Source organism: Nipponia nippon, unplaced genomic scaffold (assembly GCF_047370975.1).
Source record: "Nipponia nippon isolate SJK-2023a ecotype South Korea unplaced genomic scaffold, ASM4737097v1 scaffold_26, whole genome shotgun sequence".
Taxonomy (NCBI): Eukaryota; Metazoa; Chordata; class Aves; order Pelecaniformes; family Threskiornithidae; genus Nipponia; species Nipponia nippon.
Genome location: NW_028262343.1, coordinates 4782250 through 4926428, shown reverse-complemented (window position 1 = coordinate 4926428; position 144179 = coordinate 4782250). Strand labels below are relative to the sequence as shown.

At 40.2% G+C, this 144179-nt stretch overlaps 2 protein-coding genes and 3 long non-coding RNA genes across 12 annotated transcripts; 1 reads left to right on the top strand and 4 right to left on the bottom strand.

Moving 5' to 3' along the window:
• Positions 1-33053: 33053 nt before the first annotated feature.
• On the bottom strand, positions 33054-36340 carry LOC148055186 (uncharacterized). Of its 2 annotated transcripts, none has more exons than XR_015705861.1 (3): positions 34303-36340; positions 34075-34221; positions 33054-33649 (listed from the first exon to the last, which is right to left on the bottom strand). It is a non-coding gene; the product is annotated as an uncharacterized LOC148055186 (long non-coding RNA). The 2 variants fall into 2 exon arrangements; XR_015705860.1 differs by having other exon boundaries at positions 34101-34221; positions 34303-36339.
• A 6264-nt stretch (positions 36341-42604) lies between these two features.
• LOC148055185 (uncharacterized) lies at positions 42605-44995 on the bottom strand. The gene is made up of 3 exons (XR_015705816.1): positions 44761-44995; positions 43901-43982; positions 42605-43316 (listed from the first exon to the last, which is right to left on the bottom strand). It is a non-coding gene; the product is annotated as an uncharacterized LOC148055185 (long non-coding RNA).
• Positions 44996-49928: 4933 nt separating this feature from the next.
• On the top strand, positions 49929-96070 carry LOC104023412 (regulator of G protein signaling 7 binding protein). Of its 6 annotated transcripts, none has more exons than XM_087762460.1 (6): positions 49929-50774; positions 57028-57194; positions 80882-81012; positions 90721-90868; positions 92295-92365; positions 95065-96070. In XM_087762460.1, exons 1-6 carry the CDS (start codon positions 50616-50618, stop codon positions 95154-95156), a joined length of 768 nt encoding a protein of 255 aa, XP_087618586.1. In that variant the 5' UTR covers positions 49929-50615; the 3' UTR covers positions 95157-96070. The 6 variants fall into 6 exon arrangements, with proteins under 6 accessions (XP_087618586.1, XP_087618591.1, XP_087618592.1 ...); XM_087762465.1 differs by lacking the exon at positions 49929-50774 and adding an exon at positions 56376-56507; XM_087762466.1 differs by lacking the exon at positions 49929-50774 and adding an exon at positions 56541-56681.
• Positions 53053-56286, bottom strand: LOC148055184 (uncharacterized). 2 transcript variants are annotated; one of them, XM_087762458.1, is made up of 3 exons: positions 54302-56286; positions 54074-54220; positions 53053-53648 (listed from the first exon to the last, which is right to left on the bottom strand). In XM_087762458.1, exons 1-3 carry the CDS (start codon positions 54957-54959, stop codon positions 53605-53607), a joined length of 849 nt encoding a protein of 282 aa, XP_087618584.1. In that variant the 5' UTR covers positions 54960-56286; the 3' UTR covers positions 53053-53604. The 2 variants fall into 2 exon arrangements, with proteins under 2 accessions (XP_087618584.1, XP_087618585.1); XM_087762459.1 differs by lacking the exon at positions 54074-54220.
• Positions 96071-132286: 36216 nt separating the features above from the next.
• On the bottom strand, positions 132287-134124 carry LOC148055183 (uncharacterized). Its single transcript, XR_015705825.1, has 3 exons — positions 134110-134124; positions 132707-133324; positions 132287-132475 (listed from the first exon to the last, which is right to left on the bottom strand). It is a non-coding gene; the product is annotated as an uncharacterized LOC148055183 (long non-coding RNA).
• Between the last annotated feature and the right edge of the window lie 10055 nt (positions 134125-144179).

Sequence of the window (144179 nt, the reverse complement as noted above, 5' to 3'; positions counted from 1 at the left end):
TAATGTAAGATTTACCTGTAAGCACATGAAAGACAGAGAACAGTGATAAAACTAAATAAAGCACATATAATATTTGCCCCAAGATGCCAAACTATGAAAAAAACGTGCAAAACTCTTCATTTTAAACTAACCAATTTAGAATTCTTTGTAAGTTCAAAAATTTCCACAGTTAAAGGGAACGATGACTGAGAAAAAAAATCCGTTCTGTACTTCAAAAGATTATCTTGCAAAGATAACTGCCTGAAATAGTAAAAGTAAATCTGTACTTCATAGAAATTTTAACCCTGCAAAGATTAATGATTGAAGGTGGAATTTTTTAAAAGACACTGAGGTTAACTAAATATTAGAGAATGTTTTCCATATATTTCACTTCTTAAATAGAAGACTTAAAGCCTAAAGATACCTGTGTATTCTTTGTGAATGCAAACACAACTCCAAGGTAATCAGTAGTTTACTTATTAGTGCAAAACAATTGTGCCAATAAATTGCTCTGAAACAACAGCAGAAGAATATAAATGCCTCATAGGACTGCATTCTCTAACTCTTCAACCAAGAGTTGAAACAGAAGAATGCCATGGACTCTTCTTTCCCATCTAAATGAAATTAGTGTGAAAGCAGAATCATGGATAAGCCATTCAGCATGGACATGGCTTTTTCAGGGGAGTGCTTTGCAATGTTGTGTTACTAAGAATGAGTAATAATCTGCATATTCTGCGATGGAATGTGCTAAGCAACATAGTGTTGTGCAGTATGGAGGACTAGAGGAACACTTAGCAGCGTGAGGTGCCAGCCTGAGTAGTAATGTGCACTGTCAAATGGCTGGGCATTAAATAGCATGAGAGGTTGCAGAAAATTGTGTAAGAGTGATAGAGAGCCCTGTGGAACAGAGACTGGGAAGCAAGATGGATGCGTTACTAGTGTGTGGCCCAGCAAATACATCCAAAATTTCCCTTAAAATGAGAAATGTTCTTGATCCTTCCCATAAAACTGTGGAGATCCCATTCCAGACTGCAGTTGTAATATAATAGTGATTACATGCTCCACTGGACAATAATAATCTTTTTCAATAATTCTTTACCAAAAGATACTGACATATGTGGTGATCAGAATAGATATTCTGTTAGATATTATGTAGGCTGGTTAGGAGGGGACTAAAATATCTTTTTGTCCTTGTACGCTAAATATAAATGTGGATAAAACTGTAGTCTCTTTGCAGAGGGAACTCCTTCACTGCTGTCTTAGATGAGCATTACCTCAAAACGGGAGCAGTGGTGTGGGAGGCTCAAAAATACAGAAAGCCAAATTTTCACCCTTACAAACCTGGAGGAAGATCTGATTTGCTGCACATTCGCATACCTGACATTTTGAAAGAGAGCAATGTGCATATTCTCCTTTGTTCTCTTGGAAGCTGCCTCCTGGTAATCTTTTCCACGCTATTTGTAAGCTGGATGTAAATAAATCTACAATGATTTGCAGCTGTAAAATAGACTTTAAGCCTTCAGTTATACTACATAATCTGAACCACACACCCCAGGACAGAAAAAGTCTGAAAGAATGAATATACATGCTATTTTGTACCAAAAGGGATCAAGAAGAAATAAATACTTCTTGGCTGGTGCTGGAAAAAAAATCAGTGGTTTTAGCGTGATTTCCTACAGAAATGCAGTTTATGAAAATGCCATATCTATCCATCTGTCAGGTTGTCCCATAACACCTTTTGACCCCATTAGTCATTTATAACCAAATCTGACAGAACAGTTGAGACCTCAGGTATATTGGCTTCCCAAAAATTTCATAAAAATCGACAGCGAGATTGAGTAGAGAGACTGAAATTAGTGTCATCACTTTTTATGGCGTTTCAAAGGCAAAGTGAAATCTACTTTTAAAATGTACAAAAAAACATAATATAAATCTTTACTAGCTAAACTAGCGGAAGTTCTTCCAAATCAGGCCATTGGAGTTTGTAAGTCTTTGAGCAGTCTGTTTTGGTTGACTGATATAATGAATGCAAACAGGCATCTTTTCAGGCTTCTAGCAAACCTAAGCTTGAAAAATATAAATCATAATAGGGCAGAGATGCCAAAGCCCATGGCTTAAATATCTGTACAAATTAATAATTCACGCTGAACTACCTGCACTCCAAATTTCTCCTGATACAACATTTCAGAAAAATCCAAAGGCAAGCCAAAAACTTCAAAGCACAGAAAAGCAGCATAAGCAGCTCTCTGGAGCTACCTACTGCCAGGAACACGTCCTCCCTTCAGAGCCTCTCTGCTGCATTTGGGTTGGATAAATTGCTCAAGGGGAAAAACTGAAGGACGTTTTCTTCAGAGAGAACTTTTCTTTAAAGCTAACTCTGGTTTTTTTTTTTTTGTTTTTTATTTTCTGTCATTTAGAACTAGCTTTAGGCAATGGAGTTGTTCATCTTGTGTGATAAAGTGCTTTGCAGACCGTGTCTTCTAAGGCAACTACTGACAGGACACCTATATTTTAGTATATGAGGCTCTAAAGAGAAAACAACAAATGAATAGAATAAAAAATAGAAGTTAAAATCGGAATACTCTCAACAGCTATTTTCACTCTAAACTCTAGTTAGCCTCTTCCATGTTCCATACAAAATAAATTACCTATCTTCCTTCTCAGATAAGATATGCTCCTTAAAACTCTAATTCCCTTTCCCTCTCTATTTGAATTATCAAAGGTTTTTATGAGGTCACGTTTATTCATGAAGGCTACTATTTTTCAGACCTGAAAAGTCTTTTTGACCATCCAAACTTTGTTTTTTCCACACTCTAGCAGTTTGCCTAATCAAATATACTTTATTTCATTTGTCTAATCAAATATATGTAACACATACTAACTTCTATGAACCTTTAATTGTTTCTATCTTTAGGTATTGATTGCTACAATAGTATCACTACAATCTTTTCTTAATCCTGAATCATCTCATAATGAACAATATAGGCAAGTTAAATTTGTTATCTAGTTATAGTTCACTGAATTATTATGCATAGCCCATAGTTGAGAAAACTAAGTATCAGCTTTTTAATGTATCATGATTTACTGTAGCCAAACATTATACATGCTTCCAACAGAGCCACGTAAATAACTCTAGTTTTTCACTGAGTTTATCATACTCCTGCCTATGATATTTATCCAGTCCATTATTTTAGTATCTGAGCACTTCACCAGTGCAACTCATCACAGCTTGACTTGTTTTAGATGAATTTATTTTCTCTAAAATGCATTAACGTTTTTTGTAGTCTCCTACTATGACTTTGTACTTTTGCCAACATACCCAGCTATGATAAACTTGTGAAGTTCTGCACAGTGCTGTTTGCACTTGACTAGGTGACTGCCTTTGCACAAATCACTAGCGAGTCATTAGAATTTCCAAGTCTGGTAGCCAAAAATTAAAATGCGTGTGGAAAAATTGTATACCATACAGAAAAGTTACTAGAGATTAAAAAAATAAGAAAATAGCCTGAAGATGAAATGCTCAAAGAGAGCAACTGCTTGTTAATTTTGAACCCTAACGGTTTAGCTGGCACTAGTACTCTTTTGTTCAGGTGCAATAAGACACAGTTAGGAGAGAGGATTAAAGGTGCTGACAGGGCTGTGCATAGTCAACAACACTTTGAGAAATGCTTTGAGTTCATTATTCTTCTCAAGCGTTGAAAGACTTGTGGTGTACCCTGAAATATAAAAAAGTTTTATCATATGCTGCCTGGAAAAGTTAGCTTGAATGTATTGTTGAAGCATAAAGAAGGAGATATGCATTTTTTTTGGCCCCAGATGGAAACACTTAGGATAAATATGAACTAGGAGCTGAGCAACTGATATGAATGAACACAGGACCTTGCGTCCGTGCTTACAAGCACCATCTGGAGCAGCTGTACTGGAATCTATTCCTTATGATTAGTAAGCAAGATGTCAAGTGTCCAGAGCCAAGAAATTATGCATTTCATTTAACCAATGTGATGTTGCCCCTTTGATGAGGCCATTCACATCATCAGCAGAGCAGAAGCTTCACCACTGGAAGATGTAGGGAAATGACAAACCTGTCAATTCTATGGAGCCTTGTAAGACCAAAAAATTCTTCAAGTATTGAATGCCAGGATGCCTTCATACCCACAGGGTAAATGTGGATATAGAAAACCATTTGAAAAATATAGCTTGTGCTTGCCCAGAAGGAATTTCTTCTCTTGTTGGCTACACACGTTGCTTTTAAAGGCTCTCCTGAAATTCTGTACATATTCTTTTCTAGAATAACATACCTAAGTTTGAGCATCTACAATTTAAAGATAGCATTGAAAACCAGAGAGGGCACAACAAAAACATATAAAAGACTAGAATACATCCTACAACAGAAGGCAAAGGAATACAATTAATCGACTTGATTTTTTAAAATCTACAATGAAAAGGAATAATAAGACGCCTCATCTTACAGGTGGAATTGACACTTCAAACTGAAAATAAGCCACAAATTTTAAGTGAGAACAATAACATTTTTTATGGATTCTCAATGTGATAAACTCTTCACCACTTACAGGCTATGTTTGCAGTCTATTTTTTCCAGAATAGCTAATCTCATGGCTTAAAAGTTAATGGAGTAGGTATAAGACACTGACTGCAAAGCCTACGGGATGCTACTTATCAGTGGATAACTACTATAGCCCAGCTGCAGGCAGAAGTTTACTAAGAGATGGTACTAGAACTTAAAGGGCTGTATTAATTCAGCACTCACTGAATATCAAGCCCGTCCTCATACTTGAGCACTTCACTGGAATCTAAGGAGGTTCAGCCTGCATTTTCCTTTTCTGGAGAAACAGTTATCTTCAAAAAAATAACAAGGCGATCTGACAATATCTGACTTTCATTAAAATAAAAGAAATTTTAATTATAAAAATATTAAAAGAAACAATAAAAAACCATGACTTAGCCAGAATGAATTTAGAGTTTTACAAGGTATATTTATTTAGTCTAATAGTTCAAGGAACCATGTCCCTTTTGCACAATTCATTAAGTTTTACCCTTCCTACCAAAGTAGTTAATGAACATTATTTAGAGCTTTTTTTTAAACTTCAGGTTGATATTCATTAAGAGTTACAGAACTGTAATAACCTCAGTAGCCAGTTAATGAAAAATATTATTTAATATTAGTTAAATGCATCATTAATATGATTTCTTTTAAGTAAAAAGACAATTTGAGGACATGACTAGAGTACCTTCAGAAAAATAAATTTATACAATGGCTTGATACATGGAAAGTTAGGCAATTTTTCTTACTGAACTATTCAGGAGATCTTTAATCTTATTTATGTAAGGAGATAGAGGCTTATTTTGTGGAAAAAGTGAAAAACAAAACTCACAAAAACAGTTAAAAGAGAAGAAAATGTTTTAATATCCTTTCTTTTTATTCCTGTACACCTCAGAGAACTAAAATAATGACTACTTTAATGTATTACTGGTTCGTACTCTTTTCATCAGGTTGAAACACACCATACAGAAATGAATATCGATTGTGCTAGATGTTGTACGTGGATATCATACACATATCCCCTTTCTTCGCAAGCATCTTATATATTTCAGTTTCTTGTTATGATAGATTTGAAATTATTTAAGTATTTTTTGTTTTTTATCTTGGTTAATCTCTACAGTTCGTTCTATGGAGTAACTGAGTCATTAAGCTTTTGGAATATACGTCTAAACTGGAAATTTCTCTTAGGACAATCATATTTATTGTTTAAGGAACACCTGTAAAAACAGCTCTTATGACGATCTTTTGAAGATCATGGCAACTACTTCATTCAATTATCATAAAGTATTATCTCTATTAAAATAATTTAATTATCAATATGAATTCAGAGACAGGCCACTGGAATAAATACTACTCAAAGTACTTGAATCACAATCATCTTAATGGTTTAATATTTATACCGATCTTTGAACTAGTATATAAGAAATAATTACCATGTTACAAGCCTATCTTCATTTTTGTTCTGATTTTACATTTAATATAATACACACGTTATTCATTCAGTCATTTAAGACAATGATGTGAGCATTACAGCTAAGTTGGTAAATGAAGTTTCACACCGAAAAAAAATGCAGAGTAGAGCATCCAGGCACAACTATTAGTGTCACTGCACCTAACAATAAAGCAAATATTAATAATCATTCATCTTTATTGTAACCACTATTTCAAAAAAAAGAGAGGGAAATTCATTTGCAGAGGGCTGCAAAAAATTCTGTGAATCTCCTAGAGCCTTGATACAATGCCTAAATAACAGCTAAAATGATGTGTTTGTCCTTCTGTGTAAATTCCATGCAGAGAAAATATAAGACTTTTTTTTACAGAAGTAGTAAAAAAAAAAAAAGTGAGTATTTTTCTTTCTTTTTGGTATTACACATCTCCTTAGCACTTTGAAACAATGTAGAACTGGCAGTAACATGTGCGCTAAACATACTGCTGAGGTTTACAGATATATTTGGACTGGAAGGTTAAATGATAGGCCTGAAGTAGTAAACAAGCTGCAAGCACAAAGTTGCCTTCTATTAGTTAGATCAAAGCACTTGCTATCTACTTCTGAAGAGTCCTCATCTCTAGTACAAGAGTACAACTGCTCTCTAGTAAAACCTAGTAGTTGTTCTGGCACATGGTAAAAAGACAGAGTCCTGTCAATTCACATACATAGCTATAGAATCAATAAACTATTTCTGTTGAAATATTAGTGTTATACCTGTAAAAACAGCACATCTTTTAATTTTAGCAGAGATTTGCAGCACTGAAATAACAGCTGTATGCATTTATTTTTCCATTCTACTTGTAGGCTTTGCAGGAATGTACATACTATTACTCTGTCAGGAAAAATACTCCTAACAAAATGTTTCTAAAAAGACATCTGGAACTGTGCTGCTATATTTTGGCAACTTTGCATATAGTCATAGTAAATTAAACAATGCATCTGAAATTCTTCTTGTCATTCAGCATAAAGCTAAAGCAAATTACAGTGATGCGTGAGACAATCTGTGTTGTGCATACAAAGGCCCTTTTGTGCAGAACCCTTACTCCTATCATTAAAATAGGTCTCTTCACCAGCACAATACAGCAGAAAGTTGAGTAGATGACATGGGAGGAGGGCTGGTTGGAGATGGATGTCCACTCCTGTTCTGAATAGTATTTACAAACTGTTTATAACTAAATGTATCGCCACTTCTTGAACATAGCTTTGTAAATAACAATAACGATCTATAGATTTTAAGTTTCCAGCTAAAGCTTCATTGTTCTTGGGATTTGCCGACTCCAAACTACAGTTCTCTCTGCTTTTACAGTCCACAGAAACTGCATAGAGCTGTCTGCAAGCAGTTATCAAAAGATCAACACAATGAAAGTTACACAGAGTTTCTGGCCACTACATGTAGTTATAGATGACTTGCCAATGTTTTGGACAGAAAGATGGTTTCGCTCATCACAGGCTTTCTCAAGAATTTATTTAAATAAATTTTACACGCTTAGTGGTATTATATTAACATGACCTTCTTTTAATTCATGAATTGCAGTGCCTACATAATCACTCAAATTATATTAATACAATATTAACAAAAACAAGAAGAAGCAAGAGCTTTTTTCCCATTTTTATTACATAGTTATTCTGACTCATTAAAACTTGCAGTTTATAATCTCCCTGTAGTAGACATTCTAATCCAAAAATTGAGACAATCGACTACCAACGTTACAAAAGTGTTTCAGATGTGTTCATATAGCAAGAGAAAAAATAAAAGTCCCTTTTGTTTCTTCTTTTCATGCAACCTTCAGAGTGACATTGAAATTTGATCCTGAACTGTTTAAAAAAAAAAATCCAGGTGGATTTGCAGCAACAAAATGAAATCCAGAAGTTCCATATATTGCTTTTCTGAAAAATAAGATCTAGATGCTCAGTTTGATTAACCAATCTCTCTTCATCTCTTATTCTTCATGATATTTTATCAGAAAGTATAAATTATGGTTCTGTGATGGGAGATGTCCACAAAAAGCACTATATTATTTCCTTGGTATTTTATTCAATCATATCCAGAGTAATCTAAAATTCACAAAAGCTTGTTTTCCTTAAATTTAACCATTAGATGCCTCAGTCTGAAATTGCTGAACATGATTGGCTTCAAATGGGTCAGCTGTCAGTATACTGACACTTAAATAAATCCTCTTTCCAGATACTTGATTTAAGCAGCTGTTATCCAAATATTTTCTCTGATAAACAGAACAAAAATTATTGCTTTTTTTCAGAATATGGAAATAGAAAAATGGAGCTAAACATCTGCTATTTCACATTTCTCTGCCTGCATTAAAAAAGTAGGATGCAACTTTTAATGTTGGTGCAACATACTCAGCAACAGAAAGATTTAAGAATTACTGTGCTGAAGTCTATAATTGAGTATAAATAGGATTAGTAGCAAAAAAGAAAGCAACCTCAAAGTAATAAGCGACTGTGTAAGAGCCTACAGAAAAAGAAAATCACCGATCATTTACCCTGACCATCACTTCTTAAAAACCATTTCCTTTGCAATAACTTGTTTAAAACAAAAACCTTACAAGAGGCCTAAACAGTCCAAAAATTGAAGCTTTCTGAATTTTAAGCAGTAGACAGAAGAAAAGCCGTGCCAGCTGTCCCCCTCTCTTTTACAGAAATCTCCTCACCTGTTAGCAGCGGGCTCGGCATTATATCTGGCATCTCATTAACTGGCATAAAGTTGTTATATGCTGTTTTATTTATGATATACACGCTACTCTGCTAATTATTATGCCATAATTTTGTGTTTAAACAATAAATTGCTACGAGACTAGAATTTTGGATTAAAAAAATTCAAGAGAGTAGCAATGATAGAAGATTTTTCGTTTGTGCTTGCATTGCTGATGAAATTTTATTAGCAAACAAGCGCTTGACTACATATGCACAGGAATTTTTTTTATTCAAAATTTCTCTTGTCTTTGTGTAAAGGGAATGTGGCCATGTAGATGACATAGAAATGGCAGAAAAATTTTTATAAATTTATGGGGTTTACATGGCAACGGTTTGGCAGTGGGGGGAGGGGTACAGCGGTGTCTTCTGTGAGAAGATGCCAGAAGCTGCCCCCATGTCAGAAGGAGCCTGTTCCAGCCACCTCCAAGACAGACCCTCCACTGGCCAAGGCCGAGCCAATCAGCAATGGTGGTAGCACCTCTGTGATAATATATTTAAGAAGGGGTGGAAAAACCTGTACAACAGCAGCCAAAGAGAGGAGTGAGAATATGTGAAAGGAACAGCTCTACAGACAACAAGGTCAGTAAAGAAGGAGGGGGAGGAGGTTGTATTGGGTCTGACTGGGATGGAGTTAACTTTCCCCATAGCAGCCCTCATAGTGCTGTGCTTTGTATTGGTAGCTAGAAAGGTGTTGATAACACACCAGTGTTTTGGCTACTGCTGAGCAGTGCTCCCACAGCATCAAGGCTGTCTCTCCAACATTTCCCCCCCCTCACCCCCGAAGGCCAGTAGGCTGAGGGTGGGCAAGATCTTGGGAGGGGACATAGCCAGGACAGCTGACCCAAACTGACCAAAGGGATATTCCATACCACATGGCAACTGCTCAGCAATAAAAGCTAAGAGAAAGGGGGGGTGGGTGGGTGTGGCATTCATTATTACGACATTTGTCTTCTCGAACAACTGCTACAGGTACTGAGGCCCTGCTTCCCAGGAAGTGGCTGGACATCGCCTGCTGATGGGAAGTAGAGAATAAATCTTCTGGTTTTTTCCTTTGCTTCCATGCATGGCCTTTCCTTTTGCTTTATTAAACTACCTTTATCTTGACCCATGAGTTCTTTCCCATCTTATTTTCTCCCCCCCTGTCCTGCTGAGGAGGGGAGTGATAGAGCAGCTTGGTGGGCACCTGCCATCCAGCCAACACACTACACAACAAAAAAACTACACAAACAAAAAAACAGACAAATGAAAAAGGCACAAGAGTCCTGTAATGAAAATGCTGGCTAGCACAAGCAGAGGTCAGTATCTGCTCCTTCTCTAATAACATCTTGTTTTATTTTTTGTACTAAACAGCACTTGAAGCATATTTTGCTTTTAGGCAGAGTCAATATAATCTTTCCAAATCGACTTTAACATTTCAGAGCTATTTATACTCACTCTGCTGAACCACAACTTACACACAGAATAGATGGAGATGATGTAAGCTAAAGGTGTTATCTGTGGCCTATTTTAACTTGTACCTTGTTCCTACTTCTTGGCATTCCCAGTGGTGTTGGTTTGGTGTGCAGATGTAGGCCTGAGGGAGTTCGTACAGAGTGGCCTTGAAGGAATTGCCAAGAAGGATGAGGAGAAGGCTGAGGCACTTAATGCCTTCTTTCCCTCAGTCTTTAATAGTCAGGCTGGTCATCCTCGGGGTTTTCAGACCCCTGAGCTGGGAGATGGAGATAGGATGCAGAATTAAGTCCAGTTATTGAAGAGGTGGCAGTCACTGACCTGCTCCTCCACCTGGATGCTCATAAGTCCATGGGGCCAGATGGGATCCACCCAAGGGTATTGAGGGAGCTGGCAGAGGAGATTGCCAAGCCACTCTCCATCATTTATCAGCAGTCCTGGTGAACTAGGGGAGGTCCCAGATGACTGGAAGTTAGCAAATGTGACGCCCCTCTACAAGAAGGGCCGGAAGGAGGATCTGGAGAACTACAGGCCTGTCAGCCTGACCTCGGTGCTGGGGAAGGTCATGGAACAAATCATCTTGAGTGCCATTACGTGGCACGTGTGGGACAACCGGGGGATCAGGCTCAGCCAGCATGGGTTTATGAAAGGGAGGTCCTGCTTCACTAACCTGATCTCCTTCTATGACAAGGTGACCCACTTAGTGGATGAGGGGAAGGCTGTGGATGTTGTCTACTTGGATTTAGTAAGGCCTTTGACACTGTCTCCCACAGCATTCTCCTGGAGAAGCTGGCTGCTCACGGCTTGGATAAGTGCACTCTGTGCTGGGTTAAAAACTGGCTGGACGGCCGAGCCCAGAGAGTGGTGGTGAATGGAGTCAAATCCAGTTGGCGGCCGGTCACAAGTGGTGTTCCCCAGGCCTCAGTACTGGGGCCGGTCCTGCTCAAATCTTCATTGATGATCTGGATGAGTGCACCCTCAGTAAGTTTGAAAATAACACCAAGCTGGGTGGAAGGATCTGCTGGAGGGTAGGAAGGCTCTACAGAGGGATCTGGACAGGCTGGATCATTGGGCCAGGGCCAACTGTATGAGATTCAAGAAGGCTAAGTGCCGGGTCCTGCACTTGGGTCACAACAACCCCATGCAATGCTACAGGCTGGGGGAGGAGTGGCTGGAGAGCTGCCTGGCGGAAAAGGACCTGGGGGTGTTGGTTGACAGCTGGCTGAATATGAGCCAGCAGTGTGCTCAGGTGGCCAAGAGGGCCAATGGCATCCTGGCTTGTATCAGGAATAGTGTGGCCAGCAGGACCAGGGAGGTGATAGTGCCCCTGTACTCGGCACTGGTGAGGCCGCACCTCGAGTACTGTGTTTCGTTTTGGGCCCCTCAAGCTGCGCCAGGGGAAATTTAGGTTGGATATTAGGAAAAACTTCTTCACAGAAAGGGTAGTCAGGCACTGGAACAGGCTGCCCAGGGAAGTGGTTGAGTCTCCATTCCTGGAGGTATTTAAAAAAGGGTAGACGTGGTGCTTGAGGACATGGTTTAGTGGTGGACTTGGCAGTGCTAGGTTAATGGTTGGACGCGATGATCTTAAGGGTCTTTTCCAACCTTAACGATTCTATGATTCTATGAATATCATACAGTATACGCTATACCATTTCACACATATCCTCACTAGGGAATGTCATGCGCAATCTGATCTTTAAACTGAAAGCTGCTTGCTGGGACAGAGCTGGATTATACCATAATCTTTGTTCAAATGGTTCAGAAGGAACATGTCATTTTTCAATTCGATATCTAAAAGTGGTTCGTTATGTTTTTAAACTATCCAGTGACAAAAGAAAATAGCTATATAATGCGCCTCTGCTTGAACTGCTTTGGTCCAAGCATAAGTCTTTTGAATCAAAATGGGTTGTGAAATATTTGGGAAGCTATTAAATTTGACACATAAACATTATGTCTTTGAAGTCAAGATTTCAGTAGAAGTTCATTTCTGAACGGGCTTTGGAAGAACACTGCCAGGTGAAGTGAAGCAGGCTTGGATTTGAAGACAGACACCCAAACCATCAGATACAGCACCTGGATCACATTCAGAGGTGTTGCCTGGACTCAGGTTTGGCTGGCTGCCTGTCATCCAGACACTGATCTCTGCCAGAGATTGTGGAAGTTATGTCTAGCGCAGATGACATGCCACAATGGGTGTTGCCTTCAAATTGGTGGCCCTTCAGCTTCCATCATCTTCCAGCCTCTTTCTCTAGCTTCACATTTGTGGTAAATAACATAGGTAATTCACATGGGACTGTGCAGGCAAAGGCCCTGGGGGACAGCTGCCTGTGATAGCCTTTGGGTTTTGCCCTGGAGGGAGGTGCTCTCTTCACACTGGGCAGATTATTGTAAACCTCAGGCCAGGCCAGCACTGAGCCAAAGAGTGTCTGATTTGGTTGAACTGCCTGTTGAAAACTGCCTCCAGTAAACTTTACTCTTTGCTTTATTTTACAGAGTCCTAAGAGCTACTGCCAGCTTTGCACAAGCCAGGCACGTGGCTTTTCCTTCTGCCTGTGAATGCTCATCCATGGGCTCTCTCCCAGCCTCTGGCTCGAGCCTTGGAAGCGATGCTACTGAGTTAGCAACACACATCTGTGAGAAGTCATCTCTTTGTCCAAAAAAAAAGTCTTGGCTGTCTGGGCTCGCTGGAGCAGTTCTGGCCAAGGAGACCCAAAAACTGCTGGTTGTATCCACTAATGTCATTCATGCTTTCAGGAGAGCTAACGTAGGTAGGACAGTAGCACAGTTCTGGGTAAAGCTCATTTCACTACTTCTGATGTCTGAGAGTGTGCAATGTTTATAGACTCTGGCTTTTTCTTACTCTTTAAGAGGGGAATCTATCTGTAACAAATCGGTAACCTCTTTTAAATATAAAACAGATGAAGAGACTGTCCTTTTCGATAGGAGTTATATTTAGGATACAAAGCTGTTTTCTTTAATATCACATTTGTCTTTGTTTCTGCGATGTGCATTTGTGATAAGATGGCAATAGACCTGGTGGTAAAATTGGGAACTCCCAGGTTCAAAGCTCTCCTCACAAAGCCTAATACTCTGTTGTAGCCATCTTATGTGCAGAGAAAGAAACATCCCGATAGGAAAAATAAAAAAAAAAGAAAAATCACAAAACTCATTGGATCAAATCTATCCCTTGAAGAAGAATTGCAGAAGGCATGAATTTAGTTTATTATGTCTTGAGCCAGCTGATACGCTACCTTATTTTTTCATAGTTCAGTGCATGTGCATGTGCAAAATATCATAAGGGTCAAAGAGGCAATTTTCCCCACAGTACTTCAATTACAGACACCTATTGTGAAAATCCTTGGTTTAGTTGCCTGAAAATTCCATTTTGCAGTAGCTCTCAGAATTTATTTCCCCCCTTTCCGGTGGGCAAGTCAGCCAATTGCTGAAAATTGCTGGGTAAAAGTTTTCTAGTTTCTCAAAATTACTACAGTGAAATTACTGTGAGATCTGTCTTTGAAGCCTCATTTTCTTCTGCAGCTCTATAAAACTTTTTTAAAAAATCAGATTTGCACAAATTCTAGTCAAGCTCTGGCTGGATTCAGCAAGGGAAACAGAGGGTAACAAGCACTCTCTTTCTCTCCATCAACCCCCTTACATAGCTGTGGCTTTTTTTAGTAGAGACAAGCAAAAAAATGCTTCCCTATCGAATTTAAGTAAATGTGTGGGGGATGTATTTGAGAAGATGTTTTTGAGAATATGTTTTCACAGCATCACAACAGAATGTGATCTGTTGTAAAAAGACTATTTATTAAAATTAAAGACAGGTTACATCATCTTACCTAGATTAAATCATCTCCTTTATGAGCCAGTCAGTGGAGAAAAATGTTTCAAGCAATATAAAGTAGCAGCTGTGTTTAGTGACTTATGACATACACACAGTTTATGTCCTATAATACATTCCTAATACTGACATCATGAAATTATGTGAAAATAGCCACATAAAAGGCATTAACCACATTCAGAACTGAAATAATTTACAGATGTTATAGAATTTTACGGTACATCATTAAAAATGTCATGTATTTTATACAAAAAAAGGTGTTTTTGCTAAACTGTTTTGTCTCCATCAAATTACTGCCCAGGCACAAGAATTTCTGTGGCAGCAGTGTTATTTACAGGAGAGATGAATGCTTCTGGATGTGCCTCTCCACCCTCCAAGTGTGTAGGGGCTCATCCCCTGCCTTTCCAGGAATATCACCTTAGCTGCAGGCAGCTTAGAGAGCACAATTTCTTGCACAGTTCCCAGCTGCCAGTAGGGTACTGCAGTACTTATCAACTGCTAAGCCTAGGTGCTGTGATGGTGTCCATAGAAAACTGCATCACTCTCACTGTAGAGAGATTTACATATCTGGACATGTAATCGTTGTAATAAGTGACAGTATTTATGAAATGCACTTGAAGAATAAACACATAAATTACATTTGGAATTGAAGTATTTTGTAAATTAAAAAATGAGTAAGAGTTGGTTTTACAAGTTTTTTTATTTACTTGCAACTTCACAATCAGTCTAGTGCTGCCCTACGAAACATTACTAGGTTGCTGAAGACAAAGGTGATAACTCGATAAGAGAGAAAACTAGCAGTATATTATGGGGTAATCAGAAATGCACCTGCATGGCAACAAGAAGAGAACTTCAATGGCCTTCTGTTATGTCACATAGACCTCTTTTTATTTCACTCAAATACTGACAGTCCTAATCATGACTCATGTCTCGAGTTTGGAAACATTTTAGTTTTCAGTAGCTGTATTTTACTAAAAAAGCAAAAGCAAAGAAGGATAGTGACATATATCCTGGAAGGAGAAAAAAAATCATGTTTCATTCTAAGAACTTCCTTCAGATTTTGATAAATAAAGAGAAAAAAGTTATGATGCAATTTCACTCATAGTTCAGTCAACTTTTACTGCTGTGTTTCAACAAGTAAGGATGATTATAGTCAGAACTCTCCTTGAATGGAAAGCTTCTTGTTTATAGAGCAATTGAATTTTTCCTTTTCTTTCCTTGGTGGATTTTAGGATTTATTGTATGCAGAAGATTAGTAGCAGTAATAGCAATGTGAAATAATGTAATACAGAGGAGATTATGATAGAGGGCAAAATAATTCACATATATAATCTCCAGTAGAAGTCTTTACAGCCAGAATAAATATTTGCATTTTTTTTCTTTTGTTGGAATTGTAAAATGTAGTTGTAGAGCTTTACCATTTTAGTCTTGTGTTGCAAAGTAGTCTGGTAAATCTGCAGTTCTAAAGCTAGTTATTATGATTATTATTCTGGCAGGCTACTGGATTTTGGCATCATTGCTTATGAATAGGGACAGTTGTTGCTGTGATGAAAATTTGTCAGCAAGTTTGCAGAGTGGATCCATACCACATGCTGCTTATTATAAACATGACTGGATATAGCTTCTTCTGAACGTCATTCCCCAGGAAAGCATGCACAAATATGCCAGCCTCCCCAAAGGATGTAACCTTGTCTTCATTGTATTAGAGCCCCAAAGAAATAACTTTAATTTAAAGAATTTGCATCTGAAACCAAGCATGGGGGATTCCTCCCAGAGTATCACATACAGAGTACAGCCCATCATTATACTCATGGTTGCTACAGCCTGGGTCAGAGTGACCTGCTCTTGAGCTCAGGGCACTGATAACTGCACAGCTGGCTGCCATTCTCCTGCAAAGTCAATTTTAAATAAAACCAGAATGGAAGGGCTATTACGTTAAGACATAGGTATGACAGCTGAAGTACCCTGGCATTGAAGACCACAAAGATCAATACTAGGGTGCACCTACTATGTGCTTTTAAATGAAAGAGGAAGCAGGTAAAAAAGCAAAAAAAAAAGATCATGTCAGAGGAAGCCTGAATTAAAAATCTAAAAGTAGCTACTTTTATTGTATATTGAAATTGTAATTTGAAATTAAAAAAAAGCATTTGATTCAATCAATTTTGTTGAAAAAAGTATTTGCATTACTAAATAAAAATCAGCTAGTTCTAACAGAGATATTACTTCATCAGAAGCATGGTAGCACTTTGGAACCCTGTTGGTGAAGGGTGTTTGTGCTGTGGGGCTGGTTAGACTCTCATATAGAAGGCAGTCAGAAGGGGGAGAGACCTGCAGCAGTTCCGGTAGAAAATGGGTTTTGGTTTGCACTTACTTGAAAGCCTAAAAGATTGATATAATGTTGTTCCCGAAGCTTGAAGATATCCTTGTGATGAGAATCACAAGGCACAAAAAGCAAGTCCTTTGATACCAGTAATGGCCAGGACGGTCCATGCAGCCTTCTTCCTTTTCTTCTATTTCCCCATCAAAATAGGAAAATTGTCAGGAATCACAATTCCTCTGATTTTTTTGTTTGTTTGTTTTTTTGGTGTGGTGTTTGGTGTTTTTTTTTTTTTTGCAGTGTATATCAGAGCAGCAGGAAGGAATGCAGGAGAATATCAGCACTTAATTCCTGTCCCCACTCAGACAAAAGTTTAATAAAAAAATGTATTGCAGTAGGATGAAATTAAAATGTTAAGCAAGCCTGGGATATGGTCAGTCTCTGGAAGAAGGAACTATGAGGAGGTGTAGGGAACTCCGCTATTGCACTCAGCACTAGCATTAGATGAAGTAAGCATCAATTATCAGATACATCATTCATGCTGGCATTTTTAAAAATTAGATAGAATTAATTTTTTTAAAACTTTTTGACAGTGTCTTATCATTGGTTTTATATGGTAAGAATATGACTTAAAAATTGGGAAGTTAATCATAGCATGCATGAAACAGGTCTCGGTAGTGATGGCAGAGACAAAATGCCTGTGGCTCAGTCCACTTGTAGATATACAAATTTACATACAGGAATTTTTGGTGAGAAGGCTCAGGGGGCAAGATGGAGGAGGACACACTGGGAAAAACGTGCCAAATCCTTTCCCCAGAGCAAAATCTTTCATCTTAACATTTATGGCGACTGTGAGAAGCAGAAGGTTTAGAATACCAGGAGGAAGGCTGTTCTTATTCTGTTGCTAAATGTTAGGAAAGGAATTATTCACGTCAAGCCCAATCTTCAGGCAAGAGAGAGTCACATAGTTTAGTTAAGCACCAAGTAAAGACTGAGAGCTGGGTTATCTCCCTGCACCGAACCAGAAGCCTTCAGCTCTTTAGGTTCCTCTTTCTACTTGTCAGTCTGATCCTGGTAACCTCAGTTTTACACAGCTATTTCTACCAACAGACCCAGGCCCTTTCTCAATCACTCTGTTGGTGAAGAGTAATATATACATATAATATGCATTTCAGCTTACTGTGTGTGGCAATTGTTATAGATGCTTATGCTTCAGTTCTCCATGGGTGTGGTATCCTGCTGGTTGGAATACATCCCTTAGAGACAAATTGTTTGTATCGCGAGCTGGATCCATTTAGTCTTTTTCACTTATTGCAGATTTGTATGAAGGGTTATGAATGTAAGACTTGGCAGTCAAATCACAATAATTCAAATGGGTTCAATATAAGCTTGCCTGGACTGCATGGCTCTCTTTATGCCAGCAGATGTGACCTCTGAGGAATCTGCTATGCTGCCCAGCTTTAAAAAGTCTTACGTTTTTAGTACAAAACTGCTGTAACTGTAAATTGCACAAGTCAGAAGCTGAATCTAAGTGAGGTGTCTGAAAAGGAAAGAACAAAGGGGAATATTTTTCCATCCAGAATGGCAGCTGAACATAGACCTCACTTGGTTGTATTTTATCATTTGTTTGCCAGGGAAGTCAAAGAACCATGTTCAAATAGCTGCTTCACATTGCTATATCTGGATTTATTCTAGTGTCTTGCAGCTGCATAATTAGAAGGCTTAACATTAGTTTAAGCCTCAATGTCCCTTAGTTTTGATCCTTGGTGAGGCTGCTTTAGAGTTCAGTGAAGTTCCTTTATATAGAATTTACAGTGCCATGTAACCAGGAGTCATTTGCAAACGGTATTCATTATACAAGAGGGCTGGTAAATGGCCTAACAGTATTTCCTCCAGGAACGCTATGTCAAATCCAGGCTCTCTGAGGTCGTGGTATATCAAAAGTGCTCCTTCTATAAAATTTCAAGAGGGGTCTGTTAAAATGGGCCACGTTGGTGAGAGCATGGGTCTTTTCATCTGTGTTTTACTACTTGCAGCTTTGGGGTGAAGAGGTAGTTCCCAGAGCAGGACAATTATAGAAACTGGTTGCCTGCAGTACTTGCTTTCCTTATGCACTTTCATACAGAGCTTGAAGTGGAGATATGTGTGTTACTGGGAAGAAAAGGTTGAACTGTTCATTGTGAATGAACTATTGAGAATTATTCAGTTCTTTTTTCTGCTCACAAGCTATTAATGAACATACTCTGTGCCATTTTGACACCCATCTCTTCCTGGTGCCGTAGCATTGCCACTGGCTTTGGAAAGTCACATTGGGCACTTTTTCCTAAACATTTAGTGAACACATTCCAGTTTTGGGTGTTCATGAACACTAGTGTTGCACATATCCCGTTCTTCATCTGTGGGTGCAGCTGATTGCCCATGTCGCTTAGTATAGGCTCTGCTTCAGGATCAGAGGGGACACTGTTTAACAACAGCAGAGGGATGGCGGCAGCAGATGGACAGCTGTGGATGGATATGCTCTTTCCTCAGGTGCAGTACCTACTGTTGTGGACAGGAATTGTCCTTCGCCAAATGGTCACACAAAAGCTCCATTGATGCAAATGTTCAAAAGAGCTAGTTAAGACAAGCGTCTGGTGTAAGTGAGCAGCAGTTCAGAGTATGACTATTTCTAAAAAACATTTTTGCAAAATTAACCAGCTCTATATTTCTTATGACTCCTTATTTATATGACATCTTTTTGCTATATAAAACATGCTTAAAATGAATGTTACATTTCTGTGTGAGCAAAACTAAAAGAACAATGGAGTTAGTAATTTTTAATTATTGTTTATAGGCATATTTTCTATACATACCTGATTCCTTCATTCATGTAATGTTGAACAACCTGTTAATGATTTCCCTTAATCAAATGCAGATCTTTGTACTGTTAGTGCACTTGAGTAAACAAATATTTTTCTTAATTTAGTCTCTTTTCCTCTTTGCAAGGCCTTGTGGGTTGCACTGTAAAAAATTTAAGAACTTTCAAAATGGGAGCAAGGACAACTTAGCACTAGTATAAAATTGTAAAAAACTTTCTCTGAACATTCTTATAAACAAGACCTTATTAGTAATACACAAATAAAAGCAAATAAGAAAAGGGAACAAATACTTCTCTTACTCTTGGTTATGCAAATGTTTGGGGTTTTTTTGCATAATATATTTCAGGTACACAGTATGTTTGCCCAACTACAGAATCTCTTCCTGTGGGTATTGCTGAAGGCTGTTAATGGCCATTTCATTCAGCTAAAATAAGCTATGCCGTATTGAGGACAGACCAGTACAGAGAACAAGTGAATTCAGCAGCTCTGTCTTTAACAGTGTGTCCCTTAATGTATGCCTCTTACCCCAACATCGAGTCTCTGTGGCAGGCATAGCAAGATCTGAATGAAACAAACACCTGAGCAGGCACGGTCAGAGTTACTCTTTGCTTTTGTGTGTGGGCTGCTTATGTCAAGGCTGTGATATCTACTAGCGCTTCACAACCTTTATCAATCAAAGAAGCACCTAAGACTTTTAAAAAAAATCACGTGAGATAGTCTAATTATTTTGAAAATAATCCACACACCATTTTTGCAATGCTCACACAGTAGTGTTCATTTTCAACCAAATATAAGCTGGCAAACTTTCGATGTATGTTACTTTTCATCTTCCCCAAATTTATTCCTTTCCCATTCACAGGGAGGTTTTTGTGTTTTCATAACATTTTGCAGTTGTAGCATTTAATAATTTATGGTCCACCAGTGATTCACTGCACACAGATTGATAAATCGCTAGACAGGGACAACACAGGGGACATTCAGACTTGGTTTTTTGTAGTCTCATGAATATATTACTTTGGCTACTTTCATTTTATTGCAAGGAGGTTATGTACAGTGTGGAAGCTTACTCACTTTGCATAATGCAAATAGAACAAGCTATCATCAGGAAAAAAATTTGACAAAAATTAACCAGTGCAAAGCATGTAATTCTCATGCTGCGGTTATACAGCAACTTGAACAAATACGTTAGCTTCATACACTGGCTGCACTTGCTATAAAATTGGTGACCAAGGTGATTCATGATTCTTAAAAGAACTGCTCAAGAAAAATTGAGCTTTTGTTGCCTCCCTTTTAGAAGAGCTTTGTGCCATGACAGCAGTGCATGGGCTGGCTGTGTGTGACCCCAGACATCTGCTGGCTGCCCCGCCAGCAACCAGCGATCCCTCCTGCGGCTGCATGAGTCAGAGGACGGGCTTTTTTGGGCAGGGCAGGTGGCCTGGCAGGGCTAACAGTGTTTTTACCTAGCTTTTGACAATTGCATTGATATGCATTGCAAATGGCAAAACAGATTTAGAAGTAGATGTTATTCTTTTCTTGGGTTGGGATGGGTTATTTTTATATTGTTTTGTTTTTTAAATAGAAACAAAAAAGTGAGTAGATGTTGTCCAGATGAGTTAGACTTTCCTGTACCTAGTTAGAAATGGTCAGGTAACTGCTGTGAGCCACATATTAATCTGCTTGAACCAAAGCAGCACTATAAATGGCCAATTCCATCCATGCCTGTTATTTAGTCCTGCTGGCATTTGCATTTTCAGGTACCTGATACAGTAAAAAAAAATCATCAAGCTTTGCATGGGTTGAATGGGGGAAATAGGGACTTTTTTTTTCCCAGGCTTTGTGGCCCAGAAATTGAACAAATTTTCCACTTGAGTCTTTATACTATAATTTTTCTGAGAGTTTACTAAAAACACAGATTATGGAAGTAAAGCAGAGAACTGCAATCTACACAACTGATATTTAAGAGAGACAAATGCCTCATTTTTAAATGTCCTGTCTGAAATGTTTTTAATTACAGCTATTGCTGCTTGTCTTCTTCAATACTTTCTGTATAAGAATTAGCTTCATCCTCTTATCCCTTTTTTACTCCTTTTTCTCTTTCCCAAATCCATAACAAGTCTGTTGTTTGGCTTCAGGCCAACAGATCAAGTTAAAGAAAACTTTTGCAAAGCATTTAACAGGTACTGTCTGACATACCCCTCGGCCAGAGTGGGCACACATTTGCTCTCCAGCTGGGCATTCTTTGCACAGCCAAAATATTCTGCCAAATTAACAGAGAAAAGTATAGTGGTCTCATATGCTTGCCTTGCTCCCTTTCACCAGCAGCTTGGACTTCATCAGTTATAGGGTTTAATAGAAAGAGAGACTTCCGAACAACATAGCAAATTTTAGCTATATTTTGGATATGGCTATCTAGCAGACTCCTAATTCTTTTTCTTTAAGAAAACTAAGGTTAGCTTTTTGCCCCCTCTACTGAATCTATAAAAACAACACATTAATTGAAAAGTCTTCCTGGTTAAACAATTATAATGCTATGGCAGCATGTCCTGTGATAGGTTTTGGCAAGCCAGCTATAAAGCGCAATTGTACCTGCAGGAATGGGAGTAGATAGAAGCAAATCTTAATTTAGGCTAGCAGCTTTCATTTGTTTATCTACAAAAAGAAGGACATGCATATTATTAAATGACCGTAACTCCAATTACATCTGTCTTAAATACCTTTAATACTATTGAAGTAATTTAGAAAAGACATTAGCAGTAGACAGGTTAATGAATCAGGTGATAGATGTAAATATTTAGGTCATTTTGGCTTTGTTTTGAAAGACTGAATTAAAGGAGGGAGAGAGTATGCCAAAAAAAGGAGGCAATTTATATTTAGTGCAAAGCTTATAAATATAGGGACAATTTATGGTTAACAACCATCCATTCCCAGAGGATCAAGGACATAAGTACCTTTTGAGATAAGACTAAAAAATTGAAGCAGAATATTGAAGCATGACCTTAGTTTCCCTTTTTAAAATCGTGTTCTTAGCAATCTACTGTACATTGCAGATTTAGCATAGGCAAAAACGTTTTTGGCTGATGAAAAATAAAGAACCTCTTAGAAAATTCAGGGCTGAGGTGCAGCTTTGGTGTGTCTTGTCTGAATATTGGATGGATTATCCATGAAGGAAAAGGTTTAAAGCTAAATAGGGAAATAATAGAATTTTTTTAGGTTGAAACATGTTCAAAAGAAAAAAATATCAACAGATCTGCTCACAAATTATTTTACTAACTGAGACTTTTCTGGAAGAAAAGGGGTTGAAGAAGAAAGGACATTTGGAAAGTTCTATCATAATTTATTCACTTTTGATGTATGTATATGTTTCCTTAGTCTAGGCTTGGTTATGAGCTAGTTAAGACCAAATGGGTGGGTCATTCAAGGTAACTCAATTCAATTCAATTGATTTCAAATCACTCACTTAAACCATGACTGAAAATCAACATGCATAATCCTTAAAATTGGTATAATAATTTTTAACTTTAAAAATGTCTTTCAATTATTTATTTATTACTTAATTTATAAATAAATTAAATATTTTGTAAAAATAATCCTTTTAAATTGATAACTGCATATAATTTATATGCGGTTTGATATTTCTTAAGTAATTTTAAAGTCTATATAAGTTAACTTTTAAAAATGTTTAGATTTTTTTATTACTTCAAAATGATGGAAAACATGTTACTTTTGTAGAAGTTTATTCTTCATCTCAAGCCACATTCAAGTGGAAATCAGAAGGCAATTAAAAAGCAAAAGAAAAAAATTAATTCAGTAAGTTTTCTGAGTACAGTATACTTTTTTCAATGAACAAAAGTTTTTCAGTGAACAAAAATTTATCAAAATATTTTGCTTTTAAAATTAGTCAACTTACTTGTTCTACAAAGGAAGTTACATATGTGAACCAAACAGTTCCAGTCATCACATCCTGCAGGATTTTAGATTGGAAAATATAATTCCCTGTCATCTCATTCATGCAGCACAGGAGGTAAAAGTGCTGTATTTTCTTCCCTCAGCTCCTAATAAGTTCTCAATTTTGAATGACCCAGCTGTTGAGATGACCTTTAGGTGCCCAAAAAAAAAAAAAAAAAAAAAAAAAAGATTTAGCACTTTTTAACAAGCGGTGGCTATAGGCTGTTGGCAAGAAATTTCCATCACTCCAGTCGATTGAATTCTTCAAGTCTTCTTTGATAATGTTTCTTTAATTAGGTTTAATAAGAAGTAGGTAGTTTAGGTCTCATTTTAGGTGATCAATATTTTTAATTTAAATTATGACTAGAGTGTAGGAAGTTACTTTTTTAAGCCAGTGAGGCACTGTTACTGGAATGTCTTAATGGAAGTACTCAGTGCTTTGTCTAGAACATAACATTACAAGTCTGTAAAAAAAAAAAGTTGTCCTTTCTATATTGAAGGCAAAATGAGGAAATAACGGAAATCTCACTCTTCTAGTTAAAATATCATATCCATAAATATTGCTTGTGAGATACCCAAACCAAAAGACTTTGAGGCCTTTGGAGGCTGTAAACCCGAACAGGGGCACAGAGTAAATAAGGAATCAGAGAGGTCATACAGGCAAGGGAATGAAGTACTGGTGCCTGGGAGCCAGGGGACTTCAAGAAAGAAGGAAATATAGACATAAGAAATTAAAGTTATACAAGGTGTTCTCCACATGAGACTTAGGGAAGGGTAAGAAGGCAAAAAGTGGAAGAAGTAAGAGCTCCATACTCCTGGTTTTCACATCCCAGCAAGCTGAAAGAGGTTCATCCAAGGGTAACATTTTTCTCAAACAGCCAAACTTTTGCCCCTCCCAAGGTTTGTGTATTTCTGCTCATGCCTTATTGTGTCTTGTAGGTGTCAATGTCTGACAATTGCTTAAGTTTTGCTTGTTTACATATGCTGACCTGACCCACTTCTTAGGGAAGTCTGCTGCCTCCCTGGGGGCCGGGTTAAAGATGTGAAGAGAAAGCTTCCTACCCTGGTATGGCCCTCAGATTATTATCCATTATTGATCTTTCATGTAGACAGCGATGAAGTTGCAATAAGAAGTCCGGGGCAATCAAAAGAGACTTCAGGGCCTTGGGACAACTGGTTTAGGGATCAGGAGAACAGGTAGTGTTCTCCTCTATCCTTCCAGTTGCAGGGAATGATGAGGGAAGAAACAGGAAGACCCAGCAGATCAATACCTGGCTTCGAGCCTGGTGTCACCAGCAGAATTTTGGGTTTTTTGATCATGTGTCGGTGTACACGACACCAGGCCTGCTGGAGACAGACAGGATGCACCTTTCTCAAAGGGGGAAAAGGATCTTTGCACAAGAGTTAGCAGAGCTCATTGAAAGAGCTTTAAAGTAGATCTGAAGGGGGAAAGGGATAAAACCAGGCTCACTAGTGATAAGCCATGGGGCAGCATGCCAATGTTTGAGGGACGGTGTGCTAGCGAGGTCCTTTAATCTGCCGTCTCAGTGGCAGTAGGGGATGGAGATCCACGTGGCAGCAAAGACGCAAGGGTTGTTGATGTGTTAGAAACCACAGAAGCACCTGAGAACAGTCACATAGGAACTAGGGCTTCTCCCCCAAAAAAGGTGGCAGGATCAATAGCATATCAGAAGGGATAGGCAAGGAAGGAGAGGCGGTGGGATAGCCCTGTATGTTAGGGAGTGTTTTGACTGTCTAGAATTTGACGATGATGATGAAAGGGTTGAGTGTTTATGGATAAGAATCAGGGGAAGGCCAATAAGGCAGATATCCTGGTGGGAGTCTGTTATAGACCACCCAACCAGGATGAAGAGGCAGATGAAGTATTCTATAAACAGCTGAGAGAAGTCCCACAATCCCTAGCCCTTGTTCTCGTGGGGGACCTCAACTTACCAGATGTCTGCTGGAAATACAACACAGCAGAGAGGAAACAGTCCAGGAGGTTCCTGGAGGGTGTGGAAGATAACTTCCTGACACAGCTGGTGAGTGAGCCAACCAGGGGAGGTACCCCGCTGGACCTGCTGTTTACGAACAGAGAAGGCCTGGTGGGCGATGTGGTGGTTGGAGGCCATCTTGGGCATAGTGATCATGAAATGATAGAGTTTTCGATTCTCGGAGAAGTAAGGAGGGGGGTCAGCAGAACTGCTACCTTGGACTTCCGGAGGACAGACTTTGGCCTGTTCAGGAGTCCGGTTAACAGAGTCCCTTGGGAGGCAGTCCTGAAGGGCAAAGGAGTCCAGGAAGGCTGAACATTCTTCAAGAAGGACATTTCAAAGGCACAGGAGCAGGCCATCCTGATGTGCCGAAAGACGAGCTGGCGAGGAAGAAGACCGGCCTGGCTGAACAGAGAGCTTTGGTTGGAACTCAGGAAAAAACCCTTACTATGTCTTGGAAGACGGCAAGGGGGAAGGTTCCTGGAGCCCCCCACAGTCTGGCTGGGCACGCAGCCCCCAGGGAGCCGAGCCCCCAGGGCCGTGGTCAGCACCATCACCACCAGAGTAATCATCGTGGAGTGCACTTCCAAAAGACAACCTTGCTTTTGTAAAGAGACGGTATCTGCTCTTTTTAATGCTTGTTCTAATTAACACAGCAGGAAGCAGTTATGTTTTAGATTCCTCAAAAGTAGAATATCCCCAGGACTCAGAGCTGTTCTGGGCTTGTTCCAGCCCCGGCTGAACCTGCTGACAAAAACATTGCTAACGCTGTGAGGTTCATTTTCTAAATCAACACTTACACAGCAGAAGCCAGACTTGCATCCCTGGTTCATTTGCAATTTTTATATTTTAAACCAGTGTCTGCTCATATGGCAGCCCTTCAGCTTGGATAACTAACAGTGATTCCCTACTGCTTTCCAGGCTGGCATTTGTCTGCCTCTTCTCCCCACCCTCACTTCGTATATTTTTTTTTTTTTGTAAGAGAAGCACAAGGAAGGATTTGAAGGCTGGTGGAGGAGAAACAGAGGGAAGGAAGGGTTTATGTACCAAAATGTGTGAAACACTCAAAAGCAAGAAGCCATTTAGAACAGAAAGAGCAATGGAAAATAATTGACCAGAGCCAGCAAAGCCCTATATTAAATTACCAGTGATAGATCAAAGGACAACATCACAGCTTTGAATAATGGAGCTTTGCATCTTTCTCTGACATTCAGACCAAGATTTTCAAAGCTGATTTAAAAACTGAGGTGTCCAATCCCTGCTAATGGCACCTTTGAAAAACTCCAACTGCATTCACTCTACAGTCCAGGGGAATAAAAACCTCTTCTTCTTTTTCCTAAAAACCAACTGAGGTCAGCAGTTAGCATGAGCATTTACACTGAAAATTCAAAATACTCAGTCTTAGTATTCCTGAGTATTGCAGGAGGAATGTAACCCCATTTGTTCATTGACACAATAATGAAAAACAGGAAAAAAAAGAGAGGAAATGACTATGATTTCAGGTACCTCTGCCCTCTACCATCCAGTGTGGGGACTGGTGTCCCTTTTCAGATGCAGCAGCACAAAGGGTCTTGTCAGTCAAAGGAGGTATTGGCAGTGGTTTTATGCTTAGAAGAAAACGCAGAGCACTCCCTAGCTTCCACTTTTTACAGTTCCTCTGAACCACATCCATCATGACCTTACATGACTGGCTGCTTCAGAGCACTTGAAGGAGCCTCCTGCACCCTCTGTGACCAGAGGAAGGGTTACGAAGTCCCTGAGTTACAGAAAGCACAGCAGTTGTTTCCTCCCTAAGCCTGAGACACGGGGAAGAAGATATATGGAGTAGAGGAAGCGCTCAGCCCTCTCAAATGTGCTAATTATTCATCAGTGAGCATATTCTGCACCCAAAAAAAGGGTTTAATAAGTACTAGAGAAAAGAAGTCCATTTGTGCAACTGCACCTACAATTCTTTCAGAAAAAGTGGAAAATACAAACTTGACGCAGTCCTTAAACTGAGACTTGCTAGTATGTGGTTTTTTTACATCTTCCCTACATCAAAACCCAAAAGCCATCCTTTGGCTGGTGGAATTTGGCACAGCTCCATTAATTTCAGCAGAGCTATGACAGTTCATCCCAGAGGAAAACCTGCTCTCAGGACTAATAAATGCTGCTATCATTGCTACAGGAACTGAATGTCAAAACTCTCTCCTGGCCCAACAAATGCTGAGCACTGCTGAGCTTAAAAAAAGGATGTGCTAGCAGCCTTCCTGAGATCCTGGCTTCTGCTCGAGAACTGGTAGCTCTTGGTATCAAGTACCTTTAATGCTGTGCTCACAAGACTACCTATCAGTAAACAGTTCAGCTGTGAGTTTTTTATTTATAATCTGAATGTTCTCCATTTCTAGAAAAATTGTGGCCATTATGGTCACAAAATTACAGAATGGTTGAGGTTGGGAAGGTTGGGATTAATAATCAATAGAAAGAGTTTCTTTCTCTCTTGCACACAGACAAGAACAGATGCTGAAGTAAAATTTTAAAGAAGTCACTGAAATAATTCCTTTCCTGGAAGCTTTTTTTTTTTTTTCTTGGATATTTTTGCAAATTGTCCAGAAAGGAGAGCTCAAAATGATGCTATATTTTAGACCATATAGGTTTACAGAATAATCAACAGTAAATGATATTCTGCAAGTATATATTTTAATGTATAAGTAAGTGTACCCCACCCCCCCTCCCCGACAAACACAACTGGCAAACTGGTAACAACAGGTGAGGAGAAGGCTGAGGCACTCAACAACTTTTTTGCCTCAGTCTTCACTGGCAACCTCTCTTCCTACACCTCTTGAGTGGATGGACCTCAAGGCAGGGACTAGGGGAGCAAAGTCCCTCCCACTGTAAGAGAAAATCAGGTTTGAGACCACCTGAGGAACCTGAACATGCTATAAGGCTATGGGACCCGACAAGATGCAGCCCAGAGTCCTGAGGGAATTGGCTGACATAGTTGCCAAGCCACTCTCCATGATATTCGAAAAGTCATGGCAGTCGGGTGAAGTCCCCGGGGACTAGAGAAAGGGAAACATTGCACCCATTTTTAAAAAGGGTAGAAAGGAGGACCCTGGGAACTATCAACCTGTCAGCCTCACCTCTGTGCCTGGGAAGATCATGGAACAGATCCTCCTAGAAGCTATGCTAAGGCACATGGAGGACAGGGAGGTGATTTGAGACAGCCAGCATAGTTTCACCAAGGGCAAGTCCTGCCTGACCAACCTAGTGGCCTTCTATGATGGAGCAACTACATCAGTGGATGAGGGAAGAGCTACGGATGTCATCTATCTGGACTTCTGTAAGGCCTTTGACACAGTCCCCCACAATATCTTCCTCTCTAAATTGGAGAGATATGGATTTGATGGGTGGACTGTTCGGTGGATAAGGAATTGGCTGGATGGTCGCATCCAGAGGGTAGTGGTCAATGGCTCAATGTCCAGATGGAGATCAGTGACGAGTGGTGTCCCTCAGGGGTCCGTACTGGGGCCAGTGCTGTTCAATATCTTCATCAATGACATAGACAGTGGGATCGAGTGCACCCTTGGCAAGTTTGCAGATGACACCAAGCTGAGTGGCGCAATTGACACACCTGAGGGATGGGATGCCATCCAGAGGGACTTGGACAAGCTGGAGAAACCTCATGAGGTTCAACAAGGCCAAGTGCAAGGTCCTGCACCTGGGCAACCCCCAGTATCAATACAGGCTGGGGGATGAAGGGATTGAGAGCAGCCCGGCTGACAAGGACTTGGGGGTACTGGTGGATGAAAAGCTGGACATAAGCCGACAGCCCAGAAAGCCAACCATATCTGTGGCTGCATCAAAAGAAGCGTGGCCAGCAGGTCGAGGGAGGTGATTCTGCCCCTCTACTCAGCTCTGCTGAGACCCCACCTGGAGTACTGTGTCCAGCTCTGGAGTCCTCAGCACAGGAAAGACATGGACCTGTTGGAGAGGGTCCAGAGGAGGGCCACAAAAATGATCAGAGGGATGGAACACGGTGGTAGATGCCCCCTCCCTGGAAATATTCAAGGTCAGGTTGGACAAGGCTCTAAGCAACCTGATCTAGTTAAAGATGTCTCTGCTCATTGCAGGGGGGTTGGACTTCCAACCTAAACCATTATATGATTCTATGGTTCTACGTATTATGTATATGTGGCTATGGGATAAATTTGTAAAAAACAGAAAGCATTTTCCTCTTTTTGAATAGACATATTTGAATAAGAACCACGTGCATGTATATACCCATATGAAGCATGCCTGTAGTATCAGTTAGCTGAGTAAATGGAGTTCTTTTTTGGGCCTCTACTTCATTAATTTTAAGTAGGTAGTCCACAGCTGTGATGTGCATCAAGAGAAAAAAACTTGTTACTGAAGTGTCTAAGCCAAATTCTGTAGTCTTTCTTGTACACTTTTGTGTTCTTTTTTGGTATGTGTTCCTGTTAGTTTTGCATACCTCTGTATGACCATAGCGTAAAGGAAAGAGTAAAACATTAGCTAGCACTGGGCATTTTCCATGAGGAGCCAAAATATGTGTTTTTCTGATGACTGAGGAAGGCTTTGGCTGATGCGAGATTAACAGACAAAATAAAGCTTTTCTGCCTCTGAATAGTACAGATTTCACCACTTTTTTTTTCAGTTAAAAGAAATATGGACATTTAATGTGATACGTAACCTATTCTTAACTTGTAAGCTTGAAAACTATTTGAGGAAGGGGGAAAAGGAGTTTAGCTTAGTTTACAGCAGTAATATGCAAGTTACGGTGAGTTCCGCGGCCGAGCGCGTGTTGAGGAGGAAAGGGGGGGTTCCCGGAGCCAGGGAAACCCGCGGACGTGCCAAGAGCCCAGCCGGGAGCCGGCAGCTCTCGCGAGCGGAGGTGACGCGGCGGAGGCGTTGCCAGGAGCAACCGCGGGAGATTTAAACGGCCCCTAGGGAGCGCGAGCCACCAGGAGCGCGGCGACCAGGGCGTGGCGCGGCAGTTCGCGCGGCAGTTCGTGCAGGGAGGGCCCTGCCACTTCGAACGGAGGCTGCTACCCACTTATAAGGAGCTGAGAACAGCAGGAGCCATAGTATCCACCCGGCAAAAAGCTGTGCTCTCAGGGTCCCTCGCAGCCCCTCCAGCTGCAAGAACTGACGCAGCCACCCAAACAGAGCCTTCGAGGGTACATGCAGCCGTCCAGGTCCCGGGTTGCAGGGAGTGCCCGAGTTTCAGGTCAGTATGTGACGGCAGCAGTGAGCTCACCTGCGGGAGATGTGCCCAAGTAAAGGAGCTGCTCAGCCTGGTGACAGCTTCGAGAGGAGGTGTCCAGGCTGAGGAGTATCAGGGAGTCAAAGAAGGAGATTGACTGGTGGAATCGTACTCCACCATCCCTGAGACAGATGCACCAGCCAGCTGCAGCACAAGAGGCAAAGGACCCCTTACCCTCTCGCCACCAGGCAGAAGGGGGAGACCCAGGTGACAGGCAAGAATGGAAGCAGGTTACTGCTTGGGGCGGCAGGCGAATCCGCTCTCAGCCTGCCTCACCTTCCCAGCTGCCCGTACACAACAGGTAGGAGGCCCTGGAATCAAATGGGCAGACAAGCGACGAAGCGGACGCAGGTCCTTCTGGAATGGAGGGGTCGTCTAGGCAGCCTCCCCCCCCCCCGCATCACAACCACTCATGTTAAGAAAAAAAGAAGGGTAGTTGTCATAGGTGACTCCCTTCTGAGGGGAACAGAGGGCCCCATATGCTGACTGGACCCAACCCACAGGGAAGTCTGCTGCCTCCCGGGGCAAGGATAAGAGACATCACCAGAAAACTCCCCAGTCTGGTAAGGTCCTCAGACTACTACCCACTATTAGTTCTCCATGTTGACAGCGAAGAGATAACAAAGAAAAATCCTAAGTCAATCAAAAGGGATTAGTTAAAAGCGGTTAGTTGAAGGATCAGGTGTTCAGGTGGTGTTCTCTTCGATCCTTCCGGTAGCAGGGAAGAACACTGAATGGAACAGGCAGACCCAGATAATCAACATGTGGCTCCGAGGCTGGTGTCATCGGCAGAACTTTGGGTTCTTCGATCATGGGACGGTCTATTCATTACCAGGTCTACTGACATCTGATGGGATGCACCTTTCTCAGAAGGGGAAAAGGGGTTTTGCCCAGGAGCTAGCAGAGCTGATTGATAGAGCTTTAAACTAGATTGGAAGGGGGAAAGGGACAATACCAGGCTAGGCAGTGACGAGTAACAGGATAGCATGCCAAAGTCCGAGGAGCTGCATGCTAGTGAGATTCCTCAGGCTGCTCCACGAGGCAACAAGCACAATGAACCGCACTTGAAGTGTTTTTACACAAATGCACGCAGCCTGAGGAACAAGCAAGAGGAGCTAGATGCCTTGGCCCAGTCCCAGAGATATGACATCATAGGCATAAGTGAAACCTGGTGGGATGAGTCCTGTGACTGGTGTGCCGTGATGGATGGTCACAGGCTCTTCAAGGAGGGATAGGCAGGGCAGGCGAGGCAGGGGGGTGGCATTGTATGTAGTGGAGGGGCTGGAATGCATGGAACTAGCAGTTGGCGATGGCACAGTTGAGAGCCTCTGGGTAAGGATTAAGGGACAGACAAATAAAGCGGATGTCATTGTGGGAGTCTACTATAGGCCACCCAGCCAGGATGATGACACGGATGAGTTATTCTTTAAGGAACTAAGGGATGCTTCCAAGTCATCTGCCCTTGTCCTTATGGGGGACTTCAACTTGCCAGATGTCAACTGGGAATACCACACAGCTGGTACAAGCAGGTCCAGAAGATTCTTAAAGCATCTGGATGATACCTTCTTGATACAAGTATTAAGGGAACCGACCAGGAAAGGTGCCTTCCTCAACTTGCTGCTTTAGTAAGGGTCAGAGAGGGTCTTGTGGGTGAAGTGGCGACTGGTGGCTGCCTTGGCCACAGCGACCACGAAGCAGTCAAGTTTAAAATCTATGGTAACAGGGGGAAAACTGCCAGCAGGACCTCAACTCTGGACATGAGGAGAGCTGGCTTCAGGCTGCTCAGGGAACTACTTAGTAAGGTCCCCTGGGAAAAAGCTTTTGAAGGTGCTGGGGTCCATCGGTGCTGGGGTCCATCAATGCTGGTCACTTTTTAAGTACCACCTCCTAAGAGCACAGGAGCAGGCAACTCCAAAATGTCGGAAGTCAAGCAGGCGAGGTAGAAGGCCAGCTTGACTGAATAGGGATCTTAATCTAGAACTAAGACGAAAAAAGAAAATGTATGACCAGTGGAAGCAAGGTCAGGCGACATGGGAGGACTACAGAGGTGCCGTTCGCCACTGTAGGGAGGAAATACACGTGGCCAAAGCTCAACTAGAGATGAAGCTGGCCAGTACTGTGAAGGACAGTAAAAAGGGCTTTTTTAAATATGTAAATAGCAAAAGGCAGTCAAGAAATAACATTGGCCCATTACTTGACGAGCATGGTCACCTCACAAACAGGGACATAGACAAAGCAGAGACGTTTAATGCTTTCTTCACCTCGGCCTTCAACACCGATGATGTGGCTAGAGAACCATGACTGTGAGAACGACAAACTCCCAACCAACTCCAAACCTGTGTGGGATTTGCTGCTCCAGCTGGATCCCTATAAGTCAATGGGGCCCGATGGGATTCATCCGATGGTACTGAAAGAGCTGGCTGATGTCACAGCGAGACCTCTCTCAATGATTTTTCAAAGCTCCTGGGAATCTGGGGAGGTCCCAGCTGACTGGAAGCTGGCAAACGTTGTCTCAATCTTCAAGAAGGACAACAGGGATGACCCTGGTAACTACATGTAGCGTTCGTTACATATCAAGGTTATACCGGCGGATCTCCAGCCGACCCGGGCTGGGGAAGGAACAGTCAGCACACACAGTGTGGGTGTTCAGCTTCAATGTTTATTGCGCAGTAGTTTACCTTTATACTCCCAGCAGTAGGCGTGTCATGTTATAAGGGGCGGAGACAAGGGAGGGTCGACCCTTAACTCTTTCCGTACAGCGCGTGATCTTCCGGTCGCCAGCCCTTATCTTTACTACATTTCCCCCTCCCTTAGCTCCAGTAGCTCTGGATCTCGCTGGGGAAGCTGCGCGTAAAATAATCGATATGTGGTAAGACTTCTTAATATACGACTCATAGAATGCATAATTAAGCGTAACAGACGGGGTAATAGCACAACAAGGTCAAGAACAAGTAACAAGACTATGAGCCTGGTTATTAAAAGTTTGGGCGTTATTAACATTCCAGTTTTGTAAGCCTGGGATAGTGGAGCTCTGGTTTGACTTGTGGCAGCAACTGTCCTCCTTATCTCTAGTGAAGTAAGGGGTGAACAATAGACAGGTAGAGGCTTGTCCAATAGCCGGCATATACAGACACACATTCGTTACGTTCATGGATTTTGCCCAATCCAGCCAGTAGTTCGTCGCGGCTCCCTCATTGCTCCCCCACACCATCAGGATGCATAGGGAAATGGTAACCTGTCAAGATAAGACTCAATAAATTGATTAATGTTTATACGGTCAAATATTTAGACTGGGTACCCATTCTAGCGTCCCTTTCTCGGTTTGCACACACGCATACCCACGTCCCAGACAACGGAGGGAATAAGGGCCCCTCCATTCACGGGTTTGCAGGTCCCGTACTTGAACCAAAGGGTAAGGCCCTTCGTTCTCATCGAGCCGGAAATGTGCCTGGGTTGCAGTCTGGGTTTTATAGGTGTTCCCTCGAATGGTATGATTTAAGGTAATTAGTGCCGTCGTCAACAGACGCTGTGCCCGAAATAAGGGAGGGTCAAGGGGAGGGGGAACCCCTGTTCCTGGGCTTATCTTTTCCCCCTCCCTAAGTCGGTCGAGTAACCCTTTTAATGTGCGATGCGCGCGTTCTACAATGCTTTGGCCCGTACTGTTGTAGGGAATGCCATGACTCAACTGAATATCCCAGCGCGCGCAAAAGTCCTTTGTCTTCTTGCTGACATATGCCGCTCCATTATCTGTTTTAATTTTTTGTGGGATGCCAAGTTGCGCCATACAGTCCTGCCAATGTAAAATAACTGCGAGAGCATTTTGTTTAGCATGCATAGTGGCTAAAATAACTCCACTGCAGGTATCAACTGTGACATGCAGATACTTACGTGGATTAAAGGGTTCATAAATCGTAACATCAGACTGCCATATTTGGTTGGGCTGCAACCCTCGAGGGTTTACCCCTGCCTCCCAGAGGGGACCTTTGGAACACACAGGATAAGCAACAATCACAGAGCGAGCATCTTGCAAAGTAATACCAGTTCGCTTTCCCACTGCCCCAGGGGTAAGGGGTCACTCTGGTAGCTCAGGTATCACTGGCAGTGCCGGGGGAGCCCTACCACCCCCCCCAGATGTCGTCAGCCGTGACGCCGGTTCTCCTTGTTCCTCAGATCTTTTCCTGCGCTCTGCTCTCTGTGTGTCCAGCACCCGTCGATCACTGGGATGCAACGGGGCGTCCTCAGAAGGTGATGGTGTCTTGCCCTCCTTTTCTCCTTCCCGCCATCTTCCTTCACGTAGTTCGCAATACCGCTGGGATCCCACATTGGCCCCCGGGACCCAATCCAGCAACCTATCAGTCAGCTCCCTTTCCACACATTGTTGCAACTCGCCCCAGGGGTATTGAGGAGGTGGCGGATCCGCTGGTGCAGAAGGTGCCGAAGGTTCCGTGGGTGGCTGCTCTAGACTCCCCACTCGTAACGGGAACACCTTTCCCGACTCCTTTGTTCCCGCTGCACCATAGCCTCCCTGCACCTCCCCTTCCTCCGTTGGCTCAGTCCCCAGTAACGACGGCCCCGTCTGTGCCCCACAGACCACCCCTTCAACTCGAGTTCACACTGGAGTTCCAGCCTGTCCAGTACAGCAGTACAGAAAAACAGCAGAGATGCCCTGGCCATCTGCCAGCCCAGGCACATAGCCATTGCTGTTATCAAAATGTTCCCAGGCACAGCGGAGTAAGATGATAAGCAGTTCAGCAGTACAGCAAGCAGCGAAAGCAAAAAGCAGCCACTAACGAGCATTAGACTCTAATATACAGTAAGGCAAGCAAGCCCTGTGGCAAGCACAGAAACCTGCCGATTAATAGCTAAACAGCAATACCTGCTATAACTTCGATCTAGCACATTCCAATTAAATCTGTCGTTATCTCGAACCCTTTGTACCCTATATTGGGCGCCAAAAAAACTGTCGTGGTTTAACCCCAGCTAGCAACTAAGCACCACACAGCCGCTTGCTCACTCCCCCCCGGTGGGATGGGGGAGAGAATCAGAAGAGTAAAAGTGAGAAAACTCATGGGTTGAGATAAAGACAGTTTAATGGGTAAAGCAGAAGCCGCGCGCGCAAGCAAAGCAAAGCAAGGAATTCATTCACTACTTCCCATAGGCAAGCAGGTGTTCAGCCATCCTCAGGAAAGCAGGGCTCCATCATGCGTAACGGTTACTTGGGAAGACAAACGCCATCACTCCAAACGTCCCCCCCTTCCTTCTTCTTCCCCCAGCTTTATATGCTGAGCACGATGTCATATAGTATGGAATAGCCCTTTGGCCAGTCTGGGTCAGCCCCCCCTGGCTGTGCTCCCTCCCAGCCAGCCTGTGTCCCCTCCGAGACTAAACCCATTGGCTTTTCGTTCCCAGGAACTTCATGCCCCATCAGCGCTCTACGTGCGGCAAGCCAGCACCGCTTTGCCGCAAACCCCTTCTTGAGCACCCTTTCTACTGTTCCCCAGGCGCGAAGCCGGTCACTGGCTCCTCCAGCATTGCTTATGATCACTTCTGTCAGCTCGTTGCGTATTTTCCCCCAATTTGGGGTGTCCAAAAACTTCTGTGGGAGCGCCGAGCACTCCCCGGCGTAGCATCCATTGGATGCAGTCGCCCGTGGGCCTTTTCCTTATTGCCCCATCCTCGCCCACCTCCGTCGCTACCGACTTTAGTACCTTTACGAGTTCTGCGAGCTCCATCGCTGCTACCTGCAGCCGATCACCTCGGGGTCACCACTATATAGCGTTCGTTACATATCAAGGTTATACCGGCGGATCTCCAGCCGACCCGGGCTGGGGAAGGAACAGTCAGCACACACAGTGTGGGTGTTCAGCCTCAATGTTTATTGCGCAGTAGTTTACCTTTATACTCCCAGCAGTAGGCGTGTCATGTTATAAGGGGCGGAGACAAGGGAGGGTCGACCCTTAACTCTTTCCGTACAGCGCGTGATCTTCCGGTCGCCAGCCCTTATCTTTACTACAACTACAGGCCTGTCAGTCTCACCTCTGTGCCTGGCAAAATCATGGAGAAGATTATTCTGGGAGTTATTGAAAAACACCTGAAAGACAATGCAGTCATTGGTCCCAGCTAGCACAGGTTCACGAGGGGAAAGTCCTGCTTGACAAACTAGATTTCCTTCTATGACAAGGTTACCCACCTAGTTGACCAAGGGAAGCCAGTCGATGTAATCTTTTTGGACTTCAGTAAAGCATCCGATATTGTCATACTGTCTCTCACAGTATCCTCCTGGACAAAGTGTCCAGCATACAGCTGGATAAACACATAATGGTGCAATGGGTGTACAATTGGCTGACGGGTCAGGCTCAAAGGGTTATAGTAAATGAGGTTACATCGGGCTGGTGACCAGTCACTAGAGAGGTTCTGCGGGGATCCATCTTGGGGACAGTGTTCTTCAATATCTTCATAAATGACTTGGATGCAGGACTTGAAGGTTTGCTATCTAAGTTTGCCAATGACACCAAATTGGGAGGAGCTGTTGACACTCTCGAGGGCAGAGAGGCCTTGCAAGAGAGATCTGGACAAATTAGAGAGCTGGGCAATCACCAACCGTATGAAGTTTAACAAGGGCAAGTGCCGGATTTTGCACCTGGGACATGGCAACCCTGGATGTACATACAGACTGGGGAACGAGAGGCTGGAGAGCAGCCCCGCGGAGAGGGATCTGGGGGTTCTGGTCGACGGCAAGTTGAACATGAGCCAACAGTGTGCCCTGGCAGCCAGGAGGGCCAACCGTGTCCTGGGGTGCATCAAGCACTGTATTGCTAGCCGGTCGAGGGAGGTGATTGTCCCGCTCTACTCTGCACTTGTGTGGCCTCATCTTGAGTACTGTGTGCAGTTTTGGGCACCACAGTACAAAAAGGATACAAAGCTACTAGAGAGTGTCCAGAGGAGAGCCATGAAGATGGTGAAGGGTTTAGAGGGGAAGCCGTACAAGAAGCAGCTGGAGTCACTTGGTCTGTTCAGCCTGGAGAAGAGGAGACTGAGGGGAGACCTCATCGCAGTCTACAGCTTCCTCACGAGGGAAGGAGGAGGGGCAGGTGCTGATCTCTTCTCCCTGCCGACCAATGATAGGACCCGAGGGAACGTCAGGAAGATATGCCAGGGGAGGTTTAGGTTGGACATTAGGAAAAAGTTCTTCACCCAGAGGGTGGTGGAGCACTGGAACAAGCTCCCCTGGGAGGTAGTCATGGCACCAAGCCTGACAACATTCAAGAAGCAATTGGACAACACCCTCAGACATATGGTGTGAATTGTGGGGTTGTCCTATGCAGGGACAGGAGTTGGACTCGATGATCCTTATGTGTCCCTTCCAACTCGGGACATTCTATGATTCTATGAACCAATCTCTCTTTGGGTACCAGTTCAAACTTTAAGGGGTTATCTTTCCTCATACTTATTGAAATCTGTGTTTGTTGCAGTCCTCTGATGGTAAAGTTTAGAAGAGTAGCAAGGAAAGAATCACAAGAAATCTAGTTGTATTATTCCGGTATGAGTCATCTTACTGTCAGAAACAGATATTCGGAATTTATTATTTAAACCGACTTTTTTTTTTTTTTTTTTAATTTTAAAGTCTAAAATCTGATTTCTTACAGGTAAAGGTTTGAATTCAAATTTCCAAAAGCAGCTCCTAATTTTGGGTGCCTCAATTTGGCATTCCTAACATGAGGCCTTCCTTCTAAAGGGACCTGATTCAGAAGAACTGAAGATCACCTTTCTCCAATACAGGTTCTTTAGGATTTCTTATATTGGGAGCCAAAGCCTGATAAACCTTAAATACACCTGTTTATGATGGACTTCAGCAGTAATTCAGATCCCAGCAGAATCAATGGGAGTTATCATTATAAAGGTCTATTTTCTCATATGTATGTGCAACTGGATTTTTGTCTTACAAACTTTTTCTGTTACTGTAAAAGATATTCTGATGGAATTTCTGAAATAAGTTTTCAGCACTTCCTTCAGCACAAGCAAGTTCAAATTTTATATTTACTTACATTTGATTACCCTATGATTGAAAGTAAACTAAATCTCCAGTGTCTTAGATGTGTTAGGTTTTCTTTCTTGCTGTGATGTAATCCTGGAAAATGCATACTGTCAAAATGAACTTAATAAAATAACTTAGTTAAAAATAACTTAATAATCATCTATTCCATTTTCCATCAGAAATTTTCTTCAGTTGAAATATTTCTACATTTCCTGTAAGGCTTTAAAATGTAAACCTATTTGAAAGTACTGTCCAGTGTTATGCTGTGGAAGTTTAACCATAAAATGTAATCTTTAATGTAGGACATTTCACTTTTCACTTGATTATATTTGTACAGAGTGATTTCTTATTTAAAAAAAAAAAAAAGTGTTCCTAAAAGAAGACTGAAGGTATGCATAATTCCATATTGTGATTTCACTAAAATTATTTTATTGCAAATTAACAGAAAGATCCTACAGGACAAACTTCATCTCTGATACACACTGGAGAAAATGTGCTGAATAAGCTGACAAATCTGATCTGACGAATGGTCCTGGGCAAGTCAGCAGATTAACACTGTACAACAAAAAGCACAGGGCTCACTTCTCAGGGAAAGGCTCTCAGCAGGAGAGCGTTACATAGGAAACCAAATGGCTTTTCTTGCCCTTTGAATGCTGTGCAGGGCACTCTACATATTCAGATACACAATCTCCACTGGCAGTTTAGGGTCAGCTTTTGTCCTCTAATTCACAAGTGTCCCATGCAAGTCCTTGGGAGTTATCCAGGGCATCTGATGGCAGATATTGATTTTCCTTTTCTTCTTCATTAAAACATTCCAGAATATTGCTAGTTTTCTTAAGGTCTTTTGCTTGACCTTTGACTGCTGAACTCTACCCAAAGGAGACAAGATGATGTGCTACTATTTTTCATTACTTTTTGCCCTTTGAGGCTGCTCTGCCGTTTCAATTGGTTGCTGTGCTGAGGCATGACATACACCCCTGAAACTCTGAATTTATACCCAGGTAAGAATCTGAGACCTAATTTATTTTACAGCCTTTAATGAAAATTGTGGCAAATGTAAACAGAAGGAAAGTATATACCCTGCCAAAGTACAGCACAAAACACTTTGCAGCACTAAAAATAAACAAAACCTAAAGATCTTTTCAAAGTGAATTCTGGGCCCCTGAATAGAAGTTCCCTATAAAGGTTTCCAGGAGCCAGAGCATGGTTAATTATTGCAAGGAACCAACCATGAAAGTGTGCAAAGTAGCAGATAAGCAAAGGACAGCAAAGCAGCTGTTGCCAGGGAGGTACTGGATAGCAGTACTGGGTAGCAGCAGCAGGTACTAGATGTCTTTCAGCCTGGCCTAGAAAAAGGAAGGTCAGTGTTAACAACACAAAGCTATTTTACTGACCACTGTCTAGAAAACAACTGACTATTCCCTCAGCTTTGTTTGAGGCTGGTAAGAAATGAGAACAGGAACAGAAGAGTGGTTTATGAACCTCATCATATCTGAAGATGAAAGCCCTCAAGGTCCTGGCTCAGCCTGCCTGGACCTGGTTTCCTAAGGGCTCTCAGGGGCATAAGGCCTTTACACATTAATCCTTGGGAGGCAAAGCATGCTCCTTCATTCAGGGTTGCTTATGATGCATGAAAAATGTTACTACTGAAAAAAAGTCCACAAGATTGTTTGAAATTTCAAATGTATCTTTTAGCACTTCCTTTAATATTGTAGCAGCAGTCAGTATCCTGTGTGTACTTAACTAAGTAATTTTTAATTTGAAAAATATTCTAGACCTCAGTACTACAGCATATGCTAACCAAATATTCGTCTGGCATATCAACAATGCTGCCTTCCCTCAGCCACGTTTTTTTAATGTCCGTTCTACTTTATAGAATTTGGAAAGACTCCTTCAGCTTCATGCCCTCCACATCTCAATACTAATTTACAAGTGAAATAAAACTCTTCCCGTGCTTTCTAGATTGATGTTATACAAGTGATACATATCACTAAGATACTGTATTAGTGATGGCTTATTTAAATTTGCAGTTTGGTTTTAGGATGCAGTAACTATATTCTGACTTTTCACTAGATACCATTTTAACTTAATAATAATCTATTTAATTTTCCATCAAACATTTTCTTCAGTTGAAATATTTCTATGCTTCTGGTAAGGCATTAAAATGTAATCAGGCAATCACTTAAAATTTACTGCGCATGTAATCTTTTATCCTCAAACAAGAGGATGAAGCAGAAAAAGTAAATGCCATCAATAAAAAGATCATGGTAAGTCATTTGATATTGATACAAGCATTAAAAATTAATTATATCAACCCCTTTTTACTCTGTCATTAAAAAATGAGTATTAAAATGCTAATCATGTAATGTACTCCACTGTTTCTGAGCTGGAGAATGAAATTCAGACTGAGCAGAAGGGAAATATGCATGTAGCCTCACTGTATTACCTGTATAAAATAAAGGATGTTAGATATTAACATAAAAATCTAGATGACCACCCTGTTCAATGAAAAGTGAAAAGTAATACTTTAAAGAATCCTATGTAATCCCAATCTCCCTAAAATAATCCCTGGTTTGGGGGTATTAACTCTTCATATAATTAGGTTGCTATCCAAGAAATATTGTTTAGACTTATAATCAAAGTGTGAAAATAACTGAAATTCACAAAAGCCTGTCCTTAATCCATGCAGATTATAAATCCTTGAGGTTGTACATGATTCCAGAATTCATTACCAGTCATAGCATGGCATTTGATGGTGCCTTAAAGACAACACGTTCCAGTTAGAAACATATGAGGTAAGAATGTGTTTGCCTTGCAGATGGCTCTAGCTAGCTAATGTATGCATTTCATCTGTCAGAAGTTAAACTAGTTCTAAAATAATTTGAATTAGACTTCAGGGGAGGAAGAATATGCTAATTTTCTTAGAGAATGTTTGCAAGAAGTTAATGTTACAGGCAATTTATAGCCCTATCTGGTTCCATCTTAAAGAAGTGGACCCCACTTTTTATTTCTTTAAAGACTTGTGAATTAAATGAACATAGAAGTTAATAATAATGGTCTTAAAAAGCACAGATTTTTCCAATGCATACAGCATAATTTTACACGAGTAGCAATTGCATGACCTACAAAATTGTCAAAATAGTTTTGTATACTCACCTAGGAGTTAAGGCTCCCAAACTCATTTTTATTCATCATCTGGACAGTGAATTAAATTCTAAACAACAAAAACAGACATAATGGCATTAAATTACCAAGCTGTACTGGTATTTTTATTTAATTCTGCTTAAGACAGGAATATAGTGTAATGATAACAATACCATAAATCGAGATATCCTTCTCTTTCCTTAGCTATTATTCCTCAAGTGCCTTGTTTTCAGAGTGATTTACAGGTCAAATTCTCATTATTTTAAATCTCTAAAAACAAGTTCTTCAGAACTTCCATTTCCCATGCAGAGTCTAGTAGCAACACTGCTCAATGAGCAAAGCACTTAGAGCCTCTCAAGTGAAAGGCACTTTTACAAGCACAAGATGATATCTAAATGCGTGTATTACAGTGTTAATCCAACAGGTTAACAAATATTTTGGCAACAGTAACTAAATTATCGTTATTATCATAATTTCAATCAAAGGACAGCCAAATTACACTTGTATGGCTTGTGTAGTTGCTAACTAAATTCTTTATTGACTTAAAAAAAAAAAAAAGCTGGTTTAGCATGTACTGCTTTACAGGAAGTTTAACATTAAAAGTTTTTCAGGATATGTCTGTGACCCACTGGTAAGAAGGAGATTTCTGAAAGATTCCCACTAGCAGCATTCCTCCACATACTGCTTAGCTAAGTACCCTCAGCAGGAAAAGAAGAAAATATCTAAACCTTTAAATAGTGCAGATAGATATCAAGTTGCTTCAGGCAACAAAATATAAATCACAGTGTGATTCATCAAACATTTTTCTGTTTTTTTACTCACTAGAAAGATTAGTTTATTTAATGTCTAAGCTTTTTAACAAATACAAATAAAGCAATCCAGTAGTAATTGCACAAACCTAAGAGTCAGGAAACCTTTCCATTGTCAACATCATCAGTGATCAGCAATGTGATCATAGCAGTCACAAATCTTTTTTTTTATACAAAAGGATGCTTGTAAAGACTGTTGAGTTGTCTCTTTGGAAAACACTATAAGCATAATTCAGCATTATAGTAGAAAAACAGTGCAATTGTGATATATGGTGAATACAAAAAAAATCTTTTTAAATGTATTGAAATTACTCACTTTTTAGACATTAATAATGGGTAGATTTCAAAAGCAGGGTAACAAATTATTTCAAAGATAATGAATGGTATTATATTTTTTTAAAAATCTTCAAATGCAACAACTGTGATTCATTTGTTTCTTCCTGAAAGGTAAAGCAGTGTGTCCGACCACTGCACAGTAACAGAGTCACAGTGCACCTAAAATCAAGGACTTGTTTGAGAAAACGTCAAGTCCTAGAAAAGAAAATCTTCCAAACAGGTATGGATGAAGTCCTGATTCAGCAATGAAAGTTGTCCACAAGCCCCTTGTTTTTAACCTACTGTTAGGGACAAATCCAGTCTCTCACTAGTCCTTTTTCTGTACCACTGCAACATCCATACTGCATCTGAAATTGCTGTGCTCTTCTCTGTTTTAGTGCAGGAATCCTCACACGGACTAGAGCCAGCATAGCTGGCTGTGTGCAGTACTGCTTGGCATTAGGAAATCATACAGATGGCAGGGAGCATGGTCAGATGACACTGCAAACTGGCAATGCACTGCCAGAACAGGCTCTAGGTGACTGGAAATTCAGTGGCTGCAGCTCTCCAAATATTTCTCCTTTATTCCCAGGAAGGAACTGTAACACAAAATGAATTAGGCCTATACCCTCCAAAGGTCCTCGGCACCTAACTCCCCTTAGAATAGCAGTATGTGTTATGTATGTGCTTATCATTGATCATGGTAATCTTTTTCTACAGTTTAGTGGCCAGAGCGCTTCCAGGAAAAGGATTTAAACATATCCTCCTAAAACCAAGGAGCTTCCCTTGTCCAGAGCAAATGCCCTAAGCACTAGGTGATTATGTAAGCATGTGAAGGTGCAGCAACATTTTACTGTCAAGTGAAAGAAAGATACTATTCTCTGAATTTAAATACATTATTAAGTGCAGAAGATGGGGTTTCTAAGTTCCTATTTCACAGAAATGCTTTACTCGGAGGTAAAGGAGAAGGGGAAATGGGGCAAATGCTAATCTTGGATATGCCAAGATTTATGCATAAAATATGCATTTTAGGGGCTGTTTCCCCCAGTCAGCATATGACTATTGTGAATCCCATTCTCCTGCATCTAATCTTCTCTCTTCTAGATAGAGGGAATCTAAGTCCTATTTTGAATTTCTATTCCCTTGGTAAATGACTAACTTGAAGATCTGAGTATGTCGATACCTTGAGCGTTCTGGAATCATGATCCTTCATGAATCCAGCTCCTAGAAATGATGAGGCTACATTCAGTACATTCTGTGATGCCCTGTAAAAATGAAATAGAGTTAAATGCAACTAAAACTGCTGTCTATTTAAAGACTTTTTAATATTTAATGAATGCAATAGTATATACGAATGTGCTGGGTTTTTTAATATTTTATTATATATAGGGAGAAGGTACAATTATAGTACTAAGCATATTAAAACCATAGCATATCAAAGTAAATACCTGATTAAAACTCTGGAGATACTTCTCTTTCCTATTAAATAGTCATAAGGAAAAATATTTGAAGAAATGTTTTCCCTTTCTATGTCAATTTATACCAGTTGTCTAAGAATCCTCCTGCAATCATTATTATAACCTAGGTAAGCATTGTTATGATTTCACAAGTTATTTTTATATTGGAAACCAGCTGGGTTCTCATTTATTTTTATATTGGTAAATAGATTTCTAATTTAGTATTATAAACAAATAGATTTATTGCAAGCTAGCATTTTCAAGTAGTGGACTTCAAAATTAATTAAAATTTACTGCAATAATATATCAGCAAGAATAGGGAAAAAAATAGTTTAATAAAGCCACCAACAGGAGTCAATTACTAAATATCTAAACATTTGTTTCTCAAGTTTTTAAAAACCTTTTTAAAAAACAAGAAAATACATTTCTCTTGTCAGATATTTGACGAATGCAAAAAATGCTCAGTATTTATTTCAAATAAATGTTTATGACAATGAAACTTTTCAACTTTAATGGAAAGAAAAAGCAAAATAACACTGACATATATATGCTAAAAGTTTATTAAGAAATTGGTGTTTGACATTACCGGTTTATAGGAGATGCAGTTTTTAGATACTGTATTGGACTTGATGCTGTTTATCACATTCAGTCAGAGTCAGAGTTGCTGCAGTCCTTGTTGAGAGCCATGGGGAACATGTGCAAACCCTCCTCTCTCGCCATTCTGAGTTTTCACGAGTGTTCCTTCATTTTCTGGGAAATGTGACAAATCCTTCCTTTTATAGCAGGCACTGCAGTTACTACTGATTTTCTTTTAACCGTGCTTTCTTCAAAGGCTTGTGGCAAATTCAAAAAATGTTGTAATAAAGTAATATAGATATATATTATGAAATAATAGAATAAAAAATTATATTAACTACTGATAATTTAAGCACCTTAAATGTTAATCTGATTGTTGGTAACTATGGTATATTTAATAAAAACTTTAAACCCCTGTTTTTTATTATAACCTATAATTTGATAAATAATCCAAACTTCATAATTTTCTATAATTTTGTCTTCTGCATACCTCGAACTCAACACTATAGTAGTTCGGATACCAACAAATGAGCCAGACACCACTCTAACTTCCTGAACCTATGTCAGAATCCAAGAAATAGCTACAAAAACTAAAATAAACAAGGCTACAAGATTAAAATAAAAAAGACTACAAAGAAATAAATACAAAGACTATGATTGTGGAATGACCAGTTATTCAAATTTTTTGTAGGATGACCTATTCTTCATTACCAGTTCTCTACTTTCAATCTCATGCAGATGAGTTGAGGCTAAAAGTTAGTACTACTACTGCTTTTTGCTAGCAATTTCTTATGTGCCAATTACACACAATGCTGTTTTAAGACATTGGCCCCCAAATCCCCAGCTTGAAGGAAGATCTTAACAGTAGTACTACATAGCCTATCTGTTCCTCCAGAAATACCATTAACACACCATGCAGTAAATGCACTAGAGTTCTACATACACACCAAGTCTAACACATAGGGTGTGCATACACAATGGGTTTTTCTTTTGTAAACATTTGGCTATTTAATACATTTTCTTGTTGAAAAATTTGAGGTTAACTGTGGTTTGAGGTTATGCTAAATAAGAAAGAATGTGTGTAAAAAAAGTTGTTCAAATAACAGTGATGTAGGAGTCGATACTGCAAAGATGTATACACATACTTAACTTTATGTACAGTAAACAGTCTTAGAAAATTAAGCAAGCATGTTGATTTAATGACTTCTACAGTTAAGAGATGCAGTTAAGGATGCAGTTGGTTTTCTGGGCTGTGAGCGCACATTGCCAGCTCATATTCAGTTTTTCATCCACCAGTACCGCCAAGTCTTTCTCCTCAGGGCTGCTCTCAATCCCTTCATCCCCCAGCATGTATTGATACTGGGGGTTGCCCTGACCCAGGTGCAGGACCTTTCACTTGGCCTTGTTGAACCTCATGAGGTTCACATGGGCCCACCTCGCCATCCTGTCAAGGTCCCTCTGGATGGCATCCCTACCCTCCAGCATGTTGACTGCACCTCACAGCTTGGTGTCGTCGGCAAACCTGCTGAAGGTACACTCAATCCCACTGTCCATGTCGCTGACAAAGATGTTAAACAGCACCGGTCCCAATATCAGCCCCTGAGGAACGCCACTCATCACTGATCTCCACTTGGACATCAAGCCGTTGACCACAACTCTTTGAGCGCAACCATCCAGCCAATTCCTTATCCACCGAGTGGTCCACCCATCAAATCCATGTCTCCCCAATTTAGAGACAAGGATGTCGTGCGGGACAGTATCAAATGCTTTGCACAAGTCCAGGTAGATGACATCTGTTGCTCTTCCCTTATCCACCAATGCTGTAACCCCATCGTAGAAGGCCACCAAATTTGTCAGGCACAATTTGCCCTTAGTGAAGCCATGTTGGCTGTCACCAATCACCTCCTTATTTTCCATGTGCCTTAGCATAATTTCCAGGAGAATCTGCTCCATGATCTTGCCAGGCACAGAGGTGAGGCTGACTGGCCTGTAGTTCCCTGGGTCTTCCTTTTTTCCCTTTTTAAAAATGGGGGTTATGTTTCCCCTTTTCCAGTCAGTGGGAACTTCACCGAACTGCCACGACTTCTCAAATATGATGGATAGCGGCTTAGCAACTTCATCCGCCAGTTCCCTCAGGAACCGTGGATGCATCTCATCAGGTCCCATGGACTTGTGCACATTCAGGTTCCTTAGATGGTCTCAAACCTGATCTTCTCCTACAGTGGGTGGTACTTCATTCTCCCAGTCCCTGCCTTTACATTCTGCGACTTGGGCGGTGTGGCTAGAGCACTTGCCGGTGAAGACTGAGGCAAAAAAGTCATTGAGTACCTCAGTCTTCTCCATATCCCGGGTAACCAGGTCTCCCGTTTCCTTCCAGAGAGGACCCACATTTTCCCTAGTCTTCCTTTTATCACCGACGTACCTATAGAAGCTTTTTCTTGTTGCCCTTGACGTCCTTGGCCAGATTTAATTCTATCAGGGTCCTTGCTTCCACCCTCTGTAGGCTTCCTTTTTGAGTTTGAGTTTGTCCAGGAGCTCCTTGTTCATCCATGCAGGCCTCCTGGTGTTTTTGCCTGACTTCCTCTTTGTTGGGATGCATCGCTCCTGAGCTTGGAGGAGATGATCCTTGAATATTAACCACCTTTCTTGGGCCCCTCTTCCCTCCAGGGCTTTATCCCATGGTACTCTACCGAGCAGATCCCTGAAGAGGTCAAAGTCTGCTCTCCTGATGTTCAGGGCAGTGAGCTTGCTGTGCGCCCTCCTCGGTGCCCTAAAGATCTTGAATTCCACCATTTCATGGTCACTGCAGCCAAGGCTGCCCTTGAGCTTCACATTCCCCACCAGCCCCTCCTTGTTGGTGAGAACAAGGTCCAGCATAGCAGCTCTCCCCATTGGCTCATCTATCGCTTGGAGACAAGAGATACTCCCAAGTCAAAAGTTCATCTCAGTTCATTTTTAAAAATTACAATACAGGCTAGGTATAGCAAAACCTACATATTTACTTTTATTTCATTATGTGGAGCTACCGAAGAATTTGACTATGTAACGGACCAAGTACTCTCTGAACTTATTTCAAGGTCACCTTCCCATGCTCTTTAGAGGCTGCTGCAGGAGGGAACAGCAAGCCCCTACTTTTTGTAATCCATTAAACACCAGGCAACGAAGCTAGAATAAAGCCATTTGCAACAGGAACTCTAGTTCAGACAAGAGGAAAGAATCATGTTTCTCTATTTTCAGGAAAGTGTTGCAGCATATATACCTCTGTTTTCCCAGGCGAGCATTTTGTTTCCTGGTGGTATATATTTTCAAACCAAGTCTTATTGCTCCCAGCACTTCCGTGTGACAGCATTTGGTGGCTTAGCTTGGAGCTCTTCCCCCCAGCCTGAGAACTGGGATGCCTACAAAAATCGTTTCTTTTGCATCCCAGACTGACTTGTTCCCTATCACTCCTGCTTCTCCAGTGTAACCCTGGGGTGCCATCAAATTCATCATGTTCTATGATGATTTCAGAGGTCAGCTGGAAGAATTAAGAAAACATGAGGTCTTATCAATTACAAAAAGAAAAATATAAACAGTCAGGAGTGAACATGCTGTAGGTCACTGGGACTTCAAAACTGTTCCAGATGTTGGCCAAAGGGCAAAACTCAGCTCTGACTCAGCTTTATACAGGGCAGATTTATCGCCAGGAACTAAATTCTAACCTTTTTTAAAAGTCAGTAGGACTTCTGCCATTGACTTCAAGGGACCAGAACTTCAGCCAAGACAGGTAATGTACAAGCAAACATGCTGTACTCTTTGGTAGATTTATTGTTGGTTTTAGTATTAATATTAGTATTATTTCATTATTGGTATTACAGTAGCTCTTAGAGACCTGAAATAAGACTAGAACATATGACTAAAATGATACATGATCAATGATTAAAACACTAGCATTAATGTGGCATAGTACTACATTTTAATTTCCCTTTACAAATATATATGTTTTGTTCTATATAGATGTGAGGAGAAGATGCATTCATTTTGCTTTTTGCCAGTATTCAAATATTTCCCTTGTCATTAGGTAATGGTTTGTGTGTGTATGGAAGCAATATGATGTCCTGGCTCAAAGCTTGTGCTCATGCAGCACCAAATTCAAGCATTTCTTTCCTATGAGTAATAGAATTAAGTTGAATATGAAAAGAAAATGTGGTGTCCTTAAAATAGCACTTGCAAACTGCAAGTTCTTGCTGCTCTGGATGCTGAAGACCTAGTAGTATGTTTACAAGGTAGCATTAAAATTACAAGGTAGCATTAAAATTACAAAGTCAGTTTTGTTTTACCTAAAGTGATGACAGTGCTTGCAAGCACTGCAAACCCATCAACACTAACACACATCCAGTAGCTTCTATTTCTAGGAAAATAGCAGGAAATTTCTAAAAAGAGTTTCAAAGTAGACTAGATAGGCAATGTCCAGACTCAGGTAGATACCAGGGTGTCTGAGTTACAGTAATGCTCAGCAAAGCCTGAAAAGAGGTCCTCAATCTGCCAGAGTGCCATTGCTGGCATATTTAGGCTCCTTGGCAAGACTGGGTTTATGTGTATGATGTGTTTGGCGTTCCCTTGGTATGAAAAACATTACTGAAACATAAAAATCTTCTATTTAATGTCTTGAAGAAATAAAATTATACCAGAAGTGAGGTAAACTCCTAAATGGCCATAGCTACCTGGCTACAGACAGGAATAGGACCAACCCTGGAGCTGAATCTGGCCCAGCCCGTAGCTTGCCGCAGGGCAGTGGGGTCCCCAAGGGGCCATGGAGAAGGTGGCTGCAGAGACAGTGTGGGCACAGCCCTGCAGCCATCTGCATCAGAGGGGCCGGTGCCCAAGGCCTGGGGGTACTGTGAGCATCAGCCTGTCGAACCACAACTGCACTGTTCTGCTGGAGCACGGAGGGAACAATTTCTCCAATCGATTATTATTTAATCTTTTCTACAATGAACAAATACAATCTACAGTGTAGTTGCATCACACTCTCCAAGCATTTTTCTTAGAGCCCCAAAATAGGATGTTTTTTAGTGAAAGAAAACAAATCTGAGCAGTGAACCAAGTCTTCATTAAATAGAGACATATTTTCTAAGTAATCTTCTTGAGGATTAGTATCAACTTCGGCAAAAGCTGGACGGATGATGTGCTAACGTCCGCAGGAAAACTGCCCCGGCGGCCCCAGGGCGGTTCCTGCTGAGGCTGCAGCCGCCCGAAGGGAAGGCGCTGCCCAGCTTCTCCCTGGGACCCGCACTGGGAGGGCGCTTCGCCCCGGCGCTGACCCGCCTCCCATGGCGGCCCTGTGGGGGCGGCGCGCTGTTGACGGCGTCAGCCCGCCGGGCCCAGCCGCCCCACCGGCCCCTTCAAGCGGCTCCCGGCGGGCGCCCTGGAGAGACGCGCCGCGGGGGAGCGCGTAGCGGCGTGGCGGGGCGGGCTCCCCCGCTGGGAGCATCGGGCAGGTTTCGGGGGCCGCTGGATGGGAGCCCTTCGCCGCCGGGCACGGCCGCTCTCCACCCCCCCACGCTGGCTGCGGGAAGGAGGACGGCAGAGCATGCCACCGGCGGGGCGGTTCCGCAGGGACTGACATGCTGCTGAAGGAGGGAAGGCGTCAGCCCCTCCGCCTCTCTCCGCGGTAGCGAAGGCGATGCTGCAGGGCGCTCCCCGGGCTCTCCCGCAGGTGCCAGGCTATCACCCACAGCAGCCGCGATCGCTGCCTTGACTAGCGCGGCCCCGGGTGGGCCGAGGCGACGAGCAGCGCGGGCCTTCACCCTTCTTCAGGGAAGGCCCTACCTGCGTCCGCGGGGCCCCGCGCGACGGGCGTCTCCGCGCGGCGGATGCGTGTGCATGAGCTCTGCACCGAGCGGGCGCAGGAAGCGCCCCCGCTCCGCCGCCTCCATCTTCCAGGGCAGCAAGACCTCGCCGCACGGCCGCGACGGTGAACGCCGGGGCAGCGGCTCTGAGAGCGCCTACCAGACCCAGAGAGCCCTGGATGACTGCAAGATGGTGGGTACCACAAAAGGGCTTGCCTTAATTTTTATATTTTCCGAGTGTTCTCGTCGCTGGCGGCGGTGCCGCTCCTCCCCCCAGCTTGCCTATTCCCATCACGTGCAGTTGCACTATTTTTAAAACTGCAGTCCCCGTCGGGGGTGCTGCCCTGTAGCCTAATTCGTAGTGGTTCAAAAACGGGAGAGGGGAGGGAAAAACGAGACCTGTGGGGAGCCGGCTGGGTGCTGCAGGACAGGTAGGGCAGGGACCAGAGCCGGGTGCCTGGCCCTGCAGGAGCAGGAGCCCTCGCCCCAGCACATGCTGCCTTCGAGGTGCTGCCAAGCAGGTGGAGTTGCATTCTGCTAGATCTGGCCAAATCTGTCCCCAGACTTGCACTCACTGCAGCCTAAATAGGTAAATAGTTGCCTCCACTTCATCAGTGCACTCTGTGCTTGCTGTCTTGTGTGCAGCAACCACACTCTTGCCCTAAAATCCTTCTAAAACAGGATTCAGAATTTGAGGCCCCAAAATTCTGTCCCTGACATACATGGTACCTGTTTCCAGTCTCCCCGGAGTAGCTGACTGCAATTGTAAAATCTCAGATCAAACACCTGCATCCATGTTGTTTTTTTACTGTCACATTATGGTATGACATTTTTCTCCATTCATGTTCAAAATGTTTGGATCCTGACACTTTCCTTCAAACCAGCACCATACACCCCATATCTGGCTCCTTGGGCTGGACATTGGGCCCCAAAATTGCTCCTCTCACCAATGACAGAAATAGAAAACAAATGAAGTTGCTGCTACTTTACTTGAAAAATCTGGATCTTGCTACAGCTCTGTCCAATAGCATTGGAAATATATCATCTGCTACTTCTGTTCTGCTGGATTCTGGCAATTTTTTTCCTCTAATATTGCAAATTGTGCTGGCAGATACCCACTCTGATACTTCAAAATCGAGAGCAACTCCCAGTGCACCAAGGAACAAAAGCTGCCACAGTAGCTCTATAAATATACCCAACAAGTGGATCCTACTGGGTCCTGCCTTTTTTCTCATTCCCGACAGCATAATTTGGTTAGATAAACAGAAGTACTAGCTTTGTTTCTTCACTGTTTATCTGGTATAATTCACTGATTAGAAATAAAATATGATTTACAGATGGATTGTCAAGATGCAGTAAGATTCAGGAGATAAAACCAATGTTTTTTTTTTCTTTTTCTCTGTCTCGATGCTGCAACATCAGTATGGTTTTGTTTTCCTTGGCAATGCTGAAGTGGCTAAATGTGTCCTCTATTTAGACAAGAGATAACAGGCGAGAACTGTCAAAATGTGTCTGGCGCAACCAGTTACCAGTTGCAGGATGAGACGCTTTTCTCTTTTTCTTAATGCAGAATAATTACACTCTTAACACAATGTAGTAAAATTTTTTTTCCTCCATTGTTTTCATGCATCCTCTTAAGCTACAGAATGAGAGTCGAAGCCAGGTTTAGCAGAGTACAAGTATTGTGCCTGGGACTTTGTTTGGTGTGTGCTTTTTTTTTTTGTTATGGGTTTTGGGGGTGGGTTTTTTGCAGATGTATCAGAATGCATCAGGATTGTTTTGCTGCTCCAGAAGCAGAGAAACCTATTTGCTACTTTTACAATGAAACTTAAGAAAGCATGGCCAAAAAATGAGTCCTGATACTATTCTCAGTTATACAGAGTAATTACAGTGGGATGCATGAAGAGCCAGAATGTCGCAGGAGAAGTGGCTCATTTATTTTCTGAGTATGAGAATTTGAGGGCTTGACTTTAAAATTTGGTAGATCTGATAGAATCCAGGTGCCAGATCCAGGTTTTTAGCATGCTTTTATGTTGGGATATGTTGAACTCCTGGTGGTAATGATGGCTGCAGAATTATGAGCAGTTACTCTTCTCTGTTTTTATGTAGTTTGGAAATTGAGGTCAAATTAGCAAAACAAAGATAAATAAATATTCTGTTCTATTGCTCCCTGCCTTCCACCCTCGCCACCATGTGGAGCAAATGGTCTGATGTGCTTTCTTTCAGAAGACAGCAAATGCTTTGTTTCCTTAAAATATAATCCCACATAGCTGATCAGTGGAACTAAACAATAATGATCTTTCCATCACTGTAAAAGTTACCCATTTATCCAATAGTATCCATGTGTATCTGCTGGATATTAGATTTCCGTGAAAAGGTTGAAGTGTTGTAGCGTTCGTTACATATCAAGGTTATACCGGCGGATCTCCAGCCGACCCGGGCTGGGGAAGGAACAGTCAGCACACACAGTGTGGGTGTTCAGCCTCAATGTTTATTGCGCAGTAGTTTACCTTTATACCCCCAGCAGTAGGCGTGTCATGTTATAAGGGGCGGAGACAAGGGAGGGTCGACCCTTAACTCTTTCCGTACAGCGCGTGATCTTCCGGTCGCCAGCCCTTATCTTTACTACATTTCCCCCTCCCTTAGCTCCAGTAGCTCTGGATCTCGCTGGGGAAGCTGCGCGTAAAATAATCGATATGTGGTAAGACTTCTTAATATACGACTCATAGAATGCATAATTAAGCGTAACAGACAGGGTAATAGCACAACAAGGTCAAGAACAAGTAACAAGACTATGAGCCTGGTTATTAAAAGTTTGGGCGTTATTAACATTCCAGTTTTGTAAGCCTGGGATAGTGGAGCTCTGGTTTGACTTGTGGCAGCAACTGTCCTCCTTATCTCTAGTGAAGTAAGGGGTGAACAATAGACAGGTAGAGGCTTGTCCAATAGCCGGCATATACAGACACACATCCGTTACGTTCATGGATTTTGCCCAATCCAGCCAGTAGTTCGTCGCGGCTCCCTCATTGCTCCCCCACACCATCAGGATGCATAGGGAAATGGTAACCTGTCAAGATAAGACTCAATAAATTGATTAATGTTTATACGGTCAAATATTTAGACTGGGTACCCATTCTAGCGTCCCTTTCTCGGTTTGCACACACGCATACCCACGTCCCAGGCAACGGAGGGAATACGGGCCCCTCCATTCACGGGTTTGCAGGTCCCGTACTTGAACCAAAGGGTAAGGCCCTTCGTTCTCATCGAGCCGGAAATGTGCCTGGGTTGCAGTCTGGGTTTTATAGGTGTTCCCTCGAATGGTATGATTTAAGGTAATTAGTGCCGTCGTCAACAGACACTGTGCCCGAAATAAGGGAGGGTCAAGGGGAGGGGGAACCCCTGTTCCTGGGCTTATCTTTTCCCCCTCCCTAAGTCGGTCGAGTAACCCTTTTAATGTGCGATGCGCGCGTTCTACAATGCTTTGGCCCGTACTGTTGTAGGGAATGCCATGACTCAACTGAATATCCCAGCGCGCGCAAAAGTCCTTTGTCTTCTTGCTGACATATGCCGCTCCATTATCTGTTTTAATTTTTTGTGGGATGCCAAGTTGCGCCATACAGTCCTGCCAATGTAAAATAACTGCGAGAGCATTTTGTTTAGCATGCATAGTGGCTAAAATAACTCCACTGCAGGTATCAACTGTGACATGCAGATACTTACGTGGATTAAAGGGTTCATAAATCGTAACATCAGACTGCCATATTTGGTTGGGCTGCAACCCTCGAGGGTTTACCCCTGCCTCCCAGAGGGGACCTTTGGAACACACAGGATAAGCAACAATCACAGAGCGAGCATCTTGCAAAGTAATACCAGTTCGCTTTCCCACTGCCCCAGGGGTAAGGGGTCCCTCTGGTAGCTCAGGTATCACTGGCAGTGCCGGGGGAGCCCTACCACCCCCCCCAGATGTCGTCAGCCGTGACGCCGGTTCTCCTTGTTCCTCAGATCTTTTCCTGCGCTCTGCTCTCTGTGTGTCCAGCACCCGTCGATCACTGGGATGCAACGGGGCGTCCTCAGAAGGTGATGGTGTCTTGCCCTCCTTTTCTCCTTCCCGCCATCTTCCTTCACGTAGTTCGCAATACCGCTGGGATCCCACATTGGCCCCCGGGACCCAGTCCAGCAACCTATCAGTCAGCTCCCTTTCCACACATTGTTGCAACTCGCCCCAGGGGTATTGAGGAGGTGGCGGATCCGCTGGTGCAGAAGGTGCCGAAGGTTCCGTGGGCGGCTGCTCTAGACTCCCCACTCGTAACGGGAACACCTTTCCCGACTCCTTTGTTCCCGCTGCGCCATAGCCTCCCTGCGCCTCCCCTTCCTCCATTGGCTCAGTCCCCAGTAACGACGGCCCCGTTTGTGCCCCACAGGCCACCCCTTCAACTCGAGTTCACACTGGAGTTCCAGCCTGTCCAGTACAGCAGTACAGAAAAACAGCAGAGATGCCCTGGCCATCTGCCAGCCCAGGCACATAGCCATTGCTGTTATCAAAATGTTCCCAGGCACAGCGGAGTAAGATGATAAGCAGTTCAGCAGTACAGCAAGCAGCGAAAGCAAAAAGCAGCCACTAACGAGCACTAGACTCTAATATACAGTAAGGCAAGCAAGCCCCGTGGCAAGCACAGAAACCTGCCGATTAATAGCTAAACAGCAATACCTGCTATAACTTCGATCTAGCACATTCCAATTAAATCTGTCGTTATCTCGAACCCTTTGTACCCTATATTGGGCGCCAAAAAAAACTGTCGTGGTTTAACCCCAGCTAGCAACTAAGCACCACACAGCCGCTTGCTCACTCCCCCCCGGTGGGATGGGGGAGAGAATCAGAAGAGTAAAAGTGAGAAAACTCATGGGTTGAGATAAAGACAGTTTAATGGGTAAAGCAGAAGCCGCGCGCGCAAGCAAAGCAAAGCAAGGAATTCATTCACTACTTCCCATAGGCAAGCAGGTGTTCAGCCATCCTCAGGAAAGCAGGGCTCCATCACGCGTAACGGTTACTTGGGAAGACAAACGCCATCACTCCAAACGTCCCCCCCTTCCTTCTTCTTCCCCCAGCTTTATATGCTGAGCACGATGTCATATAGTATGGAATAGCCCTTTGGCCAGTCTGGGTCAGCCCCCCCTGGCTGTGCTCCCTCCCAGCCAGCCTGTGTCCCCTCCGAGACTAAACCCATTGGCTTTTCGTTCCCAGGAACTTCATGCCCCATCAGCGCTCTACGTGCGGCAAGCCAGCACCGCTTTGCCGCAAACCCCTTCTTGAGCACCCTTTCTACTGTTCCCCAGGCGCGAAGCCGGTCACTGGCTCCTCCAGCATTGCTTATGATCACTTCTGTCAGCTCGTTGCGTATTTTCCCCCAATTTGGGGTGTCCAAAAACTTCTGTGGGAGCGCCGAGCACTCCCCGGCGTAGCATCCATTGGATGCAGTCGCCCGTGGGCCTTTTCCTTATTGCCCCATCCTCGCCCACCTCCGTCGCTACCGACTTTAGTACCTTTACGAGTTCTGCGAGCTCCATCGCTGCTACCTGCAGCCGATCACCTCGGGGTCACCACTATGTAGCGTTCGTTACATATCAAGGTTATACCGGCGGATCTCCAGCCGACCCGGGCTGGGGAAGGAACAGTCAGCACACACAGTGTGGGTGTTCAGCCTCAATGTTTATTGCGCAGTAGTTTACCTTTATACTCCCAGCAGTAGGTGTGTCATGTTATAAGGGGCGGAGACAAGGGAGGGTCGACCCTTAACTCTTTCCGTACAGCGCGTGATCTTCCGGTCGCCAGCCCTTATCTTTACTACAAAGTGTTTATTTACTTCTTTGGTCCCCCCCCCATTGGAAAAAGTGCTTTCTAGAATCCTAACTGGAAAGTGCCTATCTGGTACATCTTCTCAGCCAATAGCTTCTGATCAGTTTTAAGTCTGAAAGTTGGGTTAGAGGCCAGTGACAGAACAGAAATCATTACAAAATAAATTAGCAAAATCTCCAGTGTAAAAGTGAATGCTACATTATAGTCCCTAAATGTGCTGTTAATCAGGAAGCAGGAGGAGCAAAGGCAATCATTTCTGGAGATATTTTTGTCTTTTATGATAGCAAAAAATAACCTCATGCTACTAGTAAAACAGCTGTGTTTTTGTCTGCTTAATATTTAAGACTAATAACTCAAACACTTTCAGAGATTAAAAGCAGAAACACTACTTTCCTGCAAATGAACATTTATAGCTCACAGAAGAGGCAGCTGGCATGGAGGCATTTACTAAATCTTAGGCACTTGATCCTGTATGCCATGAAATTGGGAGCAGCAGGAACAAGCCCTAGATTGAGCATGTTTTTTAAAAAATTGATTGTTTTTATCAGTGTAGTTAAATTTCTCATGTAAATAAATCCTCTTTGTTTTTCAGCTTGTCCAGGAGTTCAATACCCAGGTGGCTCTATACCGGGAGCTGGTCATTTCCATTGGGGATGTCTCAGTCACCTGTCCATCTCTGCATGCGGAAATGTACAAAACTCGAACCCGAGGATGTGAGATGGCCTATCAGGCTCATCAAAAACTAGCAGCAATTTCTGGGTAGGAGTCTACTTATGTTTAATTAAAGCTTTACTCATATGCACATCTTTGCTAAATACTACATTGAGGAAACTTTCAGCAAAAGCATTAACTTGTGTTTCTGTTTTAGGCATAGAGATGTATGACCACAAATTCTACATGATGCTCATATCCTTATGATAGTGCAATTTTGGGTCAAATCCTGGTCCCCTTACCAAGATGGTATCTTACTGATTTCACTGGATGCTTTTATGTAAGATGAACAGGGTTTTACTCTGTATCACTAGACAACTTAAAAAGATCAAGGGGGAAGCCTTGCCTTTCAAGGGTGAAATAGCAATAGCTTTCTGCCCAATCCTTCATTGGGTATACCTAATTGAACAGTTAGAGACAACTAATTCAGCTCAACTAGAGACTTAGCAAAATTAGAGGAAAAAATAATTAGGTGAAAATTACATAAGGGGGGGAATACAAATACTATTGTGAAAACTCGTGTTTACATTCTATATGTTTTTAAATCCTTATTTGTGTTGAAATGAGGATTGAAGCTTTGCCAGCATATAATGTTTGAATTTATTCTTTGATGGACTTAGTGTATTACATTATATACATTCCTTTCTATGGTGACAGAATGTATCATCACATACTTGAGACTATGCTGCAGTACAAGATAGACCAGGATAAATAGCTGTATCTTATAAAACGTGAATTCATGCTGCTTACACAAAGTCTAATTATTTGTGGGTTCTTCACAGTATGGCAACTGGGGCATTTGTATTAACACATACCTCCTGAGTTTGTCTCTCTGACCACACTTCGTCAGAGCTTTCTGCACCTGACTTATCCAGCATAAACCATTGTGTGCCACTGGAAAAAAACTCTTTTTTTTGCAGCTCTGCCTAATCCCCATTGAAGTTCTTTCATCAGTTTAATGTATATGAGAAATCTGTCATAGGTTTAATATATAAGGGAAGGCCACACTAAAAAAATAAACAGAAGAAAACACTGGTTGGTCATTTTAGTAAACTGTTAACATTTTCAGATGTGATTTTGTGCGAAGACTCTTAAGTTGATATTACAGCCTCTGGTTTTTTCCTCAAACAAAATACATGCTTTTAAGTTACTAAAGTCTGTGAGAATTAAAAAAAACCCCAAACCAACCACAAGATATGGTTCTTTTTAGCCAGTGTACACTACCTCAATACTGTAGCACTGAAAATGTGGAAACGAACAAACAGCAGTGAAATTGATCTTGTGCACTTTCAAATTCAAAAAAGACTAATACAAACCAAAATAATACATCTGAATAGCAGAACCTAACTTGGATTTTTTTTTTCTCATAAAGAAAACCATAGACACATGCTCATTTAGAAGTATGGAGCTTTTTTAAGTAATCATTTTACAGTTGGGAGTCTGTCATATACACAAAGATGTCCTGAAGGTTGTGCAGTTGCTGCGAGATTGACATTTAGCTAATCTAAAACTGTTTTAAATAACTATGATAATAATGTGATATCCATAACAACTGGTAGGTGTTAGAAACCCTCTGGAAATTACTTGTTTAGTTTGATAGACATTTTACAGGATGTGCTTCACATCCTCACCCTCCTACAGCTGAGGAAAGCCATGTGAGCCAACTTAATTTTTTTGGTGTATCTGTGAGGAAAGATGGGAGATGAAGGTGCAGCAAGGCTTCAGTGTAAAAAACAAATAGAAGGAGAGGAGTAATAAATAGTCTCAGAGGTTCAGTCTTTAATTCAGCAGGAAGAGCGATGTAGTGCATATGGCATAGGATCTGGAATGGGAACCTAACTTGGTAGGAAGAAAAAGTATCAGGAAGAAAAATATTTAGGGACAGGAATGTATTAAATCATCCCCAGTATTAAATAGTCAGGAGGGTAGTGTATTGCTCAGAAATCACTGGTAGTCAGCAGATGGGACAAAGGCTCATTTAGTTCACTGCTTTAGTTCAAAATGCATAGCACTGTACTGTGCAAACTCCTGGGTAACACAACCAATTCCATCTTCCAAAGCTTGTTAAAGAAAGCCTATTGCTTTCCCAGCCAGAGAGAATAATAACAATTAGATAATTATGTTACTAGACTATAAAATTTCATTACATATCAGCATTCTATTAGTTAAGGTCATCAATAATATTCAGTTAGTCTCTAAGTGACCTGAGCTGTTGCAGGGCACTCTGAGTTTCTTTCAAGAAGTTTGCATCGCTGTCTCAGACAACATTAAGTTCATTAATCTTGTTTTTGCTGATGTCTTCCTTGGAAAATTAGCAGACAGCTTCATTTTATGCTTCCTGTTTGAATACATCAGGATTTGAAACTCAAACACACTTCTGATTCAGGCAGCTAGAAGACACACCTATTTCCCTTCATAACTCACCTGTTATACCAGACTAGGGAAGGTAACAAAGAGGAAAGGTGCAAAGACTCAGAAGGAAAGAAATAGGAACAGATCCACTAGTGCTGAGAAAGGCAGCTCTGGAAGAAAATTTGGGAACTGTGGGAAGGGAAAGAAATGCTGAGGTGGAGATAATACATTAGGAACTGAACAGGATAGAAGTTATGAGGAGGAAAAAACTTTGATCATGGGCATATCAGTTCTGGAATATTAGATGGACATCAGAGTAGGACAGTGGTATAATATGAACAAGATGACTGTAGTTGTAGCTGTAGAAAAAGTATACACTGATAAGCCATCAAAAGGAAATTCAGCTAGGGAAATGGAGGGAGTGAAAGCCACGCTTACATTTTAAAAACAGAGAAAGAAAGCCAAAGGAGATGATGACAAAGATAAGGAAGTAGCAAGGAAGCATAAAATCTTATGAAGTCTGTACTGGATTAGACCATATCACCCCAGCTAGCCCAAATCTGACAGCTGCCAGTAGCAGAGATTTCGTAAAAAAGCATATAAAAAACAGGCTGTGCATAGAACGATGTCTTCCCTAGTATACTTGCCACTACCCAACAATCAGTAGTTCAGGGGTTTCCTGAACCAAAGGCTGCATCTGAACAATTCGTATCTGACAAATATGAGCTCTCACAGAAGATTTCAGGATTTGTCTAAATATGAAGGTCTTTTACTCAGAAAATGCTGTGGATGAATAATGACATCTTTACACTATGGTGTGTTTAAAAATGTCACAAATCAATTAAAAAAAAAAAGGATTAAGTTTATTGAGAAGGGAAACTTCAGATTCCATCTCTAACCTAATAGGGCCTCATAGCTATTACACCCTCTTCTTAACTTGCTCTCTTATGTATTTTTCTTGTAGAAATAGGTGAATTTTTATCAAAGAGCAGATGCATGCCTGAGATTACCAACGCTATCATGGTTTTCAGGGAATAAAGATTAGAAATAAAAATATTTTAAATTGAAATATTCTAGTTCTAGCTGATGATCTTTTAGGAATGTAAGTCAAAATAAACTCTTCTTTCAGTGTTGTTATTCTCAGGACTTCAGGTCAATTCCTGCTCAACACGCTCATACAATAAATTCTTAGTGATTTTTTTAATGAGACTGTCTTCTGAAGAAAGTGAGCAAGGTTTTGTTCTTTCATTACATTTTCTGCTGTATTCATTTATCAGAAATTAAATGTCTCTAATTACATTGTGCACCCTTGCAGTATCAGAAGTCGTGGTCAAAACTGGAGAAAGTAAAGCAGCAAGAAAATGCGCCAGCATGATTTTTTCCAAAGGAAAAGAAAGGAAAATACTTGGAACAACAGGAAGATTAAAAGAAAATGTGCAAATCTCTGTTTTGAAAGGGGATCTGCTTTATGGGATGATAAAGATTCTGGTGATATTTTAGAAGTCATCAAATAGAGAGACAGCTTTATAGGTGAAGTACACTATGTTTGGGATGTAAACAGAAAGATAACTCAGAACTGTATTTTAAGATATAGGTCTGTGCAACTGTTTACACACTTGTAAATGTCCCTTTCATATTCTCAAGCACTTGATATGCTTACATAATGCAAGTACTTCTGTGTGCACTTGGCACAGTGAAACCAGAACTGGCAGTGTCTCTGTGACAGTCTGATATATATGTTGACGGTGGCTTTTTTTTCATGAAATGAAACTATGTGAGGAGCCCAGGGGTGCATGGCAATGTACATCTGTGTGAACCTAGCTTTGAAAGCGGTTGTCCTCTGTTGTTCAGACTGGTGTTGCAAAGTCCTGAATCTAGGGAGGAATAAACCCGTACACCAGTACAGGCTGGGGGCCAACCACCTGGAAAGTAGCTTTGCAGAAAAGAACCTGGGGGTTCTGGTGAACACCAAGCTGAACATGAGACAGCACTGTGCCCTTGTGGCAAAGAGGGCCAACAGCCTCCTATGCTATGTTAGGAAGTGTTGCCAGCAGGTTGAGGGAGTTGATCCTTCCCCTCTACTCAGCACTGTTGAGGCCATATCTGGAATATTGTGTCCAGTTCTGGGCTCCCTAGTAGAAAAGAGAAAGGGACATACTGGAGCGGGTCTAGTCAATGGCCATGAAGATGATTAAGAGCATGCAGCATCTGACATACAAGGAGAGGCTGACAGTCCTGGGATTGTTTAGCTTGGAGAAGAGAAGGCTTGTAAGTGGGATCTTATCAATGTGTATACCTGATGGGATAGTGTCCTGGTTTCAGCTGGGATAGAGTTGATTTTTTCTTCCTAGTAGCTGGTTTAGTGCTGTGTTTTGGATTTAGGATGAGAATAATGCTGATCACACACTGATGTTTCAGTTGTTGCTAAGTAGTGCTTACACTGGTCAAGGACTTTTCAGCTTCCCATGCTCTGCCAGGTGCACAAGAAACTGAGAGGGGGCACAGCCAGGACAGCTGACCCAGACTGGCCAAAGGGCTATTCCATACCATATGATGTCATGCTCAGTATATAAACTGGGGGGAGTTGGCTGGGAGGCAGCGATCACTGCTCGGGAACGGGCTGGGCATCGGTCGGTGGGTGGTGAGCAATTGTATAGTGTATCACTTGCTTTGTATATTATTATTGTGTTATATTATTATTATTACTACTACTACTACTATTCTATTTCATTTTACTTCAATTATTAAACTGTTTTTATCTCAACCCACGAGTTTTCTGACTGTCACCCTTCCAGTTCTCTCCCCCATCCCACTGGGGTGGGGGGAGTGAGTGAGCGGCTGTGTGGTGCTTAGTTGCCAGCTGGGGTTAAACCATGACAGATAGCATAAAGAAGACACAGCCAGACTCTTCTCAGTGGTATCCAGTGACAGGACAACAGGCAGTGGGCACAAACTGAAATACAGGAAATTTGATTTAAACATTTTTAAAACCCTTTTTTAATGCAAGGTTGGTAGAATATTGGAACAGGTGCCCAGAGAGGCTGTGGAGTCTCCATCCTTGGAGATACTCAGAACTTGACTGGACATGGTCCTTAGTGACCTGCTCCAGTTGACACTGCTTTGAGCAGGGGGGTTAGACTAGATTAGCTCTAGATGTTCCTTCCATCCTGTGACAAAAGTCACCGTAAATCTTCTCATTGGGAAAATTCCAAGATAAAGTTTCCTTATTTTACATTGGGGTGCATCAGTTACTTTTATAATACAGTTGTTACATGTAACTTCCCCTGAGTTCAAGAAAAGTTAAGGAAGTAGACCTAAAAATCACATTCTGATTGCATTCCCTTCTTTGTTGCAGTGCACAGAAATGTTACCATAGTGTTGCTTTAAGTATGTAGTTTTAGTTAATTTCTACTTTTGTTTTCCTTTGCAATCTACAGCAGATTTCTGATGTTTTCATTAAGCAATAGACCTAATTAATATTAGATCAGTTCCTAAGGTTGTTTCATAACACTCTATTGACACCCAGTTGTGGCCAATTTTTTATTAAAATGTCTGAATTTTCCCCAAATTGTGACACTTTAAAATGATTATCTGCTTTCTAAAGCACACAAGCTAACAAAAAAGACTGCTCCCAAATATTTTACAAATTAAGAGAAAAGGAGACTTCAGGCTTATAACATGATGAGAGCTGCATTAAGACAGACATAACAGAAGTCATTTTAATTGTTTAACTTAAGATGTTAAATAAAGCACTGCTGGCAGGCAGTATAGCTGAGCAGAAATAAAGCATAGCAACACTTAGCTCAACAGGGAAGAATTTTTATCATTATGAATCAAAAACAAGGTAATGCCAGCAGATAGAGCAACAAACTAGAGCTCTGCCCAAGCTAGATACCAATCATGCAGCATGTATGGAGATCTCTGCCCTCCCTAAAATGTCTTTGCAGTCACTGCTATTGTACTCCTCTAACCATGTGTGCCAGAAGTGGGGAGAGTGATCCTTGGAGTTCTGAATTACAGGCACTGCCCCTGTATCCTACCTCAGTTACAGTTAGCATTGTTTCAACAGCCACATGAAAAGTTAAGAATAAGGTAAAAGTGCTTCACAGAGGTTGCACCATGATAACCAGAATGTGGCCTGTTGAGAGTATAATTAAATATTAAAAATAATGTAATGACATGTAAGAAAACAAAGCAAGCAGTCAATATTCATTGCAAGAATCAATACTGTTATACATGGCATACCAACGGCATAATGCTCCCTGAATTCATATGGTGTTTTTTTGCCAAAATATTGCAGATATTTAAAACATCATTAAGAAGTTAAAAATCTGACCTTAAAAATCCTATTAAGTAAGTACAAAATGTTGAGATTCGGCACTTCTGAAAACTGTGGGAAATATAAAACTTCCCATTTGCACTCACAGGTGTATACTACAAATCATCTCAGTAAGTTGTTCCAATCTGGCAGGCCAGATCCCACAATTCTTACAATCAAGGCTTACCTGCAAGTTACCTTACTCAGCAAGTTGTCCTGACGACTTGACTGGGACTGTCCAAAATGAGAAAAGTCAGCGAGATTTTTTTCTTCCTCCAAAGAAGAGCTTTCAGGATCTGGAGCAAGTTCATTACTGAGCATTCTTATCATATAAAGTCTTATTTTCCCTCAACCTTTACATTCAGCTTCTGTAAACATTTACTGTAGCTTTCCTAAATGCTTACAATTTTCTTGTGATTTTGAGCATATCAGATTCTAGGGGCAAATTCTGACTGTTTTTTCCACTTTGGAGTATCTTCACTGATTTCCAGACTTATTACTGTATATAAGAGACTGCACTTGTTCCAGTGACTCAAATCCCATTTTTGACTAATGGGAGTTGGTCTACATGGGAATGTTTTGGGAAGTAAGCTCAGATACAGATATTTTGTGAACATACTCTTTATGGACAAACTAGTGCACGATAAGTATACCGTAGCTTACTCCTTTCTCAAGAGGATAAGACGCACATACATTGCTCTCACTAGTTTCCTTTGCAAAAAAATCTGTAATTATACAAGCTAAAATGATGGAAAGGGACATTGAAAAGGTAAGACCATTTTCTGCGGAACTGAGTTAAGGTGGGTTCTGTTGTTGAGAATAAAATCTATTTACTCAATTTAAGCTGCAAGTAGAAAAAGAAATAATTTAAGACAGATGCCTCAAGTTCTAATAGGTGAATTCAGAAAGCAAATAATGGAGGAGAAAACAAGATTACTTACTAAAACCAGAGTTCTCAAAATAGCTAACCTCCACAGACTCACTTTTGCTTTGAACCTTTGTCTTTGGCACTGTGCTTTAATAGGCAGTCGGGACTTAAAGATACAAGGTATTAATATCTCCCTTTATAGAGCTGTCTTTCATAACTGGGGGCCAGATTTAGTAAAGGGCAAACCTGCCTAAATCTGAATTTAGCATTTACTTCTCTATTTCCAAAACAGCAATTCCGAAAAGCCTGAAAGTTCTACATCTGTAGTGACACAGTGTAACTTAGTTTTGACAAAGTGGAAGAGCTTAGCACCTTGCTTAACAGTAAACCTAATCAGCAGGCAGAAGTGAGGCATTCTTGCTTGTCCAAGCTCTGATGAACTTGATCCCATAGGTGCTGTCAGAGCATCCTCAGGGCCTAACACACACTGACAATTTTGGACTCCTCACAAAACACAGTGGCACCTGCCACTTTCTTTTAAACCAAAGCCAAAGGTGAGTCAACTTAATTTCTAGAGCACTTGCACCTACCTCCCATAAAAATGCCCTGACTTCCAGACTACAATCGGGGGGAAGTGGGAGATAAAAGCAAGATGGACATCATCTTTGTCAGTCACTTATTTGCCCCTTTCTTTCATCTCACACTCAACCAGCACATTCACAGCACCTCCCAGTGCAGCACTGCCACTGCTGAGACATTCAAGGACCGCACATGCTGGGTAAGCCCGGGAGGTAAGTCTGCCTCTTATGTGAAGGATCCTCAGAAGAGAAGTTGTGTCCCAGTCCAGCAGCCAGGGACTCTGCCCCATGCTCAAGGATCACCACAATTAGGCATATTCTCCCTGGCAGAAATAGAGCACTGTAGCTTTTCCTCTGTGACGTGACCTGAAACTCTGAGGTAATTGCAGGGAAGGAGGGGGCACATTGCCATCATCTGACCCAGTGGGCAGAGTATTGTGCACAAGGGAGCAAAATGGTGTAGAGGTCTGCAGTCTATTTGTGTTTCAAGCAGTGCCAGTGTGGGTAAACATTGAAGACTGTCAAGGAACTTCCTTGGTGGTAAGGAGAACTTGTATTCTAGTCCTTGCTCCCATTATTTTTTCTGTGTTTTAAGCAGATAAAACACATGAAGATGTAGGGAAGCAGAGATCCAGAACTCATGAATGCTGAGTATTTTTCAGCATTCTTCATCTTTAGCCTGGTGAACTGTAAATTCATCTACACAGTACCTTGGTCTAGGGTTGGAATAGGCTGCAGGTTTAGGGTGGTTTGACTTCCATTTTGACGTCTTCTGCATTCAGCACTCCATTCTGGGTCCCAAACTCCAGCCTGGAAGAAGATAACAAAAAGTAAGGTGCTGCCATATTTTAAGTCCTCCGCTGGAATGCTCTTCTCTGCTATGCATGAGCAGCATTCCACTACGGTTAGATTCCAGGGGGTTTGTTTCTCTAAATCTAACTTGGGAATAGTGGAGTATTCTGGCTATAGGTGAGCCTATGTATCTGTAGCAATGGTTGAAATAACCACTCTGTTTTACACTCCCGTTTTGAGCTATACAAACCTTTTACATCACAAAATTGAAGTTAAGGAAAACAACATGTAGCCAGAGAGATTTGGAGACTGAATTAGTTTGGCAGGGTCCCTTTAGAAATGCTGCAGCATCAGAGCTGACGTTTTTTAGGCAATTCAATGTTTCTGCAAGCATTCTCTAACTTCATGCATTTCTCTTGCCCCATTTTGTCCTTCCTTCAGAATACCTGCTATCACTGTTGGACATAAAAAGCTTTTCAGACTTCTTCTATGAAAGCAATTTTCTTAGGGAGTAATCAGCCAGAGGATCCAGCTGTTAGGTACATCTATAGAAACAGGAAATGTGGGGATTTTGAAAAGCCTACAAAACTTAAATGTTGACTCTTTTTTTGACAGTTGCTGTTACCTTCGCTTCACTCCAAATTTTCTCCTACCCTCTTCTCCCTTGTTGTCATCCTTTTCTTCAGTGTTTCTGTTTCTTGCTTTTTTTTTTCCCCCTAGCCCATCTCCAAACAGTAATGAAATTAATATCACATTTGCTGCTGTCACATTAACTATTTGGAAACTCTTCAGGGCAGAGACCCAAATGTACTTTATATAATAACAAGCCCACTGGAATTCATTTTCCATTAGATCTGTGGCATTACTGTAATAAACATGATTAACAAGAATAATGAGTGTTTTGAATATTTTTTTTTTTTATGTTTTGGGAAAAGTCTTTAAAATCTTTTATTCAACCTCTGCCTGATCCTTTAGGTGAATCACTTATTAAATAGGTATACCAGTACTTATTATCTCTGAAAAATACTGTGTCTATTATTTAATGCTTTTACATCATATTTCAGTCTTTCAAGGGAAGGCATAATATTCAAATATCCTATTTTATTATTGCTATAGTGTTTCCTAAATCACATGTGGAATCAGTCAATAAGCTCTTCCTGAGCAAAAACCTGAGTGATACTAAATTATATCTGCAAATAGTGCTTTATAAAGGGATTTAGAACTAAATTTTAAAAGGTATTTAAAGATTTACAAATGCAGCTTATTATGAGTCTTTCCTGTCATGATAATGACCCTATGTTCACAAAAATTAGGGGCACCACAGAAGCCTACATGGGTTCAAAAATAATGTTAGACCAACCCAAACTATTTTTTTTTTCATTTCAGTATTTCTGAGAGAAAATTTCTTTCTTTGCAAAATTTTGCAAAAAACACATTTGTTGAAAAAAAGTGTACTGAAGCTTCATGCCTAGCTTCACAGATGTGACTGAAATTTGCAGTTGCACTGGTAAAGAACTGTCCCTATAACCAAGACAGTCAAGTAGAGCACCTTTATGTCCGTTTAGGCCCACTGCTTTGAGATCTGTCTCACCAGCATATTTCAGTAATTTTCTTCTCTAGATTTCTGCTGAAATACAGCTGTGGCCAAAGCTGAGAATTTAGTCATGAGTTTTAAAGTGCTTCTTTCCTGATCATTTTCTTAAATACCATTTGATTAAGAAATCCCACATTGCTGTGTTAGACACTCTGCTTATTTTGGTTCTGTATAGCTTTGATTATATTGTTTTCAGAAAATTACTTCTGATTCTCACTGAAGTTCTTATAAATCCAGACTATTTTGGCAATATGTTCACATATCTTCAGAGAAGTGAGAACATGAGATAATGAAGTTGTGCATTAGAAAAAGACTTTAACGTGGGCTCTTAGAATTCCACATATACAGGGTTTTGGCTTCTGATTTCTTAACTCCTTTTTAAGTTTTAAACTAAAATTTTCCTGTTAACTCAAATATTTTTACTAATTCTCAGTAGTTCTCAACATTCTGAAACACTTTAATTAGAAAAAACAATTTTGATTCTGTGCCCCTCACTGAACTCAGCCAGTGCAGTTGCTAAGTTAATTGTGCAGGACCATGCAATTAAGTGCGTGTCCTTCTCACCACCCATGTTCTGTCATGCCCCTTCAAGTGCTAGACTTCCTGCAGAGTCATCTAAGAAAAGTCTCCGTATTGATCATGAACTTTGGTGCATGGAGATTTGCTCTAGTAAGATGTCGAGTACCAAACAATAAAGGATAACTGCTCTCAGCAGCATCATCAGTAACTTGTAAGATCAGTCTCCAACCAAGGGAGATCTCAGATCTGTCAGGCTTACACAGGGAAAATTCCAACCAAATCCAAATTTATTATAAGGTGTGCAAAATCTGTTCTAGTTTTTCTAATTGCTTTGTAGTTCTGTTTCATAATAATTAAATATTTGAAACCATTATCTAGGCATTAAGGTCGCATCTGAACAAAGCATTAAATTAGGCATTCCTTAATCAGGAATCCTTCCAGTACTATCAATTAAATGATGTTTAAATTCCTGTTTTAAAATTAAACATACTGAAGTGCTGGCTATTATTGAATATTATTTCCTCTTTGCTGGATACATTTGCAGATCTACATTTAGATTTTCTACATAATTTTTAACTATAAGAGAAATAATACACTCAGTTATTTGTACATGAACAATTATTCACTGTAGTTCTTCCTTTTCTCTCTTATGTTCCATTTTTTACTTTGCTGTTCTTATCTTTCATATGAATACTTTCTGCATGTACATTTCCTGCCAGCAGATTTGGCATAAGAATTCAAATACTGTCATATTATATTAAATGATGTGCTCAAAGTTGTTGAAGAAACTGCCTTCCTCTTGCAGAACAAAACAAGTTTGCATTTATTGGTGAGCAAAGAAAAGCTGACACTTCATATCTCTATCATGGCAAGACAGATCATTGCAAATGTACTGTTGGTAACCTTGTCAGTGTGGGAAATGGTTAAAATGGCAAAATATTAAAAAGTGCCTTGTTTATACAGCAGCCTTCAATTATTTCCACAAGTTCTGGAGCTGTTATTGTGGTGAAGCAGAACTATCCACCCATATGCATTTACACCCCCCTCCAAAAAAACCCCACCAACAACAAAACAGAGATTACGGTACTTTGGGATAGTATGACAGCTGCAACCATAGCCCTGTACATAGGCTGAGCAATGTGAGCATGTGTGCTGAGGGAGCAGTCCTTTCATGCAGGTTGAAGAACACCAAGACCCCAAAGTCGTGGGCATTCCAAAGTCTGGGCATTTAATTTAGCTGCGGACCTACTCAAAGTAATGTATGTACAGCCTTGCTATTCATTTTACATCATTCAAGATGTGGAAATGAGTAGTATGTCTGTACGGCTGCTAATACAGGATACTGGATGCCCAAGGAAGACTTTGTGGGGGCACCCTTGCTTCCCAAGCAGAAATAGGCATTTCAAAGAGGAAAAAAAAGCAACACCAGTTCACAAAGTCAAGTGGAGACTAGAGCAGGATTAAAAAAAAAAAAAAAGTGAAAAAAATGCAAAGTTCTTTATGCTTTCTGAACACATTTTATCAACAGATGGTTTTAAAAATTTCTTTCTCCATATATGAATTTAAATGTTTCAGGAAGCTAATCTATTCATTTTTTTCTCTTTTTTTTTGACACATTAAAGTTTTCTCACATTCTCTCAGCTGTGATTTTTAACTTAACTACTCATACAGATTTGATCTGTGAAATATCTTGGCGGAGCTGTGTGAGATACTTCTATTGACATTATACCACAATTTCTTTTTCACTTGGAAGACTTTTATGTGGAGGTATTTGAATATTTGTTTTTAAAAAGATAAAAAAAATACTCCAGGGCATAAGAATGACCTGTTCAAAACACTCCTAGAAGCATTTGATACATCCAGAATCCCAAATATTACCTTATTTGAGCAATCTAGTAATGATCTGCTTGGTGGACTGTTTTCCTTCCAGTTTAGAATTGTAGCAGTCACATTGCTTGACTTCAAGAAAAAAAAAAGGATTATGAGAATGTATGGATCTTTTCAGTAACTGTTAATGCAATATGGATCTTATCCAAACCCCAGTGAAGCTAACAGAACATTTTCCCTTTAGTTTCAATAGTTCTTAGACCAAAGTGTTTTGTCATCTTTTTTGAGGAAAGGCAAATACATCGTTCCTTACTGCTTCTCATTTTACCATCTCTTCACATATACTCTGTTTTTCTCATTTTGAAATATGGAAAACCAGAAATTTATGTTACAAACAGATAACAGGTATCCAGATCACACAAGTGCTTTATGGAATGTCCTTTGGAAAAATGTTTATATTTGAATTTATATTCAAAGTAGGTACTAGAGACAGAAAAAAATGGGAAAACAGAAGTGCTATAAATCAAAGCAGTCATCTGTTTTAGTGTCCTGTGGATGGTCAACAGCAGATGGCATCACTTGCCTGCAGCAGAGTTCCTTCCAAATCCCATATGTTAGTAGTTTGTTATGACCTAGATCCTACAGCAGCAAATACCCGAAGCATTTCATTAATTTTCAAGCCTTTCTGGGAAGTCTGACCCTATTTGTCCACACAGATCAGAACAAATTTCACAGATCATCTCGCATGATATACTTGTTTTGATAGTTTTCAGACATTCTCTTTTCAACTATTAACCAAAGGAACTATACAGGAGCGTAGGTATGAATTCTTACCATTTAAATTTTGCAGACTTTTGAAAGATAGAGTTTATAAATCATTTATTAATGAGTAGTAAGTAATTAAGGGACATTTTAAAGAACTTAGAAGCTTAATTCAATAAGGCTAAGTGCTGGGTCCTGCACTTGGGTCACAACAACCCCATGCAACACTACAGGCTTGGGGAGGAGTGGCTGGAGAGCTGCCTGGCGGAAAAGGACCTGGGGGTGTTGGTTGACAGCTGCCTGAACATGAGCCAGCAGTGTGCTCAGGTGGCCAAGAAGGCCAATAGCATCCTGGCCTGTATCAGGAATAGTGTAGCCAGCAGGACCGGGGAGGTGATAGTGCCCCTGTACTCGGCACTGGTGAGGCCGCACCTCGAATACTGTGTTTAGTTTTGGGCCTCTCACTACAAGAAGGACATCGAGGTGCTGGAGTGTGTCCAGAGGGCAACGAAGTCGGTGAAGGGTCTAGAGCACAAGTCTTATGAGGAGCGACTGAGGGAGCTGGGGTTGTTTAGCCTGGAGAAGAGGAGGCTGAGGGGAGACCTTATTGCTCTCTACAACTACCTGAAAGGAGGTTGTAGCGAGGTGGGGGTCAGTCTCTTCTCCCTAGTAACAAGCGATAGGACGAGAGGAAATGGCCTCAAGCTGCACCAGGGGAAGTTTAGGTTGGATATTAGGAAAAACTTCTTCACCGAAAGGGTTATCAAGCACTGGAACAGGCTGCCCAGGGAAGTGGTTGAGTCTCCATTCCTGGAGGTATTTAAAAAAGGGTAGACGTGGTGCTTGAGGACATGGTTTAGTGGTGGACTTGGCAGTGTTAGGTTAATGGTTGGACTCAATGATCTTAAGGGTCTTTTCCAACCTTAACGATTCTATTATTCTAATTAAAATCAAAGGGGAAATCCATAGGCAGCATGAGTTTCTGCTGTCTGCAGTCAAGTTATAAAAAGCAATATGGAGGTATACTGGGCTTGAGCCTGTTGGCTGGCACAGACCTGTCTGTGCTCTCACTACTCGTTTATCAAAGAAACTCATTTGAGAACAACTTGCAGATGCTGACAAGGCAGGGTGCTGAACAGGAATTTCTTTGGGAAACTTAAAAATTGTTGCATATACAACTAATCTGACTGCCTCCTTCTTGGTTAGCACAGATCTTTTCTGGAAGGTCTGTGCTGTGGTTTGGGTTTATCTATTATTTAGTACTGTCTAGCACTGTTGAGCCAGTGAGTCTGTGAGTCAGATATTTTGTCCAGCTGAGGCTAGAGCTAAGCAAGGCTGACTTGAGAGCTCACCCAAAGATTTCTTTTATCTAACTTGACACCACCTCTTCTCAATAGGGAGCCTGATAATGTGCAGAGAGAAAGGCCCTGTTCAGCTCATCTTTGGTTAGTCCAGAGGTCTTATGGATTTCCCTAAAGTAAAGGCAAGGGACAGCAAGCTGAAGAAAAGAATGATGGAAAGGGGGCTTAGAGTTAGTTTCTGCAAAGGTGTGGTGGTCAAGCCCTGCATTTATTTTTTGAAAATCTTACAGTAACTCAAAAACATAATTAAAGATACATGTGCAATTTCACTTGGAATTCTGAGTGCTTAGAAGTATCCTGTCAGGGATTTTAAGCTTAGCTAGTGCGGAGGGTTAGCCTTGGCCAACAGCCAAACTCCCACACAACTACTTGCTCACTCCCCCCTCAGTGGGACATGGGGAGAAAATAGGAAGAACAGGAATGAGAAAGCTTGTGAGTCAGGATAAAGACAGGGACATTGCTTACCAACTACTGTCGCGGGCAAAACAGGCTTGACGTGGGGAAGATTAACCTAATTTATTGCTAATTAAAATAATTACTAATTCAGGTAGTGGGAAGCAAAAAGACAAACACTAAAACAACACCTTTTCTCCCCCTTTCCCATTCTCAACTTCACTCCAGACTCCTCTATCTACCCCTGGAGCAGTTGTGGTTTAGCCCCAGTCAACAACCAAGCACCATGCAGCTGCTCGCTCACCCTCCCCCCTGGTGGGATGGGGGAGAGAACTGGAAGAGTAAAAGTAAGAAAACTCATGGGTTGAGACAAGAACAGTTTAATAATTTAAATAAAATATAATAATAATAATGATGATGATGATTGATGATGTAATGAAAAGGAAAACAACAAGAGAGAGAGAGATAAACAAAATCCAGGAAAAACAAGTGATGCAACCGCTCACCACCCGCCAACCAATGCTGAGCCAGTCCCCGAGCAGCAATCACTGCCCCCGAGCTATTATTTTGTTGATCACATCCATTGGGATTTGACAACGTCCATCTTGCCATTTTATTCCTAAAAACTGGATCTCCTGTGCAGGTCCCTTGACCTTACTTTGTTTTATGGCAAAACCGGCTTTCAGAAGAATTTGGACTATTTTCTTCCCTTTCTCAAAAACCTCTTCTGCTGTGTTGCCCCACACAATGATGTCATCAATGTATTGCAGGTATTCCGGAGGTTCACCCTGTTCCAGCGCAGTCTGGATCAGTCCATGGCAAATGGTGGGGCTGTGTTTCCACCCCTGGGGCAGTCAATTCCAGGTGTACTGGAGGCCCCTCCAAGTGAAAGCAAACTGTGGCCTGCACTCTGCTGCCAAAGGGATTGAGAAGAACACATTAGCAATATCAGTTGTGGCATACCGCTTGGCTGCCTTTGGCTCCAATTCGTATTGAAGTTCTAGCATGTCTGGCACGGCAGCGCTCACCGGCGGTGTGACTTCGTTCAGGCCCCGATAGTCTACTGTGAGTCTCCACTCTCCATTAGATTTTCGCACTGGCCGTATGGGACTGTTAAAGGGTAAGTGAGTCTTGCTGATCACTCCTTGGCTCTCCAGTTGACGAATCGATTTATGGATGGGAATCAGGGAGTCTCGGTTGGTGCGATATTGCTGCTGGTGCACCGTTGTGGTGGCGATCAGCACCTGTTGTTCTTTGACCCCCAGCAACCCCACAACAGAAGGGTCCTCTGAGAGACTGGGCAAGGTGGACAGCTGTTTAATTTCCTCTGTCTCCAAGGCAGCTATACCAAAAGCCCACCAGTACCTTTTTGGGTCCTTGAAATACCCTCTCCTGAGGTAGTCTATGCCAAGGATGCACGGAGCCTCTGGGCCAGTCACAATGGTGTGCTTTTGCCACTCATTCCCAGTTAGGCTCACTTCAGCCTCCAATGCAGTCATCTCTTGGGATCCCCCTGTCACTTCAGAAATACAGATGGGTTCTGCCCCTGTATAGCTTGATGGCATTCGGGTACACTGTGCACCGGTGTCCACTAGAGCCTTCTACTCCTGTGGGTCTGATGCGCCAGGCCATCGAATCCACACAGTCCAGTACACCTGGTTGTCCCTTTCCTCCACCTGGCTGGAGGCAGGGCCCCTCTAGTCCCGGTCATAGCATTCGTTACTCGCTTCTTGTAAATGGAAGTCAAAAATCCCTTTATTAAGATTGGAAGCAAAATCAGCCCTTCTACTCTGTCTGGGGAACTGTCCACTGGAAACTGGAGCAGCAATTTTCCTGGAAGAACCACCTTTTGTAGTTGTTTTTCCTTGCAACTCATGTACTCGTGCCTCTAGGGTCGAGGTAGATTTTTCCATCCCACTTCCTCATATCCTCTCTGTGGTCATGCAGGTAAAACCATAGGGTGCCCCAGGGTGTGTGCCTTCTATATCATCTCTCTTGAGCAGAAGAACGCTTACTCCTAATGGCTGAGATACTGGTCCGTACAGGTGGGGAGTAGGACATATCCTCTTTAAGTTGCTGGAACTCCCGGGACAGTTTCTCCACAGCTGAGACAAGGGAGGAAGAGAGACTTTCTCCATATTCCCAGAGCTGGCTAGCCAATTCATCCACTGTTGGTGGCTCTTCATCTTTCCAGGTCAGTATTGCCAATGAGTTGGCATACAATGCTGGTGTGCTCCGTGCCACATGGGTCGTGTGCACCGGACTTCATCTGGATCTTTGAATAACTGCTCATTGTTCTGGTCACCATAAATCATTTCCCACACGGCTAATTCCCTCAGGTACTGGATACCTCTCTCCATGGTGGTCCACTTGCCTGGGCGATATATAACATCTTCCTTGAAGGGATACCTTTCCTTCATACCTGACAGGAGTCGCCTCCAGAGGCTGAGGGCTTGTGCCCCTTTTCCAATTGCTTTGTGAATGCCCCCTTCCCTAGAAAGGGATCCCAGCTGTTTGGTTCCCTTACCCTCTAATTCCAGGCTACTGGCTCTATAATTCCAGCATTGGCGCAGCCAGGTGACAATGTGCTCGCCTGGATGATGGCTGAAATCTTTTTGCATATCTCACAGCTCACTCAAGGATAGGGATCGGGTGGTTTCTGTCTCATTTTTGATTTCTTCCTCTTCTTCCTCCTCTCCTTGTGATGGCCCTGCTTTTTTATCATCCTTTTCTAAACAAGCTGACCTCCGCTTCCAGTGTTTCTTCTTGTGTATAGGGGCGACTGATACCAGCATGGGTTTGTTCCCTGGTTTATCCACAGTGCCTGTTGCTGGGGTTTGAGTAGCTGCAGTGTGTGTCGCAGGGGTTGGAGTAACCGCAGTGCCTGTCGCTTTATCGTGAGATCCAGAGACCTTTTCTTCCCCTTGAGCTTACTGAATAGTATTGAACAGGGCTCGGTAGGCATGGGCCAGGCCCCAGCACATTGCAGTGATTTGTGTCTCCCTGAAATCGCCAGGGTGATAGCATACTTTTCCAAATATTCTACTAATTTTTCAGGATTCTGCACTTGTTCAGGGGTGAAGTTCCGAAATACTGGAGGGGCCCACTGTCTTAGGTACTTGCCCATGCTCTCCCACACACCCTGCCACTCATAACTATCCAACCTCGGGGCAGATCTCTGGATGATATTCTTAAACTGCTTATTAACCTTAGACAAAACTGAAACAATATTCCCAAGAACTACCAATAGATGTATCTTAACTACCCAAGGATGTTCAAGATACCGAAAAGTTATTGTAATGAAGGAGGAAACATCATAGAAGAAAACAACAAAGGTGCCATTCTGTATTTCCTCCATAAAAAACCTCTCAGAAGAAGAGGTATAATTGTTAATTGTCTCCATGAGGTGGTACCCGAAGTACAGTAATGGCTTCACTACAGAACCCAAATACCAGATAGCGCTCAAGGTCGGTGTTTTAATAACAACTCTCCCAGGCAAAACATCACTAATCACTGCAGAGCACAGCAAACTGCAAAACCCAATACCAATCTTTAACACCTACTGCAAAACCAAGAGCATGGTGCAGATCAGATAAACTAATATCGAGAACAGATGAATCAATATTGTGACTGGTAGCTGTTAACAGATACAAATTCCTTAATACACTCTGATTAATCTGTTATTATCTCAAACCCTTTGTGCCCCACGTTGGGCGCCAAAAGGGACTGTCATGGTTTAACCCCAGATGGCAACCAAGCACCACACAGCCGCTTGCTCACCTTTTTCCTCCCCGGGTGGGATGGGGGAGAGAATCTGAAGAGCAAAAGTAAGAAAACTCACGGGTTGAGATAAGAACAGTTTCATAACTGAAATAAAATAAAATTAATTTAATAATAATAATAATAATAATAATAATAATAATAATAATAAATGTTATGAAAAGGAAAACAATGAGAGAGAGAGAGACCCAAAACCCAGGAAAAACAAGTGATGCAACCGCTCACCACCCCCCAACTGATGCCCAGCCACTCCCCAAGCAGTGATCACTGCCCCCAAGCCAAGTCCCCCCAGTTTATATACTGAGCATGACATCATATGGTATGGAATATCCCTTTGGACAGTTTGGATCAGCTGTCTTGGCTGTGCCCCCTCCCAGCTTCTTGTGCACCTGGCAGAGCATGGGAAGCTGAAAAGTCCTTGACTAGTATAAACAGTCTGACAGTTATTAAGCAATATGCCAACTTGTATGGACCTATAAACTTTACCCTACATGCAAAATATTTGCTTAAGCACATGTATACCCATCTCACCATTTCCCCTTCCTCATGTATGGGAACATGTGTGTCTTGCAGCTTCACTGGCAAATCAAGAGGCTTTTTCAGAGCAGTAGAATTCCATAAATTCTATCTTTGGTCCCTCCCTATATGGGCCATTCATTGCATTCACCTTATGAACAGCAGCAGTGCTCCCCTGTCAGATGAAGTATCCCCAAGAAGCTACAACCTGTGTATCCAAAGCCTCTAAAGGTTATCAGTACCTCTTTATCTTACCTGAGTGGATAAGGAGAAGCAAGAAAATTTCTGTTCCACAATGGATGCAGGAAGTGAGCACAATTCCTATTCACAGCCTTGTGGCAGCTGTGCTCAGAAGCCAGCAATAGGAGCTGGTCTTTAGCTCATAGGCAGGTGCTTGGTGCTGTGCTAGCTCTTGTATGTCCAGCTGCACTTAAGCTATTAAACAACTCCGTTGACAACACAATTTATCACAGTAGTTGTATGAGATTGTGTTATGTGAGATTTCTCTTAAATATCTAAGTGGTCTTCATAAAGAAATCAGCTGGACTAACTGAAACAGAGGTAGCTGATTTTAGGGGGTAATAATACAAGTCTGCATGAACTTTTCTATGTAAATAAATACCAATTTGGTATAGAGCTATTTAATAATAAACACATAATCAGCATGCTGAAAGTTGTCTGTTCTAGTCCCCTATTTAACATTTCTCATGGCATGACACTGAACATATAGGAGTAGAAAACTAGAGAGAAGTGAAACTGATGATTCTTTAACGGGAAATTTTAAGACAACCACACAGAATGGACATCAGGGATTATAAAAGAAATCTTTATGTGCATTGGCATCAGAGCATATGGCTTTCAGAGATGAAAATGAGGCCTATATACATGCATGGGAGAAAATGGTTTGGTTGGAAGCTAATGGAATTTTTGTGGTCACTATTGCAATTTAACACTCATTAAACAGTTTGAGACAATCGGCTAAGTGATCACAGATCTAACAGCTGTAATTCATATAACAAATAGATTGGTTAAAAATGAGAATGTTAAGATTTAACTCTTGTTAAACCAGTACTAGATACTATGGATTAAAGCAATGTAAAAAGTACTAGATACTTAATGCAAGATAAAAAAGTATAAAATATTGCAATATACAAAGTAGAACCTCTAAGTATCTGAGGAGTCTACAATTAGGTACAGTTTTTAAAATTTCCAATTTAGTTTATCCCAAAGTAATTTTGTGTGCATGTATGTATGTTGTATTGCTGTGTGTCTTCTAAGCATAATTTTCAGTGTTTCAGAATTAGAGTTCTTTATTCTGTTATACTGCTGCTTATGCAGTCACTAAAAATACTTGTGCTCATATCCTTTGAAAAGAATGTGAGATTTGATCCATTTCCAGCAAATATGTGTTTTCATATGCAGGATTTGACTGAATAAACAAAAAATTTCTGTAAGGTAGCTAATTTTTCAGGAAAAATATTCAGGGACTTAAGGCTATCAAATGTTTTCAGAGTTGGAATCACTGAGAATAGGAAGAAATATTATAGCAAGTGCCTGAAAAGATATCTTTAAGGTATTGGGGAGGGAATGCTTTTTGTTCTGCCATTATAGTTTTATTCTCTTTTTACACTAAGATGCAGGAAAGACCATATAACATATGGTATAATTTTTCAACAAATGCAGACTTCACTTTAAAAGTGAAACTAAATGTGACTTAAGAGAAATGAATATATAATAGTGTAGCCAAAAGAAATAAAGCTCCTAGGATGGGCAGGTTTATTATCATGTGTATGGTATTGCTCACAAAGTAACACAGACCACAGCAATTGCAATTTGTACTCCAGTCATTTCCTGCCTTTTTGATGAGTTCTACTTTGTAATGGATTGGCAGGTGGGACCGATCTTCCTTTGTCCCTTCTAAGTCCAGCATGATTTCTCTTCAATCTTCAGTCTTTTCCAACTGTCTCTTTTTTCCTTTTTGGCTGCATTTTTTGCTTGTTTAAGCATTCTCAATTGTACAGCTTACCACTACTGTGATTCTTACCAGTTTTCATTGGCATGTACAAACATCAGTAGTCTTCCTTGATATGCTGTGGAAGTGCTAAGGTTGTTCTTTCCTTTTAGGAAGGTTCTGGCCAATTCTGTGAAACCTTCACGGTCCCATTTGATTTCTGATGTCACTTGGAGGGACAGGAACCCTTGAGGACCTTGGAAAACCACACAGTTTCTCCCTCATTGGAGACAGATTATGGCAAGTCCTTGCATCAAATATTCCTTTGAGATTGCTCCCTTTTCCTGCCCACTGAGCCACATATACAGAAATAAACCAGGGCCTATCTTATACTGGCCCTGTCTGTTTTCTTATCCCAGGATATGACTGAGCATATTCTTCCTTGGTGTCACTGAAATCAGTGGCAGAAGGTACATGCTTTCTAGGCAAGGTATGGTCTCCTTTGTTAGAAATTATGGTGAATCTCAAATACAAGAATTAACAGGTTTTAGTATGCAGTATTCATTTGAACTGAACTTCAGTAAAATTGTATTAGCACAAACTGATAGGATTTTCCTTAAAATAGAGTGTTTAAGCTTTGTTCTTGACAAAAGAGCTGGACTTAATATTTTGACTGGACCCTGGATCTAGGTATAAATAATGACCTCTTACCTTAGGTCAGAAAAAACCTATTTTACTAGTTTAAATAGACATTGTCTGCTGTAAGTCTTGCAGTGTTTGGTCTAGATTGGTATTAAGAAATTATTTGAGCATAGCAGCCCAATCTAGTGTTGCTGCAAATAATTTATCAAGTAAATTGCTTTGGTGCCTGTGAGGAAATCCACAAGTCTAATTTTATTTCATATGCAGGAGGGTCATTTGAAGTATCACTTTAACCACAGGAAATTCAATCACTGTAAAGAATGCTGGCAACCTTTTATTGTGAAAGCTTCCTTTATATATTCATAGGCTAGAAATCTGAAAACATGCTGAATTTTTTTTGTTTGTTTGTTTCTTAGCAGTAGTATTCAGAAATCCCATTAGGTTCGGTTTATTTAGAGTTTCTCTAGTTGTTATAAAACCCAGTTTTGGGGTTTGTCTTGCCATTTAACATCATTATGTAGCAAACCAATAGCAAGAATGTCTGAACATGAAAGGGCTGAAAACCTAACTCTTCAGTCTTGCCACTTACTGCCTATTGAAAGTACCTTTGGAAGGGGCATTGAAAACCTAATTCTCAGGTAGGACTGGGCAAATCACTTCTTTAGCACTCACGGAAACAGTTAAGTTTATAAAATATTATGTTTATTCCCGTGCAGCTTTCTCAGCCTACAAAAGTGAGATTTGATGTCTAATTTTACAGCCAGGCATGAGAATTGGTTCCTGGATCTGGGTACATTATTTTCTTAGTGTCCTAAGCAATTAATTGGAGGTGTAGGATTACTCTTGATTTCAATTTTTATTTTCAAAATTGTTATTTTCTGAAAAAAATCTTGAACCTTCCATTCTCCTCACAGTGCAGTATTACATGACTAATAATTTAAACACGGGGGGAAAAGGAAATTCAGGCAGAAACTATAGAACCAAAAGACTACAACTGACTTCTTTCTGATTAGAGTGTCTTCAAAGTAGGGTTGATTATGCCTGATCCGGGATTTGTAACCTAAACAGTGACCATGAAAGTGGCCCTGCAAACTCCTTCTGCACCAGTACCAAGGGTAACTGGATGGCAAAAGAACCCTTCAATCTACCAGAAAATACTTTGCCAAAGCTTTTAAAGAGGAGGAGAGAGCTCAGTTACTTATTTACCCCTTTTCCAAAAATATGCAGAGGGGAAAATAAGGACCATGCAATCTTACCAAAGACAACCCAAGTTTAGCTGTTTTAAGCCTAGAGCTTTATAGAGCTAAAGTATTGTTTCTAAATATAGTTTGGTAGAAACAGCTTTTTTATCATATATGCATCACTTAATAGTTTATGAAGCATATTATGATGTGATTGCTTGAAACAGTAGGGAAGCGGATTTGATGACCCTCAGGTCCTCCCAGTCCCATTTCTAACTAAAATTTTTCTCTTGTATTGCAGTCCAGAAGATGGTGAAATTCATCCTGAAATCTGTAGATTATACATCCAGTTGCAGTGTTGCTTAGAAATGTACACAACAGAAATGCTTAAGTCCATATGTCTGCTAGGATCGCTGCATTTTCATCGGAAAGGTATTGAATTGCACAAATATACAGATGCTGATTTAAAAAAAAAAAAAGAACAGTCTTTTGGGGCATGCGTGGGTATTCATGAAAGACAAAGCACCAAACTGTAAAATGAACTATACCACTGAAGCTTTCTATTTCATTATCATCATTCTTACAGAAGTGTGTCATATTAGGCATGTATCACTAATGTCCTTATAGTTTAGAAGGCTGAAAATTTTTTTAAAAGAGTGGTCCCAAACCAAAAGTTTTAGCTGTCATTAGTCAGATCAGTGAGCAAGCTATCTTAGTCATTTTATTAGAGTAACTGCTGCAAAATGAAAGGTTTTGAAAAAATTCAGTTCATGCATATCATGGTGTTTTGTTTCAGGTCAGGTTTCAACACTAACATGTGTTTGCTTTGTTATGAGCTTTATAGGAGTTACAGCCAGGATGCCCTGTGTCCATAGAATCATAGAATCGTTAAGGTTGGAAAAGACCCTTAAGATCATCGAGTCCAACCGTTAACCTATCACTGCCAAGTCCACCACTAAACCATATCCTTGAACGTCTAGCCAGACTGTAATTCCAGTCATGCTCAGTAGTCAGAGGATGTCGGTAAGACAGTAATTAAAATAGAAGGTAACAAGGAGCTTGACCTATAACACAGGCTGCCTAATGATTTAAAATCCCTTTAAAAGTCCCTATCTTCTGTTTGATACATCATTGTTAAATAAGTGTTACTCAAACTAAAGTTTTCTTTTTTCTGTTCCCTTTGCAGCATAAGAGTTTGTTTTGTTCCATTATTTTGAATTTATGCTTCCAAAAATTACTTGCATATCCTGAATGAACCATTTTAGGGGCTGTCTAATCAAGTCACTGTGCTTGCCATTTACTTTACACAAATTCAAGTGCTCCAAAGTCTCAGAGTATACTACAGACACAGCATTTGCTCCTCCTACTCTGACAAAGAAAGTGTGAGAACACACAGATGACTTATGGTAGTAAGGAACTTCACCTCACATTTCATACTAATGAGCAAGTCTCTCAAATATTTTGGATGACTGTAAAGTGTCATTTCCCAGGTGGGCTCCTAGGAATTGTGTAAGGTGATCTCTGATGGAGCTGACTCTGGTCCTGTGTTTCCAGTGCTGTGATGTCAGTATTTCAGCTGCTTTAGCCACGCTGCCTTTCGGGCTGAATCTACCATAGTAGTATCATAGAAATCCTGGTTCTCAATTGTCCTCCACACACAGTACGTATGTTTTGCCTCTTGTTGGCCCACATGTAATAAGCTACTGATGAACAAAAGGAGTAACTGGTATAACTTAAAGAGTTCTTGAAAATAAGCAGAGCAATTCTGATCACACTGATAACTGTACTGGTGTGAAAAATTTCAGTCTAGGAAAGAAACAGCTAAGTCAGCAGAAACTGATTACTTTAAGCATAGTGACCGTACTGAGGTATTTGTTGGGTAAGATATCTGAGGGCGTTTGGTGGAGCAATACGGCAAGGTTTTAGTACTAAACTGATCCCTTACTATCCCTATTGTTATTAATCCAGCAATTCCAGCTTATAGCAAAAGATGGATAAATATTAAGAGCATCTTATGGTTAAAAAGCTGCCCACCTTTATAAAACTAGATACTAGATTCAGAATTGAAATCTACCCCACAGAGTATGTTTACACACAAAGGAGATGTCCTTTCTTTAGTGAAAATGCCTCTCTCTAATAATTTCATGTTTGATTAGCCATCTACTGGAAGGAAGATGCAGAAATGCAGATAATTTACTGAACAGGTTACTCAGTAACCTCATTACTCTGTGATGGCATGCACTGATTGGGACTGTATTTGTGCTAATTGTAACTACTCTTTTCCCAAATAATATCTCAGCAGAATATACCAAGTAAAGACAAGACAAAGTTCTGTAATGAACTGTAATGAAGGTCTTGTAATTAACCTTATGTATTTTCTGTCATGCTGAAAGATCCCATAATGTATTTTTCACATCTAGCTATAGGATATAGCTACAGCCAGTGATACTTTTTATTATGAAAATAAGAATTAGAGGTTTATAACTGCTCAACTGCGCTTCTCAGTAATTTTCTCAAGTTGAAAAGAAATATATAAAATATGAGGAGACAGAATTAATAGAGCCATCGTATACCAAGATACCAGTAGCTGCTAAAATGAATAATCATTTTTAAAGACAGATTTTACTACACTTCTTAGCATTGGCTACAGTTTACAAACCACTGTCTGTAATTGCGGAAAGAAAGAAACTTGAGGTGACCTGAGTAACCCCAATGTGTCTGTCTCTCCTTTTTGCCTCTGGATGGAATCTACATGATTAACTTAAACTAAACATCAACCTATTAGATGTCTAAAGTTATATAAGATGAATTACATAAGATGAATTATATTTCAGGGTCAAAGTTTTTCATTTTTCCTTATAAAGGACTTCATTGCATTTGAATGTATAAACATAACAGATAAAAGAGCTTTGCTGATTCATATATCTACATTAATAATATATTACTTTCATTGTAAGGAACTGTAAAATATTACTGTTATCATTGGATCATTATAGCATGTCACTGTGGAAGTGCACATTACCGACGTTTAATGCCCATACATGTTTACATAGAAACCATCAATTTCTTAGGATCATCTACAGATATAAATGACTTGTTTGGTTATATAATTACATATATTAGAAAATGTTTTTTAAAATCCTAAATTGCAGATTGCAATCATTCTATTAGCTAGCTATGCAGCATTTGAGCAAGGCACTCATTTTTCTAATTAAGGGAATAAGCCCATATAACAAATCAAAGAAAAGAGGGGACAGAAATTTTGAAGGTTAAAATGAACTGGAGGTGTTTTCCAGAGTTCAAAACATGCTTTAAAAATAGTTAAAGCTATCTTGTCAAAGAAGTACAAGGATTGAAGCTGGTAGCCATTTATGCTGAATTTGAACAAAATAATTCTGCTCATGTACAGTTATAAGAATATATTATTCTTATGGTCCAGAATCAGGTGAACCTACTATATTGTTTGTAACTTGTTGAAAAAGAAGCGTACAACCAAGGAGAGGTAATTCTTGCTTTCAGTTATGTACACATAGCTCTAGTCATTTTCATAGAATTTGAATATCTATGGGAAAAAATGAGTCCAGGATATATTAGATTCCCAGAATCTTGCAGTTTCTTTTATGAAATAGTCTCAAAGTCTTATTTTTTCCTGTGTCTTTTTCTAAATGATGTGTTTATACATGAATTATTTCTCAGAGTAAGATGCAAACTACTTTAATGCTTGTAACCTACATATTGTTTATTCTTACCACAAGTCTACTGGGAAGCCCTGAAGAAAAAAATACAGTTCTATCACTGTAATTGAGATGTGTGGGCCCCATCTGACTTGTATAAACATAGCCGAGGGCAGAAGGATACCAGCACTAACCAGAGTGGTAGGTACCTGAATACTTAGGTAAAAAAGGGAAGAATTGAGTCTTATGGGAAAATCATGTGTACATACTATGGACAGAAAACATTAGGCTTTTGGGAACGGTAAAAGGGAAATATTGCAGCCATTTTTAAAAAGGGTAAAAGAAGGACCCTGGGAACTATTGACCTGTCAGCCTCACCTCTGTGCCTGGGAAGATCATGGAACAGATCCTCCTAGAAGCTATGCTAAGGCACATGGAAGACAGGGAGGTGATTTGAGACAGCCAGCAAGGCTTCACCAAGGGCAAGTCTTGCCTGACCAACCTAGTGGCCTTCTATGATGGAGCAACTACATCAGTGGATGAGGGAAGAGCTACGGATGTCATCTATCTGGACTTCTGTAAGGCCTTTGACATGGTCCCCCACAATATCCTTCTCTCTAAATTGGAAGGATATGGATTTGATGGGTGGATTGTTCGGTGGATAAGGAATTGGCTGGATGGTCACATCCAGAGGGTAGTGGTCAATGGCTCAATGTCCAGATGGAGATTAGTGACGAGTGGTGTCCCTCAGGGGTCCGTACTGGGGCCAGTGCTGTTTAATATCTTCATCAATGACACAGACAGCAGGATCGAGTGCACCCTCAGCAAGTTTGCAGATGACACCAAGCTGAGAGGTGCAGTTGACACGCCTGAGGGATGGGATGCCATCCAGAGGGACCTGGAGAAGTGGGCCTGTGTGAACCTCATGAGGTTCAACAAGGCCAAGTGCAAGGTCTTGCACCTGGGTTGGGGCAACCCCCAGTATCAATACAGGCTGGGGGATGAAAGGATTGAGAGCAGCCCTGCTGACAAGGACTTGGGGGGTACTGATAGATGAAAAGCTGGACATGAGCCGGCAACGTGCTCTCGCAGCCCAGAAAGCCTACCATGTCCTGAGCTGCATCAAAAGAAGCATGGCCAGCAGGTCAAGGGAAGTGATTCTGCCCCTCCGCTCTGCTCTGGTGAGACCCCACCTGCAGTACTGTGTCCAGCTCTGGGGTCCTCAGCACAGGAAGGACATGGACCTGTTGGAGAGGGTCCAGAGGAGGGCCACAAAAATGATCATAGGGATGGAACACATTTCCTATGAGGAGAGGCTGAGAGAGTTGGGGTTGTTGAGCTTGGAGAAGAGAAGGCTGTGGGCAGACCTTATTGCAGCCTTTCAATACTTAAAGGGGGCCTACAAGAAAGATGGGGATAGTCTTTTTAGCAAGGCCTGCTGTGACAGGACAAGGGGTAATGGTTTTAAACTAAAGGAGGGTAGATTCAGACTAGATATAAGGAAAAAATTTTTTACGATGAGGGTGGTGAACCACTGGCACAGGTTGCCCAGAGAGGTGGTAGATGCCCCATCCTTGGAAACATTCAAGGACAGGCTGGATGGGGCTCTGAGCAACCTGATCTAGTTGAAGATGTCCCTGCCCATTGCAGGGGGGTTGGACTAGATGACCTTTAAAGGTCCCTTCCATCCCAAAGCATGTAAATGTATGTAAATGTATGCAAATGTATGTAGATTCAAACTGAACTCATTACTACATTGTTGGTACATCAGAATGATACCAAATCACAGGTGACCGTGTATCATGTATCATATACCATACAAGAAGTTCATAGTATAATTGTTGTTTTTCCAGTATGTGTTTTGTGAAAACAACATATATTTCCTTAAAGTAGTACCTGAAGGCCTGTGATAGCTTATGTTACAGATTACAAAAAGAAATCCTCGATTCAGTGAAGGGATTTTTATTTTATTTGGCTTTGTTTAAATTACATGCTACTTAGAGTTTTGAAGGAGAAAGGAAGGATTGTTTAACTGATGTGCTACAGTCTCAGCATTCTATTTAGAGACTGGTAAATATGTGTAAGTAAGAGGGATAAGATGTGAGAGAGAAAAGAAGCACACAGGTGTGGAGAAATAAGCACTTAAAAAAATCCAGACAATCACTCATTCTCATGTGGACACTGTGAAGAGGACAAAATGAATAGAACAAAAACAGGCATGGAAGGAGGAAAACACAATTTCCACCATAGACTTCTTGTACCCATTGCATTTTCCTTGATAATAATATTTCCAGTAAGACAATATCTGAGTTCTGCAGATCCCAAGTGTAACTCAGGAATGAAGTTCATCAGACTGTTAGCCATATTTGCCACATTTCTTTTTCACTTTCTGCATGATTCTTTCCTATTCCCCTTTTTATGTTCTCTTCATTTACTTTAGCTGCGATCTAGAGCTCGTGCATTTATCCTTAATTGCCAGGATAGAAGTCTAACTGATACAAATCCTGCCTTCTTTTTGAGATGGGTTCTCTCAGCTTTGTCAAATTCTGTTATTCCCCTCAAAGATCTTTCCAATTCATCTGCAGTGAAATCTAACTAGCTCTGAGGGACCTATAATAGATTTTTTTTTTTATTACATAAGTTTCTCTGGGAAGCAGGTGATGATTAAGAGTAGCTGCATAGAGTAGCATGACAGAAGCAAACACAGAGGTCACCAAAGAAGCACTAAGGAGCACAACAGGTGAGGAACATAAAGCACAGTGATCATAGGTGATGTATGTAGCCTTCCTGAACCGATCATTTTCTACCCTCTTATTTATCATCACTCAAGTTGGATCTTTGGCATTAATTAATTCAATGAATTTAATTTCATACCAAAGGCATTTTCCACTTCTTAAAGAAATATGCTGAATTAGAGGCTAGAAGACAAATAATACATCACGTTTTATATTAAAATTTCACAGTAAAAAGAGCCTCTGTCTAGTCAACTGGCAAGAACAGCAACTGAATGTGGACACCTCTGAAAACACTGTGTGCATGATCAAACTCCAACTGAAATTAATGAAAGTCTTTCCACTGAATAAATTGAAAGTAAAATTTAGGGTTCATGTCCCTATTTTAAGAATGTGTAATACAAAATATATCCTTACCCCCACTAGGAGGATGAGAAGATTAAAGAGCTTTTGTTTCTCTACAGTCTATGCCATGTAGTAGAAATGTTAAGCTTGTCATATACATTATTCAAGCAAAGCCTTTATTATTAGCTGACTGTTTTCAAGTGATTGAGCAGATGCTCTGAAATTCAAGGAAGGCTTCATGAATTTTTCACAATACAACAGAATTACTGGTAAAGAGGTCTTTTCAGTTAAAAAGAAATCTGTGCCGTTCATTCTGCTAAATCTGCAAGAGATGATTGCCTTTGTGCTAACAAAAAGAACGTTACAGTCTCAGTGCTTCTGTTCTCAAGTTGGGAAAAAGAACCTTTACTGTTATTTCATCTAGTATTGTTATTGTTTCCATTGAATCACTTTTCACATCCCTGAAGGATGCATCTATAGACAGGGTTGTTCTTGACAGCATGTCACCAAAGGTCAGGTTGGAGTTCCAACATAACACTTCAAAATAATGGGAGAATTAACTAATACCCAGTTCCAGCAAGAACACCTTGTGATATCAGTGGCAAATTAGATGGTTTTCCTGTGGCAACCCTCTTTTACAAAGAAGTGGTGAGATATTGGTAACAGTATATATGTTATGAACTTCTTGTAATGGGAAAAGTAATGAATAATGAAGCTTACACAAATGAACAATTAAAACTGTACAATATGAACTACCTTAAAATAACAGCATAAGCTGCAGTTAACAACTAGAAAGAATTTGGAAGTTATACCTACAGGGTGATACACAGTAAAACATATAATCTGGGAAGTAGGCTTAGGCTGCTGTTCCACAAGCAATTGAGTCAGCATAAAAGCTTCTTACCACCAGAAAGGTCTTGATCCCTTCTTCTCTGTCCCCCTGCCCCTTGTCTTGTCTTCACTTTTTCCTCCCTTCCACTGCTTCTGGCCATATGATCAACCTCCTTCTCTGGCACTTGGTCTGGACCATGCTGGGTCCTTTACTGACCTGACTTAAATAACTGCAACATCAGAAAACTATTCACCTTTTATTTTTCCTTTTGTTGGGGTAATCTACCATTTGATGGGTTAAAGTGGCTCACAGAGGCATCTTGCTAAGCAGATGTTATCAGTGGATGCCAAAGTAAGCAGCAGAGAAAGGACACAGGATATCATAAACTTGTTATGTCAAGTCATGCCATCTCTTGGAATCAGTTAGATGACTTAGTTGGGGGGGAAGCAGGGAAAAGGGCTTCCTATTGACTTTAAAGGATAATGAAAACATTAAGGAAATATCCTCTGTAGTATAAGTAATGTCTATTTGAAATTCAGACAAGTAGCTAAGAAATATTTTTTCAACAAAAGGAATAATTTACCAGAATAAAACAGTTTAGAGAACCTGCCCCAAAAGAGTTTCTTAAGACCCAGGACTTTCTAGTTTAAAAAAAAAAAAACACAACAGGTTACAAGCCTGATAGCTGGGATACTTATTTGTGATATGGAAAAGAAATTGTCTTGATACAAAAAATCATGGATGCTTCTCCTCACAGTCCGAATCTCCCCAAGGGAGAAACGGAGTATTCAGAGAGTCCCTGAAATGAAACTCCATAGCAGCGAAGTTACCATTAAGCAGGTATCCTTTATTGCAGCGCTGGGCAGCACTGGGGATTCTCCACCATAAGCGCTCCACCGATTTGGTAGACTTTCAGAGATTATATACTATAAAGTCCTACACATTCACAGGATTTCTGAGAACTCATTTACATAAACATGAGATTTCCTGGAACTTATTAACATATGCAGATGTCCAATCCGCATGGGCAGTCGTCTCCCGTGGTGGTCTTCAAGTGGTCTTTGGGGGTCTTCAGATGAAGGCCCGTAGTCTTCTTCACCGTGTTCGCCGATTGACCTTTGCTTCTGCGCAAACTCAGTCCCGGGATCACTTAAACGGTGTCCTTCAAGGCGGCTGTTGTCGTTCTTCTGTGACTTCCTATCTTCCGTGCATTTGTTCTCCCAAGGCCCAGTTGTCTGAGATGGGATTATCCCGGAGCCCCCTTCTCTTGCAACCATTCTAACTACTCTCTAAATCCCAAAGGCCTTTCTTTTGTTTAGTTAAGGGAGGAAGATATTTAAAATATCCTCCTTGCCCCTAGGCTTTAATTCTTTCAGGAGGCATTTTGATGCAGTGGCTTTGTCTATCTTGGCTTTAACCCTTTCAGTCTACAACCTTAGTCTCTAGTGTCCCAGAAAAATGGGCTAAATAACCACTACTCTATTAGCTGTTCTTGTTCTTTGTCAAACCTTACAGGAAGAACTCAGGTTTGTCCTGATGTGAAAATTTATCAAATTGCAAAAATTGTGAGATGAATAAACATTTCCTACTTAACTCCTCATACCACTAGTTTAAACATTGATGTTGTTTTCTCTATTTTTAGAAGGCTTTATTTGTTTCTTTCTGAGAATTGTTTACTCCATTTTGTAAGAGAACTAAGAGGGGAAAAACATTAATTTCTCAATAACATGTCTGGGATGCACTACAATTTGAAAATTCTCATTTAAATGATGCTCACAAAAAGAATTTGTCCCATCCTGTACTTGGTGCCACGGCTATACTTGACGCTACAGAAAAGGAATACCATCAGACAATCCACAGGAGGTTTGCAAGGATACAAAAAAATAACACCAGTACTTAACTGTCTTGCATGTTCCACTATCATGGCCCACATTCTTTATTCCATTGTCTCCCTGACAAAAGCCCTGGCAGATCTGTCATGAAGTCCCCACTCAATTCCAACACTGCATTTCATTTTCATATAGTAAGCATGAATTAGACAAGTGTAAGCATGGAAATTCAGAATATAATGCATATTGGGCTGTGATGGTGGTGGCTATGTATTGCTTTTAAAATCAAGTACAAAACTGCACATTCTTGTCTTTTGTTTTCCCTTAGTATTGCAGTAATACTAGGAGACATGGATTGCAATGTTCTTTAATGCCAGTTTTTGAAGTTGCTTTCAGAATGTATGCTCTAGTTCCCAATTTATGTTGTTCTGTTTTGTCCTCTGGCTCTTATTTTGTGCCGCATGTGAGCCACTGGAGTTTAACTGAAGCTCTTCATAATACTAAGTAAAATTCTAAGCTCCACACATGCCTGCGTGGGACTTCTCTTATTTTTGTTTGGTAGAAGTAATATATAGCAGCACTCTGATTAGCAGATTGGTGTGGTCTGCTCTTTTTCTGAACAGTTCTTAGTGCAAAATCAAGCTCAAAACATCAATGATATAATCTGAGCATACATTTTAATTAATAAATAATGGGGATAATACATGTTTTGTTTAAATATTTTAAAGGAAAAGAGCTTTGTGCCCCATCCAAGATCCTTGATACTAAAGTGGAGGAGAGTTCCAAACTACCTATTTTAGAAGACACGTCATCATCACCAACAGATATTCAACAGCATTTATGGCAGGTTTCTACAGATATTGAAAACACTGAAAGGTATGTATAGAGCTTAATTTCTGTCTAGGGTTTATTTAGTCTTTTCCAATTAGGCAGTCAGTATTGCTATTATAAAAGGTGTTAGTAAATTAAATAGCCTGTTAACATTTCTGTTACATTTAACATATCTGAGAGCAACTCCTAAAAGAAGGGCAGAGAGAAGTGACAACCTTACCAGAGGGTAATTGTCAAAAACAAAGGGTAGGAAATTATAGTACTAGCAGGCCAGGTCCTCTAAAAGAGGCAGCTTTTGTCTCATCTTAAGTGGTTATTAATTTGTACCTGAAATCTGCTGGCTTGTGGTTCTGCATTCATAAATCGAAAGCACAGAATCTAGTTCATGTGAGTTGTTTCTGCCTGCCCATAGTTATGAATGTGGAAGCCTTAGGAGGGGAACATCATCCACAGATATGTCAAAGTGGACTTCTCTTACCCTCTTAACTGTGCAGTTGAAAGACAAAACTGAGACCCTTTAGTAGGGAACAATCCTGATGGCCAACATTTCTTTGCAAAAAATACCTGTTTTGATGGCTTTGTATATTAAGTTGCTGCTGAGATTTTAATGGTTACCATGTTTATTTATATAAAGTTCTGTTCTACTGAGAGAGTAACTCGGAGAATAAAACTGAGCAATAAGAAAGTCATGCTTCTTCATTGCTAAGAACTATTTTATATGTAGATGAATGAGGCAAGAACACATTGTTTTTAAATCCTGAAAGCCTTAAGACATTATAAGCCTGCACACAAAATTGCTGGTCTGACATCTATCTGTAAAACAGGAATCTTTTTGCAACGTATGGCCTCTCTCAAAACATATCCATATATAACTTGCTTTGTGAGATGATATTTTGTTATCATAGTTTCCATCTTCTGCCTTTTAGCAAATTTCATGCCAAAGTCCTCTTAAGAGGGGGTAAGAGTGACAGCGCTGTTTCTAAAATTTGCACTTAATGTGCAGGGAGCTTACATGACATGGATTAGCTACGTGTATTATAATTTCCTTATAAACAATGAAACACATTCATGGTACAAGCTACAAAATGCTTATAAGGGGTATTAAGCCAACATTAGTACTGGCTTGTGCTAATTTTAAGGCATATTGTGTATTTTGCCACTAGGATCACATTGTGCCCACCAACTCATTTAATACTCAAGGGCCAGAATAGATCATAAATTTGGACTGGATGCTACTAGTTAAAATCAGACTGGTTTAAAAGTGCTCCCTTATTAAATCTACTGCCCTTTATTTTGGTATGCATCTTCTGATACATGTATTTGAACCAAATGCTTGCCCGATAGATTTTTGTATTATTTAGTTTGGTTTATTGCTCCATTATTTCAGCATATAAAGCTATACTGTGAGCCATTCCCTATTCAGTCTTCAGCTGCTGTTCTATTGTATCTCTTTCAACATTTGTTTCTGCAGAGATATGAGAGAAATGAAAAACCTTTTAAGTAAACTCAGGGAGACTATGCCTTTACCACTGAAAAATCAAGGTAGGTTTTATATTTTCTTCATGTAAGGAAAATTAAGAAAATTAAAGGTTTTACCTTCCATTAGATCTGAAAAATATAGGGGTTTTTTGGTAGAAATTACAAAAAGAAAAATCTAGGTGAAGTCCCTTCCCTACTGATTCAGTGGAGCCAGAATTTAATATGTGAACTTTGTCCTCTTGAGTTTCACATGAGGCATTCTGGAAGTTTATAGATATGATATCTATAGATAAAATAATAGACTTTTCCTGGTGACATGAAGGCAGCAGCACAACTAATTCCCTGTGTCAGGAGGCTTTCTTTTTTCATAGGTGATGAAGGTGTAAATTGCACAGACTATGATAGGAATCCTGCTGAGTGATGTGGTTTGCTTTACCCCTGCAAGGCTTGTAGCTTCTGTGATATGACACACCCTATGCAGAAGAGATACTTGACTTGAGACTGCTAACAGCTTGCTCTTCCCAGTAGCCAGCTATGAGGCACCCTATACAAATGCACAGGGGACAGAATCTCCACCCTATGCGTGTATTTAGCAATGGGCCTTCATGTTGTGGCCCAGCAGTCTTAAATACTCCACATCTACAGGGACTCTCTTCATGTGAACAACATTAAAAAGAGAATTGTTTTCCTTTTTTGTTTCTTCTTGATAATGTGTATTTCTTAAATGCTGTGTAGTCCTTGCACACTGGCAGCTGATGAAGTATGCCTAATGTGTCCTAGATCTTGTCCCAAGTAACTAAGCAGTCTAACGTTCATCATAATATGGTAAAAGATGAATATAGAATGGATGGGTGTATATATGTCAGGATGGCTTGATAGAAAACTATTTGAAAGAAGAAAGGGAATTGCTTATGATACATGATACAGATGTGCCATTACAGACACTGGAAAAATGCCATAAAGTCTGTGCCTAGCCTAGAAGAAAGGAGCATGGTGGAAATAAGGAAAGAAAAGACAAATTTGGGGGGTATAAAGCATATACCAACCTGAATTTAGAACAGAGACAAAGGCATACAGAATTCTTCTCTGCTGTCTGGTGTCTACACCACCCTTCAACACTGGCCAGAAAATTGCTGATCACCTGTGCAGCAGGATGGGAAACATGTCAGCTAGATTTGAAAAGCTCTGAGACATGCCCCAGGATCAGGGAATCATAAGTGGTGTTTTTGCTGCTCCCACAGACTACAACTGTGATCATAGTTTACAGATGACCTCTGAGAATCGATGCTTCAAGAATGGACAGTCATACTCATTAGTCAAACAGCACTTAAATTTTTTTAAATATTCCAAGACCTTTAATAAAGTAAACCTAGATAACAGTGTAAGTAAATAGGACAAACAAACAACATTATAGGTAATTAGTATAGAACAGAACAGAACAGAACAGAATAGAATAGAATAGAATTAGAATAGAATAGTTTAGTTCAGTTGGTAGGACCTATAATGATCATCTAGTCCAACTGCCTGACCCCTTCAGGGCTGACCAAAAGTTAAAGCATGTTATTAAGGGCATTGTCCAAACGCCTCAAACTCTGACAGGCTTGGGGGCATCGACCACCTCTCTAGGAAGCCTGTTCCAGTAGTCTGGACTGTAATTTTTACATTTATATGAATTATAAGCATGGTTTAAGAGAATGATTATGAGATGACCGAATGCCATTGAATGAACCAATCTTTACAAGACCTGATCCTGCTTTCAGTTAAATGAGTGTTTTGCTGTTGATTTCAGTGACAGCCAGAAAGGAGGTGACTGTAAGCCCACAAAAGCTTTCCATAATGTTACTGACTGCTCACAGACCTGTTTTTTTTTGTATGGAATTCTCGTAAGTGACAGCAGGAAAGTTACTATGCTAAGAAATTCAGAACTCTTACCTATGTTCTTATAGTTAAGTATTTGTATTACAGTAGCGTCTAGAGCCTACAATCAAAACTAGATCCCTGATGTAACAAGAATAGGAACATAATGAGGCATAGTTCTGAGCCTGAAACCATGCCTGAAGATGCCTCAAATTCAAAGTAAATTATAAAGATTTTTTGAGATAGTTCGCCCACAGTGCATGAGTTAACATAAGTATAGGTAATAATTTATAAATTTTGTATGAATTTAAAAGGAATTAATATACAAGGTAGAAAGCTAACCAGAAGCAGGGTGAGCATATTGTGCTAACTTTCCCAGACAAGTGCTTTTAGTCTTGATGTGCCAAGATGTTCCAATGTTGGAGTTTTAAATGGAAATTCTCACTGATGTGCACAAATGACCACTCAATAATATTTTTTTCATCTTTAAATTAAGCCAGAATTTAACCTTAGGATCAACATTTCTGAACTTGCATGTGTTAAAGATCTCAAACTATTTATCTTTAGGTTTTATTTGGGACCCTAATATTATTCATCCATGCAGGAATATTTTGGCTTAGGTCTCCCAGTACTGAAGGTGTAATTTTCTTTAGGTTTCATCATTGAACTGGCATTCTTCTTGCCAAAATTTCTATTGCATTATCATGGAGATCCTGATAATTAACATTTTAAGACTCTCATATACAAAAATATTATATTATTTTTATTATTTGCTCTATGCCTAGAACAATGGGATCTACTACTTGATCTTGTAGGTGCTGTTAGGACACATAAATGATATAAAGTCTTTTGTGTACGTGCGTGTGTACATGCTGTATTAAAATGTGGGTTTTTTTCCATCACAGATGATAGCAGCCTCCTAAACTTGACTCCTTACCCATTAGTAAGAAGACGGAAGCGAAGATTCTTTGGACTGTGTTGTCTTGTCTCAAGTTAGAAGATTAGATTTAGAAACACCAAGAAAATCATAACTTTGATTAAACCACTATCATTTGACCATTGAAAAGATAAACATTGCTACTTTTGATTATAAAGTATATTTTCGACACTAGCCTATTGCTTTTTCTCTTCTTCTCCATCCTCCTTTTCAAAACAAGGGTTTTAATAGTCTAAAGTTATGGTGGTCAAGAACCAGCTGTGGAATAGATCTAGCATAACTAAGAATGTTTTTAAAACTTTTTAAAGTATGTTTTGCATGCTTACTTTCAACCACTCAGAGTAAAGACACACAAATTATGGATAATAGATCATTTTTAAGTCTTTTTAATTGTTTGAACTACAGCTAAAAGTTTGTGCATAGTACAGTACTCTTATTAGTATCATACTGAAATACTTGATCATATTCTAACAGTCTTTAAGCATAGAAAACTATTTAACAGCAAAAGTATTATAGTTCTAAAACATTTAAACAATATTGTAACAGAATTTGCACAAAATTTCCAGTTGCTTTTTGTGCTCTCATTCATATTTAGTTATCCACTATATCTCAATTTAAAAGCTTCATAGAAAAATATCTTAATTTATGATACACAAACCATATATGAAAATACTTAGAATTTGTAAATACAGAGAAATCATAATATCTACATACTGTACAATGCATAGAAGTAACAGATTTCCTTTTAAGACAATAATATCTCTACAAGCTTTTGGAAAAAATAAATAATTTATTAAAAGAAGGTGTATTAAAATAAACAATGTAAAACACAACACCAACCCATTTTTGTTTCCAAAAGAATTTATAGCATGATGTCTGCATATCACTAAGTATTAACTTATAAGGCATGACAGAATTATCTCAGACTGTAAGATATTAAATGTTTTACATTGTTAATAAAGTTTTTTATTTAAATTAAATGTTGTCTTGTTTCTAGTTACATTGCCAAAACATATATTTTTTTCTAATTTTGTTGTCAGAGTACTACAAAAAGTTTTGGTAATTTTTCCATTTCAAGATGTATGTTTACAACAACAGACAAAAATTATGATGAATATATAAATGCTAAAATGACAGCTAGTAGCAGCAATAGATATGAATGTCAGACTGATATTTCAGGATTATAGGCAAGGCACCACAACTAAACTTGTGCTAGGCTGCAACACTATGAAACCCATAACAATCTGTAACTGCCATATAGAGCAGGTCACCATACCCTTATAGTCAGTAATACATGAGGAAGGTGACTACGAGTCCTTCTGCCACTCCACCATGATCCAGCATGTCAACAGGAATGAAATTCCTTCTTACTGCATAAGGGTTTAGTGGTGGGTAAGGAGGTATTGTTTTCTTGTCACAGGAAACATCCATACAGTTATATTCTCTGTGGTTTTTTGGTAGGATATTAGTACACTCCCAAAAGCAGTTTTTTAGGTATACCTATTCGCTGAACTATATGTGGCACCTACAAAGTTTGATCTGACTGATTTTTCTACCATTTTTTTTTTTCTCCTGGAATGCTGTTTGCTGAAAAAGGAAGGAAACACCCACATTGTCAGAAATATTAGTGTACTGTCTATAGCAAGGCCCAAAAATTGAGATCTAGTTTAATCCCAAGAGGAGAAGGCAGGAATTTTTCTTTCGGAACAGTGATCCAGTCAGAGCCACACCATTCCAGTTTTAGGAAGTCATATAACTGAGCTTCCAGCATTTCTCTGGAAGGATATTTTCCTTTTCACTCAGATACAGCAGGGTGTTTTGTTTTTTTCCAGGTTGGACAGATCTGTTCACCTTTCAGTCTCCCAGACAGAAAATATATTTTTGAATAATCAGGCCCCCAAATAAATACTTTAAATGCAGTGAGGACAAATAAATCTAAAATGCCCTCATGGAAATTGTGTTTCCATAAGCAAAATTAATTCCATCCAAGGAATGCATGACTAAACACTAAAAGAGCATATAGCTGCAAGCACAGTAAAATTCTTTAAATAGCACAGAAAAATGTAACTGCAATGTGTTATAAAATTTCAAGTCACAAACTACTCTTCAAAATACACAGCATTTAACACAGGGAGACCACTATACACTCACAAAATAGTGTGTACTTGTGAGCATGAACGCATTTCTAAGAAGAATGGAATCAAAGTCCACAGCAGGACGTTTTTTCAAAATTAATTCTTTGACATTTTCCCCACATCCCTCATGAACAATGTCCTTGTTAATCAGATCCTAGTTTTCCATAATAAGTTGTTAAAGAATGTCCAAAAGATGGCAGCACTGACATGTTTTCATTAAAAGTCTACAAACCAATAGACTTGCTCTATGATTCCATCCCCAGAAATATAACAGGTTTTGCAACTGTTAAAACTTTGGAAAAATAACTCCTGATGTCTAATGACTATTAAAAAATATTGTCTGAGGAGATGATCTGTCATTACAGTTGACCAATTAATTTTGGTTCATCATAAGTTAAAAAGCCAGGTTGATACTATTTTATTAATCCTGTGGACATTAATAACAAAAAAAGTGTATGAACACAAGACTGTATATGCAGCAATGCTACAAGAGGGAGAAAGAAAATAGCCTTTATACATCTTTCACATAAGCATACTGTGTTAATTCTTTAAAATCTTGTTATATTGGTACACACAGAGAAATTGCTGTATCAGGTCAGTGTGATACCTTTTTTTAACAACTACTTTCAAAGGAAGATGGATAGGTTAAAGCAGTAAGCGTGTCTAGTGCAGTACCTGACCACATATCATCACATCAAAGTTAACATGCCAAGTTACATGATAGCTCATATCTCTGTATTTTTATTGCATCTATTGTGATGGAATATACATTAATGAGACACGTTAATTAATTATGCAAACCTCTTGACATCAATCATATCTCATCACAATGAGTTGCACAACTTTAGCACATCCTGTGATGGAAACAGATTTACGTATGTTGTCTTTAATGGTTCTAAGTCCTTTTTGTTTGCACTGTTTTAAAGTATATAGTAATATGCACATCCTTGTATCTTTTGTTATTCTGGAAACTAGTTGTGTCTCTTCTTCCTGAACTAAAGTCTACTAAAATTTCAGTCTTTACTCTTTTTGAAGCCTTTTCCATAGTTCTAACCAATTTTGCAGCTTTTCTCAAGCCCCTTGTATTTATTATACCTTTTACTAATCCTAATGGACACATGCCTTAATTCCCAAGCTTTATGACCACTTAAGGAATATTGGTGATCAAGGGCAAATGGAATGTCCTCCAGTTATCTTTTAATAGATAGTGGCCATGAACCAAGGCCTGGTAAGTATCTCAGTTGAAGAGGTGTTAAGGGATAAATTGGCTTGGTTAAGAATGCAGAGGATTATCTTTCACTAAAATTCAAAAGGAAACAAACAAAAAAAAAATTGAAGCCCCAGAACATCATGTAGGTCCAAGAAGAATAAACATTAATGATATTACTACATTTTAGTTTCTTGGAATAGGGCAATGTGAGATCAAAGTTAAGAAGTATCCACAACAAAATTATGTACAAATCACTTTGAGATGATAAAGAACCATTCTATTTGCTTATTTTCCAAGTATTATAAATCTTCTTGGTGTGATATTTATAGCCCTTCCATTTTTTTTTAATATAGTTAAGTATCAGTAGTAATAGGAATTCTGGAGTCCAAAAGACCACCTGGTTCTATTTGTCCAGTCTGTTGCTGTCTCATGCAACCATATCTTCGTTTGAGCCATTATATGTACCAAGCTCCATCTTTCACAAGTTGTGTTTCTTGCTCTTTTGGGACTTCCGTCCTTTGATGTATAGAAAGTTTCTGCCAATTTTCAGCCTAAATTTATTCCTGGATAGCTAATACCAATTTGTTTGTATACTTAAATTATCTTTTAAGTGTTCTTTCTTTGCTGTTGTTTACTTCTTATCCCCTAATACTTAGGGAGGACTATACCCTTATAAACTTGCATTTTTCTAATTGAAAAAATCAAGTTTTTCTAGTTTTCTCTAAACATTCCTATAGCAATATCTTCAGAGTGAAAATGCCTTCCTCCTCAAAGACTGAGTAAATACCAATTTTCTTCTTTCTGTTTTTGAGTTCCTTCAGTAATAGTTTACTGAAACAAGACCTAATACAATGCACTTATCAAATTTAGAGGGAAAAAACTCAGTAACTGAAGGCTTTGTTTAGAAATACGAAAAATCTGTTTAAAGCATCCAGAAAAGAGCAAAAACATCCTTAAATTTAATAACATGAAGCATGTGATGTTTCTTCCCCACTTATATTAGGAATAGCTTATTCATTTTTAGCCATCAAATGAAAAGTAATCTACACATCTAATCAATCACAACAGAAGATAAATGTTTCTTCCTCTGCTTTTTCTTCCTTTAATTTACTTAGCTCCTGTATTCTCAGCATTAGCTTGGAAAATTCTTTTTTAGACATCTGGGAAAATTTAAAGAAATCATTTGTATTGTCAGCATTGAAAAGAGACTTTTTAATCTTTTCTGTGCTGCAACTTAGAAGAAAAGGTAATAAAGCTTCCAAAGCTTGGGGGGGGGGGGGGGGGGGGGGGGGGGGGCAAGGGGGAAAGAGAAAGTTGCTGATCTCAAGAGCAACACTCTTTTGGCCTTCTTTTTTCCAGATTCAAACCATTAATCTCTTTCAGTCAGGAGAAGATACGGTAACAGCAGAAACAGCAATTGCACATGGAACAGATCTGGCAGATGTTCTAGAAAGAGAGCATTATTTAAGATTCAGAACACTTTAGAGATTTGGAAAGGTTTGGAAAAGCAAATTAGTAGAATTTAAATGTAACAGAAGAGATTTCCTTAAGGAAGTCAAGTTTATATATCTAAAAAGTTATATCTTTCAAAGGATTAAGAGTCTGCTTTTTCTCCTTTGAAAGAAATATGTAAGTTCTCATCGGTACAAGTCCACAAAAAGACTTTTTTTGTTAGATCCCAATCTTTCAGCCTCCTTCCAGTACCTTGCATTCCTAGTCCCTGGCACAAGCAACCTAGTATCTTAGAAAGAAAATGTCATCCTCCTCATATTCCCTACTTCTTTTATTCTGAAGTTGAGCTTAAAACCACAGTAACTTCTTTAATTCCAATACCTCACTAGAGAGCTGATCTGAACTGAGGAAGAACCTCAAAGGGAAACTTAGGCATCCTGTAGTAATTGTTAGGCAAGTTAGCCTTTCTATAGCAAACCATCATGTACTGGTCAGCTAAATACAGAAATAAAATTCCTGAGTCAAGTGCCATATTAGGAAAGTTTTTAAGATATATGCCCAGGTATTTCTGAGGTCTGTGAAACACCTATCAGCATCCGAATTTCTTACACTTTGTTTTAAAAGGTTTCTGCTACATATTATCTGAAGCCTATTTGAGACAGCTCATTATTAGTGTCCAGTATTGGAGGCTCCTTGTTGTCTTCAAAAATAGATTTTTTTTTTCCCCTGCAATGATTACCTTATTTAATTCTTGAAAGTTTGTAAAAAAACAGGGCTTTAAAAGTGTAAATGCCCCCAGACCCCTTGCATAAACCCAAGTCAAGAATTTAACCCATTCCTTTCTAAACATAATGTGAAAAACTGAAGCCTGCACAGTGAATTCCATGTATCATGGAGGGCAGAAAGGCTCTACAGAGGGATCTGGACAGGCTGGATCGATGGGCCGAGGCCAACTGCATGAGACTCAACAAGGCTAAGTGCCGGGTCCTGCACTTGGGTCACAACAACCCCAGGCAATGCTACAGGCTAGGGGAGGAGTGACTGGAGAGCTGCCTGGCAGAAAAGGACCTGGGGGTGTTGGTCGACAGCCAGCTGAATATGAGCCAGCAGTGTGCTCAGGTGGCCAAGAAGGCCAATGGCATCCTGGCTTGCATCAGGAATAGCGTGGCCAGAAGGACTAGGGAAGTGATTGTCCCCCTGTACTCGGCACTGGTGAGGCCGCACCTCGAGTACTGTGTTTAGTTTTGGGCCCCTCACTACAAGAAGGACATTGAGGTGCTGGAGCGTGTCCAGAGGAGGGCAACGAAGCTGGTGAAGGGTCTAGAGCACAAGTCTTATGAGGAGCGGCTGAGGGAACTGGGGGTTTTTTAGTCTGGAGAAGAGGAGGCTGAGGGTGACCTTATTGCTCTCTACAACTACCTGAAAGGAGGATGTAGGGAGGTGGGTGTCAGTCTCTTTTCCCAAGTAGCAAGTGATAGGACAAGAGGAAATGGCCTCAAGCTGCACCAGGGGAAGTTTAGGTTGGATATTAGGAAAAGCTTCCTCACCGAAAGGGTTGTCAAGCACTGGAACAGGCTGCCCAGGGAAGTGGTTGAGTCCCCATCCCTGGAGGTATTTAAAAGAGGTGTAGATGTGGTGCTTAGGGACATGGTTTAGTGGTGGACTTGGCAGTGTTAGGTTAATGGTTGGACTCAATGATCTTAAAGGTCTTTTTCAAACTAAACAATTCTGTGGTTCTATGATCATGTAGTCCCATTTCCCCACATTTCTTATACATATGGAAAAGGAAAACATATCCTTGCCACACTAGTTTTTACAAGTTTTGGGTTTTTATTATTGTATTGCTGTGACTCCCATCTTTTGTGTGTAATATTTCAGCCAAATTAATATTTGTTTTATTTGGATCAAATAATTATTTTTGAACTTAATCTGTTTTCTTAACAAGTAGAATTAAACCCCAAATCACACAAAACTCATACTTTTCAGAGTATAACAGGTCATTTGTTCTGGAATAGATGCTTTCCCTGCAAGTGGAACAAAAGAGAGATAAGAGTGATAAAGTAAAGAGAGAGAGACAGGAGGGATGTAACATCTGTAAATTATTCCTTGGTGTTCTCCTTTGGAATGCATACAGTCCAGGATCAGTTAAGGCATAACTGTCTCTTCGTAAACTGACTCTAAATTTTCCTGCAGACTAGAGCACCAAAACTTTGTTTGTTTAAAACATTAGTTGCCACTACCACCAAAATGATTTCCATTAGGTTCATAAGTCTGGAAAGTAGTTCGCACTTGGTTTGGCTGAAGAAACAGCTGGTTTTTATGGCCTTTGCTGAACTTTCTGTAAGAGGACAAATGACTTACAATAGAGGAAAATGAGTAATCAATAGGAGTTTAAAATAAACACTACAAGCATGGAGTACAGCTTAAAGTAGTATTTCTGTTATATTTAAAACAGTCTTGAAACTCCCCTTTCCTCAGATCTGAGCTGGATACTAAATAATCTATGATCAGATATTTTGAAATAGATGTACATATAAAAATTGGTTGCTGAAGTTAATCAGCTGTTCTTGTTTGCATTGCCTTAGGACCATATGTCTTCAATTTTAAATTACTGTAGTGGAGTTGTCCCCAAAATAAGCTATAGGGTTTTTTTTTAATTAAGTGTAGGAGTTCTATATAGATAAACATTGTAGTTTGCGAACTATATCTTCAGAATATCACTGCATACTATTGTCATGGCAGTTTGGAACAGGGGATCCATAAAGGTGGCTTATAAATACTTTTGGCTTCCTCACACAGGAAAGCTTTAAAGTGCACTGGGACGAAGGGATGCTAAAGCAATATTCATATACAGTTATTATACGGCCTGTTTCTTTTAGCACAACTTCATTTTTTGTTGAAATGCTTTGATGGTCAAAATTCTGCCAGGATATTTTATAAACTATTGCACTAAGTTAAAACCTCAGGAATATTTATATAAAATATAAAATATAGATAAATCATTCTTCTTCACTGTACACTTTATCCATGGGACAGAAAACTGTAAACAATAGTTAGTCATATTTTGAATACTATGACTGGAGTTTAAATAAACTCTACTAAATAGCCTGTTTCTATTATACACTTTTCTCCTTTATTGCTGTTATTTAAACTACAGCATTTTAGGAGAATATTTGCATTTCTAGACAAACATTTCCCTCTGATCTTCTTTCTCAAATAGTTTTTTAACATGACAATATATCATATTCTTGACAGGAAAGGATTTTACTGTACTGGATAATCATTGGTTCAGACTGCTTGTATCTTTTCCATCCTTGTACTTGTATTTCTCCAATCCCTTTGGTTTCCTCATTCCCATGCCTCTTCTGCAATTGCTTACTTTCTGCTACCACCACCTCATCTCGCGTTCTTCTTTATCCCCTAAATTCGTCTTCATGATTGTTATACTAGAATTTCTCGTGAACAGCTTCAGTGTTCTGGCATTTTTATTATAGAAGCATTTTTGGCACATTTTTCTATCCATCCTTGTTCTTAATTATTGTGATTTGCAGCTTAGAGTCTCCATTAATGCCCTTCTTGGGTACTACTGTCTTGAGCCAGAGAAATTGCGATAAGAGGCACCAAGTGTGTGTTTTGCCTAAGAGTCTCTGATGTACAGTAATTTTGACAAGTTAAGATAGGTGAGTCCCCAAGACATGGCAATATCAGAACTACTTTCCAACAGCTTTACTGCTGGCTCTACTGTGGAGACTGCAGGGCACTACTGAATAATCAAACACTATTAATCAATTGAGTTAAAAGGTTTGTGATATTTGACATTCTGCTCTGTGTAAATACAGATTGCTCCCTTTTTTGGCTGGAGAAGATGTGAGGAACTGCAAAAGATGTACTCCTGAAAATGCAGCTCAGAAGTTACTGGAACTGATTATTGTATGAAACAGACAACAAACACCATCTCAGGTTCATTACTCATGATACTCCTGGAGTGACCTGCAGATATGACTTGCTTTGTTGTTGTCAACTATAGAAGCACTGAGAAAATACAGAGTTCAATATGCATTGATTATCTCAGCAGCTTTGATCTCCTTAAAGATTAAACCTGTAAGGGTACTCAGTGTGTTCCAGGTTCATAGTTAGACTGTGCAATTTTTTCTAGCTATAATTCCTTGTTGCAATTCTGAGCTATATTATGATTCTTCTCTATGATTTATTGCTGAAAGAAAAAAAGACAAAATCCTTCAGTTTTAGAGATGTGTAATAATACTGTATCACTCAGAATTTATTTTTCTTTTAGTTTTAGATCCACATCTTGGGTACCTATGGCTAACACTTTTGTTTGTCCCTCATTTATGCTCCCTTGCAGACTGCACAAGAACCAACGTAGACCATTGAAGAGAGCTCAATATAACAAAACAAGTACCTGACTAACCTGCAGAAAATACTCAGGAAAAACTCCTGGAAACTACACAAGCTGACACTACTGAATGCCACAATCTAAAAAATGTAAACTTAACGAGTGATGGTGTAATATTCATACAAATTTTGATGGTAAAGGAGCATGAGCATGTAATGGTATATGGCACCAAATTACAAGAGTTTGCAGTGGTTTTATTTGTTAATATTGATAAAATAGAAAACTGATATTAAATTGTTAAAGGATTAGTGATGTACACATCACTTTTCTCATGCTGCAAATTGATGCTAGTAGCAACTAAAATACTTCAGAAGTTTAAGAGATCATGAAGATAGCAAGTATGTTCATATTGATAAAGTGCCTTTAAACATAATGAAAACTATTAAGCATGTAACTTTAGCAGTCTAACTAGAAAAAGATTATTGCATTGTTGTTCAACCCCCCCTGCCAGTCTGACATGTATTCAAATTAAGTTAAAACATGTTATACAAACTTATTTGATTGTGTTGAAAATAACTTTACGTTACTCTAGGTACATAAAAAAAGTATATACACTCTACATCGTGAAAGAAATTAAAGGGTTTTCCATGGTGTCTCACATGCTGCAGAGAATGGTGAAGCTTTAATTTTTGTGCTGTAAATGCGTATTTCCTTTATCTATTTGTAAAACAATAGCTTAATTCAGCTTTGATTTAGTGAATCCAGCCTTTGGTGCATTTTATAGCACAGAGTCTGTTCTCCAGCCAGTAGGTGGATTGCAGATGTGCACGTTTTTCTTCTGCTATCTGGGAAAGAAGACTGAAGGAAACACCAGGTATCTACTTTGTTTCCTAGTGCCTAATGATAGAGGTTGATTTGCATTCCAGAGCTTATTGTAAGGCATATGGAGGTTGTTGACTCTTCATTATTCTATCAATTTGGCATGCCCTTGCCTTCATTTCTTTTCTTGATCTTGCCCCATATACTACTCATAGGCATTATTTTTGTCTTTCTTTCTGAAAATAGGCATTTCATCCTGTAACTGAGATATGTGTATTGGCATCACTTTCATATTGTAAGATCTTTGGTGTTTGTTCAGTAGTAGGCATACAGTCAATATCTTGGGCCTGTACAACAGCAGCAGTTACATCAGGCATTGCCCTTGAAAGTGTGATTCATGAAAACTGAAGCTAATAACACTTGATAGGAGTGAAGAAATACCTGAGTTCTAATATCAGAAGTCTTGTTTTGATACCTAAACCTGCTGAATGTCACCTCTTTTTCTGGAACCAGAGTAGGCATTTTGTATCAGGCTGAGACTCAGGTAAAACAATAACATTTGTTACAACACATCAGACTCACTAAGATTATGGCTAAATCAAATAAGAAAACCAATATAATATTTATTTTGATATCACTATTAAAGATTAGCAAATATTGACTTGGCAGAGAACTGTTCATTGCAGCATCTCCTTGATATGTCAGTTAATATAACTAAGATCTTGAGCACTTTACTTCTGTGGTAAAATCTATTGACTTTAATGTACATCTTTGTAAATAAAATGGGAATATGGCCTGAAAAATAAGCTGACACGTGATATTCTCTCTATTATATGAATACATGAATTGAGAGAATAGTGACATTTAAATTGTTCAAATTAGAAAAGCCTTTTTCTAATATGAAAAAGTATGTATGCTATTAACAAGTGGCAAAATGTGAACATTGAAATTCATGCCTTACACTCTTGTACAAAACACCATTGTAACTAGGACTGCTGTAATGATACATGGAAGGTAATTGCACTGTCATTTAGATAGGTAAACTTTTGATTTCAACAATTAGAACTAAAATCTCAAATGGCTATTTAAAACTACATAAAAGTATAAGGAGCACTACTAAAATATATACCAGTTACTTTTCTGAACTTTAAGCCTCTATGCATTCTGTAATTTTTCATTAAATACAGTTTGATGGACAAATTATACTTACATGTAGAGATATACTAACTCTAATAAGGGTTGCTTAATAAACTCTTCAGTCATTCTGGTATAGAAAGCTCAGTAAAATTTCCCTTCACTTCCCTGTCTTCAGATGAAGTTTTCAAAACCAAGAAACAAATAAGGTACAAACTCCTATTCCCCAGAGCTGGCATGTCCACAGAGGATCATGGAAGAATTACATATGAGCTCTGAATTCCCCTAACTCCAATAACCCTTCCAATCTCATTAAGTAAAGAACATTTTAGGGGAAAAAATTGCAATGACTTGTGTCTTAAGCTGTGGCTTGATTAAATATTTCCTTTGGCAACAGTATGGCTTAAGTAGCCTGCAACTCCCCTGTTGCCCTCTACAGAATGCCTGGCTTAGAGAATTAACCCAGTTGAAAATAAGCTCTAACAGCCACAGCAGTCCTAAGGAGACTGGAGTGAACAGGATGGCAGAAGCTGTTAAATTAGTACTTACGAAAGGAATGTTCCTTATACTATGCACAGGTATCAGCTAATTAAGGAGTCCAGTCTTTCTTGTTATATTATCCAAGCCCATCCCAGAAATCATGGTATATGAAAAAATAGAGATTGGACCAAAGCCACTAAGAGCAGATGCAAGGGCTCTTGCCATCCTCTACTGAGAGACCTACATAGAAGGTTACAGATTATTTCTCTTTGTTCTGTGGCTTCCATGAGTATTTCAATCTTTAATGTTCCCTAGCACAGCACCTACAGCACAAGTGGAGTTGCTCAATAATTAGGGTACTGGTCTGGGACATACAAGTTTGAAGGATGGAGTTAGATCTAGGTATCCCACTTTCAGGCCAAATGCAGTAACCACTAAAATACCATAAAACTTTTTGTACTAAGTCAATGCTCTAACACACTGTGAAAAACATAGGCAATGGATATCATTCTTAAGAAAGTTTAGGTGTTGCTCTTCCTCATCTTTTGACTCCCATGAGACTTAGACTGCAGCTGTATGCCAAGCTGCTCAGGTGGAAGCAGTTCTGTGCCTAAACAAAAAAACAAAACCACAGGCATGAAGAGCATTTTCAAAAAGCTGTAAATGTAGGCACTTCGAGGTTTAGGCTAGGATAGGGTAGGATTGTACACCTAAAATCTGCTCAACTCAAAAGTATCAGTCGTCTTGAACCTGTACCCTACTACAGTGCAAGATATACATTGGATCCCCCAGAATCCAATTATAAAATTTTGACATGCTTAACATTGCTCCCTATAGCAAATGGTAAATTTTGCTACCAACTTCAACATGATCAATTGCTCACTTTCCACAAGAGGTTTTTTTTTTGTTTGTTTTTTAACTTTTCAATGGGAGTTTTATTAGAATGAATTGAGACTTCATGATTCTTGTCAATTGTCAGTCTTTGGATTTCTGTTTCAGTTCATGTAGGCATTAATCACCACATAATGTATTAACATAGTACTTAGAACTTTGTAAACAATCTTGCTGAATAGTCATCTAGTGTTAAAAGAAGTGGCACTTTATATCTGTGTCAAAGATGAAATGGCCATAACTGTAAAAGAACAAAACCTAGGCAGAAAGGATGGACTTTGAAAATGGATAGCTTTTGTTTGTTTTCAGCTTTCTCACAGTGATCCTGACAAAAGAATGTGTAATTGTGTTTCGCAGTCTGTTAGTAGGTTAATTTTAGAAGATTATTTTGAAAGAGCAATCTCTTTTACCTTCTCATGGCCCATTCTTTCCCCTCTCTGGACCTGAATGCTATTTCATATTTGCACTTACTGATTAGCGTATGTAAGTATAAAATGTTATGCAAAACATATCTATTTAAAGAATAAAATAATAGAAAATAAAATAATAATAAAATAATAATAATAAAATAATAGAAAATCTCATTTGAATTTCCAAATTTGATTTAACCATTCCAACATTAAGCATATTTAAGTCCAAATCTTTCTATGCAAACACTTGCAAACTGAAGTTTACCATATCCTAGTGTAAAGGATTCAAAACATGACTAATCACAGCTGAACTAAGAATAAGAGTAAAGAACTAGTTCAACTTGCATGGTTGAGTACTAATAAACTTGAAATAGAAGGGTTTTTTTTTTCCAAATGGTCCATTTAATAATTTGAAGCACTGTCATTTGCAAATAGATTTCTTAAAAAAAAAATTATATATCTGATTTTAAAACAGCAGCATTGCAAAGCATAAACAGATTAGATTTGAAAGGAAAATCATCCTCTCCATAGAAGTGACAGCAAAAATAGGCCAGCACCTCAATCATTACTAGAACTGTCTGAACTATAAGAAGATGAACTTTTTTCCTTTAGTCTCTTCTTTTTCTCCTTTTTATGATTTTTTTTTCTTAGATTTATTCTTTTTTTCCTTTTTCCTTTCTTTTTTGTGTGATTTTTGGTTTTTTGACTTTGGCCCATCCTCTTCAGCTGCACTTGATGAGGAAGACCTAGTAAAAAAAAAAAATACAGCTTGATAAGTAATTAAAGAAGGAAAATGCCACAAGAATAATGTTTACTTTTTATTTCGGTATTTATATAATGTCACAAATCAAATTTAGTGTAGAATTCACATAGTAGCATCCACCGTAAAGCTTATGATATCTGAGTCTGCATGTTCAACTGAACGATGACTTTTCTAACTAGACTATTGTGCCAGAAAAGCACTGTTTATAATACAGATTAATTAACAATGGAATAGGCAAATTGTGTGGTTTTCAACCTTCAGTAAGAAAAAGACTAAGAGTACAGACCTCCAGACAAGTGAAAGTATGACAGTAAGATAGAGCTTCCAGCTTTTAAAATATCACATGATCAATAAGAAGGCTACAGAAATGCCTTCAGACAAATCTTAATATATTTCTCTCATACAAAAATCTAAGAGAAATGGGTATGACAAATTTGGATGCTCTTGCAGCCAGTAATATTTGTCTCTAACAAGCAGTGATGAGGGAAGTGATTACACACATACAAGAATTAAGATGACAATAAAAAAAACCCTCCCAATTATTATACTCAAGAGGACAATTTTGTACTATTGTTTACATGATTAACTATTAATTACTTGCATGTAAAGACTACAGCCAGCAGACTGACTCTTCTGTACTGTACTCATAAGTTAGAGCTACACTATGTAAATAAGTAAGGGGAAAAATGCCAGTATAACCAGTGTTTGTGGTGGGTTGACCTTGGCTGGACACCAAGTGCCTACCAAGCCGCTCTATCACTCCCCCTCTTCAGCTGGACAGGGGGAGAAAATATGACGAAAGGTTTGTGGGACGAGATAAGGACAGGGAGACCACTCAGCAGTTACCATCACGGGCAAAACAGACTTGACTTGAAGAAATTAATTTAATTTATTGCCAATTGACAACAGTGTAGGATAATGAGAAATAAGAACAAATCTTCACCTTCCCCCCACCCCTCCCTTCTTCCCGGGTTCAACTTTATTCCCGATTTCTCTACCTCCTCCCACCGAGTGGCACAGGGGGACGGGGAATGGGGGTTGCAGTCAGTTCATCACACATTGTCTCTGCCGCTCCTTCCTCCTCACGCTCTTCCCCTGCTCCAGCGTGGGGTCCCTCCCACGGGAGACAGTCCTCCACAAACTTCTCCAACATGGGTCCTTCCCACAGGCTGCAGTTCTTCACCAACTGCTCCAGCATAGGTCCTTTCCAGGGGTGCAGTCCTTCAGGAACAGACTGCTCCAGCGTGGGTCCCCCGCGGGGTCACAAGTCCTGCCAGCAAACCTGCTCCAGTGTGGGCTCCTCTCTCCATGGGGTTGCAGGTCCTGCCAGGAGCCTGCTCCAGCACGGGCTTCCCATGGGGTCACAGCCTCCTTCAGGCACATCCACCTGCTCCGGCGTGGGGTCCTCCATGGGCTGCAGGGGGACAGCTTGCCTCACCATGGTCTTCACTAGGGGCTGCAGGGGAATCTCTGCTCCGGCACCTGGAACACCTCCTCCCCCTCCTTCTTCACTGACCTTGGTGTCTGCAGAGTTGTTTCTCTCACATTCTCACTCCTCTCTTCCAGCTGCTGTTGTGCAGCAGTTTTTCCCCCTTCTTAAATACGTTATCACAGAGGCACTACCACTGTCGCTGATCGGCTCAGCTTTGGACAGTGGCAGGTCCGTCTTGGAGCTGGCTGGAGCTGGCTCCATCCGACATGGGGACAGCTTCTGGCATCTTCTCACAGAAGCTGCCCCTGCAGCCTGCCCCCCCCCCCCAACCTTGCCATGCAAACCCAATACAGTGTAAAATCCTGTTTCTTTATTTCTGAAGAACATCTTATTGTGGCCTCCAAATACATTATGCATTTCCTAGCTCTCAGAGCAGTTCCTGGGATATGATCTCAACAACAGTGCTTAATGACTAACCAGTCTATAGTCTCATCTAAAAATCAATCATCAGCAAGCCAAAACTCAGATTCACAATAAATTTGGGTATTATGACATTTTCTTTTGAAACTGGAGTAACACTTTTTTTTAGGCTTCTACAACAACAGGAACATTAAAACTCAACACAGTTCTGTAAAACTACAGAAGTTTTCCTTTTGATAGTTACATGTTACTCAGAGCGTGCATGTGTGTGTGTGCACACATGCATGTGTGCACACAGGGAATCTTAGGGTCTGTGAACTGCAAGGAGGCTTCTCCGTGTGAGCTAAACTGGGGACCAATCCCATAATCCTTCTGACTCCTTGTTCTCCTTTTCCCACCACATTTTGCCCAGTGTTGGATAGTCAGAGGGAGCATTGCTTTCTGAGACCTGCAGACCTCCACAACTTCTATGCCTTGCTAGAGCTTTCAAGACTCCCATGGTCCTAACTCCACAGCAAAAAGCCTGTGGCTTTACCATTACTCAAAGAACAAACAAGTTCTTACTTGAAAACAAGAAGCTTTTCAAATCAAAGATGTACTTGAAAAAAACCATTGGATCCAAAGAAGCAATTTTTTCTGAAACATATCCCAAACATCAGAAAACTTTCTAAAGTTCTGTTTTGAAATTAAAATAGGTGTGTGATAGAGTTACCTTTTCCTTGGTCTCTTTAATTTTGTTTTTTCTTTGCTTTTTCTTTTTTGTTTCTTTTTTTCTTCCTCCTCATTTAAATCTATGGATAAAAAGTTGAAGTTTACAAAACACTTCTCTGAATTAAGATCAGCATTAAAAGAATGGCTTCAACAGCAATGTAAAGTTATTACAAAATTCTTGTTAAAAGTTTTTCTTTTCCTTCCTCCACATTCTGGTCTAGTATAATAATTTCAGAAATATTTTACAGAGTAGCAGAACTTGTTATACAACTTACATTCTAAGGACTTAGAATCTAAGCACTAAGAATAAAGGAAGGCCTGTGAAATGTAGCAAAAAGTTGTGACTTTTCCGATGTGTTTACATCAGCTTTAGGTTTTCATGTCCATTTGTCCTGGTTTGGCTGGGATAGAGTTAATTTTCTTCTTAGTAGCTGGTATAGTGCTGTGTTTTGGATTTAGGATGAGAATAATGGTGATAACACACTGACGTTTTGGTTCTTGCTGAGTAGTGTTCATACTAGTCAAGGGCTTTTCAGCTTCCCATGCTCTGCCAGGTGCACAAGAAGCTGGGAGGGGGCACAGCCAGGACAGCTGACCCAGACTGGCCCAAGGGCTATTCCATACCGTATGACATCATGCTCAGTATATAAACTGGGGAAAGAAGAAGAAGGGGGGGACGTTTGGTGTGATGGCATTTGTCTTCCCAAGTAACTGTTATGCATGATGGAGCCCCGCTTTCCTGGAGATGGCTGAACACCTGCCTGCCCATGGGAAGTAGTGAATGAATTCCTTGCTTTGCATGCGCGCGTGGCTTTTGCTTTACCTATTAAACTGTCTTTTTCTCAACCCACGAGTCTTCTCACTTTTACTCTTCCAATTCTCTCCCCTATCCTACCAGGGGGGAGTGAGCGAGCGGCTGTGTGGTGCTTAGTTGCTGGCTGGGGGTAAACCACAACACCATTCTTTTGTATTTTAAAAGACTTGCCCAAGTCTGAAAACGGGTCATGTAACTAGAACGTACAAAAAAAAAAGAATATTCCCTTGGGCTTACCTGAATTACTTTCACACAGCCTCATTTCACACTTCACAAACAGCTATGCTATATAACTAAGATAATTCTGAGTTAACTGACAATATACTGTTGCCCTGGTTTCATCTGGGATAGAGTTAATTTTCTTCTTAGTAGCTGGTATAGTGCTGTGTTTTGGATTTAGGATGAGAATAAAGTTGATAACACACTGATGCTTTAGTTGTTGTTAAGCAGTGCTTATGCTAAATCCAGGACTTTTCAGCTTCTCATGCTCTAGCAACTGAGAAGGCTGGAGATGCACAAGAAGCTGGGAGGGGGCACAGCCAGGACAGCTGACCCAAACTGCCCAAAGGGCTATTCCATACCATATGACATCATGCTCAGTATATAAACTAGGGGAAAGCTGGCCGGGGAGCCACTGCTCGGGGACTGGCTGGGCATCGGTCGGTGGGTGGTGAGCAATTGCATTGTGCATCACTTGCTCTGTATATTCTTTTATTATTATTACTATTACTATTTTATTTTATTTCAATTATTAAATTATTAAACTATCTCAACCCACGAGTTTTCTCACTTTTACTCTTCCGATTCTCTCCCCCATCCCATTGCGAGGGAGTGAGCGAGTAGCTGTGTGGTGCTCAGTCACCAGCTGGGGTTAAACCACGACAGTCCTTTTTGGCGCCCAATGTAGGGCTCAACGGGTTGAGATAATGACAGATCTGACCAGAGCACATTAGAAGAAATTTGTTATAAACATTCATTATATTAGTTTGATAGCCGCTGGTCACAATGTTGATTGATTTGCTCTCAAAGTTGTTGTGCTTGTTCTCAGAGTTGTGTTATGTAACACCTTACTTGCAGTATATGCTCCCTGTTGTGCTGTTTATCACTGCTGGGAGCTGGGTCAAGGTTATCATTTTGCTGTACTTAGTAACACTGGCTTACGATATGATAAAATGGCTGGTTGTGAGACTAATCTGGTATTTGACCTCAGCATTGCCATCATCTCCGTACTTCGGGAGCCATCTCTCAGAAACTATTAATAATTACACTCTTTACCTTTTATCCTCGGAGAGCCAATTTATGGGGGAGACACCTTCCTTGACATTCCCCTTCTCCTCCAGGCTGATTACAACAGCTCTTGAGAATTCTGAGTATCCTTGGGATGTTCAAACCAGCATGGTCCTATTGCTATGTCTCCTGAATGTGTTTCAGGTCTTGTTTAAAGTTAAACATCTATTTAAAAATACCACCCCAAGATCTGCCCCAAGGCTGGATAGTTATGAGTGGCAGGGTGTGTAGGAGAGTATGGGCAAGTACCTAGGACAGTGGGCACCTCCAATGTTTTGGAACTTCACCCCTGAACAAGTGCAGAATCCTGAAAAACTAGTAAAGTATTTGGAAAGAGCATGCTGTCACCCTGGCAATTCTAGGGAGACACAAATCACTGCAACGTGCTGGGGCCTGGCCCATGCCTACCGAGCCCTATTCAACACTATTCAGAACCCTCAAGGGGAAGAGAAGGTCTCTGGATCTGACGACAAAACGACAGGCACTGTGGCTACGCCAGCCCCAGCGACAGGTACTGCAGCTACTCCAACCCTGGCGACAGGCACTGCGGTTGAACCAGAGAACCAACATGTGCCAGTATGGGCTGGGCATCGGTCAGCGGGTGGTGAGCAATCACACTGTGCATCAGTTGCTTTGTATATTATTATTACTATTACTACTACTACTACTATTTTACTTTATTTCAATTATTAAACTGTCCTTATCTCAACCCACGAGTTTTCTCACAAATGTTTCACAGGAGGTATACCTAATCACTAGAAGAAACTACCAAAAGCAGCAATACATTCTCCACGTCTTCTTGTCTTCACATCAAGACTAGATGCTTCTCCAAAAGGTATTCTACAACTGAACACTAATTCTGCCTTCACAAAACACAAATTACTGGGCTTACAAAAAGGATAAGTGGGACAAACCGTGATATACAGAATGTCAGACTAGATGATCTAATAGCTCCCAAAAATCCATGCTACTTTTTTTTCTCTTTCTAGTTTACATGATGGGAAAAAGGAAAGTTTCACATGTTTCCACACTGTTAGCCAAAATAAACATACTTCCTTGCCAAGCATTCAAAAATCTATAGTGTCCAAACTTAACTAAGATTCATAGACCAGAACACAGACCTTTATATAAAAATGAAACATGTAAATGGTAGATTTTTTTGACCAAAGTCTCCATCATGTACGATTCTCTTTGAACAATCATTAGTATGAAGGTGATGATAGAATCAGGCACCATTTATTCATTTATACGCAGAGACAGCACAGTCTACTCTAACACTGTAACTCTGGATAGTTACCTACAAAAGAACTGGAAAGTAAATATGGTGAAAATCCTTTGGATCTACTGTACTTTCCAAAGCTGTTTTAGAATATTTGAGCTCAAATATTTGGGAAATTTAATACCCCCCCCGGCTACCCGAGTTAATGCCAGAGTCTTGCAGACGAACAAGGAAATATGCTCTTCCAGCCTTCCTAAAGACTCTGTGTAATCTATGAAGGATATGTGAAAAATATTTGGCTTTATAATGATGAATGCAAGTAAATTTCATATTCTTAAATTAAATGGTTAGATCTCACTCCTGATCTACACATTTTATGAATGCATGGTAGACTTTTATTTTTAGAAGACAGATACAATCTTTTTAATAAACAGATAAAACTCCTTCTATCCTCTTCTGCACAAATCTGACATATTTGATAGAAGAAATATTCCTGTGTCTAATCATAACTCTGAATCAAAGAGGACTGCTGGACTTTATGAAAAGAAAACAGTCATTGTATTTGTAAAACAAAAGAATGAAGATAATCTCCAACATGTAAGCAGCAAATTAAGAAAATATGCCTGCTTATATTTTTCTTATTTTTGTTCTTATGATATCTCTAGTCTAGTTCACAGATGTCAGTCATATAAATGAGGGATATAAGAACAAGGATGGCATAAAACCCTATTTTTTTCAAATATTCTGAAGCAAACGGTAGACTTCTAGGCAGCATGGTAGCAAAGGATGTATTTAGAAAAGCACATATAGTAAAGAAGTGAAGAGAGAAGCAGCAGAATAAAAGACAGCTTTGTAAGCATGCTAGGGAAAGGGAAAGACAGCTGTCACGTTTCTAGATGAAAAACTCTGAAAAAGCCTAATTATAAATAACTAGGTTTTGAGAGTAGTCTAACAGTTTTCCAGAAAATCATGTCCAGGTAAAACTCTGACATGACCAAAAAAAAAAAAAAAAAATCCAGATAGAACAGTGAAAATACATGTATGTGGCAGTACCTATCTAAATTAAGAAAAAACTCAGCACAGTCTTTCTTAAAATAAATCTTGATAAATTCATGAAAGGGATGGTATAATTTGGTACCTGCAATAGCAGGGGCCTGTTCTGAGTGCACTCGAAGGTCCCTTTTATACCTCTGTTCTTAGATTCCTAAATGCTCCCCTGCAAGCAGAATAAAATAGGCCTTTGTTTACCCAAGAATTTCCTGGCAGTAAGCATATATTTATTAAAATCACTTACCATGTGAAAAAAGAATAAGCACAAACTTTACTATCTTAAGAAGATAACATTTGCCTCTGATCTATTTTTATTATTCATTAACAAACAAATGTCCCCCCTTTCCCTGCACATGCTTTACAGTCTATGGTGAAAAGCGTAAGGTTTGCAGTTCTAACATGGTCATGACATTAGTAATTCTTAATTAAGACAGTAATGATAATCAAATATAATACTACACAAACAAGGACAAGAAAGATTTTTATCCCACTTATATACAATTTGTTGGAGTTCTTTCCTTTATAGAATCAGTGATTGAAAAAGAAGGGGGACAAAGTATCAGGGAGGCTATGTCACTCTTCTCAGGTAGCATAAAAAAAAAAATCCTTTCTGTCAAATCTTGAGATAAAGACTCAAAATGTCTAACTGGGTATCATAAGGGAGTTTCTCCACAGGTCCAACTGACATGAAATTTTGGGACTTCTGCTTCTTGCTACAGATTTTCTCTAGTACACTATGTGCTTGAGTACTGGTGATATATCTTTCACTATGTGGAAGAATTAGAAGTTCTCACTGAGAGTTCGCATGCCTAATCCTGTGTGTCACTGCAGAACTGCTGCTGAGCTCCTGTTCACTTGCTTCCCATGGAGCTCAAAGCTTAACTTGGCATCTCCGAAAGTTCTCACTGAAAATGGTTCAAACTGTTTACCATCACATCCTCCCACACACATGCAAAAACCCAAAATGTCAGAAGTCATAGATATTTTAAAACAAACATTTAAATTATGAAATCCATAACTCTTATGACAGCCATGACAAAAATGCAGTTTTATTGATGGGTTGGCAAAAAGTTCATGTAACCCTAGACTCTTCTGTGGAGGGTGTTAGAGGGCATATAATGGTTCATTTTGCATCATGGAAACGTTTTCCTGTTTTATTAGTTAGAAGCACTTAAAGCTTGAAAATACCATCGGGTGCACATGAATTCCATTTTGGCATATTTTTCAAGAAATCAATATGAAATAAATCAGGTTTTAAAATGTTCTGCTATAAAAAAATAAAGCTATAAAATTAAAACAATGAAAATATTTAGAATTTGTGATAGCATACATTTAAAATCGTAAATCAATCTAGGCAGTGGATAATATAACTTATCACCAACTGGAGAGAAGCAGGAGGAAACAGAAGAAAAAAAATCTAATTATTTGTGATAATGCTCAACATGAGGTCAAAGTAAATCAGACAAAACTTAAATAGGAAAGAGAAAAACTGGGAGAGAGAAATGAACTATGCAGATATGAAAAACAGGATAACAAGATCTCACAGTGGCAGATTGCTCAAAAAGCAAAGCTACAGCAGTAGGTATGCTACAGAAAAGAAAACATAATTTTCAAGTAATCAGTAACTTGTCTAGCTTTCTGTTCAAAAACTTTAAGGGAGAGAGGGAAATCAACTTTAAAAAAAATTCCTCTTCATTTCGGGTCTACCTGAACCCAACAAAGTGAGCAGAATCAATACCATGTAAGTCCTAGAAAACACATTTGAAGGAGAGAAAGCATCTGATGATTTATTTGAATTCAGCATGATGGATTCATCAAGTAAAATAAGTTCCCAAGGAAGTAGTGGGAAGAAACTTGCTGTTCTGCATCAGGCTATCCTCCTCACTATTGAAAAAATGGATTCAAGCGTCTGCACAAGAAGTGGCAAAACTTTGACCATATAAGCTTCACTGATGTACTCTTTCATTCACATTGAAGTGGAAAATTTTGTTAACAGCAACATGCTATGAAAGAATATAAGGCCTCTCAGGTTATTACAAGAATGTCCCTCAATTTCTAATGGCAATAAGGAAATAATGTTTAAAGGAATTGAAAGATACTATTCCCCCACCACCTTCTATTAATAAACTGAGGTCTCCTGTCTTTCCCAGGACATACTATTACATCCTACTATTGCAGGACTGGCAGATGCAGTAGGGAGAGAAAACTATACATCTGATCTTAAATGAGGGTTTTCTGTACCAAATAACTTGTCTGGCATTCCTCCTCTTTTCCAGGGTGAGTGCTCCAATAGCAACAATTCTACAGAAATGAGATTATTTCATATTTTTTCCACAAAGATTTTCTATCTCAGCGTCACAACAGTCCACATTTCTCATTCACAGTTAAATAACACCTCTGTCTATAACTATAATAAAGATTTAATGGAAAGGTAAAGTTAAGAAAATAGGAAATTATTGAATATGCTTTAATACAATTTGACAGCTGGAAACCAAGATCATGAAATACTACAGAAACTGAGATTTACCAGTATGCATAGATGAAGGTCTCATGAACAGCTCAGCTGATTTAATAGTCTGCTGACACTGAAAGCGGAAGGTCTTGCACTACTGTTCCCTCCTAATCTGCTCCTCCTTCCTCTACCACAACATCTAGTTTAGTCAGCCTTATTCCCTTTCCAAAAGAATACTTTTCATGTCTTTTGCTCAGTTAATTTTCTTACAGGAAAGTGAAATAAGTCAGTGGGATTCTGATGAGGGCTGGAACAGGCGCTCACAGTAAATGGCAAAAATGTGCAAGCAGGAGCTGGGGGTATGGGGGGGGGAGTCATTAAAAAGAGTTAGGTAAATTAATCCAGTCTATAAAACTGCAGACCTGCTCATTATTTTACAAGGAATTGACAAATATTCATATTCACTGAGTAATCTGGTTACCCCTCTATTGTTTAGGTTTTTAGGTCATTCTTTAAATCCTCACCACCAGTAAGCTAGTTTATGGTATTTGTCAGATTTGTTATCTGTTCTGCTTCTGTGTACCTACATTGAGGGAACATACCCTTTTAGCATACAACCACAAAACTCAGAGATAAAAAAAATACATGTGATTAATACTTATATAATGAATTTATGCTATTGGGAAGTTCACTTAATTGCACGTATTTTATATTTTTTCAACATTAAAATCAAGATAAGTTTATTTTTTTTTTAATCCTCTCTTTTCAATAAATATAAACAACCTCTCATATCAATGGAAAACCTATTTCCTTTAATTTTAGATCCCTAAGAATGCAAAAATAAGAATTTTTTACTCTTTACATCAGTGCTGGCATAAAATATATTTCTTGGCTGATTTATAAGGAGAAAAAGGACAGATCGTAGGAAGATATCTTAAGATATGAAATACATTGCTATACTGTGAAATATGAACCACAGAAGCTGAAACTTTTACTTCTGTTGAGAGCTCCTTAAGACACTTTTCCAACAACAGTCCTCTGTAACCATTTAAGTACTCATTTTGAACACAAGTTTTTTCTTTTCTTGGTAACTATAAGGCTTCAAACTGTAAATTAATATAACCAAAACCAAAATTAAGCATGAAAAGAAAGTGCAAAGGAGCATACTTACAAAAGGGCAAAAAGGGCTTGGAAAAGATACTACCAAATGTCTTGTCTAGTATCAGAATGATCAATTAAAGATCCCGTGGTATAACACCAGATCTTTTGTCCTAGAGGGGAATGAAGCCTGTGTATGGCAAAAATTTTGATTGGTGTGGACAGTATGTATTGTCGAGCTTGCAAAGCTTAAGATGATTGACCCTTGCAGAGGATGCTTCATAAAAAGAATCTCAGCTGGTATACGAAGGTTTTTACAACTTTAAGTTCTGTCCTCTGGCAATGCAAGAACCTGTGGTTTTGAGGTCAGAGTTCCCATAACTGCAGTTTTTGAGAGATTCTCTTGGCAGATGGAACATCCCTCCTCCACTCTTTGGGCAAAGATGGAATGGGGGATGTGCCATTCTGTGTAAGCATACATTACTGTAAGGCTGAAATGTCCCATTCCAATGTAAGCATACATTACTGTAAGGCTGAAATATCAGTCTCTGAGAATTCCAGCCTTCAGTACATACTAAAATGTTTCAAGAAACCCACAGAACATTTTATTTCCAGAAGTATTTAGGAGCATGCATTTTTATAACACTATATTAACCACAAATAATACTTAATTGTCATAAATTATTTAAATCAAGTTGAGTATCTTTTGGAGTATTTTAGCAGAGCTTGAATGAAACAATGATGGCACCAAACCTTATCTACAGTTAGCCTGAATGTAAGAATTATATTACTCAAAGATTTGGAGGTTTGAGAAAGAAAGGAACTTGTTATTTAGCCTTTTGTCATACAAGTTTGATTACGAGTACTGGAAATATACTTATTTAATAATCATTACATAACGCCTTGCACTGTAAGGATTAGATGATGCCTTAAACATTCTGGCATCAAAAAATAACATATGAAAGCACAGACACAGAAATAAAATCCCATGATTCGTAATTGTCTCAAGAATTATTTTATAAAACAGAACAGTACAAATAAGTAACGCTTATTGTGCAAGATGCATTTAGAATTCATACTTCCTAATATGTACTAATGGATGAATTAGCTTGTAAATAAGAATTCTGCTGAGCAATACATGAAGGATAATATAGGTTTTCCCACTCTCAGCTCTTAGGGCTTTTCATACTGTCATAATTTATCAGCAAGTTGTTCCCATTAACAGGAGACAACATTGTCACTTTATCTTAGCAGGCATTCTTGCTGATCCTCCTCAAAACCCTCCTTTTCTGCCAACAGGCTGCAACTACCATTTCAGCAGTCAATGAAAAAAAAAAAAACCAAACCCAACCAAAACCAACACAGTGAGCCTAAAGGTTACTAGGCAGTGAATTTGTGGAGGAAGTGCTTGAATGAAAACAGACACACCTGTGAACACATTTTTCTCCCCCAATATTCTACAACTTTATTGATTACACAGCTATGAAAACAGCTGCTTAATCCTTTATACTTCCCATCAGAAAATGTCTACTACAACAACTTTAAAGAAGCTTTGCTATAATCTTAAATTAATATCTGCAATGGACAAATTGCAGATACAATTTTGCAGATGCAAAATAGACATAACTATTCTGTATGACTTAGAACAAGTTAAACATGCTCATCTTTTTCCTTTAACTTTAAAAGTGGGAGAACCCAACATCTATTTATGTAACAGTCAACAACAGTTCCTTTTTTGCCTGGCCACTGGAAATTTCACAGGAGAAACTTCTAATCATACAAATTATGGACAGGATTTGAGGGACATCCCATAATATAGATTGCTCTCCAGGTCAGCTTTGTGTGACTGTTAAAAATCATCTCTGATTAAGGATGATCATATTATTTTGACCATCTTTGTTGAAAAATTGCCAAACAAAAATAAGAAGATTCTAACAGTTTTAATAGTAATAACAATCCTTTAAAAGTATCATTGGATTTTGATTCATACATAAAACAGTATAAATATTGCTTTCTTGGTAGGTATAAGTCTTTTTTCAAAGAGGTTTGAATTCAGTTATTTAGGAAGGGTATAAAGTGGTGTCTCAATGTTGCTTTAAAATCAACTAAAATTCTTTTTTCTGGGTGGGGGTGGTATTAAAAAACCCAACAGCTTCAATTAAAAAGATTGCTTTCATTGGATCATGCACTTGTTTTTAAAAATAATAATTTGCTTTTAATTCAACTTCTACACTTTTACAGCAATTGAAGATTATTGCCACATTTAATTCAATGACATTTTCAACTAAAAATATTTATCGTACAGATAGTATCCTCAGCATGAAATACAAGAGAGGCCATGACATTAAAAAAATACAGCTATTTTAAGTAACCAAAGATTTATTTTTCATTTAAGCAGTTACTTTTGCAAATGAGAAAAACATACTTTGTTGATGAAGGGTTACTTTAGCTTCAAACATACTATAACCCTGATATACAAACTCGCATTTTAGAGGGCTGAAGTGATTTGTTTGTTTGTTTTAAATCTTACAATCTGTTTTTGTTTGGGCAATTTAACATAATGGCTAGTTTCAGATACTATATCTTATAATCAAAACAGTTAGCAACTTGAACATACCTAAGAGATAGTTTAGTAACTATCTGTCTTAGGCTACTGTGAATGAACAGTAAATTGCTCAATGTTGAATTATAAGAAAAAAAATTAGTACATAAAGCATGTATGAAACAATCTGAAACCCGGATCTCATCTTCATTGTATAATAAATCATCAGAATACTCCAAATTATAATTAATATCCCTAAGTAAGCCTTGAGGAAGCTGTCAGTTTGAGTCTTTCACAGATAGTATGCATTAAAGCGAAGAAAAAAAAAAAATTGCAGTTCAGAGGAAGCTGAACATATTAAGTCCATCCTATTTTCCTGGAGGTGATTGTGCAACTGCTGACCTCAATTCACAATAAAAGTATTTTTTTTTTTTTCCCCATTTTGTGTTCTAGTCACTAAAATAGCCATACAACTTACTTGTTTGAGAATGCTATCTTAAAGAGGGCAAATTTATCCATAAAAATTAACATGGCCCCATATCTTCTACCACAACAAAAGCAGCAACAAATGATTGATTCACTATCATCTATTCCATGTACAGTGACTTAATTACAGTATATATATGTTTTTAAAGAAAAAATTACCATAACAATGTAACAATGACATGCTATGCTTAAAGTCACTGCTACCACTTACCAATTTTTTTCAGAAATAATGAATCACAAGCACTGGTACTATAATAGTATTTAACGTACGTTCATTCAGAAATATTCTCCATTCCATATACAACCAACCACTTCCAAATTAGATGTTATGATCTCTCAATTAATATTCAAATTTGAAATCCATCATGAAAACCCTACCATCATATTCCCTTCTCTGAAGAAACATGATTCATCTTCCTGCAGCCCATGGGGCCAGGAGACGCATCTCAGAACTGCACATGTGAGAGAGAATGAGAAAAACTCATCCTTGTCTTCAATCAGATTCTCCATTACCTATCCATTCTCACTCTATCCTGCTAGTCACTTGAATTTCCTTACTTATTCTCCCAGAAGTCCCCACCCATCACAGTCTAATCCTGGCATTCTCATTCATGTACTCCTCACTGCCTGGTCCTCATATTCTTTTCACATCTTCAATCTTCCTGGTTTTGTCTACCATATTATTCTCACTCTTCACTTTCTTGCCTGTTTCTATTGACATCCCTCATCCCTTGTTCATAGAATCATAGAATCATAGAATCGTTAAGGTTGGAAAGGACCTCTGAGATCATCGAGTCCAACCTGTTAACCTAACTGCCTGGTCCACCTCTAAACCATGTCCCTAAGCACCACATCTACACGTTTTTTGAATACTTCCAGGGACTGTGATTATACCACTTCCCTGGGCAGTCTGTTCCAATGCCTAACCACTCTCTCCGTGAAGAAATTTTTCCTAATATCTAATCTAAATCTCCCCTGGCACAACTTGAGCCCATTTCCTCTTGTCCTATCACTTGTTAGTTGGTAGAAGAGACTGGCCCCCACCTCGCTACAACCTCCTTTCAGGTAGTTGTAGAGAGCGATAAGGTCTCCCCTCAGCCTCCTCTTCTCCAGGCTAAACAACCCCAGTTCCCTCAGCCACTCCTCATAAGACTTGTCCTCCAGACCCTTCACCAGCTTCGTTCCCCTTCTTTGGACATGCTCCAGCACCTCAATGTCCTTCTTGTAGTGAGGGGCCCAAAACTGAACACAGTATTCGAGGTGCAGCCTCACCAGTGCCGAGTACAGGGGCCCTATCGCCTCCCTGGTCCTGCTGGCCACACTATTCCTGATGCAAGCCAGGATGCCATTGGCCTTCTTGGCCACCTGAGCACACTGCTGGCTCATGTTCAGGCAGCTGTCAACCAACACCCCCAGGTCCTTTTCCGCCGGGCAGCTCTCCAGCCACACTTCCCCGAGCCTGTAGCGTTGCATGGGGTTGTTGTGACCCAAGTGCAGGACCCGGCATTTAGCCTTGTTGAATCTCATACAGTTGGCCCCGGCCCAACGATCCAGCCTGTCCAGATCCCTCTGTAGGGCCTTCCTACCTTCAGGTAGATCAACACTTCCACCCAACTTGGTGTCGTCTGCAAACTTACCGAGGGTGCACTCAATCTCCTTGTCCAGATCATTGATAAAGATATTAAACAGAACCGTCCCTCATAGTTTTCCTGCCGCGCAATGGCTTCCAGCTCCTCCTGTTTATTGCCCATGCTGCGTGCATTGGTGTAAATGCACTTCAGTTGGGCTATTGATCTCGTCTCCAACACAGGCATGCCACCCCTAGGCTCATCCCTAGCAGGCCTGGTTTTATCCCCTTCCCCCTTTGCATTTAGTTTAAAGCTCTCTCAATGAGGCCTGCTAACTCTTGAGCCAGAATCCTTTTCCCCCTTTGAGACAGGTGAACCCCATCTGTCTCCAGCAGGCCTGGTGCCATGTAAACTGCCCCATGATTGAAAAACCCAAAATTCCACCACTAGCACCAGCCTCTGAGCCACGTGTTAATGAGATGGGTCTTCCTGTTCCTTTCCGTATGCCTCCCAGCTACTGAAGGGATGGAGGAAAACACTACCTGTGCTCCTGATCCTTCAAGCAATTAGTCCCAGTTCTCTGAAAGCCCTTTTGATTGTCTTTGTACTTCTCTCGGCTACCTCATCGCTGCCAACCTGAACAACCAATAGTGGGTAATAACTGGATGGTTGTACCAGCCTAGGGAGCTTCCTAGTAATGTCTCTGACCCAGGCCCCAGGGAGGCAGCAGACTTCCCTATGGGATGGGTCCGGTCGGCATACTGGGCCCTCTGTTCCCCTCAGAAGGGAGTTGCCTATGACAATCACCCTTCTTTTTTTCTTACCAGTGGCTGTTGTAATGCGTGGGGCTGACTGGCTCCCCCTAGTCAACCCCTTGGATGGATCACTGTCTGCATCATCATCCTCCTGGCCCTCAAGTTCCAGAGCCTCATACCTATTGTGTAAGGGCACTTGGGGGGGCGAGGTAGGCTGGGAGAGGATTCGCCTGCTGTGCCGAGCAGGGATCTGTTTCCATCCCCCTCTGTCTCTTAGGTCCCCTCCTTCTGCCTGGTGGCAAGAGGGTAGGGGAGCCTCTCCTTCTCTTGATGTTTCCATCTGGCGTGCTCGTCTCAGGGATGGTAGGGAGTGGCTCCACCAGTCTATCTCCCTCTTGCACTCCCCAATACTCCTCAGTCTTTCTACTTCTTCTTTCAGCTCTGCCACCATGCTGAGCAGATCCTCCACCTGGTCGCGCCTCACGCAGGTGGTGTTGTTCCCACCCATACTCCTCTCCTGTTTTCTGAGAAGACGATCTCATTTCAACTCCACAGGGAAGATGGAGAGGTGACATTTTTGCTCGAAGCATCTTCATTTGGACCATCTATGTATATTAAAGGAAAATGGGGACCATTTTGGTCAGATCAGGCTATAGTTTTAATATTATTTACAGTGACAGAATGTGGAAGCTAATCTTGTTCCATAAAGCTTCACAAATTTAATAAATTAAACCTAGATAACAGTGTAAGTAAATAGGACAAACAACATTAAGACATATTTTCCTTGGTTACATATGAATTTTATATTCATATTTTTTAATTACACTCTGACTTCAAGGAGATCAAAGCTGTAAAGAGTTTTTCATTACAAAAGACAAACCCACAAATTAATACATTCTGTAAAAAAAATTGTGTTCTTTAGTTAATTAAGCATTGCCTTGAAGGAAAAGAACCACGTACTTGTACTTTCAAGTTATTTGCAACATTCTCATTTTGAGAAGCTCACGTCATGAGCTAAAAAGTGACAATTTGAATTTAAACAAGCACAACAGGTTGTCAAACTAAGATTACATCTAACAATGTTTCCCAGTGCATCAGGCTCTTTCTTGTTCCTCCTGACCTTTCAACGCATGGTTCAGAGACTACTGGATTAGAGCTGTTAACAAGTGACAGGTGCAGCCAATTAACCAAGCAATGATGTAACTGTGACTTCCAGTCTTAAGCACGAGGCTTGTTCAGCAAATGACGCTTTTCCACCAATGAACTCAGTATGGCTGCTTATCGGCCAAATTTAAGAACAACTTCAAAAGCTCTGTACTGCTGCTATACTTCTCATTAAAAAGTGATTTTGCTGTGAAATTATCTAACTGTGACTATGGCATGCTTTGCTGTTCTCCAACTTGGGAAGTTGTCAAACAACTGGAAAAGGCTAAGCCAATCAGCGATGGTAGTAGCACCTCTGTGATAACATACTTAAGAAGGGGAAAAACTGCTGCACAACAGCAGCTGGAAGAGAGGAGTGAGAATATGTGAGAGAATCAACTCTGCAGACACCAAGATCAGTGAAGAAGGAGGGGGAGGAAGTGCTCCAGGCACCAGAGCAGAGATTCCCCTGCAGCCCATGGTGAAGACCATGGTGAAGCAGGCTATCCCCTTGCAGCCCACTCTGCAACCTGCGGAGGACTTCACGATGGAGCAGGTGAACGTGCCCAAAGGAGGCTGTGACCCTGTGGAGAGCCCATGCTGGAGCAGGCTCCTGGCAGGACCTGCAACCCCATGGAGAGAGGAGCCCATGCTGGAGCAGGTTTGCTGGCAGGACCTGTGACCCCCTGGGGGACCCACGCTGGAGCAGTCTGTTCATGAAGGACTGCACCCTGTGGAAAGGACCCACGCTGGAGCAGTTTGTGAAGAACTGCAGCCCATGGGCAGGACCCACGCTGGAGAAGTTCGTGGAGGACTGTCTCCTGTGGGAGGGACCCCATGCTGGAGCAGGGGAAGAGTGTGAGGAGGAAGGAGCAGCAGAGACAATGTGTGATGAACTGACTGCAACCCCCGTTCCCCATCTTCCTGTGCCACTCGGGGGGGGGGGGAGAAGGTAGAGAAATCAGGAGTGAAGTTGAGCTTAGGAAGAAGGGAAGGGTGGGGGGGGAGGTGGTTTAAGATTTGTTTTTATTTCTCATTACTCTGATTTGATTGGCAATAAATTAATTTAAATTTCTTCACTCACCAATTATCACCATCATGGGCAAAACAGACTCGACCTGATTTCTCCCTGTCCTTATCTTGACCCACGAGCCTTTCATTAAATCTTTTCTCCCCCTGTCCAGCTGAGGAGGGGGAGCGATAGAGCAGCTTGGTGGGCACATTCCCTCATGTGAGATGCTCTAATGTCCTAACATCCCTGAGAGTAACAAGCTGACTGGATAGCCATCGTGTAGCATTAGTCCACCCCTTTAACACTTTCTTGGTAATTAAAGGCAGTCTCTACAACATGCCATCCTCTACAGAGGATGGCAGTACCTGGTCTAGTTATTAGTAAAGGTAGCTTGGGACAAAGACCATTTTATCATGGTATTCTCCAGGGGGGGAAAAAACAAGAAGAAACTACATGAATTCATAAAATCAGTTTTCTGTGAGGTATTCATTTATAGAGACACCTATTTTTAACTTTTAACATATTAGAATACAACAGAAACATTATTTTCTAATAACAGTTTTATTTAAAAAGATGTCCTAAACATATGATATTTGGCCTTCATAATTTGATTTTACCAGCATCTTTAATTTTATATTCAAGGTACAGGGCAATACAAAGAATAAATAGCTGCACAGAGAAAAGGGTGAACCCGGTTATTTGTAATTTGCTGCCAAATGCCTGAATGCAAAAAAAAAAAAAAAAAAGTACCAGACAGGAAAAAAAATATTTTCTTAATTTGGCCTTGGATGTTATTTTAACAAGGCAAAATATATTTTTCCATTTAAAAATGATCCATTAGATAACCATTGTCCATTTATAACAATAGACACAGCTAAAGTTATACGGGTATGCATCTTTGAGCACGTATAGAAAAAACACATTTTGAAATTTTCTTTTTATGTTAGGAATTAAAGCCTAAAAATGGAAAAGGACTAACAAGGCGGGGGAGGGGAAAGTATTCAATAGCTCTTTCTGTTCTCTGGGAAAGCCAGATATGATGTCTGAAGTTGATATATTTTTCTGTCTTCTTGAGTTACCCTTGAAGTGGAAAGAACAACTACTAAAAATTAAGCAGTCCAAAAAAAAAAAAAAAAAAAAAAGGCAACAGGGCCAGGCAATGTGCATCCAAACATTTTTAAAAAGAAGCTTAAAGAGATTTCTGAACCACGGGGAATGCTGGTTGTGAATAACACAGAACAGGAGAGAAATTCTAGAGAAGTGAAGGGGGGGGGGGAATCGTAATGCTATGTCACTATTTATAAAGAGAAAATATAACTCATATAATTATAAGCCTAACATTGATAAACTGTTCTTGAGCAAAAATAACATAGAACCATGAAAAAATTACTTTAATTTTATTTCTACGCCTTATGGACATAGAGAAAAGAGAGACTGTCAAACGACCTTGTGTGAAGGAACGAAACACAGAATAATTTCTGACCAAGTTTACACATGACAAAGACTGGGGAAGCAGTAAAATGCCACAAAAGGAAGGTTAATATTCAGTCTACTTAATTTATCATACAAAGTTCAAGGGTGATTTGGTCACAGTTTGCAAGCAAAGACGGATGTGCTAGCAGAAGTCTAGCAGACAAAAGTGAAAAAGGGTCTAATGGCTCTAAGATGAAGCAAGGCAAAAGGCAGACCGAAAAGCAGCAGCATTTTTATTTATTTAACAAGAAAGGCAATTAACCAAAGAAAATTTTAGTGGGGTATCTTTCAGCATAAATCTCTACATTAAAATGGAATTTTTTTTCCACCAAAAGATGAGAGTGAGATAAAAGAATTTGAGTGTCTTGTGTGCTCTATTAGATTAAACACTAGATTAAATGATCGCAGCAGTCTATTAGTTCCAGCAATCATGACACTTGCAGCAGAAAGTTGGAGAATCTAGCTTGAAAGTGCCATGTTTTACTCCCTTGTTTTCAAATAAACTCCTGTATCCTCAAACAGACAAAAAAATTGAGCTGCAAGAAGTTATCCAACTTACCACTCATTTCAAGCAAGTAATCTCACAGAAAGGAAAATGAGGGGAAAAGAAAACAAGCTCCAAATTCCTTACCAAAATGTAACAGTAGAGATATGTTCATTAAAAAAAAAAAAAGCTTAACATTGTTGATACTTTATTATGAAAATATTCTATTCTCATAAGCACACAGGGCACTGAAATGAGTTTATGAGCAGGTAATTCATAAATATATATTAAAAAGATCACTTTACAAGATTATAGCAAAATATTAGTCATACTTAATATCCTATCAACATTCTCTGTAAGGTTGCCTCTCAGTACAATGCAGGTATGTTTTCAAACAGAGGTAATAGGGTTTTATTGTCTCTATGACCATAAACTCCATGCACAGTGCTGTATGTTGAGACCTAATACTATTTGCACTAGAGTCATTCAATGTAAAATTCAAGAGATCAGTATAGAGAGGCAGAAACCAATACATATCATCACTGGTTGCATGTCTATGTTGACAACGCAGCTGATCAACTAATAATAATTAAAAAAAACAAACAAACACGGTTACACGTTCTGCAAGTAAAATGCTTCACTGCTTAAGTGAAGTATGTGTACTCTTAACTGGGATAGTTACGATTAAGTACGCATAATCTTAACCGGGACAGTATGCAACCAGAGAGTTGTCAATTATATCCAAAATAAATTTGAAACTGTGAAGTTTAACAAATAACGGTGTTTCAGCTGGGATAGAGTTAATTTTTCTTCCTAGTAGCTGGTAGAGTGCTGCGTTTTGGATTTAGTATGAGAGTAATGTTGATAACACACTGATGTTTTAGTTGTTGCTAAGTAGTGCTTACACTGGTCAAGGACTTTTCAGCTTCCCATGCTCTGCCCGGTGCATAAGAAGCTGGGAGGGGGCACAGCCAGGACAGCTGACCCAGACTGGCCAGAGGGCTGTTCCATACCGTATGATGTCATGCTCAGTATATAAACTGGGGGGAGTTGGCCGGGGGGCAGCGATCGCTGCTCGGGGACGTGCTGGGCATTGGTTGGCAGGTGGTGAGCAATTGTATAGTGTATCACTTGCTTTGTATATTATTATTTTATTATTATATTGTTATTATATTATTATTACTACTACTACTACTACTATTCTATTTCATTTTACTTCAATTATTAAACTGTTCTTATCTCAACCCACAAGTTTTTTGACTTTCACCCTTCCAATTCTCTCCCCCATCCTACCAGGGTGGGGGGAGTGAGCGAGCAGCTGTGTGGTGCTTAGTTGCTGGCTGGGGCTAAACCATGACAAATGGTAAAATGATTGAACCTGAAGGATATTATTAATAGTATTACTATCTTTTACCTACCTAGATAAAGGTTTAAATTGTTCATGTGGAAAGCAAAACACTATGTCATATAATTGCATTCACCCTTTACAAAAAAAAAAACAATGGGGAAAAAAAAAACAATAAAAGAAAAAAATCTAAATTGAGTAACTTGAATTTCTTTATGAGAGCTTTGCAGAAGCAGCCCAAATATTTAACAATATTTAACAAATATGTTTGTGGAAATCCATCAACCAGTAATAACATATTAACAAAGCACAGACTGAAATTGCAACTACTACAATTTACAAAAAAAATTAGGCTGTTTATGGGAGAAACACATACATTGTTTTAACTTCCATAGAACCTGCTATATAATTTCTATTTAAAACACAACCATAGCCACCTCATTCTGGTAGTTCACAGCTGTGAGGAAACAGTATTATTATCACTCAAGAAATCAGAAAGAACAGAATCACAGAATCGTTTAGTTTGGAAAAGACCTTGAAGATCATCAAGTCCAACCGTTAACCTAACACTGCCAAGTCCACCACTAAACCATGTCCCTAAGCACCACATCTACACGTCCTTTAAATACCTCCAGGGATGGGGACTCAACCACTTCCCCGGGCAGCCTGTTCCAATGCTTGATAACCCTTTCGGTGAAGAAGTTTTTCCTAATATCCAATCTAAACCTCCCCTGGCACAACTTGAGCCCATTTCCTCTTGTCCTATCGCTTGTTACTTGGGAAAAGAGACTGACACCCACTTCCCTACATCCTCCTTTCAGGTAGTTGTAGAGAGTAATAAGGTCTCCCCTGAGCCTCCTTTTCTCCAGACTAAACAACCCCAGTTCCCTCAGCTGCTCCTCATAGGACTTGTGCTCTAGACCCTTCACCAGCTTCATTGCCCTTCTATGGTCACGCTCCAGCACCTCAATGTCCTTCTTGTAGTGAGGGGCCCAAGACTGAACACAGTATTCGAGGTGTGGCCTCACGAGTGCAGAGTACTTTTGCAAGTCTGGATTTGTAAAGTTCACTGCAGAATTTAGTCCAGGAATGCTAACCTATAAATATGGTCCACAATGATCCATTCAGCAATACTTGAAAGTGTTAAAGATTTAGACCATAAGAACAGTGCAATGCTCAGGGTTTGGTTTGTTCCTTTTTTTGGTAAATATTAACCACAAAGAATAGATTTCTAAAAGTAAAAATGGATATTTTACAAAGCATCTCCTCGGGAAAAGCATGGGTCAATGTAGTATATTCTGGTCTTCAGTTCTAGAAAATATCACTGCTTTTTTGCTTTTAAATATAAAGATCAACTTGTCTATTAAGCAAGAAGAATAATTGCCTTCAACAAAATTGTGAATTTGATTGCTAGAAACATTGAAGAAAGATTTATGAAGAATCATTTAATCTGAAATAGCATTCCTTAAATCTAATCCTTAGGATTCATACAATATCCACCAGAAGTATGCAGGCAGCAATGCAGCTAACAATCTATAATTAATATAAATGTATCTGTGAAAAGTCTTGAAAATGCCCCCTTAAAATAAAAGTAGTAGACTAAATGCAACTACCATCGTTAGCTATTAAAGTTCCTCTCAAATTATTTCCTTTACCATTTTCAAAGAAAACAGATTTAAACATGAGCATGCTGGCCAAAAAAAGTCTTCAAAATTTCTTCAAATATTCTATGCCCATATTCATAAGAAATAGGAGAAAACCACAAAGCTAAGAAGGTAAATTATCTAGATACAAATGTATTCACAAAAATCAAACATACTTTTATACAGAAATTCTAATTATTATTAAGAAAATCTATTCTTATTAAGAAATTATAATTATTGTTATTAATTATTCTAATTATTATATTATTAATTATTATTTAAGGACAGTCACCATTTAACTTAAAAATTTCCAAGTGATTTAGAAAAGCTGGTGTATCATAAATGAAACAACCACCATTTTACTATGCAAATCTGCTCAGCTCACAAAGTTGATCATTTACTACCAATTACTACTGTTAACTATTAACTATCAAAAACTTAACACAACAACCTTTTAGGCAAGAATGGAATTTCACTTCTTTTTATTCACGCAACATTATTAATTATAAAGATTTCACAACCAGAATCTGATAACCAACATGACTTGTTCTACACAATATTAAAAATTACCTATTTGGCCCTTTAATATTTTTATTATTTTACATGACTTACTACATTATACCACAACTTGACTGTCTAGTGACAAACAGCAGATGTGATGAATAAAGAAAATGTTTTAACATACTGTAGTCACCCTTCATTGCAGTACCACTAAGCTGTCCTGTTCATGTTTACAAAAAATGTATTCTGTAATAGAAACAAAACCCTCAAAGTGTCTCTTCCCATGCTACTCAACTCTGAAACAAAGAAAGGAAACAGAGCATGAACGTTTAGCAATTAAAAAGCACATGGCTATATCACTGTTAAATCCGTCTCGTTATGTTACCAAAAAAAAAATAAATTAAAAAAATAAAATAAAATCACATGTGCAGCTAAACAACTGAGAGCACTCCAGTGCTTTGAAATAATATCTTGTCCACAATATAGTGCTAACAATTCACTGTACGATAAGGATTACACATTCTTACCTTTCATCATGCTAACTGTGTTTTCACAGGTCATCTACACATCCTTTTTTTCCAGGTGACTAGATGAATGCACAAACTTCACCTAAAAATACATTGACTCTTGCCAAGTAGCAGCAGGATGAAATATACCAAAGTAACAATGCCATCTTTGTCCCAGGCTAACACTATACCTATTAACATGCTTTGATGCTTAGCCAAGAAAAATCTCAGTGCTGGGATTCTGGTTTTTGTGCCCAAACAATCTGGGTTTGTATTTAATATAGTATAGTCTGTTTTTAAGTTACTGCCAATCATTATCTCTACAAAGAGTATGTCAGATTATTTTTTCTTTACAATGAGGTGAAGAATACAGAAAAGTCTACATTATTTTGAGAAGAATAAATGAATTGTGCAATTCTTAGCACTACATAAATGGTCTTATTCAGAAAAATAAAGTATTTCTAAAACCAATTCTGAAGAAATCTTTCTTTCCTGTATGTCAGTTATACATTTGTGAAATACTGAATTTCTTGAACAAAATATAAAAATGCAAATAAAAAAGAACACACTAGCTTAAACTTACAGATAACTTAAGGATTGATTTTTACCAAAGGAAAAGATGATCATTCTTTTCATTTTCTGAAAAAATTAAAAAGGAGCACCTCATCAATTAAAAAGTAACTGATCACCGGTTTTAAAGAAGAGTGGATAAAATTTAAAACATTACACTTAGCTAAAAATCAAATATTATTGCTTTCATTAAAGAAAATTAGTCAGACTGAAGTGTGTGATCTCTCATGCATTGAGGAAGAGTAGTATATAAATCAAAAGAAAATATTAAATGTACTTTAAAAGCATTAGTACTATAATATTACCTGAGAAGATGAGAAAAATCCTAATAACCAAATGACTTGATAAAACATACGATAAGGATTAATACAAAAGTGAGCATCATTCAAGGTTCTAATCCCAGCAAGATGCCATCTCTGATTCTAAGACTGATGTCTATGTATTTTATGCGGCGTGCTGCAGGCAGAAGGTCATGCACACTTTCTATAGCATTAAAACTTGTTTGTCTTTGACAGCTAGCTTCTGGCCCTGGCTTTGTAGCTGACTTTTAAAAATTTGATTTACTGGGATTGTATGAGAGATCTATTTTACAGGGAACTCCATAAGCAACTGTAATACTAATTGAGGCAAAAATGGCAAGAACAAGTGGCCAAGGGGACAGGAAAGGAAGGTGATAATCTCTTGAGACAGCCTTATGAAAAAGAAAACAAGTTACTCAGTCCCAAGGGTAAGGACTTGTTCTGTCATTTTAGCCAAAATATTCCTTCCTCTTCTTTATACTTCATACCACACAATGATTGTCAAATTACCATCCCAAGGAATTTCAGTGGTTATTTTTATGAACTTTTACTTACATGAATAGTTTCACTGGAATCATTGAGTCATGTAAACATTTGCAGAAGTGAGCAATTTCCATATGACTGTGGATAAATGGCAATTTATAAGTTAGCACCTTGGTTTCAAATCCATATTGAATTTATATGCCATAAGTCACTCAAAGCATACTAAATACACACAAATTAATGTGGAAGCATATCAAAACAAACATCTGACATGTAGGTAGGTATGACTGTAAGGTATTATATGGCCTGTGGGCAAGTCTGTTTATGGTATCATTACAAAATTAGGATATCAATACCAGAACAAGAGATTCAGAAACCATTCCCTTCTTTCAGACACTCTTGAAATGTATAGGACTAAACCTCTTTCTTTTTTCTTCTTACATCTAAAGTGAATTTGTGTGTGTGTGTGTGTGTGTGTGTGTGTGCGCGTGCGCGCGCACGTGTGATTTGCTAGTTTAGCCATAGTCAAGATCAAGCAAGGCACCATAAAAATATCTAACGTTCATTTTCTGGGGATGTAATTTATAAAGACATGTTCACAAGCAGACAAAAAAAAAAGTTCAGTTTGTAAATTACAAAGATAAATTAGGTAGAAGTTTATATGTTTATGCTTTTCAAAAGGCAGAAGCTTAAAACAGCTACTACATTAATCAAACACACACTCAACCATGGAACTGGAATTTAAAAGGATCAATTCTTTTAAGCACTAATTTAAAAGAATACATCAAAATAAATTTCCATTTCAGATTTCTTCATGAAAGTCACATTAACTTAGCTTACACCAACACCATTCCCACTGTTTTTTGATACCTAGACAATGAATTCCCACCAACTTGTGTCTGTCCTTTTTCTCAACACCACGGGGGGGAGGGGGTGTGGGGGTGTGTGGGGTGGTCCCCTTTTATATCGGGTAGCTCCAGCTCACACATTTGCTTACCATAAAGCACAACAGACATGTTCTCTCAGGTAACACAGACTTATAAGGATTCAAAAGAGTTCCACCTGCAAAGCCACAGGAGGCATGCGTAAATCAGAACCAGTACAATGCATCTTGCATCAACTAGGTATTATACTGTATAATAATATTTCATAGGCCATTATTTTGTCTACTTAATTTCTGACATAATCTCTACATTCTCCAAAAGTAGTGTCCCACTTAAAGCATGTCACAACTCTGAATTTAAGCTGTTTGGGGTATTTGTGGCAAGGACTGTATGTAGAAGCAGCACCTACACTTATGGAGCAAAACCAGGAAAATGTGTTGATCTTGATATGTGGCAGCAGCTTTCTGTATTCTTATGCTGTAAAGTCAATTCATAATTAATGGAATAACTTAATCCATCCCTCACAGCTAATACTCCAAACTCTTTACCTCTTTATCCGGGCTGTCTTGTCCAGATTCCCACAGTGTTCCTCTAGCGAAAGAGCATTATTCCTCATGTATAATGAAAATATTTAGGTAGGTGCTACCTACATAATATCGAAATTATATCTCCTATGTCATTGCCAGATCTTCACAGCCAAGTTCACATGCTTGAATTAGTATCTTCTCAAGAATTCATATGATGAACAAGCAAAACTGTCACCTAATTCAGCTACTGTTTATGATCTAGTGCATCTAGGGCAAATGACTAACCTCCTAATGAAATTCTGCTTGGACACAGGTCAATCAAGATACAGAAAAACAGGAAGACCGAAATACTGCCATACTGCTCTGTATTTTCTCAAAGTAGAATCTTTGTCAATTTAAAGTTAAAAAACCAAAACACACCCCATCCCCACCCCCCCCCCCAACCAAAAAACAAAGCCACCCAACTTTGCATCGCAGTTGATTTTGAGTGGAAGCTTCATCAACATATTTCATACACCTAGTACTTAAGACTATATTTTAATATACAACTTATAGTACACTAACAGATGGAGCTCTGGAGATGCTGCTGGTAAACTCTGGCTAAGTACCCAGCAAAATTTCCAAAACATTATGGTGATTATACTAAACCTAAAATCAGAACTCAGAGGGCGAGGAATGCTGGAGACCACTCAGTGGAAGTTTTACATTTACTGTAGTTTTGAAAAGCACAGCATATAAATTATCTTAATACAAGGAAGCATAGAAGAACAAATTAGAAGTATTCAGAAGTAAAGTAAAGTTGGTTGGGGTTTTTTTGGTCACAAAATACCCCCCCCCCCCCCCCCCCCCCCCCGCACAAATTACAGATCTCTAGTTACTGTCCTATTTGAAATACAGGCTACGCAGAACACAATGAATTAAAATGAAAAGTGTTTTAACTCTATAGCTGCCATTTTATAGCAGTATATTACACAGATATATATCTAACTTTGTCATATGTTATGTAATCATCATTACCCAGTCTGTTTTCAAACCAAGACAATGTACTTTGAATACACTTCTCTCTAACAAAGCAAAGATAGAGAAAAGTCTAAGTTCATGTCATCATTAAGTAATATTTTTATTTCAGTATGTGATTAAAGCTACTTCTGCATAAAATTAGAATTTCTCAATTTAACCTGTTAAAATCTTTAAAATAGCTTTGTACACTTATTTTAGGGTGGAATACAAAATGGTCCACTTCAAGAAAGTTAAAATGAAACAACATTGTCCTGGTTTCAGCTGGGATAGAGTTAATTTTCTTCTTAGTAGCTGGTATAGTGCTGTGTTTTGGGTTTGGCATGGCATTGAGTGGGTGTATCACATCCCCTATCATGCACCAGCCTCCGGGAAAATCGAACGATACAATGGACTGTTAAAGACTACACTAAAAGCAATGGGTGGTGGGACATTCAAACACTGGGATACACATTTAGCAAAGGCCACTTGGTTAGTCAACACTAGGGGATCTGCCAATCGAGCTGGCCCTGCCCAGTCAAGACTTCTACGTACTGCAGAGGGGGATAAAGTCCCTGTAGTGCACCTAAAAAATATGACGGGGAAGACAGTCTGGGTTACTCCTGCTTCAGGCAGAGGTAAACCCATTCGTGGGATTGCTTTTGCTCAAGGACCTGGATGCACTTGGTGGGTGATGCGGGAGGATGGGGAAGCCCGATGTGTACCTCAAGGAGATTTGATTTTGGGTGAAAATAGCCAATGAACTGAATTGTATGATGTTAATTGCTATATAATACTAGATGTCATCACTTCAATGATCACTATGTGCCATATCAAGGGTATACAGTAAGAATCACCCAAATTAATGAAGAAAAACTTTGAGGAAACTGAACAAAGTGCAGTGGTGATGGAACCAGAACTGACTTCAGCATACAACAATCCAACACCACACACCATCTCTCCTGCCCTGAAAGACTGTTATGACAGATGGAGCCTAAAGTCATGAACTAAATGAACTCAACAAACATTTTAGAGGGATAGCCTATACACTAGGGAAATTATATCTATATGTGTGTGTGTGTATATATATATATATAAAATATATCAAAAGACTGGAAAAGTGGTAATGATTAATTGGAATGTATTTGAAAGACCTGGGTATGACGTATATGGTATGGAATAAGGGGTGGATACTGTCCTGGTTTCAGCTGGGATAGAGTTATTTTTCTTCTTAGTAGCTGGTATAGTGCTGTGTTTTGGATTTAGTATGAGAATAATGTTGATAACACACTGATGTTTTAGTTGTTGCTAAGTAGTGGTTACACCAGTCAAGGACTTTTCAGCTTCCCATGCTCTGCATGGCGTACAAGAAGCTGGGAGGGGGCACAGCCAGGGGGCCTGACCCAGACTGGCCACAGGGATATTCCACACCGTATGACGTCATGCTCAGTATATAACTGGGGCGAGTTGGCCGGGGGGGAAGGGATTGCTGCTCGGGAACAGGCTGGGCATCAGTCAGGGGGTGGTGAGCAATTGTGTCGTATATCACTTGCTTGGTACATTATTATTGTATTATATTATTATTATTATTATTACTACCACTACTACTATCATTCTATTTTATTTTACTTCAATTATTAAACTGTTCTTATCTCAACCCAGGAGTTGTCTGACTTTCACCCTTCCAATTCTCTCCCCCACCCCACTGGGGGGGAGTGAGTGAGCGGCTGTGTGGTTCATAGTTGCTGGCTGGGGTTAAACCACGACAGTCCTTTTTGGCGCCCAACGTGGGGCTCGAGGGTTTGAGATAATAACAGATTAATCAGAGTGTATTAAGGAATTTGTATCTGTTAACAGTTGCTGGTCATAATATTGATTCATCTGCTCTCGGTATTAGTCTACCTGATCTGCACCATGCTCTTGCTTTTGCAGTACATGTTAAAGATTGGTGTTGGGTGTTGCAGTTTTCTGTGCTCTGCCGTGATCAGTGATGTTTTGCCTGGGAGATTTGTTATTAAAACACTGACCTTGAGCGCTATCTGGTATTTGGGTTCTGTAGTGAAGCCATTACTGTACTTCGGGTACCACCTCATGGAGACAATTAACAATTATACCTCTTCCTCTGAGAGGCTTTTTATGGAGGAAATACAGAATAGCACCTTCACTGCCGCCTTCTATAATGTTTCCTCCTTCATTACAACAACTTTTTTGTATCTTGAACATCCTTGGGTAGTTAAGATACATCTATTGGTATTTCTTGGGTATATTGTTTCGGTTTTGTCTAGAGTGAATATGCATTTTAAGAATATCATCCAGAGATCTGCCCCAAGGCTGGATAATTATGAGTGGCAGGGTGTGTGGGAGAGTATGGGCAAATGCCTAGGACGGTGGGCCCCTCCAGTGTTTTGGAGTTTCACCCCTGAACAAGTGCAGAATCCTGAAAAATTAGTAGAACATTTGGAAAAAGTATGCTGTCATCCTGACAATTCTAGGGAGACACAAATCACTGCAATGTGCTGGGGCCTGGCCCATGCCTACCGAGCCGTATTAAACACTATTCAGAACCCTCAAGGGGAAGAGAAGGTCTCTGGATCTGACAACAAAACGACTGGCGTTGCAGCTATGCCAGCCCCGGCAACAGATACTGCGGATACGCCAGCCCCTGTAACAGGTGCTGTGGCTACACCAGAGAACCAACCCGTGCCAGTATCAGTTGCCCCTATACAGAAGAAAAAATACACAAGAAAATCAACTCGTTTAGTAAGGGCTGATGATGAACCAGGGCCATCACAAGAACAGGAGGAGGAAGAGGCAGAACCCACAAATGAGATGGTAACAACCCCTATCTCTGTCCCTGAGTGAGCTGCGAGATATGCGAAAAGATTTTAGTCGTCATCCAGGCGAGCACATCATCACTTGGCTGCTCCGATGCTGGGATAATGGTGCTAGTAGCCTGGAATTAGAAAGTAAGGAAGCCAAGCAGCTGGGATCCCTTTCTAGGGAAGGGGGCATTGACAAAGCGATTGGAAAAGGGGCAAAAGTCCTCAGCCTCTGGAGGCGACTTCTGGCAGCTGTGAAGGAAAGGTATCCTTTCAAGGAAGATTTTTTATGTCAGCCAGGCAAGTGGACCACCATGGAGAGAGGTATCCAGTACCTGAGGGAATTAGCCGTGCTGGAGGTGATGCATAATGACTTGAACAATGAGCAGTTATCCAAAGATCCAGATGAAGTCCAGTGCACACGACCCATGTGGCGGAAGTTCGTGCGGAGCGCACCGTCATCATATGCAAACTCTTTGGCAACAATGACCTGGAAAGATGAAGAGGGACCAACGGTGGATGAATTGGCTGGCCAACTTCGACAATACGAAGAAAGTCTCTCTGCCTCCCTACGGGCCTGCGTCGCGGCTGTGGAGAAACTGCCTGATGTGCTAGCTGAGAAATTATCCCGGGAGTTCCAGCGATTCAAAGAGGACATGTCCTACTCCTCACCTGTACGGACCAGTATCTCAGCCATCAGGAGTAAGCATCCCTCTCTTCCAGAGAGAAGATATAGTGAATACACACCACGGGCCACCCTGTGGTTTTATCTGCGTGACCACGGAGAGGACATGAGGAAGTGGGATGGAAAATCTACCTCGACCCTAGAGGCACGAGGACGTGAGTTGCAAGGAAAAACAATTACAAAAGGTGGTTCTTCCAAGAAAATTGCTGCTCCAGTTTCCAGTGAGCAGTTCCCTAGACAGGATAAAAGGGCTGATTTTGCTTCCGATCTCAATAAAGGGGTTTTTGATTCGCATTTACAAGAAGTGAGTAACGAATGCTATGACCGGGACTAGAGGGGCCCTGCCTCCAGCCAGGTGGAGGAAAGGGACAATCGGGTGTACTGGACTGTGTGGATTTGATGGCCTGGCACATCAGACCCACAGGAGTATAAGGCTTTAGTAGACACCGGTGCACAGTGTACCCTAATGCCATCAAGCTATGAAGGGGCAGAACCCATCTGTATTTCTGGAGTGACAGGGGGATCCCAACGGCTGACTGTATTGGAGGCTGAAGTGAGCTTAACCGGGAAGGAGTGGCAGAAGCATCCCATTGTGACTGGCCCAGAGGCTCCATGCATCCTTGGCATAGATTACCTCAGGAGAGGGTATTTCAAGGACCCAAAAGGGTACCGGTGGGCTTTTGGTATAGCTGCCTTGGAGACAGAGGAAATTAAACAGCTGTCTACCCTGCCTGGTCTCTCGAAGGACCCCTCTGTTGTGGGGTTGCTGAGGGTCAAAGAACAACAGGTGCCAATCGCTACCACAACAGTGCACCGGCGGCAATATCGCACCAACAGAGACTCCCTGATTCCCATCCATAAGCTGATTCGTCAACTGGAGAGCCAAGGAGTGATCAGCAAGACTCGCTCACCCTTTAACAGTCCCATATGGCCAGTGCGAAAGTCTAATGGAGAGTGGAGACTAACAGTAGACTATCAGGGCCTGAATGAAGTCACGCCGCCACTGAGCGCTGCTGTGCCAGACATGCTAGAACTTCAATATGAACTGGAGTCAAAGGCAGCCAAGTGGTATGCCACAATTGACATCGCTAATGCATTTTTCTCAATTCCTTTGGCGGCAGAGTGCAGGCCACAGTTTGCTTTCACTTGGAGGGGGGTCCAGTACACCTGGAATCGACTGCCCCAGGGGTGGAAACACAGCCCCACCATTTGCCATGGACTGATCCAGACTACATTGGAACAGGGTGGGGCTCCGGAACACCTGCAATACATTGATGACATCATCGTGTGGGGCAACAAAGCAGAAGAAGTTTTTGAGAAAGGGAAGCAAATAGTCCAAATCCTTCTGGAGGCTGGCTTTGCCATAAAACAAAGTAAGGTCAAGGGACCTGCACAGGAGATCCAGTTTTTAGGAGTAAAATGGCAAGATGGACGTCGTCAGATCCCAATGGATGTGATCAACAAAATAACAGCCATGTCTCCACCAACCAGCAAAAAGGAAACACAGGCTTTCTTGGGTGTTGTGGGTTTTTGGAGAATGCATATTCCAAATTACAGTCTGATCGTAAGCCCTCTCTATCAAGTGACCCGGAAGAAGAATGATTTCAAATGGGGCCCTGAGCAACAACAGGCCTTTGAACAAATTAAACAGGAGATAGTCCATGCAGTAGCCCTTGGGCCAGTCCGGGCAGGACAAGATGTAAAAAATGTGCTCTACACTGCAGCCGGGGAGAATGGCCCTACCTGGAGCCTCTGGCAGAAAGCACCAGGGGAGACTCGAGGTCGACCCCTAGGGTTTTGGAGTCGGGGATACAGAGGATCTGAGGCTAGCTATACTCCAACTGAAAAAGAGATATTAGCAGCATATGAAGGGGTTCGAGCCGCTTCGGAAGTGGTTGGTACTGAAGCACAGCTCCTCTTGGCACCCCGACTGCCAGTGTTGGGCTGGATGTTCAAAGGGAGGGTCCCCTGTACACATCATGCAACTGATGCTACGTGGAGTAAGTGGGTCGCACTGATCACACAATGGGCTCGAATAGGAAACCCCAGTCGCCCAGGAATCTTGGAAGTGATCATGGACTGGCCAGAAAGCAAAGATTTCGGAATATCACCAGAGGAGGAGGTGACGCGTGCTGAGGAGGCCCCACCATATAATAAACTATCAGAAAATGAGAAGCAATATGCCTTGTTCACTGATGGGTCCTGTCGCCTTGTGGGAAAGCATCGGAGGTGGAAAGCTGCTGTATGGAGTCCTGTACGACAAGTTGCAGAAACTGCTGAAGGAGAAGGTGAATCGAGTCAGTTTGCAGAGGTGAAGGCCATCCAGCTGGCTTTAGATATGGCCGAACGAGAAAAGTGGCCAATGCTCTATCTCTTTACTGACTCATGGATGGTGGCAAATGCCCTGTGGGGCTGGTTACAGCAATAGAAGCAGAGCAACTGGCAGCGCAGAGGCAAACCCATCTGGGCTGCCACATTGTGGCAAGATATTGCTGCCCGGATAGAGAACCTGGTTGTAAAAGTACGTCATGTAGATGCTCACGTACCCAAGAGTCGGGCCACTGAAGAACATCAAAACAATCAGCAGGTGGATCAGGCTGCTAAGATTGAAGTGGCTCAAGTGGACCTGGATTGGCAACATAAGGGTGAATTATTTCTAGCTCGGTGGGCCCATGACACCTCAGGCCATCAAGGAAGAGATGCAACACATAGATGGGCTCGTGATCGAGGGGTGGATCTGACCATGGATACTATTGCACAGGTCATCCATGAATGCGAAACATGTGCTGCAATCAAGCAAGCCAAGCGCTTCAAGCCTCTCTGGTATGGAGGACAATGGCTGAAATATAAATACGGGGAGGCCTGGCAGATTGATTATATCACACTCCCACAAACCCGCCAAGGCAAGCGCCATGTGCTTACGATGGTGGAAGCAACCACCGGATGGCTGGAAACATATCCCGTGACCCATGCCACCGCCCGGAACACTATCCTGGGTCTTGAAAAGCAAGTCCTGTGGCGACATGGCACCCCAGAAAGAACTGAGTCAGACAACAGGACTCATTTCCAAAACAACCTCATAGACACCTGGGCCAAAGAGCATGGCATTGAGTGGGTGTATCACATCCCCTATCATGCACCAGCCTCCGGGAAAATCGAACGATACAATGGACTGTTAAAGACTACACTAAAAGCAATGGGTGGTGGGACATTCAAACACTGGGATACACATTTAGCAAAGGCCACTTGGTTAGTCAACACTAGGGGATCTGCCAATCGAGCTGGCCCTGCCCAGTCAAGACTTCTACGTACTGCAGAGGGGGATAAAGTCCCTGTAGTGCACCTAAAAAATATGACGGGGAAGACAGTCTGGGTTACTCCTGCTTCAGGCAGAGGTAAACCCATTCGTGGGATTGCTTTTGCTCAAGGACCTGGATGCACTTGGTGGGTGATGCGGGAGGATGGGGAAGCCCGATGTGTACCTCAAGGAGATTTGATTTTGGGTGAAAATAGCCAATGAACTGAATTGTATGATGTTAATTGCTATATAATACTAGATGTCATCACTTCAATGATCACTATGTGCCATATCAAGGGTATACAGTAAGAATCACCCAAATTAATGAAGAAAAACTTTGAGGAAACTGAACAAAGTGCAGTGGTGATGGAACCAGAACTGACTTCAGCATACAACAATCCAACACCACACACCATCTCTCCTGCCCTGAAAGACTGTTATGACAGATGGAGCCTAAAGTCATGAACTAAATGAACTCAACAAACATTTTAGAGGGATAGCCTATACACTAGGGAAATTATATCTATATGTGTGTGTGTGTATATATATATATATAAAATATATCAAAAGACTGGAAAAGTGGTAATGATTAATTGGAATGTATTTGAAAGACCTGGGTATGACGTATATGGTATGGAATAAGGGGTGGATACTGTCCTGGTTTCAGCTGGGATAGAGTTATTTTTCTTCTTAGTAGCTGGTATAGTGCTGTGTTTTGGATTTAGTATGAGAATAATGTTGATAACACACTGATGTTTTAGTTGTTGCTAAGTAGTGGTTACACCAGTCAAGGACTTTTCAGCTTCCCATGCTCTGCATGGCGTACAAGAAGCTGGGAGGGGGCACAGCCAGGGGGCCTGACCCAGACTGGCCACAGGGATATTCCACACCGTATGACGTCATGCTCAGTATATAACTGGGGCGAGTTGGCCG

Bases quoted from the DNA above. Each gene is read 5' to 3' on its own strand.
- LOC104023412 (XM_087762460.1), top strand. From the start codon at position 50,616: ATGAGCTCTGCACCGAGCGGGCGCAGGAAGCGCCCCCGCTCCGCCGCC. The intron at 50,775-57,027 runs GTGGGTACCACA...TTTGTTTTTCAG, and splicing joins CCCTGGATGACTGCAAGATG to CTTGTCCAGGAGTTCAATAC. The intron at 90,869-92,294 runs GTATGTATAGAG...TTGTTTCTGCAG, and splicing joins GATATTGAAAACACTGAAAG to AGATATGAGAGAAATGAAAA.
- LOC148055184 (XM_087762458.1), bottom strand. From the start codon at position 54,959: ATGGAGGAAGGGGAGGCGCAGGGAGGCTATGGCGCAGCGGGAACAAAG. The intron at 54,221-54,301 runs GTAAGTATCTGC...ATGCTCTCGCAG, and splicing joins TTATGAACCCTTTAATCCAC to TTATTTTACATTGGCAGGAC. The intron at 53,649-54,073 runs GTACGGGCCAAA...TTATCTTGACAG, and splicing joins TCATGGCATTCCCTACAACA to GTTACCATTTCCCTATGCAT.